General features: G+C 45.5%; 6 protein-coding genes across 6 annotated transcripts in view; 5 read left to right on the forward strand and 1 right to left on the reverse strand.

The window, feature by feature from the left end:
* The window catches only part of LOC139325457 (uncharacterized), a 2,871-nt gene extending 2,723 nt beyond the window's left edge, over positions 1–148 (reverse strand). Inside the window, exon 1 of the mRNA XM_070955342.1 lies at positions 32–148. Within this exon, the coding sequence (XP_070811443.1) occupies positions 32–148 (117 nt within the window). The remainder of the gene's footprint in view (positions 1–31) is intronic.
* UQCRC2 (ubiquinol-cytochrome c reductase core protein 2) lies at positions 129–15,652 on the forward strand. Its single transcript, XM_070955307.1, has 14 exons — positions 129–233; positions 2,676–2,759; positions 2,866–3,015; positions 4,100–4,164; positions 5,210–5,266; positions 5,422–5,546; positions 7,328–7,425; positions 8,000–8,057; positions 8,165–8,260; positions 10,339–10,538; positions 10,816–10,896; positions 12,194–12,270; positions 14,451–14,604; positions 15,428–15,652. Exons 1-14 carry the CDS (start codon positions 198–200, stop codon positions 15,509–15,511), a joined length of 1,365 nt encoding a protein of 454 aa, XP_070811408.1. The 5' UTR covers positions 129–197; the 3' UTR covers positions 15,512–15,652.
* Positions 15,653–24,288: 8,636 nt separating this feature from the next.
* On the forward strand, positions 24,289–55,937 carry MOSMO (modulator of smoothened). Its single transcript, XM_070955271.1, has 3 exons — positions 24,289–24,509; positions 48,237–48,449; positions 52,321–55,937. Exons 1-3 carry the CDS (start codon positions 24,404–24,406, stop codon positions 52,503–52,505), a joined length of 504 nt encoding a protein of 167 aa, XP_070811372.1. The 5' UTR covers positions 24,289–24,403; the 3' UTR covers positions 52,506–55,937.
* Positions 55,938–62,983: 7,046 nt separating this feature from the next.
* Positions 62,984–106,179, forward strand: VWA3A (von Willebrand factor A domain containing 3A). Its single transcript, XM_070955114.1, has 33 exons — positions 62,984–63,018; positions 63,965–64,091; positions 64,415–64,539; positions 65,396–65,461; positions 69,228–69,282; positions 70,684–70,782; positions 71,763–71,869; positions 73,089–73,214; positions 74,820–74,928; positions 75,119–75,184; positions 76,188–76,313; positions 76,506–76,644; positions 76,750–76,853; positions 78,708–78,788; positions 81,894–81,988; positions 83,331–83,450; positions 84,586–84,660; positions 86,010–86,154; positions 87,056–87,251; positions 88,757–88,827; positions 90,167–90,331; positions 91,554–91,632; positions 92,595–92,705; positions 93,562–93,644; positions 94,709–94,861; positions 96,640–96,748; positions 97,460–97,604; positions 98,188–98,332; positions 100,790–100,941; positions 101,103–101,229; positions 103,201–103,298; positions 103,535–103,606; positions 106,126–106,179. The coding sequence occupies exons 1-32, from the start codon at positions 62,984–62,986 to the stop codon at positions 103,581–103,583; spliced, it is 3,483 nt and encodes a 1,160-aa protein (XP_070811215.1). The 3' UTR covers positions 103,584–103,606; positions 106,126–106,179.
* Positions 106,180–114,210: 8,031 nt separating this feature from the next.
* On the forward strand, positions 114,211–127,031 carry LOC139325484 (putative short-chain dehydrogenase/reductase family 42E member 2). The gene is made up of 11 exons (XM_070955381.1): positions 114,211–114,459; positions 115,437–115,532; positions 116,512–116,572; positions 117,415–117,530; positions 118,478–118,553; positions 119,474–119,556; positions 121,524–121,661; positions 121,774–121,839; positions 124,502–124,565; positions 125,253–125,326; positions 126,897–127,031. Exons 1-11 carry the CDS (start codon positions 114,211–114,213, stop codon positions 127,029–127,031), a joined length of 1,158 nt encoding a protein of 385 aa, XP_070811482.1.
* A 5,403-nt stretch (positions 127,032–132,434) lies between these two features.
* Positions 132,435–141,385, forward strand: part of LOC139325410 (putative short-chain dehydrogenase/reductase family 42E member 2) — a 10,464-nt gene continuing 1,513 nt past the window's right edge. Inside the window, exons 1-8 of the mRNA XM_070955267.1 lie at positions 132,435–132,689; positions 134,415–134,510; positions 135,341–135,398; positions 136,289–136,407; positions 137,180–137,255; positions 138,219–138,301; positions 139,503–139,640; positions 140,918–140,983. Of these exons, the coding sequence (XP_070811368.1) occupies positions 132,435–132,689; positions 134,415–134,510; positions 135,341–135,398; positions 136,289–136,407; positions 137,180–137,255; positions 138,219–138,301; positions 139,503–139,640; positions 140,918–140,983 (891 nt within the window). The remainder of the gene's footprint in view (positions 132,690–134,414; positions 134,511–135,340; positions 135,399–136,288; positions 136,408–137,179; positions 137,256–138,218; positions 138,302–139,502; positions 139,641–140,917; positions 140,984–141,385) is intronic.

The raw sequence follows: 141,385 nt of genomic DNA on the forward strand, positions 1-141,385 counted from the left end.
ACCGACTCCCCGTTAGAAAACCCCACGTCACCTTCGAACGTCCCCAAGCTCTATGGTTCTGCGTTAGAGACGAAGGGAGGAAGGGAGGGCGCGCGGGGCAGGCTGGGAAGTCCCGACCGTTTCCGCTTGTCGCTTCCGCCGCGGCCATCTTGGTTTCCTTCCCGGGGAGGGTCGGAGCTTAGGCGGCCTCGGCGGCGATGAAGCCCCTTCTGGTGCTGGCGCGATGCATCCCCGTGAGTCAGTTTAGCCGGCCGGGTAGGGAGGCGGAGCGGCCAACCCGGGAAGGGGACCCGGGGCCTGGGATTCCCCGCCTTTCCCGGGGGTGGAAGCGACCTTGAGCGGGTCCTTGCAGCGAAGGAAGCCGGTTGAGGGAGAACCGAAGGTCTTTTGGGGGGCCTGAGGCCGGGCCCTGCTTTGGCAGTCCTGGCTGAGGCTGCAGGGAGGTCGAGGGGTCGCCGGGCTCTGCCTGCGTGGGCGAGAGGAGGAATCCCTGCAGGTTGAAAGCAGTATCCTTCCACCCAAGAGTGGGGTGGCAATGGGGATTTTGCAACATCCTTCCCCCAGGAGTGGGGAGGGAATGGGGATTTTGCAGTATCCTTCCCCCCAGGAGTGGGGTGGCAATGGGGATTTTGCAACATCCTTCCCCCAGGAGTGGGGAGGGAATGGGGATTTTGCAGTATCCTTCCCCCCAGGAGTGGGGTGGCAATGGGGATTTTGCAACATCCTTCCCCCAGGAGTGGGGAGGGAATGGGGATTTTGCAGTATCCTTCCCCCCAGGAGTGGGGTGGCAATGGGGATTTTGCAACATCCTTCCCCCAGGAGTGGGGAGGGAATGGGGATTTTGCAGTATCCTTCCCCCCGGAGTGGGGTGGCAATGGGGATTTTGCAACATCCTTCCCCCAGGAGTGGGGTGGGAATAGGGATTTTGCAACATCCTTCCCCCAGGAGTGGGGAGGGAATGGGGATTTTGCAGTATACTTCCCCCCAGGAGTGGGGAGGGAATGGGGATTTTGCAGTATCCTTCCACCCAAGAGTGGGGAGGGAATGGGGATTTTGCAGTATCCTTCCACCCAAGAGTGGGGAGGGAATGGGGATTTTGCAGTATCCTTCCACCCAAGAGTGGGGAGGGAATGGGGATTTTGCAGTATCCTTCCCCTGGCACGGCCACCAAGCCACGCCCACAGAACCGGTAATAAAAAAAAATTGGATTTTACCACAGCGTTAACCCAATGGAAAATCTATGGAGCCAAATAAAGAAACTTGTTAGTCAAGAGCGACCCAGCAATAAACCCCAGTTAATAGAAGCCATCATTCAATCTTGGTTTCACATTAGAACAGCTGCAGAACTAAAAGACTTGGTTCACTCCATGGGAAGACATTGTAAGGTTGTAATTCACGCTAAAGGTTACTCAAGTAAGCATTAACTGACATGGGGATAATTTTTGTATATCTCGATTTTTCTATGGGGATCATTTTTGTATATCTCATTTTTTCTATGTGTTTCCCTTTTCTTTATACTGTCACTGCTATTATAGCAAATCCTTCATAAAAGTTATTGCATTACATTCTTGATTAAATCATCTTTCCATTGATATATAATTTTATAGTACTACTCCAGAAAAAAAAGTGATGTTATTAGCTAGTTTTAGAATATACACTTTTCCCAAAAGGTTTCCACAATTTTGGGCACTACTGTAGATGGGTGAATGTCATTCAGAGGACGTACAAGCGGAGGAAGAACTACGCTGCAAGAGGACTGGCACTTCAAGCCCATTTTGGTCTTTATATTGTCAGCGTGGCCACATTGACTGTTCTGTGCCAACCTGGAACTCTATAAAGGAAATAATGTCTTGCAGGAGAAATGGGTGTTTAAAACTCCCTGTTTTTGAATCAAATATGTTTTGCCAGGAGAAATGAAGCAAAACTGTTTTTTTATATGTGGACAGCATACACATTGGATGTCCTGATCATTTTGATAGGTGGGTGGGTGGGCAGACTGACAGACAGATGTAGATTGACGTAGGTAGATTGATGTGGCTAGGTAGGTAGATAGATAGATATATGTAGATTGACAAAGGTAGATAGAAGTAGGTATGGAGATGGCTGGATAAATGAATATTAGGTAGGTAGGTGAATGGATAGATGTAGATTGATGTAGGTAGATTGATGTGGATGGATGGATGGATGTAGGTAGGTAGACGTAGATTGACAGAGGTAGACTGATGGAAGTGGGTGATAGATGTAGATGGATGGATGGATGGATAGATAGCTGTAGATTGACAGATAGATTGAGAGAAGTAGGTGATGGATGGATATAGATGGATAGATAGATGTAGATTGATAGAGATAGGTAGGTTGATAGATAGATAGATGGATAGATGTAGATAGACAGATAATATCCACCCACAAACACACATATATATAATGGTAAAGGTGTCCCTGCAGATTTTACTCCACTAGTCATTCCTGACTGTAGGGGGTGGTGCTGATCTCCATTTCAAGGCCATTGAGCCAGTGCTCAATGGCCTTGAAGATACTTCCATGGTCATGTGGCAAGTATCAGAAGATACTTCCGTGGTCATGTGGCAAGAATGACATCATGCAGTGCTGTTAACATACACACACGTACATAGATACACCCCTAAATTTATCTCACGTTTATACTCTCTTTACAGAAGAGGTTTTATTCTGTCCAGGCTGCAGCCAAAGTTAAAGGCTCTGCACCACCTCGCGTGCAGCTGCCCCCCGAGGAACTTGAGGTCAGTCTGAACTTGAAGGAGTATGCTTTGCATGTTGACATTTTGGTTAACGGTTAGAGTCACACGAGTCTTGCATGGACTGAGATCTCTTTTTTCCTAAATGCAGATTACAAAATTATCAAGTGGCTTGATGATTGCCTCTTTGGAAAACTATTGTCCAGTTTCTAGCATTGGTCTCTTCATTAAAGCAGGCAGTAGATATGAAACTTCCAGCAATCTGGGAACGTCGCATCTGCTCCGTCTTGCAACCAGCCTGGTGAGATGCTCTGTTTTTCATTTACTTTTAGAAAATAACCTTTCAGATGATTAAAGTCGAATGCACCAAACAGGAATTTGAGGTTGGAGAATCAGTCGGGCAGCGGAGAAAAGTCCAGATAGAATTATAAAAGAATCTTTTTTTCCCCCAGTATTAAAAAAAATGGCCAAAAGAGAAAGAGTATAGAACAGCAGTCCCCAATCTTTTCTGCACCAAGGACCAGTTCCATGGAGAGAAGGGTTTTTGCAGACCGAATGGGGTGTAGTCTCATGTACTGCCTGCATCCCACGGTCCGGTTTTGGCCATGCCCCGGCCTAGTGCTTGTCTGTCAACCGGGGGTTGGGGAGCCCTGATATAGAATGACCCAGTTAGCCAAATCAGTTGTCTGAGATGGCTATCAAATTCTCCCCAGCGATTGGCTTCCAAAATTAGAAGCTTTGAAGTGCAGTGGGCTGATATTATCTGATCGTTTAATAATTTGGAAATAAGTCTTGACAATACGATGAATGGTTTCGCTTAACACACTAGAGCAGGGTTAATTTCCGCATAAGGTGAATAAACTACAGTTATGGATTAATTTAAGATGCTTAAAACCAAACATCGTAGGGCCATTTTTGCCATTTAAGTAATCTTAACATTTCAGCATTGTATAGTACTGGTACCCAAGTTTGCCTTCCTTCAGACAACATTAATATTGTTGACAGGTGCAGTTTTCAATCAGTGAATTTATCTAATCTTTATGTCCCTTCATATTTTACCATATTTTGCCATCAGAGTGGGAGAACAAGAGGCACAGGGCAGGATTTGAAAACTGTGACTCTCTTAATAGTGCTGTTAGGATGCACAGGCTCTAGGACTTTGGAATTTCCAAAAAATATCAATCAGTTAGCTCAATTCTCCTTTGCTTGGCCTCATCTTTCTCCATCCTGCCCATTTATAAGCTAAATAGCTGGAAGAAATGAGATTGATTCAGTGTGCCTAGTTATAAAATGCACAATGGCAAAGTCACATTTCTTTATGGCTGCCCTCTGCCTTGATAGTTACAGCTCAGAATCTTAAACCCTTTGTCCCCTTCTTCCATCAGACCACAAAGGGAGCTTCTTCCTTTAAGATCGTCACGGGCATTGATAGTGTTGCTGCTAATCTCAGGTTTGTTATCAAAGGTTTGCCTCTTTTTTTTTGAAGGGTTTGGGGAAAGGGATTCTCACGAGCGGTTTGCTCACAAGGTGCTTCTTTTTATTGAGAAGGCCTATGTTTGAGTTTCGCCTTTTATCAAATAAACTGCTAAGGAATTTGAATAGCTCATGGCAGGGCAACTGAAAGCAGCGAAGGCTTCAAACGAAGAGAAAATCTGGAAGCCTTTCATATTTAATAATCAAAATTGAGCCGATCATAAAGATTTTTTGGATTTGATTTCTTTTCCACAACTATTTTCTCAAGTGTAATGGAAGATAGGCAAGTTGTAAGAGTTAGACCAGTGATGGTGAACCTTTTCGGCACCGAGTATCCAAACTGGAACACGTGTGCATGTATGCATGCCGGAGCACCAGCAACCCGAAGACCAGTTGGCTGGCGCATACATGCCTGTTTTTTGGGTCATTTTTTCAGCCTGAAAAACAGCCTGAAAATGGCCCAAAAAACGGCCTGTTTTTTGGCCGATGTTGGCCATTTTTCGGGCCATTTTCAGACCATTTTTTTAACGCTCTGGCTCCCGTGCGCATGCCCACTTCTGGCACGCATTTATTGATTGATTGATTGATTGATTGATTGATTGATTGATTGATTGATTCGATTTATACGCCGCCCTTCTCCGGAGACTCAGGGTGGCTTACAATGCGTTAAGCAATAGCCTTCCTACTTTTGTATATACCTGCTTAGTAGGGCTTTTGGCTCCCCCTAAGCAGTATTCTTTTTTATATAAAGTCAGCTTATTGCCCCCACAATCTGGATCCTCATTTTACCTACCTCGGAAGGATGGAAGGCTGAGTCAACCTTGAACTCAGCATGCCATAGGTTCGCCATCACGAAGCTAGAATGTTGGTTTGATAATCTCACTTAAATACTAGTGAATGAATGAACCATTCATTCATTCATTCATTCATTCATTCCACAATGTGGCAAATGCTAGATTGCAGATATTTCCAATGTATTTTCTCTTCTGCAAGTTCTGTGTTTTTGTTCTTCCTTTTTCTAGTGTGACTGCTACCCGGGAGAACATGGTTTACTCCGTTGAGTGTCTGCGTGATTACATGTAAGCATTTAGCTGTGTAACAAATCCCTTTTTCCAATTCATTCAGTGAGCATTCTCCTTGATAAAATTGTGGAACATTTTTGTACTAATAGTTTTTCTGTTGAAAAAAAAAAAAGAAAAATACATCGTGAGTTTTCTTTGCTTGCTTTATTTAGTGATACTGTGCTGGAATATTTAATAAATGTCACTACTGCTCCGGAATTCAGGCCGTGGGAAGTATCGGAACTCACTACCCGTTTAAAAACTGACAAGGAAATTGCCTTTCACATCCCCCAGACCCGTAAGTGGTGTTGTTTTTTTAAGTTACTTGGCTATAGTTCTTTAAAATGGATGGGGAAATTTCCCTGCCACAACTCTGTTTTGTCAGCGATCAATTACTGCCTGCTGAACACAGGGGAGTCCATCCCTCTCATTCTTCCAATTCCATTCTTTTGCTTTCCTCTTATCTCCTGCTCTTTTAGACCAAGGGTCTCCAAACCTGGCAGCTTTTTAAGACTTGTGGGCTTTATAACTTTTGGAGAATCATGTTTTAGACTGATAGGGAACATTGCAGAATTCATACAAAAGTCTGACAAATTGTTCTTTTTTAGATTTAGGCCGCAGGCGGTCTGTCATTCTTATTTTTATTTTTAATCTACATGACTTGCTCGTTACTACAACAGGGTTCCGAATATGTTTTGAAAGAGGCCTATTAAGTCTAGGTTCAAAATTATAAGAATTATAAGAGCAAGGTTATAAGAGCCTGGTGGCACAGTGGAATAAGTGCTGTTAAAGTAACACTTAGTTGCCAGCTGCCTGCAATTACTGCAAGTTCGAATCTCACCAGGCTCAAGGTTGACTCAGCCTTCCATCCTTTCGAGGTAGGTAAAATGAGGACCCGGATTGTGGGGGCAATAAGATGACTTTGTATAAAAAAGAACACCGCTTGGGGGGGCCAAAAGCCCTACTAAGCAGGTATATACAAAAGAATGAAGGCTATTGCTTAATGCATTGTAAGCCGCCCTGAGTCTCCGGAGAAGGGCGGCATATAAATCGAACTAATAAAATAAATAAATAATAAATAAATAAAATCATTGTGCTCTCTGTGAGTGTAGTTGCTCAACAATTCTTATTCCTTCCTATGATAAAGAGACTTGAGTGTGGGTTGGCCCCCGTCACTAATTACCTACAGGCAAGGTTAAGAACCACTAACTTCCAGTCAACATCAGTAATTTATGCCTTTGCTGATTGGTTAAGCACTTTTTTTTTTTTTATTTCATTTATATGCCGCCCTTCTCCGGAGACTCAGGGCGGCTTACAATGCGTTAAGCAATAGCCTTCATACTTTTGTATATTTATACAAAGTCAGCTTATTGCCCCCACAAACTGGGTCCTCATTTCACCTACCTTTGAAAGGATGGAAGGCTGAGTCAACCTTGAGCCTTGGAGAGATTCGAACTTGCAGTAATTGCAAGCAGCAGATGTTAATAGTGCATTATTCCACTGTACTACAGGCTCTTTTACTACACTTGGAAGTGTTCATTTCTACTTTTTTATTAGAAAGAAAATCCTGTCACTGAGTTGAGAGAAAATGGTATATGTAGTAACAGGAGTTTTGTTTTGATAGAACACAACTTGGATACAGATTTTATTTATTTTATTGATGATGATGATGATAATTGTCATTGCACATGTATACACAGTATACCCATACAACGAAATTCACTTAACACCCAAAGACCAGGTCCAACACACATAACAATCCCCAAACACCTCCCACCCACCACAATTCACCACCCCTAAACCACCCAAACATCCACACAACAGACCAAGTAATGCTGTCCAACAGTTCACTGATGGTGGCCCTTTAGTTCGTTGTTGAGTGCAATTATAGCTCTGGGATAAAAACTATTAAGAAAACGTGTGGTCCAAGTTTTAATTAATTGATTGCATTAATATAGCTGCTCATCTCACGCTGATGACTATGGGCAGTGCACACAATTAAAATGTGGGTGGGCGGGTGGGAAGAGTCATTTGACCTGCTTCATAATCAATTAAAGTGCTCCCTTCTGTTTTGCCTAGGTGTTCTGGAGAATTTGCACGCAGCAGCTTACCGAAATGCCCTGGCTAATTCTTTGTATTGTCCGGATTTCATGATTGGCAAAATTACATCAGAACAGGCAAGAATCTGAATGGTACTTTTACAGCGGTGATACCTGGAGACGCTCGGCTTTGTTCATCCATAGATTCGGGCAAGGCAGGGCTTCAAATCTTGAAGGATTGGTTAGCAGAATTCACTAGGATAAAATGTGATAATGAGTATCAGCTCAGTAGTCTTTAAGAGGGATTAAATAAAACAGCAAAGTACAGATAGTTCTCAACAACTGTTCCAAGTTACAGCAACTGTTCCACATTACAGCAGTACTGAAAAAAAGTGATGTACAATAGTTTTAGTTACATATAAACTCTTTTGAAGAGGAGTGGTGCGGTGGCCTGGAGGTGGAGCTCTCGCCTCACAATCAGGAGGCTGTGAGTTCAGTCCTAGGTAGAGGCTGATATTTCTGTCTCTGGGCACACTGAAAATATATCTACTGAACAAAACTCCGCACTGGCGACAGGAAAGGCATCCGGCCATTCAAACAACTCTGCTAGCTCCATTCAGTTGTTCAGACTCCACCCCGCAAGGGATTATGGGGTTGTTAAAAGAAGAAGATGACAATGATTGAAGACTTTTAATCTCTTTCTTTATCGCAGTTGCATGAGTATGTCCAGAACAATTTCACAAGTGGACGCATGGCCTTAGTGGGACTCGGTAGGTAATCTGCCATTTCTTGTTTTGTGCCATGCTGAATTCCGTTAAAGACAACACTCTTTATCATTTCGGGGTGTTCTCCTTCTGACTCGGGTGTCGTCTTGCAGGTGTCAGCCACGCCGACCTAAAGCAGGTTGGAGAACAGTTCCTTAACATTCGCAGTGGAGCTGGCATGGCTGGTGAAAAAGCCAAATATCGTGGAGGTAAGTTGCAGTTTTTTACCTTGGCTTTGCTCATGAAGTGTCTTTTTTTAGCGTTCTGAGATTGCTGGGAATATTTGCCAAATCCAGGTAGTCCCCGATTTACAACTGATCATTTAGTGAACACTCGAAGTTACAACGGCGCTGCAGAAAGACTTAACTATTGTTTTTCACACTTCCGACCGTTACAGCATCCTCATGGTCAGATGATCAAAATTCAGACACTTGGCAACCGACTCATATTTATGACGGTTGTGACCCCCTTTTGCGACCTTCTGACAAGCAAAACCAATTAGGGAAGCTGGATTCCCTTAACCATGTAATTATTAACACCTTCAGTGATTCGTTTAACAAAAGTTGTAAAACGGGGCGAAACTCATTGAACAAATGTCTCGCTTAGCAACATAAATGTTGGGCTCCATTGTCGTAAGTTGAGGACTTACGTGTTTCCCCCCGAAAATAAGACAGGGTCTTATATTAATTTTTGCTTCAAAAGACGCATTGGGGTTTATTTTCTGGTTAGGTCTTATTTTTGGGGAAATACGGTACTAAATGCATCCATCCGGCTGACAGTTGTTGTTTTTTTTTTAATTTGATTTATATGCTGCCCTTCTCCGGAGACTCAGGTCGGCTTACAATGCGCTAAGAAATAGCCTTCATCCTTTTGTATATTTATACAAATTCAGCTTATTGCCCCCACAACTGGGTCCTCAATTTACCTACCTTAGAAAGGATGGAAGGCTGAGTCAACCTTGAGCCTTGGCGAGATTCGAACCTGCAGTAATTGCAGGCAGCTGGTCTTAATAACAGGGTGCCTTAGACCACTGTACTGCCAAGGCTCATTACAGTCTTAACTGGGGTTTATTTTGCGGGTAGGGCTTATATTATGAGTATTCTGAAAAATCATGCTAGGACTTATTTTCCGGTTGGATCTTATTTTTGAGGAAACGGGGTACCTGTTCTTAGATCTTTTATTACGGAACTACTGCAAGCACAGGTGTAGCTTTTCAAAAGGTAAAAATGCCATGAACCCACCCCCTAGGTTATTTCTCGAGGAATTTATAACCTGTCACAAGAATAGGGGTAGCCCTCAACTTACGACTTGTCACTTAACGTCCGTTCAAATTTACTACCTGCCTAAAAGGGATTTGCAACCCAGATTCAAAATTCTAAAAGTTGAGCCTCGCTCTGTGGTCACATGACTGAACTTCGGGCACTTGGCCAACATCGACAGCCAATTGCCGCCTCCGATGGTCAGGGGGCCCATTTTTTTAACGACCGTTTTGCAGAAAACTGGCATTTATCTTTATACAAAACCACAACCCATAATAAACCATTGATTCATTTAAGGGCCGACTTTGATTTACGGCTGCTGCCAAAAAAAGGTCACAAAATTGGGTTGATCATGTGACCTATTTGTTTTACAGTCACGACATACCGTAAGGGCCAGGCTCCATTACGGTTGTATTTCAAGGACTACCTGTATAAGATTAACAGCCTTGCTTTGCATTGGTGTTCAGTGCTCCTGAATGAACCAGGAATTTCGCCAAACCCTAATAGCACCACTCCCTTAGGGTGAACCCCTGTTTCTAAGAGATGTTGATCTAGCACAGGGGTCTGCAACCTTAAACACTCAAAAGAGCCATTTGGACTCATTTCCCACAGAAAAGAAAACACCGGGAGCCACAAAACCCTTCCTATGCCTGACGATTTCTTGAGCGACCACAAAACTAGCATATGTAGTTGAATTAAACATTCTGTTTTCTTCTGAAACTTTTCTTTTCTTACATTTATCCATGGTTGGCCTACCAGGGGTTGGTCAATAAATCGTGTGCCGGCAGGTATCACACATTGGCGGTTGTGACGCATATTTTGAGTGACGGAGCTGCAGCAAAGGGGTGAAAGAGCCACATGCGTCTCCAGAGCCGCAGGTTGCTGACCCCTGATCTAGCAAATGTTTGCTATTTCCTAGAATGCTTAGGGGAGAGAGGAGTTGGTGAAAATCAGTGTCGCCACCGAGCAATCAGTGTTCATATCTTTGGCGTACTTAAATCTAGACTAATTTCTCCTCTTCCCTTAAGGTGAAACGCGAGAACCGCACCGCGATAACCTCGTCCACGCGATTGTAGTAGCAGAGGGAGCAGCTGTTGGAAGCGCGGAAATGAACGCATTTAGCGTCCTTCAAAATATCCTTGGAGCAGAATCTCTCATTAAGAGAGGAAGCAGGATTACCAGCAAACTTGTCCAGGAGATTACAAAGACAACTCCCCTGCCCTTTGATGTAAGCACCTACAGGAATAGCTGCATCTTCTAAACTCCTCATAAACAATAGAGGAACCAATTATAAAAGAAACTTGCTCTTCTCCTTCGGAAAAGGAAGAGATTCCTCAACTAAAGTCCATAAAATTAATTTGCCTAGGTTTCACGAAGTGAGAATCTTAAGTTTGTAAGCAGATGCTGCACCTTAACTCCTAGCAGTTTGCAGCATTCAAAATAGGTTATACTGGAAATAAAATAATATGCTAGAATATGCTAACTAAAGCAGCCTTCTATTGCAGGTAACAGCATTCAATGCGAATTACTCTGATTCTGGACTTTTCGGCATATACACCATCTCTCAAGCCTCAGTCACCAGGGAAGTAAGTTATCAGGGTTGATGTAATTCTAGAACCTTCCCCTCCCCACGAGGGCTTGTGAATTGCTTGCACTCGCAAGTACGTTCTTGTTCTGAGCTAGGCTTCCCGAATCAGTAAAACACACGAGTAGTCCCAAAAACTTCTTTTATTGCAACAGCTGTGAATTCTGTTCATTCACAGATGAGTCCCAAATAGTTGTAAAGAGTCCTTCAGGATAAGGCTGATAATCACCCACCTTTATCTCCCTTGACATGCTGCCAAAGACCTGCCTTATTTTTCGGAGTATAAGACGCACCTACCTTTTTTGGGGAGGAAAAGAAGAAAAAGAAATCTCCCTCTGCCCCTGAGCAATTTTGCCTCCTTCTAGCAAACAGCAAACAGCCTGCTTTACTTTCATTTTCGTTTTCAGCATAGCTTGATTAGCACAAGGAGGAAAAAAATCTGCTCCAGCAATTTTCTTCCTTGTAGCAAGCAGCAGAGGCCCATGCAAAACAGCTGAGAGCAAAACAGCTGAGAGTCAAGAGGCCGATCTAATCAACTCGTGCTAATTAAGCTGTTCTGAAGCTGAAAGGAGCTGGTTTTTCTTGCTGTTTGCTGCAAGGAGGTAACTGCTGGGAGGCAGAGGCCAAAGGGTGGGGGCCAGTGGGTGGACGGGGCTACATTTTCACCTAAATTTTCACCCCCTTTTAGGGGGGGGAAAGGTGTGTCTTATACTCCGAAAAATACGGTAATTTGCAAAGCCACACGGAGTCCAGAATCAAACAGAGCTCCAGACTTTAAAATGAACAGAATTAACAACATTGCTTCCTGCAAAGGCCCACGTGCCTTTGTTCCTCTTTTAAGTCTTATGGGAGGGGCCAACCACCTCCAAGCCCTACTCCCGAGTCGTCCCTTTTGTTTTAACTGATTTTGCCTTCTGGCAGCTCTGCGCATGCGCACGCTGGGAACAGGCTCCCCTGTTCCTCTGCCTCGCCGAGGTCCGACTCTGGAGGTTCCGGAGGCAGCACATACCTCCCAGATGACCCTTTCTCTGCCTCCGACGCAGAGCCCTCGTCCGAGCCTTCCCCAGACTCCAGGATTGGCCCATGTTCCTTCCCAGTCTCCTCACTGCCCGACTCTGCTGCCAGCTCCGCAGGCTGCCAGTGGACCACAACCGTTCTCGGGGTGGGCGTGCCAAAATGTGCAACTCTTTTGAGAGGGATGTTAAGGGGGGAAAAAATGGATGTCTTTGAGGGTGGAGTACCTCCAGTTACTGCAACCAAAAGTAACATATTTTATATATATAATGGTTGTATTAAAGGTAATCAAAGCTGCTTTGAATCAAGTGAAGGCGGTTTCCGAGGGTGGAGTTACTGATGAAGAACTGAAAAGAGCCAAGTAAGTTTTCCCCCCACCCCAAGATTGTTTGGTTATACAGTGATTTGTTAACTCTCCAAAAATATTGTGGCTCCTTCTTTCTGTTAAGTTTTCTTGACTACCAGGTATGGCTATGTGTAATATAATTCTCTGGGTCTATTAAAACTTTATTCAGCTAGAAAAAAAAAATCGTAGCTTTCTGTATGTGCGAAACTTGTTCATCATCCAAAATGAACAATAAAGTGGTAGCCAGAAGCAAGGTTGTAACCGAGATAGAGCACATGGTTTTTATTATGTATTTGTTTGTTTGTTTGAGTTTTATTCCTTAATTAATTCATAAGTAATCCACGATGAATATTCTTTCCTCCTAGTTCCCTCCACATCCACCTTGTGAGGTATGGGTTAGGCCGAGAGAAAGGAACTGGCCCGAAGTTGCCCAGCCAGCAGCTTTCATGGCTAAAATGGGACTCAAACTCACCACCTCCTGGTGATTGACCCAAAATCACCCAGGCTGGCTTTTTGCCTAAGGCAGGACTAGAACTCACAGTCTCCTGGTTTCTGGGGCTGGCACCTTAACGACTGCACCAACCTGGTTAAATGCAGAACTTCCTGGTGTCTCAAGAGCATTGTCTGTTTGAGATTCTTAGCCATTGCTCTGTCAGTCCAGAGGAAATAAGTGGCAAAACGGTTAACTTGTCGTATTTGCAATCAGTTGAATCTTTTTTTTTTTTTAAAAAAAGGAGCAAAAACACTGTTATCCAAAATCTATTTATTCTGATTGTACACATTTATTTGTACGTATATATTATTTATTACATGATTTTACAAAGTGCATGATTTATGGCATTTTTTTTCTCTTGGAGATATTTTATTGAAACTTATTTTTGTTCCCAGTTGCATAAGTGAAATTACTCAAGATGACTTTCCTCATGTTGCTTTCCTTAGAGAATCTCCTTAATGCCACAGTGACAGCCGTTTTAGAGTAATCTTGGATTCAACTGCAATACAGAGTAAATGTTTGTCGAAAGCAAAGTGACAATAATTGGAAATATATTCAGTTTTATCCTTAGCACATATTTTCCTCTTATTCTTTCAGTATTTATTCATGATCAAGTTACTCTAGCCTCACACCATAGTTTTGAGAACGTCAGCAGTGTACGACTAATGCATTAAAAAGCTTACGAATCAAACTGGGTTATAAACTCTGGTTAACTGGTGGATGGTCCCAATTCTTTGTGCCATTAGACATTAGTAAGAGAACCCTGCACATTATGGAAGGCATTTTTTTTTTTTTTTGCATTGAGTAAAAGACTCAAGCCTTTTCCCTTAATTGACGATCCTAACTTGTAAAAATCAACCAACGTTTTGTCACTTTTCTGTGGAAATTGTCTTAATCCTAACTCATTAAAATGCAGTAGCTTTGTATTGGGGTGTCCAGCCTTGTCAATTGTTCTGACCTAGGCTTCCTTAGAAAATAAACAGCACAAACCTAGTCTCGGCAAACCTCTTTAATTCAAAAGGCTGTGAATTATTGTCATTCCCAGTCTGAAAGGCTTCTCAAGCAGTCTATCAGGGGAGTGTTTACAAACACCCACCTTATCTTCCTTGGAATGCTGCCAGAGCACTAATTGCCACACAGAGGGCAAGGCCAAACTTAGCACAGAGTCAAACAGAGCTTTTACCGACCAGATGAACTAATTGCTTCCTGCAAAAGCTCATGTCCCGTTTGCTTCTCTTCTATGTCTTATGGGAGGGGCCAATCATCTCCAAGCCTTACTCCCAAATCCCTGTTTTCTTAATTGTTCCTGTCTCCTGGCAGCTCTGCACATGCGCACACTGGGAACAGGCTCACGCTGTTCTTCTGCCTCACTGATGTCAGACTCCGGAGGCAACAAAGATCTACCAGATGGCCTTGGCCCCCACTCTGCCTCCGACTCGGAGCCCTCGTCCAAGCCCTTCCTCAGACTCCAGGACTGGCCCACGTTACTCCCCAAGCACCTCACTGTCCGACTCTGCTGGCGGGCCATAACATCAATGTTAAGACCTGTCGACTTTAATTTACAGAATTCTGGGAGTTGAAGTCCACGGATCTTAACGTTGACAAGGCTGGATACCCCTGCTTTAAATTGAAGATATGCCATTTTTATGAATTGCGACCAGACTGCTGTTCTTACCTTCCTTTCCCTCCCGTTCCTTGACAGGCAGCAAATGAAGGCAGCTTTTTTTATGTCCGTGGAGTCTTCAGAAGGTTTGCTGAATGAAATTGGTAGCCAGGCGTTAGCATTGGGGACATACACCTCTCCGGCCCACGTGGTTGAACAGATTGACTCTGTAACCACTGCTGATGTTGTGAATGTAAGTCTGGCACCGGTCAGTCATTATTATAATGTGATCAGAAATCAGTTTTCTGTTTCTGTGTTTAGTAGGTAGGAATTTGGGGGGGCACTTCTGGGATCTTAATGATTTCCTTCATAAAAGGATCAGCAATCCCGATATCTGGGACTGAATCCTGAATCACGGGTACCCCCATCTTCAGTGCTGAGGGACAGAGTTTGCTCAGAGATCCCATAAAGCCAATTGCAGCTATATTAGGCTGGTGCCTGTGATTAATTTGCACACTCCGAAGTGTATTTGCGTCTAGTTTTCATCCATGTTAATGGTCTTTGGAGACCTGTTTTAACAGAAAAGAGGATAGAAATAAGTTAGCATTAGTCGCTTTTATGTCAGAAAGACTGCCTCTCTACAAGTAGTCCTCGATTTACAACCATTCGCTTACAATAAAGTTAACAATCACTCTGAAAAATGGGATATGAGCAGTCTTTGCACTTAACGGTCCCAATATGCCTGGGTCATGTGATCACTATTTGCAACCCTTCCTAGCTGGCTTCCAACAGAGTTGGTGAGGGGATTTGCCAGATCACTTCATGACTGCATGGTTCACTTAAACAGCTGCTGTGGTTTTCTTACCTACCACGGCAAAAAAAAAAAAAAAAAGTTGCAAAATTGAATGTGGCTCATTTAACAACTGCCTTGCTTAGCAAAGGAAATTCTGGTCCCACTTGTAATTGTAAGTCAAGGACCACCTGTAATTTTAAAACTTAAAAGAGCGTATTTTAAAAGAAACAGGCTAATTGTTCAATATGTTTACCAACCAAACCTCCTGCTTTTATTTTGTCAGGCGGCTAAGAAGTTTGTCAGTGGGAAGAAGTCGATGACCGCTCGGGGAAACCTGTCCAATACCCCTTTTGCTGACGAGTTGTAAGAAAACAAAGACACGGGTTTACGGTTGTTAGGCGAACCCCAAAGCAAACGGATTGATTGATTGCTCTTCCCTGTGCTTTGGCTTAACAGATTTCCATGTCTATTTACATACATCAAATAAAGTGCAGAACTCGTACAACAACGGAATGGCCAACATTTTGTCTTCAGAAACTAGATTGCAGAAGTTTGCCAGCTTTGGTTGGACCGGGTGGTAAGGCTTGTAAAAACATAAATAAACTAAGGAAGTGAGTTCTAGCATAAGGTGTATAAACAAAGCTGCTGGATCTTTGGGCTTTGGGGTTAGCTATTTCAAAGAGAATTCTCTATATAGCATATAAGAAGAAGCACTTACTTAGATCAGTGTGATCATTTTGAAGTAAATTCTTAACCTCTAAAAGCGAAGGGCAGCTGAATGCAGCTCTTTCCATTATTCTCCAGAGGCCGGCTTCCAAAAACTGTCCGTAAGAAAACTAGGTTTCTTCTTCTCTTCTAAGGTGGTTCCTCCACAGTAGAGCATTTCTAGTTTCAAAAAACGCCAGGTTTTCACATCTCCACACACATGATAACCGATTTTCAGTTCAGGGATAAGGGGTGCAAGCGAAAATCCGGGCCATAGGTCCAACGCGGTGCCCCCCCTGTCTTAGCCTTAGGGGCAAAGATAAATTCAGGGGCCTCTCTACTCGAGTTCGTAAGAAACGTTTTCGAGCCAAAACGCATCCGACACGGAGGAAGAAGACGATGTCGAGGGCGGGGCTTTATGTTTGGGCATAGTCCAGTAGGGAGAGGATGAAGATAAGTATAGCGTTGACATATCCACCTCGCTTTCCGTTTCAAAATCCTTGTGGATCATAATGTCGCAGCCGATGTCGGAACCCACCGTAAAGGTGTAGGTTTTCCTTTCAAAAATGTGCCAGTCTTTGGAGATCCATTTGGGTTGATGTTTGATCAAAGGCTCAATGGAAAGTGAGCGCAGAGTTTTCACATTATGGACGTTACGTTTCTTACGGACAGTATGGACGCTTTGGACATTATGGACGCTGCGGATGCTATGGACACTATGGATGCTTCGGACACTATGGATGCTTCGGACACTATGGACGCTATGGATGCTACGGACACTGCCCACCGACACAGCTCTCACGCGCTGCGGTTCCTGGTAGCTTTCCTCACTGTCACTCTCGCTTTCTTCAACCATCTCTTCGCTTTCGTTCTCCGAGTCCTCGCTGCTTGTCCAATTTTCTTCACTGTCGTAACTCTCTATGCTGAAATGTAGAGAAGGATCAGTTCCAGCAGGGTATAGTCACTACTGTTTTAGCGTTTTTATTTCTCAAAAAAATCTGGATAGATAACAAACTCTTACTCTGTTGCAGGCCCTTTTAATTCAGGAATGTTCATGAGGGCAGTCTGCCACCGGTTTGGGATTTTAATAAAATCCCTGTAAACCTGGATTTGCAGAATGGTCCCTATGGGAGCGGTGTGCAGGAGCTGTCTGAGTTCTCGCAAGGTCCATCCTAAGACGTTGGCGTGTCCGATTTTGAGTAGGATGTCGCCTGAAACGGGGAAAAAACAAAACGGAATTGACCCATGATACTCTTAGCTGCCAGTCATTGCTTAAGAAACGTAATTGAAAAGTACACTTCAAAATAAATTAAGAAAGTAATTAGCTTCAATTAAGCATAACAATAAAATGGTTGTGTGTGTGTGTGTGTGTGTTTGCAAAGGTCTGGAAAATAAGGTAATAAAGAGAACACATCCCAAAATGTTGATTGCTCAAAAATCAAGCAGTCCTTCAACAAACAAAGAGCCTTGGTAGTACAGTGGTCTAAGGCACCCTGTTATTAAGCTGGTTATTAAGACCAGCTGCCTGCAATTACTGCAGGTTCGAATCTCGCCAAGGCTCAAGGTTGACTCAGCCTTCCATCCTTTCTAAGGTAGGTGAAATGACCCAGTTTGTGGGGGCAGTAAGCTGACTTTGTATAAATATACAAAAGAATGAAGGCTATTGCTTAGCGCATTGTAAGCCGCCCTGAGTCTCCAGAGAAGGACGGCATATAAATCAAATAAAAAAAACAACAACCAGATTTGGTTGGTTTTCTATGCCACCCATCTCCCCTAAAAGGTGACTGGGCAATTTGATTGTTTGAAATTCCTTGCTAGGACAAGCACAGATTTTTATCAAATGGTACTTATAGCATCTATTGGGGAGTCCAGCTTTTGTAGGAGGCCACATGTTAGACATGGTCTTCATCGGGCAACGGATGCGACATAATTTGAAAGGGGATATTGGTTGGGGTCAGCTCCCTTTCTTGCTCCAGATTGCTACGGAGCTGACCAGTGCAAACAACCTCTAGGAAGGAGGGACCTTTTGGATCGGGCTGGTGGATCCTTCGGATTTTCAAAGGGTAGTTGGAGGTTCGCCTGAGGTCGTGGTGGAGAGTTCTACTGAAGTGATAGATCTGAGAGGGAAAAATATTGGACAATATTGCAGATAAGTTGTCTCTCCCCTTCCATGTATGTATCTACTGAGGGAGGTTCAGGAGATGATGTGGCAGGAGAAGCCAGGAGCAACGTTGGTGGAAGACCAGAAGCACTTCTGACCCAACATGATCCACCAAGGGTTCGGTTGACAAGCCTCTATGGAGGTAATGAAAGCGGCACAATGATACAGGTAGCCCTCAACTTACAACAGTTTGTTTAGTGACCATTTGAAGTTGCAGCAGCACTGAAAAAAGTGACCTAGGACCGTTTTTCACACTTGCGACCTTTGCAGCATCCCCATGGTCATGTGATCAAAATCCGGAGGCTTGGCAACTCATGAATGATGATTGCAGTGTTCCAAGGCCATGTGATCCCCTTCTGTGACCTTCCGACAAGCAAAGTCAATGGGGAAGCCAGATTTACTTAACCACCGTGTGACTAACTTAACAACTGCAACGATTCACTGGTAAAAAGGATTGTAAAAATGGGGCAAAACTCACTTAACAAATGTCTCGCCTAGCAATATAAATGTTGGGCTCAATTGTGGTCGTAGGTCGAGGACTACCTGTAATCTCTCCTGGATAGTGACTTGAGTATAGCTAATGGTGGGTTTTTCCACCCTTGGGAACTTAAACCCTTTTCCCATTGTTGTGAATAAGCCTTCATCTTGTTACTGGCTTGTACGGTTTCGAACTGTGTTTTGTGGTTTCACCTCACCTGCTTGGAGTTTGCCATCTCTGGCAGCAGCACCTTTCTCTACCAGACCAGAAACCTGGAGATAAGGCCCATTCTGAATAAGTATGATACCAAGGCCTTCCTGGTCCATCTGAATATTTGTCTTGATCGTTGTGCTCAAAGTATGTTCAGAATCCTCCATGTCCGAAGATTCATCTAAATTACAAACGCAGGGATCTTCAAAAGGCTGCTTACGCATCAATGTAGAATTCCATCACACCCAGTTTCTTAAGATAACACAATTCCTCTGGCCTGCGTTGTACAAAAAGTGTGTGCCTACATTTTTATCCTGTTCTGAAGTCAACTTTAGATCTTGTTTTCTGACTAGTATAATTAGCAGGATTTGTTCTGAGCCATAACTAGATTTTTATATTATGCAAACAACTGTAAACCGTGGAGTGTTGTGTAAAGCCAACATTGGTTTATTCCAGGGGTCAGCAATCCGTGGCTCTGGAGCCGCATGTGGCTCTTTCAATCCCTCTGCTGCGGCTCTCTGTTGCTGGTCGGCTCCACAATTGATAGGGCTTTCAGTTAGGACAGGTAGAGGAAAAAGGATGCCACTCTAGGAGGAGATTCTATGATGGGGGAACCGACTTCCAGTTGGCAGAGGAAAAAGGACACCATGCTAGGAGGAGACACTGGTGGGGGAACCGGACTTCCGGTCAGCAGAGGAAAAGACACCGCACTAACCACCGGAGCCCACTGGCTCAATTTTTCTACAATTTGAAATTTGGAAGCAACCCAACCCATAATACATTAGATCTGTTTTCCCTAACCTGACATTCTTAAGTGTGCTGAACTCTGACTTCCCCACCAATTACCACGTTTTCTGGTTCTAGTAATGCATTTTAAAAATTGCGGGCCAACACCTTTGGAAAATGCTGAATTAGCAAAATCTTTGTTAGCCAATTCAACTGATCTGTCTTCTCACAGCTAATTTCCCCTAGATGTGTTGGATGTGAAAGTTAAGAAATATGTGCTTACCTGAACCCCAGTCGCTTTCATAATCATCTAAGTCAGAATAATAGCTTCCCTCATCTGCAGAGAATGAGAATATTAGTAAGTTACAAAGCTTGTAAATCCTGACCAAAAGCATATAAATTGGTCATCATAATCCAACGAACATGCTCTACACTTGAGGGTTTTTTTTTTATGCAAGCCAAATCTTAGAGAGAGACTTTATAGGAAATAGAAAAACATGGAGAGGTTTGCAAAGATGGGATCCAACAAAAAAAAAAAAAAAAAACCAGTCTCAAAATTTGAGGATGTCTAATGGCATTTGCTCTTTCATTAGCAAACTTTAGAGATGCCCATCGATCAATAACAATTACTGCTTAAAGAAAGAGTTGGCCAGCAGTCATTCATTTATTGTGTTAAGTACATGCAGAAACGTAACGGTGATATCAACATCTCTGGGACTTCTGCACAATGAGCAGCATTTGTTGACCCAAAAACTTGAAAGGTCAGTTGCAAGAATTTGTATCAAATTATTGATCGCATTGATGGGAAGAGAAAGGAAGAAGAGCAAGTGAGAAGGAATTGAGCTATAGTGATACCTGATGATACATCAGACCATCTTCTAAAGTATGGTCTGGTTGATGACCTCCTTCTGAAATATGGCCACTTTAGAGATGACTTTCTTCTTTCTTCTCTCTCTCTGGTGGAGGATCTCCTTCTGTCAGAAGATCTCCTCCTGTCAAATGTCCTCCCTCGGTCAGCTGATGATTTCCTTCTGAAATATGGTTCTCTTACAGAGGGCCTCCTGGCAGATGATCTCCTTCTGTCAGATGATCTATCTCTGGTGGAGGATCTCCTTCTGTCAGAAGATCTCCTCCTGTCAAATGTCCTCCCTCGGTCTGCTGATGATCTCCTTCTGAAATATGGTTCTCTTACAGAGGGCCTCCTGGCAGATGATCTCCTTCTGTCAGAAGATCTCCGTCTGTCAGCTGATCTTTCAACTGATGATCTCCTTCTGAAATACGGTTCTCTTGCAGAGGATCTCCTGGCAGATGATCGCCTTCTGTCAGATGAGCTCTCTCTGGTGGAGGATCTCCTTCTGTCAGAAGATCTCCTCCTGTCAAATGTCCTCCCTCGGTCAGCTGATGACCTCCTCCTGAAATATGGTTCTCTTACAGAGGGCCTCCTGGCAGATGATCTCCTTCTGTCAGAAGGTCTCCGTCTGTCAGCTGATCTTTCGACTGATGACCTTCTGAAATACAGTTCTCTTGCAGAGGATCTCCTGGCAGATGATCGCCTTCTGTCAGATGAGCTCTCTCTGGTGGAGGATCTCCTTCTGTCAGAAGATCTCCGTCTATCAAATGGCCTCCCTCGGTCAGATGACCTTTTGCTGTCAGATAATCTAGCTGAAGAACCACTGATAGAAGACTTGAGGGAAGGCGATGTCTTGAAAGTTAACTCTTTCTTAAAAGTTGGCTTTTGAGGATCCATGGTGATCAATCCTTAACAGAAATCTATCTGGAACCCAACATATACAGAGACTACATGGAAAGTGGAAATAACCACCAGCCTGAAAATATCACATTAAGGAAGAACACTGTGGTGGGCAAGGCGATGGCGATGCCTAGCAACAGTTTAGAATCTTGATGGTTATTTGAATTCCATGGATTTTGGAATTTTCAAGGATGAATAAAGATTTTTTTAAAAAAAGGACTGGGAAGATTTAAGGTGCCTTCACAAGCTTCTGAAATATCTGGTGTTGTTGCAAAAGTGGAATTGTGGGGGAAAAATGATCATTCAATTGATGGGCTCACACCCATCACTGAACTATTAAATGAAGGTAATGTAGTTTAGATAGTAGATTTGACTGAATATCATGAATGAAGGTAGCCTGTTGCAAACATTGCACAAACTCTTCCCCGTATTTCTTTCCTAAAACGAGGCTCTGCAATACTGTAATTTTTTTGTACAGCAAGCTGTGGAGATAATATCCTAAAGGTCGTTTTTAAGTACGCCTTTCTCAGAGACTCTGTAATTTGCACAGATGGAGCTAAAAATGCAGTGGATAGACCATCCGCTGCGTAAATGTCACATGGCAATTAGTTAAAAGAGTTGGCAGTCTTAACAAACCAGTTATCGGCCAAACATCTGATACTACTGGATGCAAAAAAAAATCACATTTTGATTTCGGGGGGGGGGGGGGGTCACTTGCGGAAGATCTGTTTAGCATGGCTAAAACAAAACTTTTCCAATGTGACAGCTCTTTAAAAGTTATGAAAATGTTGAAAAGAAAATGTAAATATCTGTTTTTGTTTTTTAAAAAAACTGTTTAATAAAAATATTTTTTAAAAAAAGTTATGCACCCAAGCACATTTTAAAATGTGTTTCGAGAAATCCCATTTACAAAAATGACTTTGCATAGTAAACAAATAAAAAAATAAAAACAAAGTTTTGAAATTTAAAAAGTACATAAGCAGGGGAGAACTCGATGTAGAACTCCAGAAAATTATCTCCTCTTCTAAGCCAATTGCCCCTGGCCTGGACCTAGGTCCGTGATGGTGAACTTATGGCACGCGTGCCACAGGTGACACACAGAGCCATATCGGTGGACACTCGAGCTCAGCTCTGGCACACATGCACGCATTGGCCAGCTGATTTTCGGGCCTTCTGGGCCCACTGGAAGTTGGCAAACAGGCCATTTCTGGCCTTTGGAGAGCCTCCAGGGAGGTGGAGAAGGTCATTTTTGCCCTCCCCAGGCTCCTAGAAAGGTTCTGGAGCCTGGGGAGAGCGAAAAACAGGACTACAGGGCCTGCCGTGCCATCACATGCCAAAAGCGAGGGAAGCGCGGGGGTGGTGGTGTCATGCACACCACCGACAACCTCCCACCGACCAATACGCTCCCACAGAGAGGGTCTCCTCAGGGTGCCATCGGTCAAGCAATGTCAACTGGCGACCCCCAGGGCGAGAGCCTTCTCTGTAGGGGCACCCACCCTCTGGAATGAGCTACCCCCAGGGATACGATTGATCCCGGACTTCCGGACTTTCCGTCGGGCTCTGAAGACCTTCTTCTTTCAGCAAACCGGGCTGGCTTAAAATTTTTAATTGTTTTATGGGTAAGGGGTTTTAAATTGGGGAAGCCAAATGGATTTAATTATGTTTTAAATTATTTTAATTTTCATATTGTATGTATTTTAATCCTGGCTGTTCACCGCCCTGAGTCCCTCTGGGAGACGGGCGGTATAAAAATTTAATCAATTCAATTCAATGCACACATGCGCAGGGGCAGGACGCATAGAATTATGGGTGTGGGCACATACACGCAACCCCCCTGCACTCTCCCCGCTTTTGGCAGGTGATGGCAAAAAGGTTAGCCATCGCTGACCTAGATTGTATAATTGTTGGTAATTGTGTTACACAACTGCTGTTGGTAAGCACCAGGTGTCTGTGTGTGTAATAAGACCATGCCTGACATATATGAGTGGTGGAGTAATGCTACCTAGCCAGAAACCTGCTAAGATGGACTTCAGGATTTAAATAGCAGGGTCAGAGAAAAATTGTTACTTGGAGGTCTTCTACTCCAACCCTGCGTAAAATTGGAGGTGTCTTGGCAACGTTTCGACGAAGTCTCATTCATCATCTTCAGGCTGGTGTTCTCGGCTTCGTGCTTCTAGGAGCAATGTGTGTGATCACAGCTGTTTCTTCCTTTATATATACATTTGTATATATATATTTGTGTATATATATGTATGTGTGTGTGTGTGTTTTCTGAGGTTTTCACGGGTGTTTGTATGTAGGTCTTTGGTTATTCGTGTTTTCTCCCGCGTAAAATTGGAAGTTTCTTGGCAACGTTTCGACGAAGTCTCATTCGTCATCTTCAGGCTGGTGTCTTCGGCTTCCTGCTTCTAGGAGCAATGTGTGTGATCGCAGCTGTTTCTTCCTTTTAAAATATATATATATAAATATATATATATAACATATATATATATATTTGTTGTCCCATTATTTAATTCCTCCAAAAGTCCTTTGAGCTAGGTGTCCAAGTCCTAAATAAATAAAATTTAAAAAAAAATAATATGAGGAAGGCTTGGCTTTCACCTCCCTCGGTCAATTAGGGTTTGTTTGTTTGTTTGTCCCCCTCACAACCAAAGAAGAAACGTCGCCTTCGACGTCTTCCTTCCAATGGCGCCCAAATCCAGCACGAGGGACCGTTTTTTTCCCCCCCGCCCTTTCCGAAGCCCCGCCCCGTTTCCCTCGTCACGCCCTCCAAGCCCCGCCTCGCCCAAGAAACCCCGCCCACCCAAGCTGTCCTGGCGACGCTCGGCGGCGTCGCCGTCTCCTCTAGAAGCCCCGCCCCGTCTGGTGCCCACTGCGAGAGGCGGGCGAGCGAGCGAGCGAGCGAGAGAGAGAGAGAGACCCCCCCCCACGCTTTCGCTTCCGGGTGACGCGACCGCGGCGGTGCCCCGCTTGGGTTTTGCTTCCGGCGCCGTCCCGAGTCGGGGGCCCGGCGGCGGCGGGGAGGGGCCGCCCCTGCGCAGCGGCTACCTGAGGACGGCGGTGAGGGACGAAGGGGGCGGCGGCGGCGGCGGCCAGGCCAGGCCAGGCCAGGCCAGGCGGCGGCGCGAAGGGGTCGGAGGCCGCGCCGAGCCATGGAGCCGCGGCTGTGAGGAGCCCCCGGCCCGGGCCCCGCCTGTGGGAAACCGGGCCGTGGTCGGAGCCGGAGGACATGGACAAATTGACCATCATCTCAGGATGCCTCTTTCTGGCCGCCGATATCTTCGCCATCGCCAGCCTGGCCAACCCGGACTGGATCAACACCGGCGAGTCCGCGGGTGGGTCGGCGGGGACGGAGGGGTCGCGGGGGCTGGGCAAGGGCGGTCTCGGTGGGTGGGTGGGGAAAAAAAGCCAGCCAAGACCCCGGGAGGAAGGGGCGGCCGAGGGGGCTCCTCTGGCTCTGCAGCCCGTGGCTGTGCCGCAAGCCTCTACGACCCCCTCCCCACGGACGCGCCTGGGAGTGGGGGGGGGGAACGAGCCCCCAAATCCCGAGCTTGGTGGGGGGGGAAGGGGGCTGTTGCGAGAAGGGGAAATGTGGGGGTCGAGGCAGTGGAGAGAGAGATTTTGCCTGCAGGGAAAATTGGGGGGGGGGGGCGGGGGGGGGCTGGACTGGATGGACCTTCGGTCTGAAGGCCTTTTTGGGGGGGACAGAAGGGAGTTTTTTTGGGGGGGGACAAAAGAGAGAGAGAGAGAGAGAGAAAAGCCATGGAGGAGAAGACGAGAGAGTCCAGCCCTGCCAGGGTTTTTCTTCCCAGGATGGGTTGCGTAGTTGCTCTGTGAGTTGACCCCCAATTGTTTCTTGTGTGTGTGTGTATTGACTGTATATATATGTATGTATGTATGTATATATATGTATGTATGTATATGTATGTATGTATGTATGTATATATATATATACATATGCATATATATATGCATATATATATATATGCATATATATATGTATGTATGCATATATATATATATGTATGTATGTATGTATGTATGTAGGTCTTTGGTTATTCGGGTTTTCTCCCGCTTTAGAGAAACACTGCTCTAACTATCTTATCTATCTATCTATCTATCTATCTATCTATCTATCTATCTATCGGTTCGATTTATATGCCGCCCTTCTCCGGAGACTCTGGGCGGCTTACAATGCGTTAAGCAATAGCCTTCATACTTTTTTGTATGTACCTGCTTAGTAGGGCTTTCGCCTCCCCCTCTTCCTAAGTGGTGTTCTTTTTTATACAAACTCAGCTTATTGCCCCCACAATCGGGGTCCTCATTTTACCGACCTCGAAAGGATGGAAGGCTGAGTCAACCTTGAGCCTGGTGAGATTTGAACTTGCAGTAATTGCAGGCAGCTGGTGTTACTTAACAGTGCTTTAGTCTGCTGCGCTACCAAGGCTCATATATATGTGTGTGTGTATGTGTATATGTATGTATGTATTTCTCTTTAGCCAGGTTCTTCCTACATAAACCAAGATTTTTATGCAGCCCTAGTTCAGCGAAATCACAATCCATTAGTTTCTAGGCTTTTTTTTTCTGGCAGCCAGCAAACACTCTGCTGCCCATTGGGAGACTAAGGAGACTAAGATAGACTATATATCTATATATCTCTATATATATTGACCATATATACATACATACATACATACACACACTATTTTGGGGGAAGGGGATGGAAAGAGGTTAAAAGGTATCTGAGGATTAACCTGGATAAATAATCCCGGTCAAAAGAAGTCATGGAAGAGAAGCCAGGAGAATCGAGGTGGGGTGGGGGTGGGGGGAAGGCAATCATTGTTAAATGCCACCTCTTGGTTCAGTGGCAAAAAGGCTGCTTCGTATGGGATGCTTGGGCTCAACGGTGACGCCTGGGATTATTGCCTTTTGTTTGTGATGGTGAGTTTCTCCTTGGCTGCTGTGACGAAAAGGGTGTTGATTGAACTGTCTAAATCTGCCCTAAAATCCTCTTACGTGTGGCCAACCATGGCAACTTTTAAGACCTGTGGATTTCAACTCCCGGAATTTCCTAACCAGTTATATACTGTTCTGTTATTCTGGGAGTTGAAGTCTACAGGTCTTAAAAGTTGCCAAGGTTGGACACCCCCTGGTGTAGCTTTGGTGGCTGGTATCTGTTGGGCTTCAGGGTTTAATAGTGACCATTGTCAAAAGTCTGAATTACAGCATAGCAGAGTTGGGAGGAACCTTGGATGTCTTCAGTCCAACCTCCTGCTCAAAGCAGAGACCCTGTACCATTCTGACAAATGGTTGTCCAGTCTCTTTTTAAAACTTCCAATCCTGGAGCACCCACAACTTCTGGAGGCAAGACTGGAATCTGTTGTTATCTGTTGTCTAGATCATGATCAGTCACTAAACCCACAAGCCCAACATCGTCTATTCTCTTAAGGCGTTTGGGGACAGAGGGAAAAATACTTCTTTATTTCCTTTTGCAATCCCCAAATCTTATTTGTTTGAAAGTAGAGAATCTTCAGTTGCTGGATTTGATCAATTTCATCAGCCACCATGTAGATCAGGAAATTTTCGGAGCAGGGTTAAATGTCCCTCCTGCCTTTGCTGTAAACCTGGGATAGAAGGGATAAAAAGTACCACATAGGTGCAACTTAAGAGGAATTAGTAAGGAATTTGGTCTCTGTGTAGAGAAGGTGCCAAGTATTTTGTAAGTTGCTGTAGCCCATTGACCAACAATTGAAATTTGTATGGTCTAAGGCAGTGTTCCTCAACCTTTCCAGCTCAGTGGACCTGCAGTGGGCTGGTGGGGGAGAGAATGGATGGTTTTGTGTGTGTGCCATTTTCACAAATACAGTTTTGTTCGTGCATGCATGCACATGTTCACCCACCACTTCTGCAGCCCGAATATGCTGCGGTCTGCTGGACTAAGACGAAGGAGACTGAACATGTTCATTCATTTGGAAAGAGAGAAGTTCTCTACCCCTGACCAAGGAGAACTCTGTGGGTGACCTAAAGTTCTTTCATACTTACTTACTTACTTACTTACTTACTTACTTACTTACTTACTTATTTATTTATTTATTTTTCAAATTTCTATACCGCCCTTCTCCTTTCGGACTCAGGGCGGTGAACAGCCAAGATAAAAACATCTATACATAACATCACAGTTAAAAATAAAGTTAAAATAATTTATAAATTTGGCCCATAATTTAAAACTTGTCAATTAAAATCAATATTAAAATTTTAAAACTAACCCTAAAATCAAGACAGACCGGCTAACTGAAAAAAAATAAGTTTTTAGGGCCCGACGAAAAGTCCGGAGGTCGGAGATCACTCGTATCTATGGGGGTAGATTGTTCCATAGGGTAGGTGCCACCACAGAGAAGGCTCTCCTCCTGGGGGTCGTCAGCCGGCATTGTCTGGCCGACGGCACCCTGAGGAGGCCCTCTCTGTGGGAGCGAACCGGCCGGTGGGAGGCTATTGGTGGCAGAAGGCGGTCCCGTAAGTACCCTGGCCCTAAGCCATGGAGCGCTTTAAAGGTGATCACCAACACCTTGAAGCGCACCCGGAAGTCCACCGGAAGCCAATGCAGCTCGCGCAGGAGAGGAGTCACATGGGAGCGCCCTGTCGCTCCCATAATCCCCCGCGCAGCCGCATTCTGCACCAGTTGGAGCCTCCGGGTGTCTCCTACACCTTAGATTTTGAGTCCATTAAGTGCAGTTTTGGAAGGAGCTTTGGAAGAAGAGAGCTGGCTTGGACTAGTGCTTAAGACACCCGGCTAGAAAATGGGAAGCTTGAGTTCTTATCTCACCTTAGCCATGAAAGCTGGCTGGGTGACTTTGGGCCAGTCCCCCCGCCCCCTTCAGCCCAACTCACCCTCAGAGGGTGGTTTTTGTTGGGAAAATAGGAGGAGGAAAGTGTGTTGTTGGATATGTCTGTTGTCTTGAGTTATTTGTAACTCAAGGAGGGATATAAATAAATCACCATCTAATTTTAGTTGAGTTAGTTGAGTTTACTTGATCGTCATTGCACTTCGTACAGTGAAATTAAATGCCATCTTCAGTGATCCTCAGCATCAGTCTAATGTTGATTGAGGCCCTTGTTCTAAAGGAAAAACCCTTTGGAAGAGTAGTTTTCATAAGAAGTAAAAATGTATCTTGTGCATGGTGATACACGGGTAGCGTTACTGAAAGAATTGTGTACTAATTTACTTCTATTTTTCCTTCTGCGTAATGTTCATTGTTTCGAAAGAACCATCTTATTATAAGCTTGAGAAATGAACGTCTAGTCCTAATGTGGCATCTCTGGAGAAAACTTGCAGGCAAACGGAAAAGCAGAATTATTTTAGGAAATTGGCAGTGGCCCTCATGTGGCTATTGTTCGCCTAACCCAACCCCCCCTTTACCTAAATCCGTTTCGGGTATAATAGCTGCATTTGCAAAATGTAATGAAACTTAGTTTCGACTTTGGTTAGTTTTTATGTGGTTTATTTTGCCTAGCGTCAACGTGTTCGAATCATACTATACACCGATCCATATACCGAAACTTTAAAAACATCATTTTATTCTTTATTAATCAGGCTAAGCCTCTTGTGGAGAAGCTGCCAGTAAGAAGGCTGTATGACCTTTGGGGCACATGCACCGTGTTTATAAATATCTAACTTTAAAAGAAACAGGGGAAGGAGTTTGTGAGCTTGGTTCACCTCAGGTGAAAAGAACAAGTTGTGCTCGGGTCAGCAAAGTACATTCCAGCTAGTTGTTTCAGGAAGGAAAAAAACAGCAAACAAAGTGAGGGAAAATGGCTTGGAATTAACGTCCCCTAAAAAGTAAGAGCAATAAATCTTTTCTGTTCTTTATTCCTCATTTTGCAGCCTTCCAATGCCCCTATTTTGCCTGGGGTTGAGTGGGGGAAGGTGGGGGCAGGCACAGCATGAGAATGAGGAGCAGATGAAGTTAAGTGCAGACCAAAAGAAAAGGCAAAGGTTAAGAGAGTAAATTTGGGCCGGAGATCAAATTTAATCGAATTGTTCTATATCGGTCTTTCTCCAACTTGGCAACTTTTAAGATGTGTGGACCAGCTCCCAGAGTTCCCCAGCCAGCCTATGCTGATAAACATGCCAGCTTTAGAGAAACACTGCTCGCCCTATCTATCTATCTATCTATCTATCTATCTATCTATCTATCTATCTATCTCTATCTATCTATCTATCTATCTATCTCTATCTATCTATCTATCTATCTATCTATCTATCTATCTATCTCTATCTATCTCTATCTATCTATCTATCTATCTATCTATCTATCTATCTATCTATCTATCTATCTATCCCATAACACCCAAAATGTGAAAGCGATAAAGGGAATATAAAAGAATGTGTTTTAAAAAAAAGGGTGGGTTAGAAATAATCAACCTTGGTTTTTGTCCGTTGTTGGCCATTTTTGGAGCACGCGTGTACCCGTGTTTCTCGGGAAAGGAGGGCTCATTCTCTTCATTGTACGGAGGCTTTTGTATATGCGATGGGAGAGGCCGTTCGGGGAATTGATTTATATTCCTGTGCAATACAATTCAAACGGCAGCGCCGTTTGTTTTGCAAATGTGATAGTAGCCGCTGAGAGAAGAGACCTGGATGCCTGCAGGACTGTGGTGGGTGTGTTTGTAGCAAATATAAATGGTGTGAGTGTGTGTGTAATGAGCCTTCTTGAAATAAGGATTTAAATTCCAGTGCCAGAGGGAACATCAACCAGCGTAGACTTTATTAATGGAGTAAAGCCCCCCCAGTTGACATGCAATAGAGCAGGGGGGGGACTCAAACTCGATTTCATTGAGGGCCGCATCAGGGTTGTGTTTGACCTGGGGGGGGGAGGGTATAGAGTGGGTGTGGCCAGGGTGGGCATGGCCAGCTCACCGTCACTCATGTCGGGGGCACCTGTGCACTCTGCCAGTGAAAATAGGCTCCCGAGCTCTCTTTTCGCTGGCAAGAGGTACCGTCGGCCAGTCCTTCCCTGTTTCTAGGGCGGCCCCACGGGCCAGATCTAAGCACCCCACTGGCCAGATCCGCCCCCCGGTCCTTGAGTTTGATACCCCTGAAATAGAGTTTATTTAATACCGTGTTTCCCTGAAAATAAGACCTTCCCCCAAAATAACCCCCCCTCAAAAATAAGCCCTCCCCAAAAATATTTAAACGCAGGCGCAGCCCAGTCCCTGCGATTTCCTCTGGTTAGGGTTAGGGAGACAGAGCTGGAAATCAGGTAAGGTGGCAAGAGAAGCCCCGTCTTGCTCCACGCGCCCCAAAATAATAAGACCTCCCTGAAAATAAGGCCAGGCACTTATTTCAGGGTTCAAAAAAAAAAGGACAGGGTCTTATATTTGGGGAAATACGGTACAGAAAGGTTGAGTGTAATCTTGATACTGTAGATAGTTATCTCTCTGTTGTTTTACTTCTGATTTGTCTTACACAGTATTTCGTGGCTCATCTTCCATGCAAAAATTAAGCAGGTTTTTGTTTTTTTTTTTGGAGAGATGAATTAGTAAAAGTTACTCAGTTGCATTGTCTGTTTTGGTTTTGTTCCTGTTTAAAACTCGCCTGCAACATAATTGCTCTGTCTTAATGGGGGGGGCAGCTCCGCCAATTTGTAAGATTATCTTAATTTTCTGTCATTGTCTTCTGGGTGAGCCTAAAGTGGCTTCTAATAACTTGCCGAAAGAATTTATTTTGATTTTTTTTTTGACTGGTGGCTCTCAAGACTCCCGGGTCCTCTTGGTAGATTTCTACGCAGGCTTGTGATTGGTCCATCCGGCCATAGGATAACGTATATATCGTTATAGGTAGGGATTTTATTTCTGTATCTGTTTGAGATTATCTGTTTTCTGTGACTTGGAGGGATGTAGGATAAGGTGCCAAAAAGTTATTTTGCCCAGAAATTCTGCAACCTCAGCATTTATTGGAGGTTGCTAGAAGAGAGTAGTGAGGAAGGCTTAAAATTTCTTTGCCGCCCCTTTATGCACATTGTTAAAAAGAGAAAATAAAAACCCTAGAGGTTTGTTTTTTGATGGAATGGATCGTTGCAGTCATGGGAAGTGTTTGATGCTTGTTCCAGTTACATATTTGGCTCTGCTGCTCCTTCGGTATGATTTTATCGTTCTTAAGGACCGTGAATAAACGCAGTCAGAAAAATGCAACAGCCCTCCTGTTGCGTTGAAAGTGAAAGCAAGAAGAATATTGTAGCTGTATTTTTTTTTTTAAAAAGTGCAGATATTGGTCTTGATTTTGCATTGTTTGATGATGGAGCTGCAGAGCAAAACAATGAATAGTGAGGGAGCCCCTGAGGTTAAGCAGACAGCTATTCCTTGTTCGTTTAGCGACCATTCAAAATTACCACATCACTGGAAAAAGTGATTTGTGACCGTTTTTCCACACTTAACAACTGCTGCAGCATCACGTGATCAAAATTCAGACACTTGGCAACTGACTAATATTTATGTTGGTTCCAATGTCCCAGGATCATGTGAATCCCCTTCTGACAAGCAAAATCAATGGGGAAACTAGATTCACTTTACAACCATGTTATTAACTTAACAACTGCAGTGACTCATTTAAGAAGGGGGAAAGAAAAGTCGTACAATGGGGGCAAAACTCACTTAACCAATGTCTCACTTAACAAGGAAAATTTTGGGGCTCAGTTGTGGTCCTGAGTCAAGGTAAAAGGTAAAAGTTCCCCTCGTACATATGTGCCAGTCGTTCCCGACTCTAGGGGGCGCTGCTCATCTCCGTTTCAGAGCCGAAGAGCCAGCGCTGTCCGAAGACATCTCCGTGGTCATGTGGCCGGCATGACTCAACGCCAAAGGCGCACGGAACGCTGTTACTTTCCCACCAAAGGTGGTCCCTATTTTTCTACTTGCATTTTTTACCTGCTTTCGAACTGCTAGGTTGGCAGAAGCTGGGACAAGGAACGGGAGCTCACTCCATTATGCGGCGCTAGGGATTTGAACCGCTGAACTGCCGACCTTCTGATTGACAAGCTCAGCGTCCTAGCCACTGAGCCACCGCGTCCCTATTCACTTTACAATCATGTTATTAACTTAACAACTGCAGTGACTGACTTAAGAAGTGGGTGGCAAAAAAAGGCGTAAAATGGGGGCAAAACTCACTTAACCAATGTCTCACTTAACAACAGAAATTTGGGGGGGGGGCTCAATTGTGGTCCTGAGTCAAGGACTACCTCTGTTTTGATATTAACATGTTAAAAGAGTGTGTTGAGTGTCTTGCGGGCCATCCTTCTACCTATTCACTCCACCACTTGTTGAGCTGAGCAACATTCAAAAGGAGAAGAAAGAAGCAAGTTTGAATCGCAAGCCAAGTACATAAAAAGGCCCTTGACTAGCCCTGGAGGTGGGGGGGAACCCACCACCACCAAACATCTCTGGAGGATGATGTTCAGAACATGAAGCACCATCACCGCAAATGATCTGCAGTTCATCTCGAAAACGGAGAGAGGAAAGAACACTTTCTGAAGGGCACTTCTGAGCCTTGAGCACCGTGTCTCCTGTTTCGAGCCGGCGACAAAATCCTGGTTTTCACCTGCGTTGGAATTTGAAGAAGCCTCTTCTATAGGTCCTCGAGAATCAACATTATACGTGTGGTGGTTTTCATGAGCTTCGATACTTTTCTTTCTCGGGAGAGAAATGCGTGGAAATTGGCTTTTAAGAGTCTGAAGCTCTCATTCAAGGGTTTGTTCAGAAGGAATGCACCAGGGAACAGGTGTATTCCCCCACCCAGATGGCAAAGAACAGACACGCTGAGCTTCGGCACATCTTAAGATGAAGCCAGATGTGCTTCTTCACTCACCTGGTCAGAATTAACGATCCTAATCAGGACGCCAAACTAAAGAGGATGAAATAGGAGGAGAGCCTTTTGTGTGTCCCACAGAGGCAACAGCTTTGGGTGCAGAAAATTCCTTCTAGGGAGAGCCGAGGCTTGGTCTTTGAAGGATGCTTGTGGGTGTCTCCTGCCAAGTTCACCTTGAAACCGCTGGTGGGATTTGAGGACTATTTGGTAACCTCTCCAACAATTTCCCCTTCAAGGTCTGGAGAAAATGCAGTAATAACAGAAATAAGCGCAGTTAATGTCATGCCTCATAGCCCTTATTTCATTAGTGGCTTCTTTCTTCCTTCCCACCCCTTTCCTCCTCCTCCCCTCCTCCCCCCTCTTCTTCCCCCTCCTCCCCCCTCTTCTTCCCCCTCCTCCTCCTCCCCCTCCCCTTTCTTCCTCCCTCCCCTCTTCCTTTTTATTTATTTATTAGATTTTTATACCGCCCCCTCTCCCGAAGGACTCGGGGCGGTGAACAGCCAAAATTAAAAAAACATACAATATAAACATTAAAATATGTTTAAAACAGAATTAAATCCAAAATGGCTCCCCAATTTAAAACGCCTTACCCATGACCCTATAAATAAGATGAATTTAAAATTTAAAATTTCCCTCCCCCTTCTCCTCCTCCTCCTCCTCTCTTCCTCCTTCCCCTCTTCCTCCTCCCCCTCTTCTTCCCCTTCCTCCTTCTCCTACTCCTTCCTCTCTTCCTCCCCCTCCCCTTCTCCTCCTCCCCCCTTCTTCCTCCTCCCTCCCCTCTTCCTTTTCTCTCCTCCTCCTCCTCCTCCCCCTCCTCTTCTCCTCCTCCTTCCCCTCCTCCTTCCCCTTCTCCTCCCCCTTCTTCCTCCTCCCTCCTCTCTTCCTTTTCCCTCCCCTTCTCCTCCTCCCCCCCCCATCAGTGATCTAACTGTTTGTGTGCAAAGACCGTACCCTATTCATTCACAGGGTGAGGAGCAGGGCAGGGCAGCCTCAGTTGCACAACTCCTAAGAGGAACAATATATCATCTCTCGGCACGCCTTGTTTAGTTGCGTTGCTGGCAGAAGGTACAAGGCTACCGCCTGGAGCAATTGCTTGTTCCAACCCTTGAAAACAGACCTGGAAATGCTTTTCAGATCTTACTATAAATCACTTAATGGGGTCTGGTGCAGAGAAATGTGCCAATAGGACGCCAATCCAATCTTCCTCATCTTAGCTGCATAAGAAATGTTAGGAATCCCCAACGCCCTCGTAGCCAGGCTAGTCGATTCGCTCATATGTATTGGATTACAGGTAGTCCTCGACCTACAACAGCTCATTTAGTGATCCTTCCGAGTGACACCGCAAAAAGTGACTTAATGACCGTTTTTCACACCACCGTTACAGCATCCCCCGTGGTCACGTGATCAAAATTTGGACAGATGACAGCTGAGTCATATTTATGACGGTTGCTGTATCCAGGGGTCAGGCGTTCCTCTTTTGCGACCCTCCCGACCAGCAAAGTCTATCAGGAAGCCAGATTCGCTTAACAACCCTATTGCCAAGTGAACAATTGCAATAATTCACTTAACAACAGAGTGGCAAGCAAGGTCGTCAGATGGAGCAGAACTCGCTTAACAAATGTCTCGCTTTAGCAAAACAGAAATTTTGGGCTCGCTTGTGGTCACAAGTCGAGGACTACCTGCCATCCAAGCAATGTTTTTGTTTTAATTTTGGCCAGAGAAAGAATACGGGGTCACCCTTCTACGTCTGACTTCCTTCTCAGACCTCCTCAAATTCTCCCACTCTGTGTGGGTGGGCTGCACAGCAGGTTTCTCGGGTTTCCTCGTGTTGATTTCTTCGCGTTGACCTCTTCATGGCAAGCTGCAAAATTTCCAGCCGTGGAGCGGGTTTTTCCCCCGTACTGCACTTGCATTCCTTGAAGGCAAGACTCGAGCTTTTAATTAACTAGCGCTGTGTTGATTAGGACTTAATTCTTAGTTTCTCAGCGGCAATATAAATGAAGGAAAATGAACCCTGGTGATTAAAAAAAAAACACAAAAGTGGATGCCATACAATTAAGTCAGCTACCGGTATATCAATCCGTAACTTCTGTACCTTGGGCAATAGAGTTTGTTTTTTTTTAATTTGATTTATATGCCGCCCTTCTCCGGAGACTCAGGGCGGCTTACAATGCGTTAAGCAATAGCCTTCATCCTTTTGTATATTTATACAAAGTCAGTTTATTGCCCCCACAAACTGGGTCCTCAATTTACCTACCTTAGAAAGGATGGAAGGCTGAGTCAACCTTGAGCCTGGGGAGATTCGAACTTGCAGTAATTGCAGGCAGCTGAATGTTAATAACAGGCTATTAGTCTGCTGCGCCACCAGGCTCTTTTTTGGCCAGAAAACGCCCGGGAAAACGGCCTGTTTTGGGGGCATTTTTGTGCCGTTTTCAGGCTGTTTTCAGGCCAGCTGGCTGGCGTGCATGTGCACCCTGGAAACCAGGATAGCAGCTGGCGACAACACATGTGCCCACAGAGAGGCCTCTGCGTGCCACCTCTGGCACGCGTGCCACCGGTTCGTCATCACGGACTTACATCATTTCAGATAAGATTGTTCACATACTTCAGCAATTGAACAGGAACAACGATTGAATCCAAGAGCATTTATTACACTTATTGATATATTAAACACAGAAACCTGTATATAATTAACAATCAGTTACTGTTGGGATCAGGGCATCATCGTTGGGGGCCTAAATGCCCAGGTTAGATCATCTTGAAGAAAGCCTAATCGTGTGATCACTTAAGATCCACCACCAGCTTGACGGAACCTAATAAAACGGCAGTAGATCAGAATGGAATGGCTTGATCGACGTCATGTATTCAATTTTTATTTATTTATTTATTATGCGTGCATAAATTATAACGGGGAGGATTTATCTCTGGTTTTGTAGGCAGAGACTCTGCCTGGGGGCGCAGTCAAAAGAGGGATCAGCCTAGAATCCTTCCGTAGCCACAACCAAACTAAGTCCATCTTTCCTTCAATTCCGTTGACCCTTATCTAACTCCAAACAGATGCTAACCGTTAGCTGGGAGGTTTCCTGTCCATAGGCATGATTAGCCCTACATTAGTTTAATTAGACCTGATCTTTCACGCCTGACCGATATTGATAATATCGGAGTCCAAAATAGAAGATCTCTATTCTCTGGCCAATGTCCATGGAAACGGGCAGCTTTTGTGTTGAGGAATGCAGAACAACTGAAGAAAAGGGCGCCTGGAAAACTTTTGGAATCTCCCAACTTCACCAGGTTACTTCAACCAGGCACGCCAACATCTGACATCTCCGAAAGCACAGGTGAGCTCTTTTGACGGCACCCTTTTGTTACTACTGTGTCCTGCTTTCTGACGTATTTCAGTTCCCTCTGGTGTCGTTCCACGTGGAGCGTGGGTGGCACACGCCTGCTAATTTGCGAATTTATATCCGTATGATTGGCTGCCTCCCATTGAGGTTGACCATAATCTCTGTTAAATAAATGTCTGATATCTGGAGGGCATCCAGTTGTTTCCTTCTGCAATAGCAGCTGGGAGTGCTTCTCCATTTATTACCTCCAAACTTGTGCCTTATTTTAATTTCAAATCTGGCAACAGTCCCATTATAATGTAATTTCCAACACCAGATTATTGTAATAGTCAAATAAAGGATTATCCCCGGTGATTGTTGAACAGCTTCCATGGTGCCCCATGCGGACACTCGTCTAAAAGGAAATAGTTTTGTACCAATGTCACAATGCTTACATTTTCAGTGCAATTTGTTGATTTGTGCATGCCCCTGCTGGCATCTGAGAAAACAGTTTTTCCTAAAAGTTTTGCTTTGATCTCTCTCTCTCTCTCTCTCGCTTTCTCTCCAGGTGGTCTTCAGCTCAAGCACTCACAGACATGAAGAGGAAAATTTACAGATAGATTAATATCTTGCAACCAAGGAAGCAGCAGCATCCATTTCTGCATTACTAAAAAGAGAAGCTATAACGAGCAAGTTTAGAAGATGGGAAGGAAGAACAGGCTATGGGCCAGAAGAGAAAAACAATTAGCCCGAGGATATGAAGAAATGACGGAAACTTCTCCTATAATCTTACATAGTTTTGGAAGGAGTAGAAGAGCCATGTGGTGGCCAATTTGGCAACTGATAAAAAAAAAAAAATAAGATGGAAATAGTCACATATTGCAGGCACCAACAACCAATCAACCAATCTTTGCTACACCAACTTCTGAGTCCTCTCCTTTTGTGGTACCCATAAAGGAGGCTAGCACTGATGATGTTACCTATTTGGGTAATGAAACGTTTGCAACAATGGTGAAATCCACATTTTTTTTTACTACCGGTTCTGTGGGCGTGGCTTGGTGAGCATGGTGTAGCTTGGTGGGCGTGGCAGGGGAAGGATACTGCAAAATCTCCATTCCCACCCCGCTCCAGGGGAAGCATCCGGACGTGATCACATAATCACACACTTGGCAACTGGCATGTACTTATGCCGGTTGCACTCTCCCAGGGTCACGAGATCCCCTTTTGTGACTTTCCCACAAGCAAAGTCCATGGGGGAAGCCAGATTCTCTCCACAACCGTATGATTCACTTAACGACTGCAGTGTGATCCGCTTAACAACTCTGGCCCAAAAAAGTCACAAAATGGGACACTACTCGCTTAACCGTTTTTGCTTAGCAACGGAAATACTGGGCTCAATTGCGGTTATAAATTGAGGACTTCCTGTATGTCTTTTCTGTGCGTATAATTTATGACAAGTGGCCAATATAGGTTTCCACCTCTGGAAACTCTTCCCCCCTTTCTAAGCGCTTTCCAACCTCCTGAACAGAGCTGTGCTAGCAATTCTTGTTGGTACCAATTTGCCTCCAGTTAATTTGTTGTTCTGCTAAAATTAATATGGGGGGAAAAAAATCCCACCAAATAGAGCCAGAAGAAATATTAGCAACAGATGTTTTTTTATTATAATACGAAAGCTTTCGTTTACGAGCAAATTAAGTGGCAGAGAGCTGCAGGAAAGCTGTGCTGAGACCCCAAATTGCATCCAGTAAAATTCCATTTCAACTCCCAATCGCTTAATAGCTTTCAATCCGTAAGCTGACATTCGCTCCCAAATTAGCTCGAATCTTGGCAATTATATGTTTGCGCGCTTGTCGTATTTTTAAATGGTTTTAATTTAGCTGTTTTCAGAAACAGAGCAACAGGGACTCGGCGCAGAAATATGGAAATTTGCATGCTGTTTGGAATGTGTTTCTAAATTCTAGTTTTTTTCTTTTGTTGCCCTTCCAGTTAAAATATCTGCATTTTATACAAAAAATAAAAATAGGAGTGTTCTTGCCAGGATTGAATCTAAACGATTCTAAACAAATCTTTGGTTGAGTTCGCCGATTGCATTCAATCTGCATTTCTCTGTTTTTTGGATCGGTGTAAAATAGGGATAAATGATACTGAGGGATCCATTGGGAGACTTGATCAATTGTTGTGGAGAAAATCTGGTGGCCTCCTGGAGTTGAAAAATGTCTGGATGACAGATAATCATTATATAGATAAATCATGGTTAAGAAATGTCAAGAGTTGGAAAACATGATTTATTGCTGGTTATACTAGGTATGCCTTGCATCTAATTAGGTTTAAATATTGAATTCACAGTGGTATCAATTGGAGCTCCTGCCGGATCTTATCTTATAGCTAAGCACTTTGGCTTGTTGGGTGAAAATAGTCCTCGTTTAGCGACGACAATTGGGCCAGCAACTCCGTCATTAAGCAAAAGGGTCACTTAAGTGAAACTGCCACTATCTTTATGATCTCATTTCAGCTTCGTTTTACAGACCTGCAATGGTCATAAAGGTGAGGACTGGCTACAAAGTGGAATTTTTTTTCATCCACGTTGTAACTGCAAACCGTCGCTTACACGAGATAGTCACTGTTCGAGGACTCGCTTCTTTTAAATGATGTCTCTGTGACTCAGGCTGCCTTATAAGATGGCCCTTACTCCTACAATAACCACAGCTAGTTCTCGACTTACGACTGCGACTTGAGTCCATCATTTTCAGTCGTAAGTAATTATGGTCATAAAGCGAGTCAGGTGACCCAGTTTTACAGCCTTTTTTTTTTGGCAACAGTTGTTATGTGATTGCAGCAGTCGTTAAATGAATCTATTGTTCCCTATGGGGCATTTTTGGGCGGGGGAAGCGGAAGTAAACTCCAGTTTCGAAGAAAATAATTATAATAAATTGCGGTTATGTGACACTGGAATGCTGCAAACCGCCAAAAATGTGAGCCAGTTGCCCAAAATAAAGTCATGTGCCTGCAGGATAGGCAGACATTCAGAGCTTCAGATCTAGGCCATAAGTCCCGTTTTGGGGTCCGTCGTAATTTCGAGGAGTCCTACCTTCATGTACGGGTAATCCTCGACTTATGGCCACGGTTGACCCCATGAGAGTTGTTTTTGCCTCCTTGGATGACTTCCGTTGCCTCATTTGTTCTGTGAATCTCTGCGGTTGTTAAATTAGTAACACGGTCGCTAAGTGAATCCGGCTTCTCCATTGACTTTGCTTGTCAGAAGGCCGCAACAGGGGATCACGTGACCCTGGGGGGGGGACACTGCTACCGTCGTAAATGTGAATCGGTTGTCAAGCATCCGAATGTAAATCGCGTGGGCCACGGGGGATGCCGCAACGGTCATCAGCCTGAAAAAATGGCCCCGGGTCACCTTTTTCAGTGCCGTTGGTGACTTCGAACGGTCGCTAAGCAGACTTGTAAACCGAGGACTGTTTCTGTATGCTTCTGCTTCTGTTGTGTCATGTTCTCCTCGTACGCTCAAGGATAAGCCTTCATCGACCTCTCTTGTCTGTCAAAACCCTGGTTACATTAAAACCTGGTTAGCCTTTTCTCTTTGCAAAAGAGCCGTCTGGGAATGGATACCTGGAAGGCTCCGTCAGATTTATTCTCGATAGGACTGCTGCTTTACACACAACACACACACACAGACACACCCTGGCTGATGATAACTGAGATTAAAAACTCCCTCTTGTTTCGGAATAGGTCTTTAGAGCCACGCTGTCATTTTCAGAGCGCAACAAGCCTTCTCGCTTTCAAACCTAGCTTTGATGTTTCCCCCCCCCCGCCCCCCCAACTCAGACGGGGCCGTGTCTCTGCACGCAGGTATGCGTGAAAATGAGCGAGCCTCTATTTATATGCAGACAACACCTGTTCTCGCCAAAGCTGGCTGATGGAAGCTGCTGACGAGTTTGGTGTTTCTCTTGCGGGAAAGAAAGGAAGGAAAAGGAAGGAAGGAAAGAAAAAGAAAAGAAAAGGAAGGAAGGAAGGAAGGAAAGAGTGAGAAGGAAAGAGAAGGAAGGAAGGAAGGAAGGAAGGAAGAAAAAGAAGGAAAGGAAGGAAGAAGGAAGGAAGAAAGAAAAAGAAAGAAGGAAGGAAAGGAAGGAAGGAAAGAGAAAAGGAAGGAAGGAAGGAAAGGAAGAAGGAAGGAAGGAGAGGAAGAAAGAAGGAAGGAAAGAAAAAGAAGAAAGAAGGAAGGAAAGAAAAATGAAGAAAGAAGGAAGGAAGAGAAGGAAGAAGGAAGGAAGAAAAAGAAAGAAGGAAAGGAAGGAAGAAAAAGGAAGGAAAGGAAGAAGGAAAGGAAGGAAGGAAAGAAAAGGAAGGAAGAGAAGGAAGGAAAGAAAGAAGGAAGGAAAGAGAAAGAAACGAAGAAAGGGAAGGAAAGAAGAAAGAGAAAGAAAGAAATTGCTGGGACATCCCATCCAGCTCTCTTTCCCCCTCCCCTTTCGCTTCTAATATTTGCTGGGTTGAACCCCGATCGCCGTTCCTGTAAACGAAGCTAACGCTGTTTAAAATGCCCTGGGGCCTCCAGAGGCATACAACATATTTGATCTTCCTTCCTCGGTTCAACTGGTTCAACTGTGCTAAATGCAATTTAGTGTCAGGAGACTTAAGAGAAACGTCCGCATTTTAGATAATCTATACAGGAAAAGGAACAGTGTGTTTTCTTTCTTTTAAAAATAGTAGTTAGAATCTACAGATAGTCCTTGACTTAGGACCAGTCGTTTAGTGACTGTTCAAAGTTATCAGGGGACTTACGAATGGCTTTGAGGTGCCGACAGTCAGGTTCCCTCTGTGATCGCATTATGGAAACATTGCAAAGCATTCCAACATTCTCAAATCGGGTGTCTTCATAAGAAAAGCAGAGGAATGTTTGCGGCGTTATCGTGTGCCGTAGCTGAGCTAGGGCAACGCTCGCGGGCCCACCAATATGGCTTCACGTGCCACCTGTGGCACGCGTGCCATAGGTTCGTCATCACAGGCCTATAGGCCTAATCAATAAAGCTGTCTATCTATCTAAATATAACTCCCTGCGCGGTCCTTCCAGTTCCTGGCTCTGCTGCCCTCCGATAAAAGACCAGAAGCCTTAGAAATGCTTGCCGGCATTTGCACGGAACGGCAAGACAGGAGGATCATTCAAGTGCAGGAGGGGGTCTTCAATAATAATAATAATAATAATAATAATAATAATAATAATAATAATAATTATTATTATTATTATTATTATTATTATTTTATTTCTATACTGCCCTTCTCCCGAAAGACTCAGGGCAGTGTACAGCCTATTAAAAACACAAAACAACATCAGTTAAAATAGTTTAAAATTATTAACCTCACAACTTTTTAAGACTGGTGGACTTCAACTCCCAGAATTCCCCCAGCCAGCCATGGAGGAATGCTTTGATTGATTGATTGATTGGTTCGATTTATATGCTGCCCTTTTCCGGAGACTCAGGGCGGCTTACAATGCGTTAAGCAATAGCCTTCATACTTTTGTATATACCTGCTTAGTAGGGCTTTTGGCCCCCCTTAAGCGGTGTTCTTTTATATACAAAGTCAGCTTATTGCCCTCACAATCCGGGTCCTCCTTTTACCTACCTCGGAAGGATGGAAGGCTGAGTCAACCTTGAGCCTGGTGAGATTCGAACTTGCAGTAATTGCAGGCAGCTGGTGTTACTTAACAGTGCTTTAGTCTGCTGCGCCACCACAGCTCTTTTGGGGAAATACATGTCTGGCTGGGGAATTCTGGGAGTTGAACTCTTAAAAGTTGCCAAGTTTGGAGACCCCCCCCCCTCTGGTATAAATGATGGCTGGGGAATTCTGGTCAAAGTTGCCCAGTTTGGAGACTCCTGCTCTGGTCAAAGCTCTCTGGATTTCCTCTTACACATCCGTGTGTATGTGTGCACACGCGTGTGCCCCACTGACAGGCTTTTGCGGTTCCAAGGCAGAAGTTCTGGATGTCTGCGTGGCCCGCCGTGTCTCGCTCCTCTTTCTTCAGTGCTGTACAACACATGTCCAAAATGATTTGGCCATGTGGGCAACGGAGCTGGCATTTAATTAAACTTTCTCTGCTGGGTGAAAGCACCCTCCAGCTTGGACCAGGTCCTCTGTTGTAGTGCGCCAGGGTTGGACAAAGCCTCCATTGTGTTTTCCCAAGGAGCTTGCACAACGGTGCCTTTCAGCGGCTGCCAATCTGTTTGCTCTGAAGATGCACCCCTGGTGTAAAAAAATCAAATCAAATCCAAAAACCAAAAGCATATAAGTTATCACAGAATCTGGATAGCTTTGGAATTTCCCTTGTATGAAAAGCAGCGTGGAGAGAAATCTTATTTTAAAACCCCACTATTTAAAAATCCAAATCGGGCTTTTTAAAATGTTAATGGGTATGTGTGTTCAGTTCCGTTGAATTTAAATTTTAATGCGCTTCCTTAAACGCGCCTATTAACGTGGAACTCGACTGCTAATGGTATTCTATAGATACGTCTGGTGCGCCAGTTGCGTCCCTACTTGGACCGAGATGCCCTACGCACAGTTACACATGCGCTGGTCACCTCACGGATTGACTACTGCAATGCTCTCTACATGGGGCTGCCCTTGAGGACCACTCGGAGGCTTCAGCTGGTGCAGAATGCGGCCACGCGGGTTGTGATGGGAGAATCCCGATACTCCCATGTTACACCCCTCCTGTGCGGTTTGCATTGGCTACCGGTTGCCCTCCGGGTGAGATTCAAGGTGCTGGTGTTGACCTATGAAGCCCTACATGGCTTAGGACCAGGATATTTGGCGGACCACCTACAGCCAGCAACAACATCCCATCGCCCGGTTCGCGCCCATAGAGAGGGCCTACTCAGGGTGCCGTCGGCTAGACAGTGGCGGCTGGCGGCCCCCAGGGGTAGAGCCTTCTCGGTTGGAGCGCCCACCCTCTGGAATCAACTCCCCTTGGAGCGCCGACTAGCGCCCGACCTTCGCACCTTCCGCCGGGAATTAAAAACTTGGCTTTTCAAATCCCTTGACCTGGTCTGATGACGGGGTTTTAAGGGTTTTAATGGGTTAATTTTAAATTTTTTAGCTTTTAGTCTTTATTTTTATTGTTTATTTTATTTTATTTTAATTTGATTTATATGCCGCCCTTCTCCGAAGACTCAGGGCGGCTTACAATGTGCTCAGCAATAGCCTTCATCCTTTTGTATATTTATACAAAGTCAGCTTATTGCCCCCACAAACTGGGTCCTCAATTTACCTACCTTAGAAAGGATGGAAGGCTGAGTCAACCTTGAGCCTGGGGAGATTCGAACATGCAGTAATTGCAGACAGCTGGTCTTAATAACCAGCTTAATAACAGGGTGCCTTAAACCCTTGTACTACCAAGGCTCTTACGTTGTGGCTTGTGTTTTATTGTTGTGAGCCGCCCTGAGTCCATTGTGAGATAGGGCGGCATATAAGCCGAATAAATAAAATAAATAAATAAAATAATTCTGTTCGGTAGTTTAATTTGAGACAAGAAGCTAGGGAAGTGAATCCTCTCGGAAGAGGCATAGTTTCGTTCAGTTTTGATCAGCAGTAGGGTTCTTTTTAAAAAAGATATATTTGTTACTGTGCATCCCTGTTAATACTGACGAGTGTGTTTGTGTATGTGTGTAGAGAGAGTGAGAAAATCTACTTCTTTTTAATCTAGTCTAAGCTTTAATATTTCACGATAGTAGCTTTTGTATTTGTTGGTGCTGTGTTGTTTGGATTGTTATGGCTACTTTGTTTTACAAAGTGTTGTGTTACCTAAGGCTGTCTAGGAACAAAACAAATATTTATTGTCCCTGGCAAGTGAGCAAGACATATGTTCTTCTTCCTTGTTCACTTCTTCTGTTTCAAATGTCAAAAAAAAAAGCGTGTGCATTTTGGCAGTTACACATTCGTCATCCGTTCATAATTCAGCTTCAGATTCCGCCTTCTGCTCTTCTCTTAACTATGCATGGCTGGCCAGGGAATTCTGGGAGTTGAAGTCCGCAGGTATTAAAAGTGGCTGAGGTTGGACATCCCTGGGGTCTAAAGGTGGTTGGTGGTTAGAACTTGGATAAGAGAGTAATGGTTGCAAACTAGACTAAGATGTAGGCAGGGGTGGGCTTCAAAATTTTTAGCAAGGGGTTCTCTGCCCGGTTGCTGGGTGGGGGTAGCCATGGTGGGCGTGGCCTAGTCAGCTTCCTGCACCATGGTGGAGGGGTGTTTTTGCCTTCCCCGGGCTCTGGAGACTTTCCTCGAGCCTCCAGGAGGGCGAAAACGGCCTCCCCAGGCTCCGGAGGCCCTCTGGAGGCTGGAAACAGCCATGTCAGGGTTCCAAGCAGGGGTAGGCTTCAAAAATTTTAGAAAGGGGTTCTCTGCCTGGTTGCTGGGTGGGTGTGGCCAGGGTGGGCGTGGCCTAGTCGGCGTCCTGCACCACCGTGGGATGTGTGCATTTTTGCCCTCCCTGGGCTCCGGAGGCTTTCCTCGAGCCTCCAGGAGGGTGAAAACGGCCTCCCCAGGCTCCGGAGGCCCTTCCCGAATATCCGGTAGGCCCGTTTTTCACCTTCCCCGAGCCTCTGCACATGCCCTGCACTTACCTGCATCCAAAATGGGAACTCTTGGGAGGGGTGGGGCAGGATGGGCGGGGCCAGCCAGAAGTGGGATTGGGGGGTTCTCTGAACTGCACAGAATCTTACTTAGAGGTTCTCCCAAACCCCCAGCAGCCCATTCCTGGATGTAGAGGGAAAAATCCTGAAAACCTTTGATACTCTCCTTTGGTATTAGTGCCAGAGGAACACTATGGTTTCAACCATCGAAAAAATGAGCTCAGTTGGTAGGTCTCCAGACTGAAGTAGGTGGGTCCTTCATTGGCTTCCCCAGGACTTTTCCTTCCTTCCTGTTTATCCGGCCTTCTTTTTCTTTGGGTTCTGATGATGAGCAGATGTTCCTAGCACCAACCCAGTAGAAGGAGACAGTTTCTGGCCAGCATCTGGCCGCGGAGGTGGATCAGAACGTTCTCCTTTCTTCCGACTTGGGAGGCAAAGCCTGAAGGAGTTGTTGGCCTTCACCCCAACTTGGTCCTTGCCAAACAAACTCCAGCCAGTGATTGTGTCAGTGTCTTTACTTTGGGGAGTTGAAATAGTTTCCTTTCTGGAAAACCTCAGCGCAGAAAGCTCCACTCTCTTTCCACTCCAAAGTAATTCCAGGAAGCCGCTCTCTTTCTTTCCAAGCTATTTAAATATTTACGCCCGCCACAAATACCATGGCTACACCTTACTACTGCGTAAGAAGAGACCAGTTCGGCTTCAGCGGCTTAAGCTAAGAAGCCCTTTGTCCTTAAACTGACCCGACCTGGCTCAATGTTTGGGTGTTTGTATGTTTAAGCCAATTACATTTTTTTTCCCCCCAGTTGTAAACTGAAATACACATACAGGTAGTCTTTGACTTAACGACTGTTCATTTATTTATTTATTTATTTTATTTTATTTCAAATTTATATACCGCACCTTCTCCCGAGGGACTCAGGGCGGTGTACAGCCAGATAAAAACATACAATACAAACATTAAGAACAATTAAAAGAATATATACTAATTTGGCCCCAGTTTAAAATGACAAACCAATTAAAAATTAAAAAATATGTTAAGCCAGCCCGGCTTGATGAAAAAAGAAAGTTTTAAGGGCACGGCGGAAGGCACCGAGGTCTTGGATTCTCCTTATCTCTGGGGGCAACTGATTCCAGAGGGTAGGTGCCCCCACAGAGAAGGCCCTCCCCCTGGGGGTCACCAGCCTACATTGATTGGCTGATGGCACCCCGAGGAGGCCCTCTCTGTGGGAGCGCACGGGTCGATGGGAGGCCGTCGGTAGCAGCAGGCGGTCTCGAAGATAACTAGGTCCTATGCCATGGAGCGCTATAAAGGTGATAACCAACACCTTGAAGCGCACCCGGAAGACCGTTCAAAGTTACAATGGCACTGAAAAAAGCAACTTATGACCGTTTTTCTCACTTGCAGCATCCCGTGGTCACCTAATCGAAATTGGGATGCTTGGCAGCTGGCTCACATTTACGACAGTGGCAATATCCCCCAAGGGTCAGATGATCCCCCTTTGGCGATCACCTGACAAGCGAAGTCAACGGGGAAGCCAGATTAACTTAACAACCCTGTTACTAATTTTAACCACCGCAGCGACTCGCTTAACAAATGTGGCAAGAAAGGTAGTAAAATGGGGGCACTTAACAACTGTCTCACTTAGCAACAGAAAGTTTGGGTCATAAATCGAGGATTACCTGTATAAGACGGTCAGACTAGTTAGGTTCACACCTGCCTGAATTGTTTCCATCCGTGTTCTCAGAATGTAATGGAATGTGTAGAGGACCTTGGGAGAGGAGGGGAAGAAATGCTTGCTAGGAAACCAGAGAAGAGAAGAGAAGCAGGAGCCCCCAGTGGCTTAATGGTTGGAGGAAGAAATTTAGGAAGGAACCCCACCCCTTACTTGATCAGCCGCTTAAAAGCAGTGGTGGATGTATACTTAATACTACATATTTTGACAGCAGCGAGAATTGTATTTGCACAATATTGGAAAAATGAGGAAACTCCTACAGATGAAAATATAATTTAAAAAAATACTACCCTGTTTCCCCGAAAATAAGACATCCCCTGATAATAAGCCCAATCGGGCTTTTGAGCGCATGGGCTAAAATAAGCCTCCCCCCTGAAAATATTTAAATGCAGAGCTGGAAATCAGGTAAGAAGGCAAGAGGAGCCCCATCTACCTCCACACGTCCCAAAATAATAAGACCTCCCCGAAAATAAGGCCAAGCGCTTATTTCGGGGTTAAAAAAAAATATAAGACAGGGTCTTATTTTCGGGGAAACACGGTAGACTGTGGAAATGGATAGATTGACATTAAAGATAAAGGACAAGGAAGAGACAGAATATTTCTTAACATGGGGATTCGTTCTATCAACCGTTAGTTTATAGAGGTAGAAATTAGAAGATATAAGATTATTACCATGTATAAGAAAAATGATGAAAGTATTACTAATATATAAATTAACAAACTTACTACTATTATTATGTATAAGTAAATTGACTCAGATAATACGCTGTTCATTAAGCACTTATGTATATTAAAGAAAAACCTATAAATAAATAAATACATTAAAAAAAAACAGCAGTGGGAAGTTTCTACCTTCAGATTTGCACGATTCTGTTAGTGTAGCCTTGTAGTAAAGTAGAATTAGCTCACCTGATTGTGTTACCTGAGAGGGCCGACATAAAGACAGACAGACAAATCCAGAGTTTGATCACCTGTAAAGTAGATTGCAGATCACAGGCAGTTCTACCAGGTTAGAGGTTAGAGGTTGGGGGGGGGGGGAGAAGAGGGGGAAGTGGAATTCAGCCATCTTCACCAAGACCTCTGAGCAGAGATGGGATTCACTTACCTTCCCTACCGGTTCGCAAATGTGAGTGCGCGCGCTTGCGTGTCGCTTGTACGTGCCACCTTCCATGCATGCTCGGCCTTCTGTGCCTGCTCTTTGCTCACACACGTGCCTTCCATGCATGCACATGGCCTCCAAAACGTGGCAAAATAGGACGGCATTATGTCCGGGTGGGTGGGCGGAGCTTACCGTATTCACCGCTACCGGTTCGTCAGAACCAGCTAAATCCCACCACTGCCTCTTAGTTCACCCAAAGAAGCTGTGGTGAAAACCAGGTCCATTCTTGTCTAAGATGGAGGAAGCCAAACCGAGACAGGCGGGTGTTTAGGAAGTCCCCCGCTTCCAGAACGTACGTTAATTAACATCCACAATTGTCTACCTCTGTGTGTGTGTGTGTGTTTGTCATTTTAGGTGCTCTCACAGTTGGCCTTGTGCGACAGTGTCAAACCATCCATGGACGTGACAGGACCTGCATTCCTCCACGGCTGCCTCCGGAGTGGATCACGACTTTATTTTTTATCATCATGGGAATCATTTCACTGACTGTCACCTGTGGCTTGCTGGTGGCTTCTCACTGGCGACGGGAAGCGACGAAATATGCACGCTGGATAGCCTTCACTGGAAGTAAGTCTCTTCTCCACTCAACAAACCAAAGAGGGCAGGGAGCGTTTGGGGAAAATCAGCACCTCCTTCCCAAGATCTCCCTGTTGTGACCTAGGCTTACTGAGTCATTACAATACACAATTAGTCCCAAAAAAACCTATTTTATTGTAGCAGCTGAGAATTACGTTCATTCCCAGCTGAGTCCCAGTTAGTTGCAAAACAAGTCCTTCGGAACAAGTCCTTCGGGATAATCACCAACCTTTATCTTCCTTGACACCCTGCCAAAGGCCTTACTTGGCAAAGCCCCACGTAGTTCAGAAACAAATGAGATGCCAACTGGAAACAGAGTTAGCAACATAGAAACAAATCAAATAAAACATAAACAAAACAAACATTGCTTTCCTGCAAAAGGCCCAAGTGCCTTTGTTTCTCTTTTAAGCCTTATGGGATGGGCCAATCATCTCCTGGCCTTACTCCCTGAGTTGTCCCTTTCGCTTTAGCTGCTCTTCCCTTCTGGCAGCTCTGCGCATGCGTGCACTAGGAACAGGTTCCTCCTGTTCTTCTGCCTCTCTACTGTCCGACTCTGGGGGCTCCGGAGTCTGTGCATCACTCCCAGATGGCCCTGGCCCCATCTCTGCCTCTGACACAAAGCCCTCGTCCGGGCCTTCCCCAGACTCCAGGACTGGCCCATGTTTCTCCCCAACCTCCTCACTGTCCGAATCTGCTGCCAGCTCCGCAGGCTGCTGACGGATCTCAACACTCCCTAGCTTTCCAAAAGCCCACAGAGACCTTCCCTGCCCGTTCAGAAACCCGCAGCTCCTTCTCTTTCTCCCAAAAGCCTGCAGAGAGACCCAGGTTTCTTCCCAGCGACAGGACCAGTGGCTTTGCTTGACTGAAGGTGATCCCTTCTGCCACCGTCATAAATAGGAGCCAGTTGCCAAATTTAGAGCATGTCACCATAGGTTGCTACAAGGGTCATAAGCGTCACAGTTGCAGCCATCATAAATTCATGCCAGCGTCTGAATTTTGATCATGGGGAATGCTGCGTTGGTCACAGGTGTGAAAAACAGTCACAAGTCACCTTTCTCGGGGCCGTCGTCACTAAACGAATAGTTCTCAGTCAAAGGTTTCCTGTAATAACTACAGTGTCAAGTTTCGAGGTTGTCTCAAATAAATTGCATTTCAAACAAAGTCTTTGATAAAAACTCCCATTTATTGAGCACAACATTCTAAATCCGACTCATTGTAGCCAACACTGACTTCCAGACCCAAAACCCTCCCTTTCCGTTCCCCACTCCCCTGCACTCATTGGCCCTCTTCAAAGTCATTCTACCCCTAATCTACTGCTCCAGCTCAAAGGAATTTCCCCCCTCTCATCCCATCTCCTAGGGGATATTATCTCCAGGGAAAATAAGTAGGTGAAAAGTCAAACGTCCCTTTCCAGACGCCTCCGCTTCTCCTTCTTATGTCAGCACTAGAGTAAATGCAGCTTGAAGTGCTGACATACAGTTCCCTCCCCTTGGAAGTTTTAAGTCCCCCCCTCCAATTTTCCTCCTTTAAAGAGCTACCGAACCGCTAGAAACAGGCTAGAAATTGGGAAGGCTTTGCCCCCAAATCCCATTGGTTGATTTTCCTGAAACATCCAGGTGATAGAACGTCCAGATTTTGAATCTAGATATACAGTTCCAAGTTTAATTCGTCTTGCTGAAAATCGTGGTCGCGTGACAGTAGGAACGATGCAAACGGATTGGTTTTGTCTGGTTGCTAAGTGGCCAAAATACAATCACGGGATTGCAGGGGGTGGGGGCCATTAGAACTTCAAAACGGGGTCGTAAGTATCTCTGGGGAGGCCCGGCGTATCTTCAAACAGTCACTAAGTGATTGGTTATACGTTGAGGATTACCTGTAACCTGGTAGAACTTCCTGTGATCTGCAATCTACTTTACAGGTGATCAAACTCTGGATTTGTCTGTCTGTCAAATCTCAAAAGAGTAACCTGTGCAGAAGATACTGCTTAGTGCTTCCTTTGTTCGACTGCTGCTTTATCCAGGTCCATGTTCCCCTTCAAATGCTGGACTCCCAACGCCCATAATCCCCAACTGGACATCTCTGGGGTAGCAGAGTTATGTCCTGAAGACTAACAGCAAGCTCTAAACGCCCTCTAGCGGCTGTTTGACATTCTACTAAACCGAAGTTTGCTCGCTTTTAGAGTCAGATGGGGAGATACAGCAATAGCACTTAGACTTACATACAGCTTCATAGTGCTTTATATAAAGTTTATTGTCATTGTATGTATATACACAGTATATCCATACAACAAAATTCACATAACACCCAGAAACCAAGCCAACATACATAACAATCCCCAAACACACTTCCACCCACCACAATTCCCCACCCCTAAACCACCCAAACATCCACACAACAGACCAAGTAATGCTATCGAACAGCTCACTGATGGTGTCCCTTTAGTTCATCGTTGAGTGCAATTATAGCTCTGGGATAAAAACTATTCAGAAGTTGTGTGGTCCGAGCTTTAATTGTTCTGTATCTTCTGCCAGAAGGCAACAGTCCAAAAAGATTGTAAGCAGGATGGGAAGAGTCTCTGAGAATGTTGTGCAACTTCCTCAAACAGCGAGATGCGAAGATGTCATCCGGGGCTGGTAGCTGGAGCCCGATGATATTCTGGGCAGTTTTAATAATTCTCTGTAGAGCTTTTATGTCCGCTGCAGAGCTGCTCCCATACCATCTTCTTTATAGTCCTGTCTAAGTGGTTTACAGAGTCAGCCTATTGCCCCCAACAATGTGGGTCCTCATTTTACCAACCTCCGAAGGATGGAAGGCTGAGTCAACCTTGAGCCGATCAGGATCGAACTCCTGGTAGTCAGCAGAGATAGTCTGCAATACTGCATTCTAACCCCAGGGAGGGAGGGAGGGAGGGAGGGAGGGAAGGAAAGAAGGAAGGAAGGAAGGAAGGAAGGAAGGAAGGAAGGAAGGAAGGAAGGAAGGAAGGAAGGAAGGAAGGAAGGAAGGAAGGAAGGACTTAGACTTATATACTGCTTCACAGTGCTTTCCAGCTCTCTCTAAGCGGTTTACAGAGTCAGCCTCTTGCCCCCAACAATTTGGGTCCTCATATTACCCACCTCAAAAGGTGGAAGGCTGAGTGAACCCTGAGGCTGGTGAGATTCGAACTGCCAAACTGCTGGTAATTGGCAGTCAGCAGAAGATATAGATAGTCCGCCACTTATGGCCACAACGGGAACCAGAATTTATGTTGCTAAACAAGTCACTTCTGGGAGTTGAAGTCCTGACATCGTAAGAGTTGCTAATGTTGAAAAATACTGGCCTTTACATTTAAGAAAATGTTTAAAAACATGTGCAGGTGGTCCTCAACTTACGACCACAATTCACCCCAAAATTTCTGTTGCTAAGCAAGACATTTGTGAAGTCCCCCACTTTACGACCTTCCTTGCCGCATTTATTAAGTGAATCCCTGCCATTGTTAAGTGAGTCACACGGTTGTTAAGTGAACCTGGCTTTTCCCCCATTGACTTTGCTGCTCAGAAGGTCGTAAAAAGGGGATCGTACGACTCCGGGACACTGGGCCCGTCATAAATACGAGTCAGTTGCCAAGCGTCTGAATTTTGATCACATAATCACGGGGATGCTGCAACGGTCGTTAAGGGTGGAAAACTCTCATAAGCCACTTTTTCCACTGCCATTGCAATTTCAAACGGTCACTAAATGAATGATTGTAAGTTGAGAACTACCTGTATTTTTAGCCATGGGTACAATTTTTTTCCACTAATCTGATTTTTTTTGTCTCCCTCTCTCTCTCTTTCTCTCTCTCTCTCTCTCTCCTTCTTTCTTTTTCCTTCCTTTCTTCCCCCAGTGATCCTTTTCTGTATGGCAGCCTTAATATTTCCCATAGGATTTTACATCAACGAAGTAGGAGGCCAGCCGTATAAACTTCCGAACAACACCGTGGTGGGCTCGTCTTACGTACTGTTCGTTTTATCTATTTTCTTTACGATAGTGGGACTTCTGTTTGCTGGCAAAGTGTGCTTACCCGGCTGACGACCGCTTCCGTACTTTATTTTTTCTGGGGGGGGAGCGGGTGTACGGTCACGAAGGAGAATAGGACGTCGTCTGGCACTTCCGCGGGAAGATGCTAAGGTCAGGCCGCCGTCGCAGTCTTACCGGAAACGAGGAGGTTTCTTCTGTTCTCACTATGCACTTTGGATTTTTTTTAAAGAAGAAGAACTTTTATTATTATTATTATAATAATTATTCCTTTTTACGGAGAGTCTTTCCCCCCATCACCGAAACCAAAACAACCGCAACTCATCTCGTCAGCATCTGGACGTCGTCAGGTGTGCACTGTGATCGGACCTCGTGTGGAAGAAAAGCTCTTTTTTTTTTTTTCCTGCACTCTACAGCGTTATTTCCTTTTTTTATTTTTCTTTCCCCTCCCCCCCTTCCTGTCCCTCCGACTCCTTCCGCATCACCGTACTGTACCCCCCTCTTCGAAATGATCTGACAATATTGAAAGTCTCAAAAAAAAAGTATTTATGCACTTTGATTGGACGGGCGTTTGCCAAGGGTGGGGCTGGGCCTCACCCAACTGTTAAGAGATTTAGCATCTTCCTTCTATGATAGGCAAGAAGCATTTGCCATCAATCCTTCCCTCTCTCTCCCCTCCTCTCCCCTCCCCCGTGTTAAAACACCCCCACCCCCCCAACGCACACAAGTAATCAGTCTCACGTTAGCTGCATCCTGAAGCCGGTAGATCAAAAGACATTTTTGGGGAATCTGTTACGAAGATCCGTCTGCTCGCCACCCTCGCTCACGGTTATGACCCCGGTGACTCCAGGTGGGGCTGAGAAACTCTTCCATATGTATTTATATGTGTGTGCGCGTGTGTGTAGGTGTGCATGCGTGCGTGTGTGTGTAATTTATATGTATGATGCAGTACACCGAATGTCTATGTATGTGTATTCACACACAAGCACGCACATATGCGTACATGCTGACCGACACTAATGAAAACAATGTGTGTAACACTAGGGCTTGCAAAGGAGAAAGAAAGGGAAGGAAGGAAAGAAAGAAAAGAAAAAGAAAGAAAGAAAGAAAGAAAGAAAGAAAGAAAGAAAGAAAGAAAGAAAGAAAGAAAGAAAGAAAGAAAGAAAAAGAAAGAAAAGAAAGCCATTTCTTTGAAATCTGCATCGTTGAGAAAGTCTTCAGTATACCTCATTCGCTGTAGCAGCCCTTGCTTTTGATAGATTTTTATGATAAGTACCAACAACTCCATGCCTTCTTAGGTGCAATTTTAAGTCAAGCTAAGAGGGTTGGTCCTCCTCCTCCTCTTCCTTCTCCTTCTGCTTTTCTTCCTCCTCCTCCTTGATTTGAGTCTTGATGGTCGAAGATGAAATCATGTCTCCTTTTTGAAAGCTCCGACCCCAGCGATGGAAAATTCGACCCAACAATTTAACTGCATCATTTAAGCGGTGTGAATCGTGGGAGCCTCTCCTCTTTTAAGAGGTCTTTTTTTCTTTGCAATCATGGTGGGGTTTTTGGCCCAGATAATCTGCCACGAGCGTCTCCGATAGAGATAGACCCCAAACAGCGCCCAAAAGCTACAGCAAAGCAAACCCAAGCCTTTTTCTCCTCCTCCCCCCCCCACTTTGAAAGTATTAACTCTTCTGTTGTTATTCCACAAAAGAACAAAGGTGATTATTAGATAACGCAGGTGTTTTTTTTTTTAATGGCCTGGTCTGCTTTCAGGGGTCTTTGCAGGTAATGTCTTTCTCGACAGATTAATGATAGTATCGCTAACATTCAGATACGGGCCCCGCCTCCTCGGTTTATGTCCGATACTCTTGCCGTTTGGCCCACGAAAACCAAAACTGGGCACACAGCAGCATCAGTGTGGCAACACACGTCACCCAAAGCAAGCTAAGCGACAGTACAGATCTGTCATGCCGGACTCAACGGTCCTGTGTTAGAAACCCTGCGTCTGATAATCCTGCGAATCGGTGCGAACCAGGAACAACCCACCATTGGGTGGCACCTAGTGCTGAAAAGGAAGTCAGGGCCGTGACCAAGAGGAGCTTCCCAAGGGGCATGCATGCGCCGGATAAGGTACTTCCGGTTTCCGGTGCACGCATGTGCGTCGGCCAGCAAGACTTCCGGTTACTGCCACTGCACACGCGCCAATCAGTTGGCCGGCACGCATGCTCACACCGGAAAACGGAAGACGAGCTCTTCCAGTTTCCAGCACTGCCGCACGCACGAAGGCCAGCTGATTGTTGCGTGTGCATGCGCGCCAGAAACCCGGAAGAGGAACGGGCGATGTGCCAGGTGACATGGCTCCATGTGCCACTTCAGGCACGCGTGTCATAGGTTCGCCATCACGAGGGTTGAGCATCTGGCAGCCAAAGGAGGCGTGTGCATCCTGGCACTGGCATCCTGGCTGCTACTGGCACTGAGGATCCTATCTTGTGGATAATAGCACACAGGAGGCGCTAAAAGGAATCACTTCCAAGGCCTGGTTTGCAAGCGCTTCTGGTTAACCGAGTTTGTGGGTGACCGCGATTCCATTTCTAAACCGGAATAGGTGACTTGCGTTTCCTTTTGTTGTCGGAGCATATTGTCTGTCCTTTCAGTTGGCAGAAGGATTCCTCCCCCTTCTCCTCTCCAAAACGGGCGAGTTTTAATCCTTTTTTTTTTTTTTTATGGCTTTGTGAAATCGTTTGGTTTAAGGTCGAGCATCTTAAGGTTTGCCAGGCGTTAGCAGTGAGTCCTGAAGATATTTATCTCTGCAGACAGAACACCAAGTTCTGTAGATGCCGGACTGTTGTTTTTAACAAAAATAAAATAAAATAAAAATGAACTCTTAGTTAAAATCACGGCTGCAAACAGAAGCAGGTTACCCTTTTGCAGGTCAAGAGCTAGGGCTAACAAATATTTAGGGGAGGGTAAGGGCCACGGCGGTCGAGAGACAGCACAAAAAAAAGAAAAAAAACAGGTTGCACAGGTGGACAGGGCTGGGATTTTTCTCTCTCGCCCCCTTTCGTAAGGTTTGTGTGTATATGTGAGTCTTTGCTTGGTTCTGTTGGATGGAAATGAGGTCTTCGTGCTGCTTTTAAGAGTTCGTGCCGTCGTTTTCATGTCTTTTTTTCCCCCGCCCTGGAAAACGCACCGCCAATTGTCGGCAGTTCCACCCCTTCCCTTTGGAGCAGGCTTCAAAGGCTGCTAAAGATGGAGCCTGGCGGAACCGGTTGCAAGACGTTCTCCACAATGTCTCACGCCAGTTGTAGGTTGGCCCCGTGGCACGGTTGGGCCGTGGCACCTTTCCTCTTGAGCTCTTGATACTAAAAACATCTGCCTACCGAGCTGCGTTTTAAAAAGACACAAGCTAATGTGCTTCGGAGCCCTGGCATGATGTTACTGGGGTTTCATTACACAGATGTTCTACAGCAGGGGTCCCCAGACTTGGCGACTTTAAGACTTGTGGACTTCAACTCCCAGAATTCCCCAGCCAGCATGGCTGGCTGGGGAATTCTAGGAGTTAAAGTCCACAAGTCTTAAAGTCGCCAAGTTTGGCAATCCCTTTTCTAGAGCCTCGAGGCTGCACATCATCAGTTGCAGGTTGCCCGTTCACAGTTTAGGAAGAGCAGCAGGCTAGGTCCTCATCCTTTTCCTCTCCCTTCAACGCACAAATTGCTCTCTTTGCCACTCTTCACATCCGGTGCTGAATTTTCGCCTCCACACACCTCTTAACAGAGGTAGATTCTGGTTCTCTCTCTTTTTTTATTAGTCTCTTCCTAACTCTCTGGCAGGGCACATGATAGGATTACCAGTACCTAGACGAGGGGTCTCCAGAGTTGGCCACTTTAAGACTTGTGGACTTCAACTCCCAGAATTCCCATGTTGGCTGGGGAATTCTGGGACTTGGAAGTTCACAAAGCGGCCCAAGTTAAATTTGCAAGGATGACTGGCTGGGGAATTCTGGGATTTGAAGTTCACAAAGCGGCCCAAGTTAAATTTGCAAGCATGGCTAGCTGAGGAATTCTGGGACTTGAAGTCCACAAGTGTGAAAGTGGCCAACTTTGGAGACTCCTGACCTAGATAATTTGAGAAGAAGAGAAGGTCTCTCAGTCTATTCCCTTAGGCATCATCCCACTCTCTTGCCCCACTTCCGTAAGACGAAAATCCGTGGGGCAAAAACCCAACTCCTGAAATCATTTTTAATCAGGATGGGCCTCAAGAAAGCAAGCAGCTCCATTTTTTTTTTCAACCCTGCTTTTAGTTTCCTTTTGGAAAATGCCTAAGAAAAGGGGAGAACCAGCTCACCCACATATCCTACAAGCAGGCCTTGTAGAAAATGTTAGCCAGGGAAGCGTCTTAGCCGTCTTTGACAAACAGCTATGTTGAGCTAACATTAGGACCGCTATCCGCAAAAGAAACCAGCAAAAATATTTGCGGATTTGCATCCTCTGCTGAGTAGATGGCCGGAGTGGATGGACTCCCCACCCACCTCAAATTCACGTGAAGTTTCTTCCGTGGCCCTAAGAAAGCCCGTCTTGTCGAGTTTAACAAATACACATTATCACAGAAACCGAGAACTGTGACGTTTTCGCCACAGCAAAATGACTTCTTTTACGCTCTTTATATATATAATACCAAATTTATATTTTCTGATAAAGAAATAAAGGGAGACTAGTATAGATCTATTTCAAGCTATTTAGCTCTCATCAGCTAGCCATAGTTCGAATCCGAGTAAGGGTATGGCTAGCTGATGAGAGCTAAATAGCTTGAAATAGAGCTATACTAGTCTCCCTTTATTTCTTTATCAGCAAATATAAATTTGGTATAAAATGGGACTGCTTGAAGGCTCCTGGATTGAAGCTGAAAGGCGAAAGATATGCAAGTTTTGGTATATTCGGGTCTTTTCCCATGTAAGATTGAGAGTATCTTGGCGACGTTTCAACGAAACATCTTCAGGCTGAAGATGACGAGTGGGACCTCGTCGAAACGTCGCCAAGATGCTCTGGAAATCACTCCGCGATCACCGTGCCTGTAACCGTAAGGAATCCACGCACTCTCGTTCCGGTCCTGGATCCCATCTTGTTATGTGAATGGACGTCTCACCCAGAGCTGCATCAGTCAGTAGGCCTACATTTTTTTTGGCTTTAATGTTGACACCAAACCATTTCTCGGAAGGGGAGGGAAAAAAATAAATCCCCGCGATTATTTTTTCTAAAAAAAAGGGGGGGAGGAATTTAAGTGTGTGGGGGGGAATCAACTCTTGCTTTAAATAGAATCGCAAAAGTGTGCAGTATTAATTTATAGCAGAAAGGCCATATCTTGTAAACTGTATATAAAACAGTTTTTTTTTTAAAGAAAATTGGTGCAAATGTCTGTCAGTTTTCTGTCTGTTGCATTGGGGGTTTCCGGGAGGGGTGGGGTGGGGACATCTGATCCCTCTTGTGTGTGTGTGTATGTCTGTGTGTGTGTGCGTGTGTATGTGTGCGTACGTGTGCATTTCTTTTCACTGCTCGCAGCCTTCCCCAATCCAGTTTGTGCAGAGCACCAGGTTCGAGAAGGCCGCCTGTAAAAGCTTCGGAGTCAAGTGTGTGCTATGAATTATGCCTCGTTCCTCTTAAATCCTGGGGTACGTTTGTTTGTTTTTTATTATTATTTTAAACAACCACAGGTCTTAACTTGGATTTTAAATGTCTGCACCCTCCATTTGGCTCTCTCCGCATTAACTTATCTTGTCCCAAGCAATTCATACGGACCGAGGTTGGCGAAAAGATTGGCACCAAGCCTTTGAAAACTGCCAGATCGATTTGATAAAGGCAATTTTATTAACCTCGGGGAAAGAGTTAGCTGCTGTTTCGTTGATGCCTCAACATCTAATTTCTTGGGAAGGGGAATCCAATGTTTATTTTTTCTCCAGCTATGGTGCAATCAGATATTCTTTTTGGGCATTCATCTTTGACAAGCTTGTGTGATTCTTATCTATGCAGCCAAGTTTTTTTTTTTTTTAAAGCATTTTTTTTGGGCGGAGGAGGTCTTCCATCAAAGTATCTCAAAGTTGGATTAGTCTGCAAAATAAACCCGAGTTTGTTTCCCAGCGGCATTCAAGACATTTTTGGGGTGTGTGTTTGTGTAAGAAGACTGGTATCTTATCCAGAAGGTGCTGAAGTAACACCTCCCATTTAACTCCAGTTCATTGAAGGCCGCTGAGAATTGTAGTTCGACGCCTGGGGAGAGGGAAAAAAACCCAGAATTTGCTCTCCATGATTTAATGGAGCTGGGAGCGAGTCTGAGCCAACCTTCTCCCAGGTAGCTTTTTCTAGAGAATTGATATGAAGCTTCCACCATCCTTAACAAAGTTTGGCGGCTGGACTGGGTGGCGGGAGTTGTAGTTCTAAAATATAGGAAAGCCCAGTTTTTTGCCTCACTTGACAAGCTTAGCCAACGCTAAAGTGCATCCGATATAAATTTACAGCAGTTAAGTCTCCCCTAGGCATTTTTCTTGCAAATTTCACTTATTGGGGCATTTTGGAGAAAGTCAACTTTTCCCCTCACCCATCAGCTGCTGTTCGGTATGCTGCTGTTTAGAAGTATGACAACTTTGTGAAGGACACAAAACCTGAAGGAAATGAAATTTCATTGAGAGATTTGCTTCCCTGTGCGATTTTAAAATACTTGGGCTTTTGCAGTGGTCCCTTCCCTTCCCGCCTTCCACTGCTGTCCCATCCTGCAACTCCAAAATAATTGTTTTCTAATCGGTTGGGGTGGGGGGTGCATACTTTTATTTGTTTTCTTCTTTTTTCTTTTTTTTTGCGGTTAACTTCCCAACAACTTGTTAATACAGACTGTATAAAACGGACATGATTTTCCTCACTTGTATTTTTGTTATTGAGCAAGTTTATCAAAATAAATTCTCTACTGAAAGAAATCCGTGCGGCTTGATTTGCTTTTTTTTTTCTTTCTTTTGTTTTCCAAATCTTTTTTTTTTTTTTTTTTTTTTAAACACCGATGGTTGATTGTGGCAAACTCATCCTCAGGGCTGAAGTGCTTTTGGAAAAGCTTTAAAATAGACAAGCTAAGAGCTTTCTGACAAAATGGAGCAGCAGCGCATGACACTTCCAATTATATAAGTGTCTGGTGGTTTTTGTTTTTGTTTTTTTTTAAAAAGTGGATCTCCGGTTTCTAATAAAAACAATGAAAACATCAAAAACAGAACTCAAAGCTTCCTTTTCCCTTCCCCAAGATGATAGATAGATAGATAGATAGATAGATAGATAGATAGATAGATAGATAGATAGATAGATAGAAAAATAAAGATAGAAAAATAAAGATAGGTAGGTAGGTAAATGAGAGACATAAAAAAGTAGATAGGTATAGATGATGGTTGGATGGATGGATGGATGGATGGATAGATAGATAGATAGATAGATAGATAGATAGATAGATAGATAGTAAAATGAAGGTAGGTAGATAGATAGAGATAGATAAAAAAGTAGATGGATATACATGAGTGATAGATACCGTGTTTCCCCGAAAATAAGACCCTGTCTTATATTTCTTTGAACCCTGAAATAAGTGTTTGGCCTTATTGCCACATGCTCAAAAGCCCGATTGGGCTTATTATCAGGGGATGTCTTATTTTGGGGAAAACAGGGTAGATAGATAGATAGATAGATAGATAGATAGATAGATAGATAGATAGATGATAGATAGATAGATAGATAGATAGAAAGAAAGAAAAATAGGTAGATGAGAGATGGATAGAAAAATAGATATAGATAGCAAAATAGATAGGTAGATGAGAGATAGAAAAATAGATATAGATGAGAGAAAAATAGATGAGAGAAAAAGAGAAAGATAGGTGAGAAATATAGATAGAAAAATAGATAATTGGATAGGTAGGTAGGTAGATGAGACATAGATAGAAAAATAGATGAGAGATTGAAAAATAGGTAGATAGATGACAGACATAGAGATAGATGATAGATTATTTATTTACTTATTGTCTCTTCCAAAGATTGATGACATCTGTGGTGCCCAGAGACATATTTGTGAGATGGGCGGATATTTAAATCTGATAAATAAATACGGTATAGTCCTCTTAGCATTATCTTTGCTTCAGGCAAACATCTACAGCCTTTCAGGGCCCTTCACAATCTCAGATTTCTGCCGCAAACACCTCCAAAACCCTTTACAGGTAATCCTTGATTTACAATCATTTATTTAGTGACTATTCAAAATTACAACAGCCCTGAAAAAAAGCAATTTACCAACATTCAGGGTTGACTCAGCCTTCCATCCTTCCGTGGTCGGTAAAACGAGGAACCCAGATTATTGGAGGCAATAGGCTGACTGTGTAAACCGCTTAGAGACGGCTGTAAAGCAGTATATAAGTCTAAGAGCTACTGCTGATTAGCTGTGGTGGTGCAGTGGTTAGAATGCAGTATTGCAGGCTGACTGTGCCCACTGCCAGGGGTTCAATTCTGACCAGCTCAAGGTTGACTCAGCCTTCCATCCTTCCGAGGTGGGTAAAATGAGGACCCAGATTGTTGGGGTGGGGGGGGAAGGAAAGCCAACTATGTAAACCACTTTCAAGCATCATGAAGCGGTATATAAGTCTTTAGGGACGCGGTGGCTCAGTGGCTAAGACGCTGAGCTTGTCGATCGAAAGGTTGGCAGTTCAGCGGTTCAAATCCCTAGTGCCGCATAATGGGGTGAGCTCCCATTATTTGTCCCAGTTTCTGCCCACCTAGCAGTTCGAAAGCAGGTAAAAAATGCAAGTAGGAAAATAGGGACCACCTTTGGTGGGAAGGGAACAGCATTCCATGCGCCTTTGGCATCGAGTCATGCCGGCCACATGACCCCGGAGACGTCTTCGGGCAGTGCTGGCTCTTCGGCTTTGAAACGGAGATGAGCACCGCCCCCTAGAGTCGGGAACGACTAGCACATATGTGCGAGGGGAACCTTTACCTTTAGATAAGTCTTCAGTGCTATTGCTATTTTTCACAGATTTCTGACCATTGCAAGCACCTCCATGGTCGTGTCATCAGAATTCAGACCCTTTACCAACTGACTCGTAATTATGGCGGTCGCAGTGTCCTGAGGTCCCGTGATCCCCTTTTGCAACCTTCTGACAAGCCAAGTCCACGGGGAAGCCAGAGTCACTTCAACAACTCGACTAATTTAACAATCGCAACGATTCACTTAAGTCCACGGCAAGAAAGGTCCTAAAACAGGGCAAATGAATCACACATTTCAAAGCAAGCGGACACATATACCTGGGTTCTTTACCCAGGTCCTAGGGGGTGGACTCTGTGACACACACACACACACACACACACACACACACACACACACACACACACACATACACACACACCATTTTGCACAAAAGCTGGCCCTTGTGTCACCCTGTGTCCTGGTTTCAAACACTGCCAGAGGTTTTCCACTCTTGCTTGGAATGGACTTCCTTTAAAAAAAAAAATCAGTATTAATACTGTACACAAAGGATTACGTCGTGCAGGGAGGGCACAGAGCAATAAAAATGGATTTTCCACGCTTTATAGTACATAGAAATACTTCCTGGAACTTTTTCGGTGGGCCAGCTCTTGAAGACCTGTCAAACGGCTCTTTGCCTGTTCATTGCCCAGTCCTTCTTCCTCTCCTCTCCTCTCCTCTCCTCTCCTCTCCTCTCCTCTCCTCTCTTTTCTTTTCCTTCCCCTTTCCTCCCCTTTCCGTTCCTTTCCTTCCCTTTCCCCTACCCCTTCCCCCTCTCCTCTCCTCTCCTTCCCCTCCCCTCTCTTCTCCCTCTCCCTCTCCTCTCCTCCCCTCTCCTCTCCCCTCTCCTCTCCTCTCTTTTCTTTTCCTTTCCTTCCCTTTTCCTCTCCTTTCCGTTCCTTCCCTTCCCCTCTCCTCTCCCTCTCCCTCCCTCTCCTCTCCTCTCTTCTCCTCTCCATTCTGTTCCTTTCCTTCCCCTCTCCTCTCCTCTATTTTCTTTTCCTTTCCTTCCCCTTTCCTTTCCTTTCCGTTCCTTTCCTTCCCTTCCCCTCTCCTTCTCCCTCTCCTCTCCTCTCCTCTCCTCTCCTCTCCTCTCCTCTCCTCTCCTCTCCTCTCTTCTCTCCATTCTGTTCCTTTCCTTCCCCTCTCTTCTCTTTTCTTTTCTTTTCTTTTCTTTTCTTTTCTTTTCTTTTCTTTTCTTTTCTTTTCTTTTCTTTTCTTTTCCTTTCCTTTCCTTTCCATTACTTTCCTTTCCTTCCCCTTCCCCTTCCCCTTCCCCTTCCCCTTCCCCTTCCCCTTCCCCTCTCCTCTCCTCTCCTTTTTTTTCCTTCCCTTCCCTTCCCCTCCCCTCCCCTTCCTCCTTTCCTTCCACCTTTCTCCTTCCCCTCTTCCACCTCTTTCTCCTCCCTCCCTCCCTCCCTGATGAGAATGGTTGCTTCCGTTGCTATTGGAGATAGAAAACACAGGGCCAGCCAGAGACTAGACTCAAAAGGCCCGAAGAGCATCAGCTGCACATGGAAGAGGTGTGCAAGAGCATGGCAGACGCCTGGTGAGTCTCGCATCTCGGATCACCTCCGCTTGGGACGATGGGTGGGAAGACACCAGCTTGGAAGTTGAGAAGGGCTATGAAAAAGCGGGGAGGGAAAGGTGACTTTTATTGACTTTCAACGGTCTTAGAAAGTGGAGGAGAATTGTGTGCGTCTACAAGCATCGATGCAGCCTTGCACCAGAGGTGGTGGTTAGTGCAAACCTGCTTCAGAGTCCTAGCAACTAAAAAAAACATGCCTCCAAAAACAAATGGGTAGACCGGTGCTTCCAAAAACAAATGGGTAGACCGGTGCCTCCAAAATCAAATGGGTAGACTGGTGCCTGCAAAAATAAATGGGTAGACCAGTGCCTCCAAAAACAAATGAATAGACTGGTGCCTCCAAAAAGAAATGAGTAGACCAGTACCTGCAAAAATAAATGGGTAGACCAGTGCCTCCAAAAACAAATGAATAGACTGGTGCCTCCAAAAAGAAATGAGTAGACCAGTACCTGCAAAAATAAATGGGTAGACCAGTGCCTCCAAAAACAAATGAATAGACTGGTGCCTCCAAAAAGAAATGAGTAGACCAGTACCTGCAAAAATAAATGGGTAGACCAGTGCCTCCAAAAACAAATGAATAGACTGGTGCCTCCAAAAAGAAATGAGTAGACCAGTGCCTCCAAAAACAAATGAGTAGACGGGTACAGCTCTGCAAGCAGTTAAAAGCCTGGTAGACCAGTACCTCTGCTAAATCCTAAAGAATTGTCACATGACCATCAAGCCACGCCCACAAAATAAGCCACGCCCACATAACCGGTAGTAACAAAATTTAGAACTCACCCCTGGTCGTAAGCCTCCAGGACGGTCTTAAGTCGAGGACTACCCGTGATGGAAAGTCCAGGTGGCAGCGTAAGGCGAGTGTAGTGCCAACCTGTTATCTCTCAAGATGGTTTATTTTTTTTCGCAGCGCAAACCCAGACTCAAAGGCCTGCTCACCCAAAAGGCAGAAATCATGGCAGGACGTCCAGATCACCGATCTTGCGGATGACCAAGGATTGCTAGTCACCCATGTTAACCAAACGCACGATTTAATGGTAAGTGAATATTCCTGTTCACGATGGAGACCGTACTATATCGGTGAAACTAGGAACCGGTTAGAAGCAGACTTGTGCTATCGATCTCTGCAGGTAGCCCTCGACGTACGACCTCAAGGGAGCGCAACATTTCTGTTGTTAAGCGAGACCGTTGTTAAGTGACTTTTGCCCCGTTTTAACGACCGATTTGCCACATTTCCACAAGAGCCGTGGTGGCGCAGTGGTTAGAGTGCAGTACTGCAAGGCTACTTCGGCTGACTGCCGGCTGCCTGCAATTTGGCAGTTCGAATCTCACCAGACATCTCACTGTGTTTTGCCCGCAGCGGCTGAAGAACACGGAGGTGATGTTTGCTAATTTAAAAGCCACCGACGATTGGATTCAGGTCTACAGCTTGGCAAACTTGCAACTCTCTCTCGAGGATTTGATGAAGAAAGGCAGTGCTACCGCGTAAGTGTGAGTCCTGTTCGTGTATGGTTGCTTGCGCCTGTGACGACCCGGGATAAGGCATGGAGGCAACACTGTCAGCTGATAGTTCACTGTCAGCTGGTAGGCAACACTGTCAGCTGATAGTTCACTGTCAGCTGGTAGGCAACACTGTCAGCTGATAGTTTATTGCTCCAACTGTCCCTGAAACGCTCCCACTTTTATGGCAAGTCCCGGAGCAAAGCACTCATTTACTCACACACACACACACACACACACACACACACACACACACACCAGCCTCTGGCTGTGAGTAGTCCAGCAAAACACTGTTAGCACAACAGCTTCAAAGCAAGAAGTCTAGCAAGGCAAGGAATAAGGCAATAGATCCACGAAGCAAGGAAGAAGGCAAGCAGTCCTGCAAACTCCAGACGTCGGCAACAACACACAAAACTCCACAAATTCAACGTTTGTTCCTGACAAACGCCCCTCCCCATAGCCTCTCCGTAGATGTCAGTCCCCAGGTGTGCCTTGTGAAGAGCGGCGGGGCGCTCTCCTCCCGAGTTGTCGGGTCGGCCTGTGCTGTTCCCATCTCCTCTCCACTCTCCGTGCTCGGGGATCAGGAGGGGGTGGACCTTGCTCATCGCCTGAGCTCAGTCGCTCCTCATCTCCACTGCCTGACCTCTCTCGGTTGTCCTGACCCCCTTCCTCCTGCTGGCAAGCCATCCCAAGCCCGAGAGGCCCGGGGCTGCCTCGTCCTGCTCCTCCCCACATTCCTCCAAAGGCCCCAGCTCTTACTCGTCCTCCTCTATGAATTCAGGCTCCGACGGGGGGCATGACAGCGCCTCCTCTTGGCTCACCATGGGATGTTTTCCTTTAGGGGTGATGACAATACAGTGGAGTTTACTGAAGAGGAGGTCAACAGTTTTGAATCTCAATTACAAATGTGAGTATCCCATGTCAGTCTCCTTAAAAAAAAACCAAGAAAGATATGTAAAGTCTCCTCTAAACCATTTATTTTATAATTCCTCACTTAAAGACAGAATTTTTGCCGAAGTGATTCAGGGAAGGGGCCGTACGAAATAAGTAAGCTAGCATTAGCATACTTTCTATATTTGTTCAATTTATTCGCCACCCATCTGAAGCACAAGGTGTTTATATATATATATATATATGTATGTATGTATGTATGTATGTGTGTGTGTGTGTGTGTTTTTTTTTTTTTTCTTCTAGCCAGGTTACGTAGGCTACGTAGGGAAAACCTGGCTAGAAGAAAAACATATATATATATATATATATATATATATATATATATATATATATATATATATATATATATATATATATATATATGTTTTCTCAGGTTTTCGCGGGTGTTTGTATGTAGGTCTTTGGTTATTCGGGTCTTCTCCCACGTAAAATTGGAAGTGTCTTGGCGACGTTTCGACGAAGTCTCATTCGTCATCTTCAGGCTGGTGTTCTCGGCTTCGTGCTTCCAGGAGCAATGTGAGATCGCAGCTGTCTCTTCCTTTTAACTGCTAGTGGAGGTGTGAGCTGATTGGGTGGGAACTTGGCTGTGTTCTGATTGGGTGGAGGTGTGTTCTGATTGGTTAGGGGCTTGGCTGTGCTCTGATTGGCTGGGGTTGTGTTCTGTTTGGGTGGGGGCTTGGTTGTGCTCAGCTTAGTCTGAGTTGCAGGGGGATTTGAGCTGGTGAGCTGCGTTGTTGTTGTTTGGCTTCGTGTTTGTGGCCGTGCGAGCTCTTCATGGTGGGTGTCAGTCTGCTTCATGTATGGATTGGAGGGGTTTAAAGTGGCTAATGATGCAGCTGCGGTCTGGCTTCTGGTCCTTGGTCGTGGCTCATTATCAGTGTGGGTTTGAGTCTGCTTTCTGCGTGGATGTGTGGTGGTGACATCAGGTGTGGCACTCGTGAGTGTGGGTCTGGTGTCATTCGTCGTGTTAGGGACTCGTTTGTCAATAAGGGCGGGTTTCCAAATGGCTGGTAGGCGGGAGGTATCGTCTCGTTTGTTCATGCTGTGTGGGCGTTTTTCTATCTCAATGGCTTCTCTGATTATTCTGTTGTTAAAGTGTTCAGTTTTGGCGATAGTTCTGGTCTTTTTAAAGTCAATATCATGTCCTGTGGCTTTAAGGTGTTGGACCAGGGAAGAAGTTGGTTCCTCTTTTCTGACTGAGTTCTTGTGTTCTTCTATGCGTGCACTTATTCGTCTGTTGGTTTGTCCGATGTATGTGGTGGGGCAGGCGGTGCATGGGATTTCATATACTCCTTGATTTTCTAACTCAATTTTGTCTTTGGGGTTCCTTAGGATGGTGGATATTTTTCGGTTTGTGCAGAATGCTGTCTTGATGTTATGTTTGTGGAGGATTTTGCTTATTCTGTCTGTGGTGCCTTTTATGTATGGGAGGAGGGCCTTGCCGTTTTCTTGTTCTCTGTCTTGGATTTTAGTGGGGGTTTCTTTTTGGATTAGGTTGGTGATCTTATTTCTTTGGAATCCATTGGATGTGAGTACGTTAGTGAGGGTGTGTAGTTCGGTTTTTAGGTGTTGTTCGTCAGCTAAGCGTTTTGTTCTGGAAATGAGTGTCTTGGCTACAGAGTTGATCTGGGCAGGGTGGTGGTGTGAGAGTGCGTGCAGATAGCGGTTTGTGTGTGTTTTCTTCTGGTATATAGTGTGTCCTAGGGAGCCATTGGATTTTCTGTAGACTAAGACATCCAGGAAGGGAAGTTGGTTGTTCACTTCTGTTTCCATGGTGAACTGTATTTTGGGGTGTAGGCTGTTGAGGTGTGTGAGGAAGTTGTCCAGTTTTTCTTTCCCATGTGGCCAGATTATGAAGGTGTCGTCCACATATCTGAGCCAGAGTTTGGGTTTGTGATCGGATTTTTCTAGAGCTTGGGTTTCAAAGTATTCCATATAGAGGTTGGCAATGACAGGTGAGAGGGGTGATCCCATGGGTGCTCCTTCTGTTTGTTTGTATTTCTGTCCATTATAGATGAAGTACATACTTCATCTATAATGGACAGAAATACAAACAAACAGAAGGAGCACCCATGGGATCACCCCTCTCACCTGTCATTGCCAACCTCTATATGGAATACTTTGAAACCCAAGCTCTAGAAAAATCCGATCACAAACCCAAACTCTGGCTCAGATATGTGGACGACACCTTCATAATCTGGCCACATGGGAAAGAAAAACTGGACAACTTCCTCACACACCTCAACAGCCTACACCCCAAAATACAGTTCACCATGGAAACAGAAGTGAACAACCAACTTCCCTTCCTGGATGTCTTAGTCTACAGAAAATCCAATGGCTCCCTAGGACACACTATATACCAGAAGAAAACACACACAAACCGCTATCTGCACGCACTCTCACACCACCACCCTGCCCAGATCAACTCTGTAGCCAAGACACTCATTTCCAGAACAAAACGCTTAGCTGACGAACAACACCTAAAAACCGAACTACACACCCTCACTAACGTACTCACATCCAATGGATTCCAAAGAAATAAGATCACCAACCTAATCCAAAAAGAAACCCCCACTAAAATCCAAGACAGAGAACAAGAAAACGGCAAGGCCCTCCTCCCATACATAAAAGGCACCACAGACAGAATAAGCAAAATCCTCCACAAACATAACATCAAGACAGCATTCTGCACAAACCGAAAAATATCCACCATCCTAAGGAACCCCAAAGACAAAATTGAGTTAGAAAATCAAGGAGTATATGAAATCCCATGCACCGCCTGCCCCACCACATACATCGGACAAACCAACAGACGAATAAGTGCACGCATAGAAGAACACAAGAACTCAGTCAGAAAAGAGGAACCAACTTCTTCCCTGGTCCAACACCTTAAAGCCACAGGACATGATATTGACTTTAAAAAGACCAGAACTATCGCCAAAACTGAACACTTTAACAACAGAATAATCAGAGAAGCCATTGAGATAGAAAAACGCCCACACAGCATGAACAAACGAGACGATACCTCCCGCCTACCAGCCATTTGGAAACCCGCCCTTATTGACAAACGAGTCCCTAACACGACGAATGACACCAGACCCACACTCACGAGTGCCACACCTGATGTCACCACCACACATCCACGCAGAAAGCAGACTCAAACCCACACTGATAATGAGCCACGACCAAGGACCAGAAGCCAGACCGCAGCTGCATCATTAGCCACTTTAAACCCCTCCAATCCATACATGAAGCAGACTGACACCCACCATGAAGAGCTCGCACGGCCACAAACACGAAGCCAAACAACAACAACGCAGCTCACCAGCTCAAATCCCCCTGCAACTCAGACTAAGCTGAGCACAACCAAGCCCCCACCCAAACAGAACACAACCCCAGCCAATCAGAGCACAGCCAAGCCCCTAACCAATCAGAACACACCTCCACCCAATCAGAACACAGCCAAGTTCCCACCCAATCAGCTCACACCTCCACTAGCAGTTAAAAGGAAGAGACAGCTGCGATCTCACATTGCTCCTGGAAGCACGAAGCCGAGAACACCAGCCTGAAGATGACGAATGAGACTTCGTCGAAACGTCGCCAAGACACTTCCAATTTTACGTGGGAGAAGACCCGAATAACCAAAGACCTACATATATATATATATATATATATATATTGCATTGTTTATATTTGCGGGGGGTGTTATGTTTTATCTTCAGGGCTATCGATCTATATGACAAGAGGATGCGTTGGCTTCTCCGAGGATCGAAGAAGGTAATATTTTTTTAAAAAAATGGTTAAACGATAGTTCCAGTATTAGAGAAATTGTATAGTAATTTCATTACGAGCGCTGGTGGCGCAGTGGTTAGAATGCAGTACTGCAGGCTAATTCTGCCGACTGCCAGCAGTTCGATCCTGACCGGCTCAAAGTTGACTCAGCCTTCCATCCTTCCGAGGTGGGTAAAATGAGGATCCAGATTGTTGGGGGACAAGAGGCTGACTCTGTAAACCGCTTCGAGAGGGCTGTGAAGCCCTGTGAAGCAATATATACAGTACGTGTTCTGTCTCTAATAGCAAATCTGGGTGGAATGAATGGGAAGATTGAATCTGTGAGATTTCTGGCTGGCTGCTTTGTTCACTGCAGGCACATTCACACACACACAAACATAGAGTAATATTCGAAACAGAATTCACACCATACCCTAAACCAGAAGCAAACATGATGATTTAGGTATATTGGCTGAAACTAAACTAAATAGAATAGAATAGAATAGAATAGAATAGAATAGAATAGAATAGAATAGAATAGAATAGAATAGAATAGAATAGAATAGAATAGAATTCTTTATTGGCCAAGTGTGATTAGACACACAAGGAATTTGTCTTTGGTGCATACGCTCTCCGTGTACATAAAAAGACAAGATAAATTCATCAAGAATCATAAGGTACAACACTTAATGATAGTCATAAGGAACAAATAAGCAATTAACTCATACTAGGAAACAATCAATACAAATCATAAGAATACAAGCAACAAGGTTACAGTCATGCAATCATAAGTGGGAGGAGATGGGTGATAGGAAGGATGAGAAGAATAATAGTAGTGCAGACTTAATGAATAGTTTGACCGTGTTGAGGGAATTATTTGTTTAGCAGAGTGATGGCATTAGGGAAAAAACTGTCCTTGTGTCTAGTTGTTCTGGTGTGCAGTGCTCTATAGCCTCGCTTTGAGGGTAGGAGTTGAAACAGTTTACGTCCAGGATGCGAGGGGTCTGTAGATATTTTCACAGCCCTCTTTTTGACTCGTGCAGTATACAGGTCCTCAATGGAAGGCAGGTTGGTAGCCATTGTTTTTTCTGCAGTTCTAATCTGTATATCTGTAATAGAGGAGAATACAATCATTGGAGTTTATATCTTCCTTTTAGAGTGTAGCGTAAAACAAACTGTATTTTTATGGATTTTCTTCTGGCAGCCCCAGAGGTTTGTTGGTGTGTAATGCAGAGTATTGTAAAAAGTCTTTTGCAATAAAATTTTCGGGTGACTCACTATGCAACATCATAAAGATTCTAATTCCATATGAAAGGAATGAATGAATGAATACATACATACATACATACAGGATGTTCTAAGGTCTCTCCATTTCTTTCTATTTTTTTTTTTCTCCTCCCACTCCAGATCTTTGGTGTTATTCAAGGAAACAAACTTGGAGTTCTGATCGAAACATCCAGTGTAGGTTATGGATCAGGACTGCAAGGACTCCAAATGGATCTCTTGGTAAGGCAGTCCTCGATTTACGACGACAGTAGAGCCGTTGCTACGCGTGACAGCTGTTCTGGGAATTTTGCCCCGTTTTACGACTTTAACTTGCCACATTTGTTAAGTGAATCTCTGGCAATTATTCAATTAGTAACACGGTTGTTAAGTGAATCTGGCTTCCCCGTGGAAGGTCACAAAAGGGGATCACGTGACCCCGGGAACACTTCACCCGTCATAAATATGAATCAGTTGCCAAACGGCCGAATTGTAATCACGTGACCATGGGAATGCTGCAATGGTCATAAGTGCGAAAACTGATCATGAGGTCACTTTTTCCATTCCCGTTGTAACTTTGAATGGTCACCAAACGGACGGTTGTAAGTCAAGGATTCCCTGTATTTAACAAAGCTCAGGTCATGATATCACGGCTTCATTTGATGACGGAAGCCATTCCCTCATAGACTGCTGGTCCATTCAATATTGCATTGCTGAGTTATTGGTAACCTTGTGGAGGGGATAATGCGTATGTGATAAGAGTTGGCTCTTCTTGTGGGGTCAAAGTCAGGGTCCCAAGTAAGACCCCCAACGAAAGAAGACTCCGAGGCTTGAAGTTCCTCAAAGTTATGCTTTATTAGAGATGTCATATTGGCACATCTGGGAAAACCCGAATCTGAAAGCTTCCAGGTTTTCCCCACCCAAAAGAAAATCCAAGTCCCTTTCCCCCAGCACCTACATGTCCTTCACATGGCCCAATCAATGCACCGTCCCAACTGGAGATGCCTCCCAGTCACACCCCTCCAGGTGCAGGGCAAGATGTCCTTGACTCTCTGAGAAAGGAATGTTATTTTGACTACATATCACGCCTGGCTCCATACAATCCCCCCTCCCAGTTTCCCACAGCAGTAAATGTGGCAGGCCTGAAGGCCTAGTATAAAAGATGGCTTCCAGGCCTGACAGTCGACTCAAATCAACCTGAAGCCTGATGATTTTCCTCCTAGGCATTAATTAACGAACAGCTGCATTACATGAAAAAACTCTACTTTATCTCGTTTGGAAGTGAGACCTCAGCTCTGTGGGAGGAACCACGCGCAGTCAACGGGGACCGGTAAGGCTTCGAACTTAGAACTGCTTTATTTGTCACTTTGAATGTACACTAATTGGCGTACATTACAATGAAATTTCGTTGCGTACAGCTCTCAAAGCGTCACCACCTCCAATATACACTACAAAATAATAACTACACGATAAAATGACAAAATAAAGACATAAATAGAAAATTATGCACATACCCACATATATTACCCTGTTTCCACGAAAATAAGACATCCCCTGATAATAAGCCAAATCGGGCATTTGAGCGCATGCGCTAAAATAAGCCTTCCCCCTGAAAATAAGGAATAAAAGAGGAGCAAAAGGGGAGTGGAGTTTGCAGGAGACAATTAGTTCATTCCTGCATTCTTGCCAAATATTGCTGTGTGTGAAAGATATCGGCCTGGCCACTCTCCAAGCCTGATCAAGGTCGATAATTGTGAACTATCTTGAAAGACTGTGGGGGAGGAAAGACTTTGCTGGAGAGGAATTCACTGTAAATTAAATAAAAGGGGTTTATCGGGACGAGGACTCGGATTCGTGCTGCTGGGGAAGCCTAGCTCAGAACACATCATGAATAACGGGCAGCGAGCTTCCTATAATCTTCTCCACTGTCCTCACCACTCTCTGTATGGACTTTCTATCTGAGGCACTGCTGCCACCACACCAAACAGGGATGTGGTTTGTTAAAATGCTCTCCATCATTCCTCTGTAAAAAGTGGCCAGGACAGCAGGAAAAAGATGTGCTTTTCTCATCCGACACAGGAAATGCAGACACTTCACTAAGGATGACATGTGGAAAGAGTGCCATTTGTTTAAAATTTCAGAGTTTTGTTCCTCTCGCTGGAATTATAGGGCCCCTGTTTTCCTTTTTTGTTAAATTCCATGTTGGTTGTATCGTTATTGATACCTTGTGCATGCTTGCAGGAGTCACTTTTAGTAGAAGTGAATGTCTGTTATCATTATTCTGCAACAATTTTATCGCCTAATTTTATCCTGTCAACGTTGCCATTTATTGGCTGATCTTTGCATTCGCTAACCACATAAGTGGTTGACTTTCAGTGTTTTAATTGTTTGGAATTCGTGGTTTGAGATGTGCTTTGTCGATAGGCACATCACGATTATCATTAAACTCAAAGGGAAAACCCCGTTTAATTGCTCTGTAGAACTCCAGGCTTGTGTCTAAATTGGCGTGCAGTAAAATTTACTTTCCTTCTTTTTTTTTAATTCCCTAGATTAAATGAAGCCAGGCAGTGGGTACAGGAGCTGGGACCCACTAGAGGTTGTAATTTGCTAAAAGCTTTAAAGAAAGTCCTGGAGATGAGAGAACTGGATTCGCTGGTGATCATAGTAGGAACCTGGTAGGTCACCTCCAGAAAGACACATTTTGTCCGTGGTTTAAATGTGCAGGTAGCCCTCGATTTACGACCAGAATTGAGCCCCAAATTTCTGCTGCTGCGTGAGACAGTTGTTAGATGGATTTTACCTCCTTTTACGACCTTTGGCCTCTGCCTCGTAGCAATTTACCTCCTTGCAAGCAAACAGCAAGAAAAAACAGCTCCTTTCAGCTTCAGCACAGCCTAATTAGCACAAGTTGATTGTCCCTTGGATCAGCCTCCCGACTCTCAACTGTTTTGCAGGGGCCTCTGCTGCTTGCTGCAAGGAAGTAAATTGCTGGGAGCAGATTTTTTTTTCGTGCTAATCAAGCTATGCTGAAAACAAAAATGAAAGTAAAGCAGGCTGTTTGCTGCAAGGAGGCAAAATTGCCGGGAGGCAGAGGCAGATTTCTTTTTCTTGTTTTTCCTCACCAAAAAAGGTAGGTGCGTCTTATAGTCTGGAGCGTCTGATACTCTGAAAAATACGGTATTCCATTTAACCATTCCTACAGGATTGTTAAGTGAATTTGGCTTGTCAAAAGGTCGCAAAAGGGGATCATGTGATTCTGGGATGCCGCAGCCGTCATCAATATGAGTCAGTTGCTAAGCGTCTGAATTTTGATCACGTGACCATGGGGATGGTCGTAAGAGTGAAAAACGGTCACAAGTCACATTTTTTTAAATGACCATTCCTGCATCCTCACGGTGACGGGATCAAAATTCGACAACAAACGGCAGGGATTCACTGAGCAATGGATGGCAAGAAAGGTCTAAAATGCATCAAGATTTATTTAACCAGTCTCTCGCTTAGCAACAGAAATTTTGGAACTCCCTTGGGCTCGTACGTCGAGGACTTATTGCCTGCATTCTCCAGTTTTTGATGACCGTTTTCTCTTTCCTATGCCATAATTACAGCTCGTCCTTCTCTCCCAACCCAACCCATCCCTTTGTTCTGTCCCCAACCCCACGCACACACACCAACAGACGTTCAGGAGTTAAAGACCAAACCAGCCGGCAAAATCCTTTTCCTTAAGATAACGGAACTTGGCAACAACCTAGTGGCTGCCTGCCAAGAGTTTATTATTTACAAAGAGGAGAGATAACTTCTCCCCACTTCTGATACATCAAAAGAAACAGCTCAATAATTACGGAGTTAATCAAGTCCAGAGATAGTTCAGCTAAGTATTATGGCAATGCAGAATGGCGTGGAAGCTTTCAGCTTTGTTTGTCACAAGGTTTGACTGGCCACCACGCTCCCTTTTATACCCTGTGGGGTGTGGTCCAGTGACTCAGCCTAATCTCGGGCATGCCTTTTCTTCTGTTGCACGCGCTTATCTCTGCGACGCTGGCGTGGATCCAGCCAAGACTCATTACCCTCATCACTTTCCATCTGTGGCTGCGTGGACGTGCTTGGCCCCCGGACGTGCTTGCCCTTTGGCGGACACCAAAGGCATTGACAGAGAGGAGGGTCCTGGAGAAGGAGGCATTGCCAACTCCTCTTCTTCACTCTCGGAGTCCTCTCCTGCCGATGACACAGGCTCAGGTAACAGAGCCACAACACCCTTTCTCCTTTCTTCTTTTCCAAAACAGTCCGGACCAGGCTCCAGAAATTTTGTCGGATTACATCCAACAGTGTTCAGCCGGAAGACGTTTGCTGGTTCACACCGTGGCGTACAACTGCAGTAGTGAGGCACCTCCGGTGAGTCTCAGGGTGGTGGGAAAGGGAACATAGCTCAGAGGTCCCAAAGGTGCTTTTTCAGGAGGCAACTGGACTTTCTTTCTTTTTTCTTTTTTTGAAGATGTTTTGCTTCTTTGATTATTAATTCTTTTGATTATTGTTCAGAGGGAAACAGCCACTGACTTCCCTTTAATTTCATTCATTTTTTTAGGCTGCTGTCAAAAGCTTGGCAGAAGAGGTGAGAGGCCGTTACCATTGCTACTCAGGAAAAATGGAGGTAGGAAGTTTTGCCACTTCAGGTGCGTTACTTTAAAGCAGGGATGTGCTGTTTAACTAGTGATGGGTTGCTACCAGTTCGTTCCGGATTGGATGAAGTGTTGCGTGCACCAGGGGTGAAATGCTCCCGGTTCGGACTGGATCGCTTGATCTGGTAGCAATGGAGGCGGGTGGTTCGGAGAACCGGTAGCAAAAATCCCCGCCCCGCCCCTCCCCCCTCCATGCCCAGCTGAGCCGTACAATCATCAGAGGCTTTTTTTTTTTTACTTTTAAAAGCATTTTTTCTACAACCTCTTCGGCCAAAAAATGCCTTTAAAAGTAAAAAAAAAAAAAAAAAAGCCTCTGATGATCGTGCGGCTCAGCTGGGATCGTCAGAGGCTTTTAAAAGAAAAAAACCCTTTTTTTCTTTTAAATGCCTCTGACGATCCCAGCTGAGTTGCCTGATCGGCAGAGGCTTTTCAAAGCATTTTTTTACAACCTCTTTGCCGAAGAGGTTGTAGAAAAAATGGTTTTAAAAATAAAATAAAAAATAAAAATAAATTGGCCACACCCACCCAGTCACATTACCCCCCCCTTTTGGGCTCAATTGTGGTCATAAATTGAGGACTACCTTAATATCTCTGTCTCTCTGTCTCTCTTTCCCTCTCTCCCTCTCCCTTTCTCTTTCCTTCCCTCCCTCTCTCTCTCCCTCCTTCCCTCTCTTTCTCTCCCTCTCTCCCTCTCTCCCTCCCTCCTTCTCCCTCTCTCCCTCTCCCTCCCTCTCTCCCTCCCTCTCTCTCTCCCTCCTTCCCTTCCTTTCTCTCCCTCTCTCCCTCTCTCTCCTTCCCACCCTCTCCCTCCCTCCCCCTCCCTCCCTCCCTCCCTCTCTCCTTCCCACCCTCTCCCTCCCTCCCCCTCCCTCCCTCTCTCTCCTTCCCTCTGTCCCTCTGTTTCCCTCCCTCTCTCTGTCCCTCTCTCCCTCCCTCCCTCCCTCTCTCTCTCTCCATTTGGCATCGTCTAATCAGAGTTGTCACAGCACGGATATTCACCTGGTTCTTTCCGAGCGGCAGAAAGCAGACGGCGTGCTCAAGATCGTGAACGAGATCTACGAGGGCAAGATGGGTGACTCGCTTTTCAATTTAGTGACCAACGTAAGTCCCCGATTCCTTTCAGAGGCTCCCCTTGCGTGCCTGTAGCCCAGGGCTAGGAAATCCGATCATCGCACCGTGGTGGTAGCAGCCCCTCCCTTTCATTAAAAATGTTGCAGTGGTTGGACGATTCGACAGGAACGAGAACACGCTGTTTTTTTCACAGAGGACATGTTGACTCTTATCTCTGCTTAGAGTTCAGCGGAGCGTCTAAAGGCGTCATCTCTGGTACACCTGTCCAAGCCCTTCCAGCACGAACGCCTCCTTGCAATCCAGATGCCCAACTTCTTGGCCAAATCCTCCGCGGAGTGGTTAAAAATCAATGGATTGCGAGGTAAGGCAGCAGATCCCCCCCCCCGAGGTTTCCCCTCTGAAATGGTACCAGTTCAGACCAGTTACTGGACTCGGGGGGTTTTCTTCTTCTTTTACCTCCCTGCAGCCAAGAAACTCAGCCTTTACCAAGTCTTAGCACCCAACGCTTTCTCGCCCGTGGAAGAATTTGTGCCGGTCCTTCGGAAAACGGTCTCGTCCACTCTGCACGGGGTAAGCCTTAAAGGGGAACGGGTTCGGTTTGCTTTGTCAAGGGATGGTGGGAATCACTCGTTCCTGGATTGAGTCAGCAGGGAATTCAAGAAGATAATCCGGCATCCCGATATAGCCAGCTGGTGACATCGCTGGCTATTGGGGGGCGAGTTTTTGGCCCCCACGGATAGGGCTCACAACTTGGGTATCCTCCTGGATGTACAGCTGTCTTTAGAAGAGCATATGACAGCTGTGGCCAGGGGGGCTTTTTATCAGGTCCACCTGATTCACCAGTTGTGTCCCTTTCTGGATCGGGACTCCCTACGCACAGTCACTCAGGCGCTCGTCACTTCCCACCTAGACTACTGCAATGCTCTCTACATGGGGCTCCCCTTGAGGAGCACCCGGAGGCTCCAACTGGTGCAGAATGCGGCCGCGCGGGGGATTATGAGAGCGAGGGGCCGCTCCCATGTGATACCTCTCCTGCGGGAGCTGCATTGGCTTCCAGTGGTCTTCCGGGTGCGCTTCAAGGTGTTGGTTACCACCTTTAAAGTGCTCCATGGCATAGGACCTGGATATTTGCGGGACCGCCTTCTGCCGCCAATAGCCTCCCACTGACCAGTACGCTCCCACAGAGAGGGACTCCTCAGGGTGCCGTCAGCCAGGCAATGTCAGCTGGTGACCCCCAGGGGGAGGGCCTTCTCTGTGGCAGCTCCTGCCCTCTGGAACGATTTGCCCCCGGAGATACGAAGGATATCGGATCTCCGGGTTTTTCGCCATGCCCTAAAAACTTTTCTTTTCCATCAAGCAGGGCTGGCGTGAACCCCCCCCTTTTTTTTATTTAGTTTTTTAGCTTTTTAAATTGTCAAAGGGGTTTTAGTTTTCAATGTTTTAAATTTTTTGGGCCACAGTTATTTAATTTTTTAATAAATTTAAATTTTGTTTCCTGTCCTTCTCCACTTGGAGAAGGGCGGGATATAAATTGAATAAAATAAAATAAATAAATAAATAAATAACCATCCAGTAAATGTTGGCAGGTTTGATCTTAAATGTCTCATCCAGAACAGATGCATACAGCCAGGGATGGGCTTCAAAAATTTTAGCAAGGGGTTCTCTGCCCGGTTGCTGGGTGGCCGTGGCCTTGTCAGCCTCCTGCATCACAGCGGCGGAGGGGGGGCGTTTTTGCCCTCCCCAGGCTCCGCAGGCTTTCCTCGAGCCTCTGGAAGGGCGAAAATGGCCTCCCCAGGCTCTGGAGGCCCGTTTCCAGCCTTCCAAAACTTTTGGTAGGCCCATTTTTTGCCCTCCCTGTGCCTCCGCATGTGTCCTGCACTTACCCGTATCCAAAACAGGCCGTGTGGGGACTCCTGAGAGGGGTGAGGTGGGTGGGGCGGGGCAGAGTGGGATTTGGGGGTTCTCCAAACTGCACAAAATCTTAGCTAGAGGTTCTTCCGAACCCCTGCGAACCCCCAGCAGCCCACCCCTAGATACAGCCCCATGAATCCAGCTAATAGTAAGTTACCACAGGATTGAAAAAAGTGACATGATTATTTTTCACACTTATGACCGTTGCAACATCCTTGTGATGTCATCTGAGCAAAATTCAGATGCTTGGCAACTGATTCATATTTATGACGGTTGCAGTGTCCCGGGGGTCACGTGATTCCCCCTTTTGTGACCTTCTGCAAAGCAAGGTCAAGGGGGAAAATGTAACAACCGTGTTACTAACGTAACCCTTTGAGCGATTCACTCACCAACCGTGGCAAGAAAATTCACAAAACTCGCTTAACTGTTTCACTTAGCGACAATTGCGCTCGTAAGTCGAGGAAAACCCGTAATGTGTTATGTGCTGATGTTGTGCCGTCCTCTTCTTTGCAGAAAGCCATGATGCAGTTTGAATGGCACAATGGGACCGTGAAAAATGTTCACGTCGACCCTCCGATATTATACAATTACCAGGTGAATAAATTGCACGTCATTCATCCTAACCATTGTTGGTCTTGGGCAGGGGTGGGATTCAAAAATTTTAGCAACTGGGTTCTCTGCCCAGTTGCTTGGTGGGCGTGGCCATGGTGGGCGTGGCCAATTTGGCCTCCTGCACCATGGCGGGGAGGGGGGACATTTTCACCCTCCCCAGGCTCCGGAGACTTTCCTTGAGCCTCTGGGAGGGCAAAATGGCATCCCCTGGGCTCCGGAGGCTCTCCAGAGGCCGGAAATGGGCTGTTTTCGGACTTCTGGAACTTCCGTTTTTCAGCCTCCCAGAGCCTCTGCAAGGGCCTTGCACTTACCTGGCATCCAAAATGGGCCACGTGGAGACTCTGGGGTGGGGTGGGGTCGGAGGAGTCAGCCAGTCCTTGCAACTACCAGTTCGGGGAACCAGATATAAAATGAGCATCAGGTTTTCCCGAACCGGCTGAATCTCATCCCTGCTCTTGGAACTAAACATTCGATTAAGCTCTGAACTGCGACATAACACAATCCCATTTCTATACAGGTAGTCCTCGACTTACAACTATTTTTCTTTGTGTGTCCTTCGAAGTTACAACAGCCCCGAAAAAATGCTATTTACGACCTGCCCTCACACTTAACAATTATTGCGGTATCCCCACGATCAAAATTTCATGCATTTGGCAACCAGCATATATTTATGACACGTCACTTGATCACCGTTTGTGAGATTCCGACACACAAAGTCCATCGGGGGGGAGGGGGGTCAGATTTGCGTAACAACTGCATCAGCCGCTTAACAAACTGCAGTGATTCGCTTAACGACTATGGCAAAAAGGTCATAAAATCGGCCTTGCTTAGCAGCAGAAATTTTGGTTCCAATTGTGGTCGTAAGTCCAGGGTTATCTGTATTTTAGGAGAGCAGGAAAGACGGTTGCAATCATGACGCTGTAGATCAGGGGGGTCAGACTCAAGGCCGGGGGCCGGATTCAACCGCGAGGTGCTTAGATCTGTGTCAGGCCTGGAAGCCATCCTTTGCATTGGGCCTTCAGGCCTGCCACATTTAACTACTGTGGGAAACTGGGAGGGGGGATTGTATGGTGCATGGGTGATATGTAGTCATAATAACATTCCTTTCTCTGGGAGTCAAGGACATCCTGCCCTGCACCTGGAAGGTGCATATGTGGATATGTGCATAATTTTCTATTGATGTCTTTATTTTGTCATTTTATCATGTATTAATTATTTTGTAGTGTATATTGGAGGTGGTGACGCTTTGAGAGCTGTACTCAATGAAATTTCACTATAATGTATGCCGATTAGCGTACATTCAAAGTGACAAATAAAGCAGTTCTAAGTTCGAAGACTTACTGGTCCCCATTGACTGCGCATGGTTCCTCTCACAGAGCTGAGGTCTTACTTCCAAACGAGATAAAGTAGAGTTTTTTTCATGTAACGCAGCTGTTCGTTAACTAATGCCAGGGAAGAAAATCATCAGGCTTCAGGTTGATTTGAGTCGACTGTCAGGCCTGGAAGCCATCTTTTATACTAGGCCTTCAGGCCTGCCACATTTACTGCTGTGGGAAACTGGGAGGGGGAGATTGTATGGAGCAGGGGTGATATGTAGTCATAATAACATTCCTTTCTCAGAGAGTCAAGGACATCTTGCCCTGCACCTGGAGTGGTGTGACTGGGAGGCATCTCCAGTTGGGACGGTGCATTGATTGGGCCATGTGATGGACATGTGGGTGCAGGGGGAAAGGGACTTGGACTTTTCTTTGGGTGGGGAAAACCTGGGAGCTTTCAGATTCAGGTATTCCCAGATGTGCCAATATGACCTCCCTAATAAAATGGAACTTTGAGGGAACTCAAGCCTCGGAGTCTTCTTTCGTTGGGGGTGTCACTTGGAACCCTGACAATCTGACCCGTGGGGCCACGCTGGAAAGAGCAAAAGACTGGTCCGTGGTGCCTCTGGCAGCGAAACCGAGCTCGGGAGCCTGTTTTCACTGGCCGATCGCTTGGGCCACCACTGGTGCCCCGACACAAATGACTTCAAGATGGCCACGCCCACCCTGGCCACGCCCCCTCCCCCCTCCGAGGTCAAACACAACCCTGATGTGACCCTCAGTGAAATCGAGTTTGACACCCCTTGCTGTAGATCGCGAAGGTTGGAGAACCTTCTGATCATGGTGTCAGACTTCGATGCTATCTCAAAATAAATGAATTTCCAAACTGCCAATCTTTAAGGAAATCTTTTCTTTAATTGAGCACAGCCACCGGATCATGACTCGATGTGGACAAGACTGACCTTTTGCCCCCCAATCCCTCCCTTTCCGATCCCCAAATCTCTGCTTCTCTTTTTTTTTTTTAATTAAATTTTATTAACATAAACAAACGTAAAACACAAATACATGTAAACACTTATACATTAACAAAAAGTCAATCGACTAACTTCTAGAAAACCTTCGCATCGGTGATTAATGTCCATTTAACCAATTTTCCTTAATCATACTATTTACAAATTTACTTGCTTATATCTTAATACATTCATAGAAGTTCAGCAGTATCTTTCTACAATCATATTAACCATTTATTTATACAATCCTACGGCTCATCTCATGTATCTATTTCTGCAATTCTTGAGTTATGTTCTCCTAGTGTCCTATGTTGTTGGCCCTATCCTTCCTTCTAACCATGTGTACCATTTTTGCCAAACTAAATAAAAGTCAGTGTTCTCTTTATCTTGGAGCCCTTTTGTGAGCCTATCCATCTCTGCGCATTCATTTATTTTTGTTATTATTTTTTCTCTGCTTCTCGTTGGCTATCTTCCAAGTCATCCTTCAGGCTTCTTGTCTCGTCATTTCCCAGGAATGTCCCCCCTCCTCATTTCCACGACAACCCGACTTCAAAGGGATTTAGCAGGCAAAAGTTCAGAGCTTATCTCTCTCTCCTCTGCTCTCTATGCCAGCGTTGAAGCGCTGACACATGGATGGTGGGAGGCGCTCTGAAGCACCTTCTCCACCCTTCCGTTGGAAACTCCAAGACCAGCCTTGAAATGTTTGCATCGTCACGAGCCCATATAGCTTCAGTTGATATCTTTTCTCCTTGGCTTTACAGAAGCAACTCGGGCAAATGGTGAAGATGTACGAGCGACGCATTAATTGGCTGTCTCTTTCCAGCAGAAGAATTTGGGGGACAGTTTGTGAAAAGAGGTACCAAGATTGGACTGGCTTCCCTCCATTTCAGGACGCCTTCTTGCCTTTTATTTCTACGTCTTATCTTGTTTCTCTCAATCAATCCCTTTTCAATGCTTCGCACCCTGGTTTAATGGGAGGGAAACTTCCCGGTGCATGTGCTAAAATAATAATAATAATTATTATTTATTATTTATTTTAATGTATAACACTTCCAGTTCCAACAAACTCTGAACAAGTATACACATTATGGGAGTAGAAATGAAGGAAGCACATACCCAACGGTTAAACAGAGGTAGAGAACTTAACGATGACATGATGATTTGCTTTATGACCATGGTAAAATGCTGATAAATTGAATCCGATCATGTGGTGACTTGTCTTATGACCGCACCAACTTGTGTCGTCGTAAGTCAGAGACTATTTGTAATTGTAATTGTCTGGGCCTCTCCAACACAACCAATGCTTCCCATATCTGGATAAATTACATAAAGTTGAGTAAAAGTGATTTTTCTTTGGGCAACAAGACACAAAGCCATTACCCCATCGCAACAGTGATATTTAAACAAGGACTTTCTGGTTTTATCTAATGTAGGGAAAAAAGTGCTTTGGAAGCACTACAATAAACCATAAATCAGGGGTTATCTTCCACCTTCCTTGGTCTCCACAAGGCTGCTTAAAGTGGAAAAGAAGGGAACCAAACAGAAGGAAAATTAACATGATTGTGAATCCAGTCCTTAAAAAAGAAGAGAGAAGAAATGTTAATAGCTGTTGTGGCCTGCCAGCTGAGCTGGCAGCAGATTCGGACACTGAGGAGGTTGGGGAGGAACATGGGCCAATCCTGGAATCTGGGGAAGGCTCTGATGAGGGCTCTGCATCGGAGGCAGAGAGGGAGCCAGGGCCGTCTGACAGTTATCAGCTGCCTTCGGAGTCAGACATCAGTGAGGCAGAGGAAGAGCTGGAGCCTGTTCCCAGTGTGTGCATGTGCAGAGTTGCCAGACGAAGGGAACAGCTAAAGAACAAGGGTCGACTTGGGAGTAAGGCCACAGGTGGACAATGAATGGCCCCTCCCAGAGGGAATAAAAGAGGAGCGAAGGGGGAGTGGAGTTTGCAGGAGACAATTAGTTCGTGTAATTGGTTCGTGACTCTCCGAGCCAAGTTTTGAAGATATCAGCCTGGCAGCTCTCCAAGCCAGATAAGGTCTGTGACGGTAAATTCTCCCTTGAAAGACTTAACTGGATGTGAATGAGAAGAATTCACTGTTTGTTTAATAAAAGGGGTTTTGTCGGGACCAGGATTCTCCTTCGTGCTTTTTGGGGAAGCCTAGGTCAGAACAATGGCTTTTGGTTTTTCATTTTAGGGTGGTGGTCCTGGTTGACATCTCCAAAACGAATTCGTCGTACATCTTTCATATCCAACATTCTTTACGTCTTTTGCTGGAAGAGCAAATGGCGAGCAAGGATCTGTTCAACATCCTGGCGTAAGTGGCTTTTGTTTTTCCTTTGATCGTTTTTTTAACCAGATCATATTTTTCAGGAAATAAAAACCCCTAGAATAGAATAGAGGTGGAAGGGACCTCGGAGGTCTTCTAGTCCAGCCCCCTGCTCTCAAACAGGAGAAACCTGTACCATTTCAGACATGGGATTGTCCGGTGTCTTCTTTAAAAAAAAAAAAAACCAATGTTTTTAAACCTCCCTGCACGATTTGAAAGAAAAAAGAAGTCAAGTCATAAATTCATCTACTGATCTCCCAAATCTGGTGTGATCCGAGCAATGCTGGCTTAGATCTCGGATGAGATAACCTGCTCTGGGCCCCGCCTTCCAAGGGTGGGCTGCTGGGAATTCGCAGGAGTTCGGGAGAACCTCTAGCTAAGATTCTGTGCAGTTCAGAGAACCCCCAAATCCCACTCCTGACTGGCCCCTCCCACCCCACCCACAGGAGTCCCCACACGGCCCGTTATGGATGCAGGTAAGTGCAGGTTGCATGCAGAGGCTCGGGGAGGGTGAAAAACGGGCCTACCGGAAGTTCAGGAAGGCTGGAAACGAGCCCGGTAGTTAACTTGGGGTAACTACCGTATTTTTCAGAATATAAGACGCACCGGAGTATAAGACGCACCTACCTTTTATGGTGAGGAAAAGAAGAAAAAAGAAATCTCCCTCTGCCTCTGAGCAATTTTGCCTCATTGCAGCAAACAGCAAACAGCCTGCTTTACTTTCATTTTCATTTTCAGCATAGCTTGATTAGCACAAGAGAAAAAAAAAATCTGCTCCAGCAATTTACCTCCTTGCAGCAAGCAGCAGAGGCCCCCGCAAAACAGCTGAGAGCAAATCAGCTGAGAGTCAGGAGGCCGATCCAATCAACTTGTGCTAATTAGGCTGTGCTGAAGCTGAAAGGAGCTGATTTTTTCTTGCTGTTTGCTTGCAAGGAGGTAAACTGCTGTGAGGCAGAGGGTGGGGACCAGTGGGTGGACGGGGCTACATTTGGTGTATAAGACGCACCTAAATTTTCACCCTCTTTTAGGGGGGGAAAAAGGTGCATCTTATACACCGAAAAATACGGTAATTTATCCTTCCAACAAGTCACGGTTGTTGGTTGATTCCCTATTTCTTTTGCAGCTTTGGAAGCGAAGTTACGGCCTGGCAACCCGAAATGGTCCCACCTCATCCAGACAACTTACAGAGTGCTTGGAGGTAAAGGACTACGCCTGGATGTCTATGGAGATTCTCTCTCATCCATGGTCCTGGGTGTCCCAAAGATGCTTTTTTTTTTTTTCAAGAGGCAACTGGAATTCCTTGTTTTTCTTTGAAGACGTTTTGCTTCTCATCCAAGGAGCTTCTCCACAACCTTCAGAAGCTCCTTGGATGAGAAGCGAAACGTCTTCAAAGAAACACAAGAAAGTCCAGTTTGCCTCTTGAAAAAGAAAAAAAGCATCTTTGGGACTATGATGAGCTGTGGTGGCACAGTGGTTAGAGTGCAGTACTGCAGGCTACTTCTGCCAGCTGCCTGCAATTTGGTAGTTCGAATCTCACCAGGCTCAAGGTTGACTCAGCCTTCCATCCTTGTGAGGTGGATGAAATGAGGATCCTGATTGTTGGGGGCAAGAGGCTGACTCTGTAAACCGCTTAGAGAGGGCTGAGAAGCACTGTAAAGCAATATATAAGTCTAAGTGCTATTGCTATTGCTATTGCTATTGCTCTTCCTTTTCTCCCTCTGTCCTTCCTTCCTTCCTTCCTTCCTTCCATCCATCCATCCATCCATCCATCCATCCATCCATCCATCCATGGTGCACAGTGGTTAGAATGCAGTATTGCAGGCTAATTCTGCCGACTGCCAGGAATTCGATCCTGACCAGCTCAAGGTTGGACTCAGCCTTCCATCCTTCTGAGGTGGGTGAAATAAGGACCCCGGTTGTTGGGGGCAAGAGGCTGACTCTGTAAACCGCTTAGAGGGGGCTGTGAAGCACTGTAAAGCAATATATAAGTCTAAGTGCTATTGCTATTGCTCTTCCTTTTCTCCCTCTGTCCGTCCTTCCTTCCTTCCTTCCTTCCTTCCTTCCTTCCTTCCTTCCTTCCTTCCATCCATCCATCCATCCATCCATGGTGCACAGTGGTTAGAATGCAGTATTGCAGGCTAATTCTGCCGACTGCCAGGAATTCGATCCTGACCGGCTCAAGGTTGACTCAGCCTTCCATCCTTCCGAGGTCGGTAAAAGGAGGACCCAAATTGTTGGGGGAAAATAGGCTGATTCTGTAAACCACTTAGAGAGGGCTGTGAAGCCCTGTAAAGCAATATATAAGTGCTATTGGTACATCTACATATTTTACTACTTTCTTCAGTCAAAAATGAATGAACAAAACTTGGGGTGTCCGACCTTGGCAAATTGTGCTCGACGGCCCAATCAAAGCCACCATTTTGACTTTCTCCATCCTTCGTGTGGTGGCCCTGGTTCTTGATGCCCGAATCTTCAACCGTTGTGTGCCAGCACAACAGATGCGGAAAATCCCAGGAGAACATGGCTGACGCGTGGTTGTTTTTCTAGATGGGTGTTGTGTCTACTCTGTAAGGGCTCCAGAAATGTTCTGAAGGCCCTCAAAAGAGCCGTGGAGGTGAATTTTAAAGATAAAGACAGACACGAATCTCAAGGCCTATATCTGCTGGCAGCTGGAGTGCCTGATCAGGAGACGGTAGGTGGGCTTCCAAAATTAGTTTAGGCAATGTGTGGAACTTTTAACTAGAAATGTCAAAAGTCTTAATATGCCATAAGACATTTGGGCTGGCAGAAGAGCTGGTAAGTGGAAAAGTGGATTTCTAATTCTATTTATATCCTGTGCAAATAGGGAGGGGGCAATATAAATTTCCTAACATAAAATAAAAATTAATAGAATAGAATAGAATAGAATAGAATAGAATAGAATAGAATAGAATAGAATAGAATAGAATTGAATTCAATCCTCTGGAACAATCTACCCCCAGAGATACAAACTTTTCGTCGGGCCCTTAAAACCTACCTCTTTCAGTTAGCCGGGCTGTCCTGATTTTATGATGAGTTTTTAAAAATTGGGAATTGGTTTTAAATCGTAATGTTCTAAATTATGGGCCAAATTATTTAATTATTTTAAATCTATTTTAACTTTTGTATATAAAGTGTTTTACTTGGCTGTTCACCGCCCTGAGTCCGAAAGGAGAAGGGCGGTATAGAAATTTGAAAATAAATAAATAAATAAATAAATAAATTCTTTATTGGCCAAGTGTGATTGGACACACAAGGCGATACAATTAATTTGACAAAAGTCACTTTTTCCAGTGCCGTTGTAACTTCCAACGGTCACTAAATGAACCTTCGTCAGTCGAGGACTACCTGTATTGGAGGGGCCACACACAGATCCCGTGGCTCGTGGATTGTGCACCCCAGCCCCGTGGTTGTAATTACCCTGGGGTCCTGATTTTTATAAAAATTGGCTCTGTTATAATGGATGTGAAACCCTTCTTCAAGCAAGGAATCAATGCGGTCTCAAGAGTCCAGTTCAATTCGTGTCAAATGATGTGGTGTCCGTTGCGTTGGGTTTTGGCCTCCTTGTCTTCCAGCACCTCATCTCTTCTTACCTGGTTGAAGTCTGTGGGGGCTGCGATTTGCAACTCCACGTTTGCCTCTTCAGCGTTCACGCTTTTAAGTTTGAAGACGACCTGCCCCCACGCTACGCGAGTCCGGAAGAAACCGCCACCGCTTACAAAGACCTGGTGCAGGCCGCCAACGGACGCTTTCATTGGTTTGGAGAGACAGGTGTGGAAGAATTTCAGGGCGTGTTTTTAAGGCGCTTCCGGGTGCCTCCTGGGAACCCTCTCCAGTCGTCTCTGGACCTTCTAAGGAGGTGGACACCTGGGGTGGGCCTTTGCTTCTTCAAGGGTTGATCTTTTCATTCTGTTTTAGCCTTCTGAGGAGCTTTGAGTGGGGGCTGTTATAAATGACCTTTTCTTCTTTTTTCTATTCCGTATGAGTAAATCAGTTCTAGGTCCACGGTGAAACAGATGTAACGTGTAATTCAGTATTGTGGGCGTCCTTGGTGCTTGGAGGAGGAGGAGGAGGAGGAGGAGGAGGAGGAAGAGGAGGAGGAGAAAGAAGAGGAGGAAGAGGAGGAAAAGAAAGGAGGAGGAAGAGGAGAAAGGAGGGGGAGGTGAAGAAGGAGGAGAAGAAAGAAGGAAGAGGAGGAAAAGAAAGGAGGAGGAAGAGGAAGGAGGAGATGGTGGAGAAAGGAGGAGAAGAAGGAGGAGAAGGAAGAGGAGAAGGAAGAGGAGGAAGAGAAAGGAGGAGGAGGTGGAGAAAGGAGGAGGAGGGAGGAAGAGAAAGAAGGAGGAGGAGGAGAAGGAAGAGAAAGGAGGAGGAGGAGGAGAAAGGAGGTGAAGAAAGAAGGAGGAGGAGGAAGAGAAAGGAAGAGGAGGAGAAAGGAGAAGGAGGAGGAGAAAGAGAAAGGAGGAGGTGGAGAAAAGAGGAGGAGAAGGAGGAGGAGAAAGAAGAGGAGGAGGAAGAGGAGGAGTACTGTGGCAGGCATCTTTGCTGCTGAGCTTGGTGGTTTTCTTGCAGATGTTTCATTCATTCATGGTCCCAATTGTGGGTCTGGGTCGAGGAGTACCTGTATAACACATCATTTATTTCAAAATGTGGGTCTCCTGGTCCTTTTCCTTTATGGGGTTCTTGGCTTCCGCCCCATAGTCCTGCTCTAAGGATGTCACAGGAAGGAGAACTCGTTGTATCTCCAGATGTTCTTGATGTTCTAGGAGTCTCAGTTCTCTTCAACCTCTCTGAACTTGACTCACGGTCAGGGATCATGTAACCGGTATTCCAGCAACATGTGGAGAGTTGTAGGTGGCTCAGTGGCTAAGACGCTGAGCTTGTCGATCAAAAGGTCGGCAGTTCAGCGGTTCGAATCCCTAGCGCCGCGGAACGGGGTGAGCTCCCGTGACTTGTCTCAGCTTCTGCCAACCTAGCAGTTCGAAAGCAGGTAAATGCAAGTAGGAAAATAGGGACCACCTTTGGTGGGAAGGCAACAGCGTTCCGTGCGCCTTCGGCGTTAAGTCATGCCGACCACATGACCACGGAGACATCTTCGGACAGCGCTGGCTCTTCGGCTTTGAAACAGAGATGAGCACTGCCCCCTAGAGTCGGGAACGACTAGCACATACATGTGAGCCGGCATGATTCTTTTGTAAAAGTTGGATGGCATCAAGTTTCAAAACTTAGGAGTTTATATTTTGTTTTTTTAAATTCTTCCTTGCCTCCTGTATACTTAGGTATCAACGAAAGTGATGACATCAGCCTTATCTTATCCGAAATGGAGAAAGCAGTTCATTACTCGCACAAGGTTGGATCTTAGACCTTTCAAAACTTGACTTTCTTTTAAACTACGTCTCTTTACCACGAGGAGGATGCAGGGCAGGGGTGAAATCCAGCAGGTTCTGACAGGTTCTGGAAAACCGGTAGTGGAAATTTTGAGCAGTTCGGAGAACCGGCAAATACCACCTCTGGCTGGCCCCAGAGTGGGGTGGGAATGGAGATTTTGCAGTATCCTTCCCCTGCCCTGCCCACCAAGCCACGCCCACAGAACCGGTAGTAAAAAAAAATTGGATTTCACCATTGATGCAGGGGTTCGATCATCTGGATGTAGCACAACCATTTGATGTCAGTGTCTAGGACGGGGGTCGGCAACCTTATATACAGCGGGAGCCACAAAACCTGGGTGGGCGTGGCCAACTCGATGTCACTCACTTCCACCAGTCACATGACACCCCCCCTAGCCACGCCTACCCAGCCGGTCATTAGGGCAGAGAACCAGTTCTTAAAAAACACCGGGAACCGCAAAATCCTTTTGACATCTCTCTCTCTCTCTCTCCCATCCCTCCCTCCCTCTCTCCCTCTCTTTCTGTATCTCTCTATGTCTCTCTCTCTCTCTCCCCCTCTCTGTATCTCCCTGTCTCTGCCCTGGCCGCTTCTCCATCCCGCACCATCACGCTTACCTTCTCAGGCCAGGCGAGGAGTGACTGGGAGGGGAAGGCGAGGGGATGGGCCAGCCAGTGTTGGGATCACCAGACAGGGAGCCACAGCAGAGGGCCCAAAGAGCCACATGCGGCTCCGGAGCTGCAGGTTGCTGACCCCTGGTTTAAGATGTATTTACTAGATCTGAGCTAGGTAAATATAAATGACCACAAGATGGCAGCAAAGGGACCCTGAAATCTCTCACTCCTTGTGGCCCTCTAGTGGTGGTTGGGATTTTTGCAGCAGAAATCTGCTGACCATAATGGGTGATCAAATGCCAAAGTTAGAACAAGAAGCATGGAATGAATTACCCCCGGACATACGAAGGATCCCCGACCTCTGCGCCTTCCGTCGTGCAGTGAAGACCCTGTTATTCCAGCAAGCCGCTCTGAGGGGATAAATGATTTTAATTTGGTTTTAATGGGGTTTTAAAATTGGTTTTAAAATGAGAGTTTTCAATTCGGCCTATGATTTAATTATTTTAATCTGCTTTTAAATTCTATTTTGTACATTGTTTTTATTATGGCTGTTCACCGCCCTGAGTCCTTCGGGAGAAGGGCGGTATATAAATAAAATAAAATAAAATAAATAAAATAAATAAATAAATAAATAAATAAATAAAATAAAGCAAACCTCAATGCATTTTGGGATTGTGGATTTATTTTCAGTGTGCCATGTTAGTGGAATCTTTAAGGCAGAAATCAGGGAACTTTTCAAGGAACCAGTCAACTTCCACAGTAGATGACCTCTCGTCACTAAAGAAGGAAGAAAAGAAGACCAGATCTTCAAAAGTACCGTTTCCAAAGCCGACAGCCCTCACCCTTGCCAGGATGGTAAGTTGACCCTGGTATTTCGAAATGATCTCTATCATATATTATCAGTTCCTTGCTTTGTTCAGTATTTTCTCTTTACCGATTGTGGTCCTTGAGTCAAGAAAGCACCTTTTGTAGAATTGCGCGAGAAGGAAAATTGCTGGAGTCTTATGGTCTGCCGGCAGCCTGCGGAGCTGGCAGTAGAGTCAGACAGTGAGGAGGCTGGGGAGGAACATGGGCCAGTCCTGGGGTCTGGGGAAGGCTCGGGCGAAGGCTCTGCATCAGAGGCAGAAAGGAGGCTAGGGCCATCTGGGATTTATGTGCTGCCTCCGGAACCTCCAGAGTCTGACGTCAGCGAGGCAGAGGAACAGGGGGAGCCTGTTCCCAGTGTGTGCATGCGCAGAGCTGCCAGAAGGCAAGAACAGTTAAGACAAAAGGGGCGACTCGGGAGTAAGGCTTGGAGATGATTGGCTCCTGCCATAAGACATAAAGGAGGAGCAAAGGGACATGAGCCTTTGCAGGAAGCAACTTTGTTCGTTCTGGTTGATTTAAATTCTGAAGCTCTGTTTTGACTCTGTGCTCCGTGTGGCCTTGCAAAGCTAATTGCGAATTAGGTCTTTGGCAGCGTGTCAAGGGAGATAAAGGTGGGTGCTTATCAACCTTATCCCGAAGGACTGTGGCAGACTTCTGTCGGACTCTTTACCAACTATTTATGACTCATGACGGGCTGTAAATGAACAGAATTCACAGCCATTGAAATAAAAAGAGGGTTTGGGGGACTAATCGTGTCCTTTTTACTGTCTCAGGAAGCCTAGGTCAGAACATGGAGCAGGAAAAACATGAAACCAAAATATGCAAGATTTTTTTTTAAAAAATTATTATTAATGATGCAGTTGAGTGGTGCGGTGGCCTAGAGGTGGAGCTCTCGCCTCACAATCAGGAGGCTGTGAGTTCGATCCCAGGTAGAGGCAGATATTTCTCTCTCGGGACACACTGAGAATATATCTGCTGGACAAAACTCCGCATTGGCGACAGGAAGGGCATCCGGCCAATAAACACTCAGCTCCATTCAGTTGCCCAATACTCAATCCCGCGAGGGATTATGTTATGGGGGTCGTTAAAACGGGATGATGATTAATGATGCAATTGACCTTTGGAAGAACCATGACCCGATGACTGAGAATCTCCATAGACAAGAGGTTTTCTTATCTGTCCTCCATCTCTTTATGGTTTCCGAGAACAGCACCAAGATGGCGAGAGGATCGGGAGCCCCAAAACCCTTTCGTGGCGTCCTCCGAGTGGCAAAGCGGAAATCCCACCAGGTGCGTACAAGTGAAGTGACCACTACATGGGATAAACAAGGCTGGTTCCATAACTCTTAAGCCATATTTATTATTTATTATTATTTATACTGAGCCTGGTGGCGCAGTGGACTAAACTACTGTTAAAGTAGTATTTAGCTGCCAGCTGCCTGCAATTACTGCGAGTTCAATTGTCACCAGGCTCAAGGTTGACTCAGCCTTCCATCCTTTCGAGGTAGGTAAAATGAGGACCCGGTTTGTGGGGGCAATAAGCTGACTTTGTATAAAATAGAACACCGCTTAGGGGGAGCCCAAAAGCCCTACTAAGCAAAACAAAACTATGAAGGCTATTGCTTAAAAGCATTGTAAGCCGCCCTGAGTCTCCGGAGAAGGGCGGCATATAAATCAAACTAATAAATAAATAAATAATAATAAATAAATTATTTATTATTATTTATTATGAGTTCAATTTATATGCAGCCCTTCTCTGGAGACTCAGGGCGGCTTACAATGCGTTAAGCAACAGCCTTCATACTTTTGTATATACCTGCTTAGTAGGGCTTTCGCCGCCCCCCCCCCCAAGCGGTGTTCTTTTTAATACAAAGTCAGCTTATTGCCCCCACAATCCGGGTCCTCATTTTACCTACCTCGGAAGGATGGAAGGCTGAGTCAACCTGGAGCCTAGTGAGATTCGAACTTGCAGTAATTGCAGGCAGCTGGTGTTACTTAACAGTACTTTAGTCTGCCGTGCCACCAAGGCTGTTTAAGTCCACAGTCAGCTGATGCCCATCTATGTGGAAGTTGCCGTGGTTTTAAGTTATAAAATGGCTTGCTTCGATTTGTCTTAGAATAGGTATGTCCAATTCCTGGAAAATAAATGGGGAAGAAATGGAGGTAGTGACAGATTTTATTTTCCTGGGCTCCAAGATCACCGCAGATTCTGTATGAGGATGAGGATGATAATGATTTGATTTATTGTGCAGTTCAACCCATAAAAGAGATTTTCCTGGCCAGAAAGAAACTGAACCCCAAGTCAAAGAAACAGCCAGTGACGTCAATTTCTTTGTTGGATCACAGCCGAAGCAAAAACATAGGTGGGTGTCTTCAGATAATTGGGGGGGGGGGCTTACTTTTTTCCCCACAGAGATGCTTGAAAACAACTCCTAAGGTGCATAACAGGCTGTTTTCCCTTCCCATGGTTACAGAATTTGTGTCTTTTTTCCGCACGAGCGGTTTAGACGTGCATTTGTAAATTCATATTTCTCCCCTTCCAGGAAGGAGTACTTAAAGCAAGGGTGTCAAACTCGATTTCATTGGTGGCTGTATCAGGGTTGCGTTTGACCTCGGAGAGGGGGGGCCAGTGTGGGCGTGGCCAGCTTAACATCACTCGGGTCAGGGGTGCCTGTGGCGGCCCGAGCACTCAGACAGTGAAAACGGGCTCCTGAGCTCCATTTTTGGCCGTGATGGCCTCCTGCAGCCCTCTGCCAGTGAAAACAGAGCTCGGGTGGGCCCCGCGTCAGTAGTGGGTTGCTACTACCAGTTCGGGCGAACTGGTAGCGGCGGCAGGAGGCTCCGCCCACCTGCCTGGATGACATCAAATACCCTCTGCGCATGCGCAGAAGCTTTGAGCGAACAGGTAGCAAAGGTAAGTGAAACCCACCACTGCCCCGCATTCCCCACCTGGGGCCCTGTTTTCAGCCGCGACAGCCGAAAATGGGGCCTGGGAGGACTGCACACAGCCCTCCCGAGATCCGTTTTTGTTGGTAGAGACACGGTTGGCCGGTCCTTTGCTGTTTCCAGGGCAGCCCCGCGGGCCAGATCTAAGCACCCCGTGGGCTGGATCAGGCCCCCGAGCCTTGAGTTTGACACCCCTGATTTAAAGAGACGATTTAAAAAAAAAAACAGGGTGTACTTCCGAAGCAAGAATAACACAATTTTCTTCCCCTCCAGAGGCAGTTTTCAAAAAGAGTGGGAAAAAGTTGATCCCTTCGGTGGGGTTGCCAAACGAGGAAGAAATCTGCTCCACCAAGACAGTATGTATTGTCCGTAACACGCCGCCTGAACAGAAAGATTGTTAAATGCTCTGAATCAGGGGTGAAATCCAGCAGGTTCTGACAGGTTCTGCAGAACCGGTAGGGGAAATTTTGAGCAGTTCGGAGAACCGGCAAATACCCCTTCTGGCTGGCTCCAGAGTGGGGTGGGAATGGAGATTTTGCAATATCCTTCCCCCAGGAGTGGGGTGGGAATGGAGATTTTGCAATATCCTTCCCCCAGGAATGGGGTGGGAATGGAGATTTTGCAATATCCTTCCCCCCAGGTGTGGGGTGGGAATGGAGATTTTGCAATATCCTTCCCCCCAGGAGTGGGGTGGGAATGGAGATTTTGCAATATCCTTCCCCCAGGAGTGGGGTGGGAATGGAGATTTTGCAATATCTTTCCCCCAGGAGTGGGGTGGGAATCCTTCCCCCAGGAGTGGGGTGGGAATGGAGATTTTGCAATATCTTTCCCCCAGGAGTGGGGTGGGAATGGAGATTTTGCAATATCCTTCCTCCAGGAGTGGGGTGGGAATGGAGATTTTGCAATATCCTTCCCCCAGGAGTGGGGTGGGAATGGAGATTTTGCAATATCTTTCCCCCAGGTGTGGGGTGGGAATGGAGATTTTGCAATATCCTTCCCCCAGGAGTGGGGTGGGAATGGAGATTTTGCAATATCTTTCCCCCAGGAGTGGGGTGGGAATCCTTCCCCCAGGAGTGGGGTGGGAATGGAGATTTTGCAATATCTTTCCCCCAGGAGTGGGGTGGGAATGGAGATTTTGCAATATCCTTCCTCCAGGAGTGGGGTGGGAATGGAGATTTTGCAATATCCTTCCCCCAGGAGTGGGGTGGGGATGGAGATTTTGCAATATCCTTCCCCCAGGAGTGGGGTGGGAGTGCAGATTTTGCAATATCCTTCCCCTGCCGTGCCCACCAAGCCACACCCACAGAACAGGTAGTAAAAAAATTTGGATTTCACCACTGCTCTGAATGCTTCTTCAGTTGCGGTGTGGTTCCCCCACCCACTCAACAAACCTCCATGTTTTTTTCTCCTTCCCCAACAGTGGCTCGGCAAATGCAGCCTGAAAAAGCTAAAATTAGATTTGCCCAGTCTTGTTTTTGGACCTGGGAGCCTCCATCGGAAGGAGATGGTGGAATCGTTGCACAAGAAGGTTTCGGCAAAATATTGCGACATTTTCCCAAGTGTAGAAATGCAAGTGAGTCCCTTCCCCTCCTTTGGTGCTTTTCGAGGGAAGCTGAAATGTTTCTTTGGTAATCCTGATTGTGCACACCGGTGTTTCCCAACCTTGGCGACTTGAAGATGGGTGGACTTTGACTCCCAGAATTCCCCAGCCAACACTGCGATATAAGTAACTGTAGCAATATTTCTTCAACCTGTACTCAGCCTTGGACTTTTATTCTTGTCTGCTTGTTTGTTTGTTTATTTATAGGCTGCTTTTAAGAGTCACAGTTTTTCCAAAACTGGCAGATAGATAGATAGATAGATAGATAGATAGATAGATAGATAGACAGACAGACAGACAGATAGATAGACAGACAGACAGACAGACAGACAGACAGACTGGAGAGAGAGAGAGAGAGATACCATAGCTAGCTAGCTAGCTGGATGGATGGATGGATGGATGGATGGATGGATGGATGGATGGATAGATGATAGACAGACAGACAGACAGACAGACCGACAGGAGAGAGAGAGAGAGAGAGAGAGAGAGAGAGAGAGAGAGAGAGAGAGAGAGAGAGAGAGATACCGTAGATAGATAGATAGATAGATAGATAGATAGATAGATAGATAGATAGATAGATAGATAGATGATAGACAGACAGACAGACAGACAGGAGAGAGAGAGATACCATAGATAGATAGATAGATAGATAGATAGATAGATAGATAGATAGATAGATAGATAGACAGACAGACAGACAGACTGACTGGAGAGAGAGAGAGAGAGAGAGAGAGAGATACCGTAGATAGATAGATAGATAGATAGATAGATAGATAGATAGATAGATAGATAGATAGATAGATACTGTAGACAGACAGACAGACAGACAGACAGACAGACAGGAGAGAGAGAGATACCGTAGATAGATAGATAGATAGATAGATAGATAGATAGATAGATAGATAGATAGATAGATAGATAGATAGATAGATTGATAGGCAGGCAGGCAGACAAGACTGACAGATGGGTGGATAGATAGACAGATAGATAAGTGAAATAGATGGATGGATAGATGGATGGATGGATGGATGGATGGATGGATAGATAAGATAGACAGATAGATAGATAGAGATGATAGACAGATAAATTAGATACATAAATTATCTAACTACATAGATAAATAGACAGACAGATAGAAAGACAGACAGATAGGTAGACAGACAGAAATAAGTAGATAGACTAGATAGAAATAAACATATAGATGATAGATAGAAAGATAGAAGAGAAAATGAGCCCCTCCCTTATTCACATAAAGATAAAATGAGGGGGGGGGGGCGGAGGCACATTCATATGTACAAGATTCTGCCCCAAGCAGCTGTTCTAGTAAAAATAGTGTTAGACTTAACATGGCTTTGATTTCTTAGCCTACCCTACATTGGGCATGACCCTCACATCACCTCTTAGAGCAGGGGTCGGCAACCCGTGGCTCTGGAGCTGCATGTGGCTCTTTCTTCCCTCTGCTATAGCTCCCTGTCACCAATCAGCTCCATAATTGATAGGGCTTTCGGTTAGGACAGGTAGAAGAAAAAGGACTCCACACTAGGAGGAAACTCTATGGTGGAGGGAACCGGATTTCCGGTCGGCAGGGGAAAAAGGATGCCGTGCTAGGAGACTCTACGGTGGGGGAACCGGATTTCCGGTCGGCTCCAGAATTGAACGGGAGGCTTCCGGTTAAGACCTTTGTGGCTCTTTGTGCGTTTAAGGTTGCCGACCCCTGTCTTAGAGTGACATCTTATGATCTTGTCTCCCAGGGGATGGTGAAGCATCTGCAGATTCAACCCAAGGATTTGGACGACTACATCGAACAGATGGAGAATGTGTTGCGGTGCTACGTCCGAAGACTACAGTGGCTTCTCTCGGGTCTGTCTATCCTGCTGAGGAGTTGCCCCACTATTAACCATCTTGGCAAGAGTTATTTATTTCAGCATTGGATCTCCGTGGCCCCAAAGTTGGGGGAAAACTAATTCTTTTGAACCAAGGGGGGGAAAAAATCAAAAAAGCCCAGTTGCCTTTTGAAAAATGCACCTCGGGGGATATTTCTGATCCAGTTTTAGAGCCCAGCCAAACGGAATATTCTTTAAGTGCGTGGACTTAAGTTTCCTAGAATCCGCGACGACGACCATGCTGGATCGTGGCCATGCATGGAGAATTCTAGATGATGACATCATATATCCCAAAGAGACCAGCCTGGAGAAGATTGGTTTGATGGGATTCCTGGCCACCATTTGCCTTTTATCCTGATTCTGATTCTTTAAATGAGGGGTCAGCAACCTGCTGCTCTGGAGCCGCATGTGGCTCTTTCATCCCTCTGCTGCAGCTCCCTGTTGCTGGTCGGCTCCACAATTGATAGGGCTTTCGGTTAGGAGAGGTAGAGGAAAAAGGATACCGTGCTATGAGGAGACTATGATGGGGGAAACGGACTTTTGGTCGGCTCCAGAATTGAACGGGGGCTTCCAGTTAGGACCTTTGTGGCTCTTTGAGTATTTAAGGTTGCCGACCACGGATTTAGATTAAACCCAGTGCTAAGTAAGATAAAAGGGTGTCAACGGTCAAACAATTCTCTTTCTTTAGGCAGCCGCCGATTCTTTGGGGTCATCTTGGAAGCCAAAGTTTGCATTCTCATTGACACATCTGGTTCCATGGAGCACTCCTTGAGTCTGGTTGCCAAAGAGCTCACCTCCCTTATCTGGGAACAGCTGAGGAAGAAGGCCACCAAGTAAGGAAGCTGCAGGGATAGTAGCTTACCTCATTCCAGTGATAACCAGTCTCAGACTGGTAAGTTGTCCTCATAAGCGGGCTCCCCCTGCCCCTGCCCCCAAATTTCTCCCAAGGGATCAGAATTGAGCTCTCTATTTTGTGTTGATATATAAGAGTTCTAACTGAGTGGTACAATGGCCTAGAGGTGGAGCTCTCGCCTCACAATCAGGAGGCTGTGAGTTCGATCCTAGGTAGAGGCAGATATTTTTCTCTCTGGGCACAATGAAAATATATCTGCTGGGGGGAAAAACTCCGCATTGGCAACAGGAAGGGCATCCGGCCAGTAAATACTCAGCTCCATTCAGTTGCCCAGCTGGCTGGGGAATTCTGGGAATTGAAATCCGCCAGGCTTAAAGTTGCCAAGGTTGGAGACCCCTGTTTTGGAGGAAACCTACTCAGTGAAGATAGTGGATCTGCTGTAGGTTCTGGTGGGAATTTAGTTTATCTTAGTTTATCTCAACGTGATCCTCGCCGCGGTTTTGCTGATGTGGTTGTCCACGCTGATTGTGGCTTGCTGATTAGATCTCATGCTCTCTCTCCAGGTTCAACCTCATCGCTTTTGCAGAAGAGGTCCAACTTTGGCAGGAGTGCCTTGTGGAGGCCACCGATGAAATGTGCCACGAGGCTGCCCAGTGGGTCTCCCTCTTTCAGGCTCATGGGAATACATCCATTCTGAAGGCTTTACAGGTTGGTTTCGTCGAACCGAAGCTTTGCGGTTCAGTAGTGTTGCCGTAAACCCTGGCGCCAATGGCCTAGAGCAGGGGTCTCCAACCTTGGCAACGTTAAGACTTGTGGACTTCAACTCCCAGAATTCCTCAGCCAGCCGCGAGGAGTTGAAGTCCACAAGTCTTAAAGCCGCCATGTTTGAAGGCCCCAGCATAGAGAATGGGTTTTCCCTTCAAAACATTATAATCTGCGATGGATTTTTCTGGATTCCAGTGCTATCTTTCTGGAATATTCTAGTGGGAGTTTTCTTGAGACTATTTTTTTCTTTGATAAGTTTTATTGGTTTTTCCCTCTCCAATACACACCCACTTATTTTTTGAAATAGAATATTGACCATATCATATCATATCATATCATATCATATATAATTCATATAATATAATTCATCATATCCAAATATATTTTACTTCGTTACAGTTTCTACCAAAGTGTTCTTTTCCCATATTTGTTAATCAAATCTTAATTTTTCTATTCTTATTTTTCTAAACAGTATCTTCTTTCACCCTCAAATTCTATTTTTTTCTATTCTTAATCATATACGTTCTCCTTAATTTTATTTTTTTATTAATTCAATCTTTATCTTAATATATTTAAACGTGTTCGGGGGATGCCTTTCTTTCGTTTCATCTTTTTTTCTTCCTTTCTTGAGACTCTTGTGAAGGGAAACTTAACTATTTTGTACCTGATTTGTAGCATGAATATGCCCAGAAGAATGATATTAGATAGAATTGAGTTTTGGGTTCTGCAAACAACCCTGTTTTCCCCAAAAATAAGACATCCCCTGATAATACTGTATGCCCAAATCGGGCTTGAGGCCAAACACTTATTTCAGGGTTCAAAAAAAATATAAGACAGGGTCTTATTTTCAGCGAAACACGGTATAGATAGTCCTCTACTTACAGCCATTGGTTTGGTACCATTCAAAGTTATAACCAGAGGTGGGTTTCAGCAGGTTCTGACCAGTTCTGAAGAACCGGTAGCGGAAATTTTGAGTAGTTCGGAGAACCGGTAGTAAAAATTCTGACTGGTCCTGCCCCCCATCTATTCTCTGCCTCCCAAGTCCCAGCTGATTGGGAGGAAATGGAGATTTGGCAGCATCCTTCCCCTACCACGCCCACCAAGCCATGCCATGCCACGCCCACCAAGCCACGCCCACAGAACCGTTAGTAAAAAAATTTGAAACCCACCCCTGGTTACAACAGTACTGAAAAAAAAGGAACTTATGACTGTTATTCACATTTTGAAGACCAATGCGGCATCCCCATGGTCATGTGACCAACATTTGAATGCTTGGTGACTCAGACCCGTCTGACCTGCTGTCAGACCTCCGTAGCGGGTCTGCCTTCGGACGGAAAAGAAAACGCTACCAGCAGCTTTGAGATGCTTCAGTCCGCCCGCTTAATTGAACAAACACCCCCCTCCACCGTGTGAGCTTTGGATCCGAACCGCCACCTCCCCGATCTTCTCGCTGCTGTAAGCTGAGCGCCAGGTGTCTCGGTCGATAGGGATCACTGTCGCCGCTATAGCTGGCGGTGTCGAGAGGAGCTCGACAGCTGCAATACCCAGGGTCACGTCATCACCATTCTGGCAAGCAAAATCAACAGGGAAGCCAGATTCACTTAACAACCATGCGACTGACTTAACAACTGCGGTGACTCACTTAACAACTGTGGCAAGAAAGGTCGTAAAATCACAGCATTGTATTGCCTAAGATGGAGTGGCCCTAGAGGCGGAGCTCTCGCCTCACAATCGGGAGGCTGTGAGTTCAATCCTAGGTAGAGGCAGATATTTCTCTCTCTGGGCACGAATGAGAATATATCTGTTGAACAAAACTCTGCATTGGTGACAGGAAGGGCATCCGGCCAGTAAACATTCGGCTCCATTCAGTTGCCCAGACTCCATCCCGCAAGGGATTATGGGGTCATTCAAAGATGATGATTGTAGTGCCTAAGCTCTGATTTAATTCAAGGTGTGTTTCAGTGGTGGGTTCCTCCCGGTTCGGTCTGGTTCGGCCGAGCCGGTAGCAGTGACAATATGATGTCACTGAACCAGTTCTCCCCCCCGCCCCCCCCCGCCCCCCCACCCACGTTATTCTTACCTTTTATTTGGTCCCACCCCCAATCTATTGCCGCCTCCTGAGTCCCAGCTGATGACTAGAGGGAAAAAACCTGTTTAAACTCTTGACGCGGGGCTTCAAAGGGCCGTCCTACAGCTGATCAGTGTTAAAAGCAAAAAAATGAGTCGGGTCCTAAGTGCGAGGACTGGTTGTAAGTGCGAGGACCTTCCAGAAATGACCAGCTAGCCATGCCCACCTAGTCACATGACCTTCAAGCCACACCCACAAAATAAGCCACACCCACAGAACCGGTAGTAAAAAAATTTAGAACCCACCCCTGGTGTGTTTGTTGTCATTTTTAGAGAGCGCTTAGTCTGGAAAATGTCGAAGCCCTGTACATTTTGACCGATGGAAAACCTGACACCAGCTGCAGCTTAATTCTCAAAGAAATTGAAGCGCTTACGAAGAGTCACGCTGTTACCATCCACACCATTTCTTTCAATTGCACGGACAGGTAATTCTCGCTTGGCTTCCCAAATTTGAATTTTAAAATTGAACCCTGGGCCAACATGAGAAAAATGTTCTGAACTTCTCTGAGCCTTAGAACTTAAATGTTGAGGATTGAACTCAAATGGCTCCCAGTTTGGGACGTTCTCTTTTTTTTGTCTTCGACAGAGTGGCCAACGACTTTCTCAAGAAACTCGCCTTCCAGACCGGCGGACGCTACCATCGTTGCCATGGAGATGCAGACGGACAGTTGGCCGCACACCAACTGCTTTCGCAAGGCTTTAAAGATGAGGAGGTACGCCTCATTGACCCAACTAATTAGCTCAATGTCAACGAGCTAATCTTCCTTTCCTTTCCATAATTTTACAATGAGGTCACTGCAATCCACTGTGCAACGCCCACAAGATTAAATTATGATTAGGTCAGTTACCATCAATCAGTGTTTATCAATCTTGGTGACTTGTTGGTTGGGAAATTCTGGAAGTTGAAGTCCACACAACTCAAGATTGAAAATCACTGCATTAGAAGTTGCAAATTCAGGACCTTGGACAACAACACAGAGCTGTTGTCAGCGCTTCGACGCTGGCATAGAGAGCAGAGGAGAGAGAGAGATAAGCTCTGAACTTTTGCCTGCTAAATCCCTTTGAAGTCGGGTTGTCGTGGAAATGAAGGGGGGGGGAAACATTCCTGGGAAATGACGAGACAAGAAGTCTGAAGAATGACTTGGAAGATAGCCAATGAGAAGCAGAGATTTGGGGATCGGAAAGGGAGGGATTGGGGGGCAAAAGGTCAGTCTTGTCCGCATCGAGTCATGATCCGGTGGCTGTGCTCAATTAAAGAAAATATTTCCTTAAAGATTGGCAGTTTGGAAATTCATTTAATTTTGAGATAGCATCGAAGTCTGACAGCTGTTGACTCAGCTCATTTCAACCATCTTCAATTCATTCGTTCATTTAATTTATTGATTAAATTAAGGTGCCACCCGTCTTATCCAGAGATGACTGTGGGCGGCTTACAAGTATTAAAATTACTACACATTATATTGTCTGTGGAGATAGATACTCAGTCATTTAGGTCATGGGTGTCCCAAAAGTGCTTTTTCAAAAGGCAACTGGACTTTTTTCCTATTTTTTTTTCTGACTGAATGGTGTGGAACTGAGGAAGCTTCTTGGATGGGAAGGGAAACGTCTTCAAGGAGAAAACCAAGTCCAGTTGGCCTTTTGAAAAAGCACTTTTGGGATACAAATTATGTTATTTGTCTAGCAATTTCATTTCTGGAAGTGATGATGTCTCTACGATTCTTATTCTCCATCTCATTCATCCTTCTTCATATCATCTTCATTGACGTTACCTTTACTACTTTGAATTATTCCTATTCAGTTCATATAAGGGCTTCACAGGTAGTCCTCGAGTTATGACTACCATGGGGGCCAGCATTTCTCTTGTAAGTCGTGACGGTCGTAAGTTAATGCACGCCCATTAACTGGATCTGGTTTTACAACCGCCTTTAGGGCAGTCGTTGAGCGAATCACACATCGTAAGTCTGAACCACATGGTGAATTCCATTCTCCTAAATCGCAGAATTTTTTACCCCAAAACTGGCAATAATATATTTCTAATCACAGCTAGATAACCGTATCATGCTGCAACTAGTAGCAGGTATGAGCCAATTGTCAGGGCCTGACCAACAAGTGGGTTTCAAATTTTTTTACTACCGGTTCTGTGGGCGTTGCTTGGTGGGCATGGTATGGCTTGGTGGGTGTGGCTTGATGGGCACGGCAGGGGAAGGATACTGTAAAATCCCCATTTCCTCCCAATCAGCTGGGACTTGGGAGGCAGAGAATAGATGGGGTGGGACCAGTCAGAATTTTTACTACCGGTTCTCCGAACTAATCAAAATTTCCGTTACCGGTTCTCCAGAACTGGTCAGAACCTGTTGCAACCCATCTCTGGGCAGCATGAAATTTTACGATGGCTGGAAGTACTTTATGCTGATGTAATTACAAAGGTCATTATTGATGTAATGTTATTAAGTAAGGTCATTATTATTAAGTAAGATCATAAGTCAAGGATTACCTATATATGTCGAGAAAGACATTATCGGGACAGATTTCCTACTTCCTGGGCTCCTAGCAGATGTTCCCAAGGACGAGGGGTGTTCGCTGACCTTTGACCTTTGTTTTCTTTAATGATCAATTGATCTTCGCTTAAACAAAACGAAACAAAACCTGCATTCTTGGTCTGTTTGTGTTTTTTTCCCCCCCAGGATCCTGTATTCCCCTTGTTCGAAGGTGACGATTTGAAGAAGCTTGTCGAAGAAATAGACAGAGCTAGGAAATATTTAACACAGGCCAAGATATTTAGGTGAAGGTCTAATATTTGGGTTCTGGACTTGTCAATTACCCTCATCCTTGTTTCTTTCTTTGAAGGGTTGGTGGTTTCTTGCTTGTTCTTTTGGGACTGGTTTTTGTTTTCCTTTAATTATATTTTGGTGGGTGGGGGGAACCTCTCAGGCTTTTTTGCAGTTGCATAAAATGAGCAGGAGATGGAAAGCAAATCATAGATAATAATAGATTTTTTTGTATCTTTCTTTTTACTAGATCACTTTTAGACAAAAAGGACACAAACGAGAAGAACCATCTCTCTTAATACAATTGCTTCCAGGTAAAAAGGTACATAGGTTTGCTTGTTAATCTTTCGTGCTAAATACCTGTGCGCTTTTCAGGAAGATTATCTACTCCAAATACGTGACAAGTTTCAAAAACACCAACAGTGGCCATATAGACAGGTAGTTCTCGACTTACGACCACGATGGAGCCCCCAAAAATTTCTCTGGCTAAGTGAGGCATTTGTTCAGGGAACGTTGCCCTGTTTTACGACCTTCCTTGCCGCTGTTGTTAAGTGAATCACTGCAACTGTTAAGTTAGCAACACTGTAAGGCCCGGCCTCTCCCCCTTATTCAAGAAAGTAAAGACTCTTGAAACTTGGCATTTCAAAAGGAACCTTTTATTGAATAGAGGTGATAGCAGGGCGAAAGGAAAGCAGGCTCTGAAGCCATGCAGTTAGAATAAAGGGATTAGAAACCCCTCCCAACAGTCCGATGTGGATTCAGCCAATGCACGGGTGCGAAGATATTATTGTGCTGGCCGCTTTGAGAAAGTGATAAGGGAACTTTCTCGGGGTCATCCTTCCGCCGGCTCTTGAGCGATGAAATCCACATGGCCCTCCCTCGCCTTACGTTCCCCAAAAGGTGAGAAAATGCCAGGCCGCTTAGGCGCAAGGCTAGAAGGTATAAATGTTTCCATGCCACTAAGTATTGTGTGGAGCCATGGTGGATGCGTGAATCAATTATTTCTTTGATTTCAAAATGTTGTTCTCCTTCCACCGTAATGGGGACCAGATGTGTGGGTGTAGGTGGTCTGATGTCAGAGGTAATTTCTGGTTTGAGTAAGCTACAGTGAAATACAGGATGAGCTTGCCAAGAATCTTTGGGAGGAGTAGTTCCACTGTGACAGGGTTTATGACCTAGTGATAGGGAATGGCCCTAGGAACTTTGGCCCCAGTTTCTTTGAGGGCTGAAGCGACTGCAGGAACTTTGTGGATAGGTAGACCCTGTCTCCTACTTTGAATGATTTAGGTTCAGCCCTCTTCTTGTCAGCTTGGGCTTTAAAGGCTGCCCTAGCTTCTTGCAGAGCCAGTCTGACAACTGTCCATGTGGTTTGTAATTTATGCATCCACTCTTTAAGGGGGGGGGAAATGTCTGGTTCTTCATTGGGTAATTCTGGCATAGGAGTGAATTCCTAGCCAGTGACTACTTGGAATAGGGTAAATCCTGTGCTGGTATGTACATGAGTTATTGTATGCAACCTCAGCAAATGGCAAGAAGTCTGTCCAGTTGTCCTGTTGGTAATTGATAAAACATCTTAAATATTGTTCTAGCACGCCATTAGTTCGTTCAACCACCCCATTCGTCTGGGGATGATGGGAGGAGCTTAGCCCCTGGGCGATGCCTAATAAGTTCAAAAAAGCCCACCAAAATCTTGAAGTGAATTGAACTCCCCCTATCAGAAATAATTCTGTTTGGAGAATTTACTACCCAAAATAACTGTATTCCCCACACTTCCAGGCAGTTCGACAATAAAGTCCATAGAGATCTCTCTCCAGGGTGCTGAAGGCTCAGATACGATTGGCAAAAGTCCAGGGGATTTTTCTTGCCACCTTTTAGCTGCAGCACAAACAGGCCACATAGTTTTCTATGTCCTTTTTTAGGGATGGCCACCAAAACTGTCTTTTGATGAGGTGCAGAGTTTTTACAAACCCAAAATGTCCTGTTAGTCTGGAATCGTGGCATCTTTTCATAAGGTCCAGGCATTGGGTTGCCTGGTACATACAGTTTCTCCCATCCAAGCTTAGTTGTCTTTAACCAAGCAGTTGTTTTATGGGTTTTGAACCATTCATTGTCACAAAGGGCTTTTTTGAATGCTTGGGTGATGGCATTGACAGTGGGCTGGTCTCGTTTGGCCTGTGCTCTTGTGATTACTTTAGCTGCCAGCTGAGGGATTTGGAGCAGAGGTTTTATTACCTCGGCTTTTGTGCTATTGTATTGGGGTTTCCTGGAGAGGGTGTCTGCCAGGAAGTTTTTTCCTCCTGGGAAATATTTAAGGATGGAGTCAAACCGCTTAAAGTATTGCGCCCAGCATACTTGTTTGGGAGAAAGTTTTCTTGGGATCTTAAGGGCTTCTAGGTTTTTGTGATCAGTCCAGACTTCGAAGGGGATTTTATTCCCTTCCAGGAAGTGTCTCCAAGTGAGGAGAGCTCAGCGTACGACATAAACTTCCTTCTCCCAGATGGCCCACCACTGCTCCGTTTCAGTTAATTTTTTGGAAGTGTAAGCACATGTTTGTAGCTGATCCTGCTCGTTCCTTTGGAGCAAAACGGCCCCTACGGCTACATCACTGGCATTGGCTTGTATGACAAACGGTTTATCTGGATCTGGGTGTTTTAATATCGGCTCGGCTGAGAAAACTTGTTTTAAGTTTTTCGAATGCCGCTTGGCATTCCATTGTCCAATTTAGTGGTTGCCTGTACCTCATTCTCACTCAGACAGAATCAAGTAGAATTATCTTATGGGTGAATTACACTAGTGATTGTCTTTTTATTAAAATCTTACTCTCTGTCATTCTTTTAACAGATTCAGCAAAGGAGTTTTATTTTATTTTTTCATAAACCGCTGCTATAATATCCCGGTTGGCAAATCTTCCTTCATTTCCACGGGAATTCTAGAATGAAAACAAAGAAACTTGAAAAATCTTTCGACTTTTCTCGTTTTTATATGACCCGGAAAATAATTGCATCACCCTTAATCTCGGTACACCTCTCTTCCTTTCTTCATTGCCACCCCCATGATGGATCCTAGGTGATCTTTAAATCTGGGATCCATTTACAATCTTTTCAGCTTTGCCAAATGCAATAAGAACGGGGAGCTCACATCACTATAGTTTTATAAGTTTGTTTATGGAGTGAACACTTTTTGAAGTTGTCCCCAAAAGCTGGGTTTTTTGGGGGGGGGCGGAGAAACTTCATTTCCCACAATTGGGGCTTGCTTGTTTTTCTCAAACTCATAAAGGAGAGCAAAATGTAAGAGGAGGTTTCTTCAAATGGATTCTCCAAATTGCTGACCCAAGATCAACATTCCTGGAAATATTTGAAGATATTGATTCCATCATCCCGCGTCAGATGTCCAGTGAAAAAGATTAATGAGAACATCTATGGAGATTCTCGGTCATCCAGGTCATGGTGGACCCCAAAGTTGCTTTTTCAAAAGGCATCTGGACTGCCATTGTTTTTCCTTGAAGACGTTTTGCTTCTACTCCACGAAGCTTCTTTAGTTCTTCTTCATCCAAAAACCTCAGTTCAGTTCAATTCTTCTCATCCAAGAAAGTTGTTCAGTTCTTCAGCTTCTTGGACGAGAAGAACTCAACTGCACTGAAGTTTTTGGATGATGAAGAAGAAGCTTCTTGGACAAGAAGCAAAACGTCTTCACAGAAAAACAAAGAAAGTCCAATTGCCTTTTGAAAAAGCACCTTTTTGGGGTTAATGAGAACCTGTGTTGCAAAGTACCATCTAAGCTGATATATGTCTAAGAAACAACAAACTGCATTTTTTGAAATTCTGCCAGTGTGCCATCCTAGAACTATACTTCTCCTTGGTTAAAAAGGAAGAATAAATCAACTGCTCCATCACCATGTTTCTTCTGGAAAGACTGAGAGAACATTTTCATGTCATGATCCTTTCAGTGTCAATAAACTTTGCAGAAGAGTTCTCCTGGCAAATAAATTTGATTTAATCCTTCTCTTTCCCTTCATGTTTGCCTCTTCACTTCGTCCCTCTCCTGGCTCTCCAGCACCACCTACGGTTAGGTTAATGGCGCGCAATCTTTTTTTTTTTTTTTACTTTTAAAAGCCTTGCTTTTAAAAGTAAAAAAAAAAAGCCTCTGACGATTGTGCTGCTCAGCTGGGATCGTCAGAGGCTTTTTTTTAAACCTTGTAAAAGCATTTTTTCTACAACCTCTTCGAAGAGATTGTAAAAAAATGCTTTTAAAAGTAAAAAAAAAAAGCCTCTGATGATAGCGCGGCTCAGCTGGGCATTATCACCGGGGGGGGGAGGGATTTTTGCTACTGATTCTCCGAACCACCCGCCACCATCGCTACCGGATCAAGTGATCCGGTCCGAACCGGGAGCATTTCATCCCTGGATGATGTCCAAACAGAGGGATGACTAAGATAGCAACTGTGGCCACATCCGTTTTCTATATACGTTGTACCATCCATATACAAAAGGGGAAGGAATTCTATCCTCACAATCACAGCCTCACAAATTAATTGCCACGTATGCTACCCTGGCATTTCCTATAAGCTGAACGTCTTCAAATTAATTGTTATTTATGCTCCGTTGATTGTATGCAAGATGTTATGAGGTCCCATCAGACTTCAAAATATCCACTTTAATTGCATCGTTGGCAATCCAGCACATCATGCATCAGGAGTCCAAGTCATTTTTTAAAAAAAAAAAATATTTATTTTTATATGCCGCCCTTCTCCGGAGACTCAGGGCGGCTTACAATGCGTTAAGCAATAGCCTTCATACTTTTGTATATTTTATACAAAGTCAGCTTATTGCCCCCACAATCTGGGTCCTCATTTTACCTACCTTGGAAGGATGGAAGGCTGAGTCAAACCTTGAGCCTGGTGAGATTTGAACTCGCAGTAATTGCAGGCAGCTGGCCGCTAAGTGCACTTTAGTCCGCTGCACCACCAAGGCTCAAGACTGACATGTACTTTCATGTAACCTTACAATAAAGTAGAATAAGTTCCTCTGGATATGCTTTCTTTCTGGACTACCTTGCTAGGTTTAGACCAGTGATGGCCTATGTCTAATTGCCCCCCCAAAATCAAGATTAAAAATAACAGGATAAATTTTAAAAACCTGTTACATTTAAAAGTTTAAAACAACAAAAAAAGCTGTATCCAGGTGTACGTAGCTGAAGACATTGAGAGCTTAGAACATGCAATGTCCCTCAGTCCTTCAAGCTCTACCATCACTCCAAGAAGTTATCGTAGGACGGAATGTTTGCATCCCACCTGTCAGAAGCTCCTTGTTTTAAGCAACGTCGTGTCATAGGCTCACACAGCCTCATGATCCAACACTGGAAAATCAATATACATCAAAGTTTAGTTCAAGGGCTGCACACATTTGTTCTGTGCACACTTCAGAACACGATAGAGTAAGCCAAATATACATCTTGCTTTGCACAACATGCTAATTCAAACCTGTTCTAAATTCATTAGATGGCTATAGATAGATATGAGAGGCAGCTTGGTGTACTGGATGAGGCACAAGGCTGGAACGCAGGAGACGATGAGTTCTAGTCCTGCCATAGGCCTGAAAGCCAGCTGGGTGACATTGGACCAGTCACCAGGAGACGATGAGTTCTAGTCCCACTTTAGGCATGAAAGCCAGCTGGGTGACATTGGGCCAATCACCAGGAGACGGTGAGTTCTAGTCCCACCTTAGGCATGAAAGCCAACTGAGTGACCTTGGGCCAATCACCAGGAGACGGTGAATTCTAGTCCCATTTTAGGCATGAAAGCCAGCTGGGTGACATTGGGCCAATCACCAGGAGACGGTGAGTTCTAGTCCCACTTTAGGCATGAAAGCCAGCTGGGTGACATTGGGCCAATCACCAGGAGACGGTGAATTCTAGTCCCATTTTAGGCATGAAAGCCAGCTGGGTGACATTGGGCCAATCACCAGGAGACGGTGAATTCTAGTCCCACCTTAGGCATGAAAGCCAGCTGGGTGACATTGGGCCAATCACCAGGAGACGGTGAGTTCTAGTCCCACCTTAGGCATGAAAGCCAGCTGGGTGACATTGGGCCAATCACCAGGAGACGGTGAGTTCTAGTCCCACTTTAGGCATGAAAGCCAGCTGGGTGACATTGGGCCAATCACCAGGAGACGGTGAATTCTAGTCCCATTTTAGGCATGAAAGCCAGCTGGGTGACATTGGGCCAATCACCAGGAGACGGTGAATTCTAGTCCCACCTTAGGCATGAAAGCCAGCTGAGTGACATTGGACCAATCACCAGGAGACGGTGAGTTCTAGTCCCACCTTAGGCATGAAAGCCAGCTGGGTGACATTGGGCCAATCACCAGGAGACGGTGAGTTCTAGTCCCACTTTAGGCATGAAAGCCAGCTGGGTGACATTGGGCCAATCACCAGGAGACGATGAGTTCTAGTCCCACCTTAGGCATGAAAGCCAGCTGGGTGACATTGGGCCAATCACCAGGAGACGGTGAGTTCTAGTCCCACTTTAGGCATGAAAGCCAGCTGGGTGACATTGGGCCAATCACCAGGAGACGGTGAGTTCTAGTCCCACCTTAGGCATGAAAGCCAGCTGGGTGACATTGGGCCAATCACCAGGAGACGGTGAATTCTAGTCCCATTTTAGGCATGAAAGCCAGCTGGGTGACATTGGGCCAATCACCAGGAGACGGTGAATTCTAGTCCCACCTTAGGCATGAAAGCCAGCTGAGTGACATTGGACCAATCACCAGGAGACGGTGAATTCTAGTCCCATTTTAGGCATGAAAGCCAGCTGAGTGACATTGGGCCAATCACCAGGAGACGATGAGTTCTAGTCCCACCTTAGGCATGAAAGCCAGCTGAGTGACATTGGACCAATCACCAGGAGACGGTGAGTTCTAGTCCCACCTTAGGCATGAAAGCCAGCTGGGTGACATTGGGCCAATCACCAGGAGACGGTGAGTTCTAGTCCCACCTTAGGCATGAAAGCCGGCTGCATGACTTTGGTCCAATCACCCGAAGACGGTGAGTTCTAGTATTACTTTACCCAGGCAAGCCATCTGGATGACTTTGGGCCAGTACCTTTAACTCAGCCTAATCCACCTCAGGGTTTTCATAATGGGGGAAACTGAAGTAGGAAGAATTATTGAGTTCATAGCCTTGAATTATTTGTAAAAATAATAAAAGATAGATAGATAGATAGATAGATAGATAGATAGATAGATAGATAGATAGATAGATAGATAGATAGAGTGGGGGGTTGTTACTGGTTCGCCCCACAGTGGCGGCGGGAGGCTCCACCCATTTGACATCATCAAATACACTCTGTGCATGAGCAGAAGTGAACGAACCGGTAACAAAGGTAAGTGAAACCCACCACTGGATGGATGGATAGATAGATAGATAGATAGGTAGATAGATAGATAGATAGATGGAAAAGAAGAAACATGATAGGTTACCCAGTAAGAGGATTAGATACCCACCAAATTGTTGTTTCACAGCTTTGGACAGTTACAAGATTTGGTGCAACGTGCTACGTGTGGTAGCCCAATGTTCCTTGATTGTTTTGGCAGGTAAGTTCCTCCGTCTTACTCATAATGATTCTTATCCAGGACATAAATTTGCTGTGGGTGATGTATATAATCAGAATGCTAAAAAACACCCAGGACAAGTGTTGAAATATTAGCCACTATTTTGGCTCCGGCGTGAGGTCACGCTAACCTGTACGATCAATCAACGATTGCTTGCTTATGCTCAAAAAGGCTGCTGCTATAAAAGAGAAGAGATTTTCCCCAGAGGTTCTCTCAAGTCCTCGGCGATTTTGGAGAAAATCGGTTCCACGGAATCCGCCACGAAAGGAAACGCAGAATCTCGCCTCGCCCACCGGATTGTTGAAGGCACCAGCTATAGGCTAAAGGTAATGAATATGATCTAGGATTCAGCCGTTTATTATTACACATTTTTAATGCATGCCATTAGGGGTGCAGACAGCTCCCGAAATTGGAGGGGTTGGGAGGGGGGAGGGGGACCAGATAAGATCATATGGTCTCTAGACTTTTTTTTTTTTTAATGAAGCCACAAAACCAAAATTAAGCAGATGGTATATACGCCAAGCCTTAACACCGCAGACCAGTCGTTTCATTTTTTACCAGCTATAAAACTCTTAGTAACCCATTCTAAAGTTTTGATAGAGAGAGCAAGAACTCCATGTTTTAATGTAAAAGTACCCAAAGGGCAGGGGGTTTTCCCCCTTTCTTTCTGGACCTGCACTTCTTCTGAGGAAGCAAATTTTAATATAATACCATGCTTTGCCCAAAATAAGACCCTGTCTTATATTGTTTTGAACTCTGAAATAAGCGCTTGGCCTTATTGCCATGCGCTCAAAAGCCTGATGGGGCTTATTATCAGGGGATGTCTTATTTTGGGGGAAACAGGGTGTGCATTTCTAACTTATCTACTCCTCCTTCTGGCTCCCTAATATCTAGTTGGGTTCCTGCTTCTGCTTCCAGGTGCACAGAAAAAGTTTCCTTAATTAATTAGCATAGTTTCATTCTCAGATAAAGTAATAATATTTTAAGATACAGGTGTACAGATTGTTCCCATCTGATAGCATCTATTCAAAGCCGCGATCACACTGAAAAAATGTAATTTACGGAGGGGAAAAAAAACTTATGAATAATGCTTGCAAGAATTGGGTATGTCTAGTTTAATGAAAGGAAGGGACGGGGTGGCTCAGTGGCTAAGACACTGAGCTTGTCGATCGAAAGGTCAGCAGCTCAACGTTTTTGAATCCCTAGTGAATAGAATAGAATAACAGAGTTGGAAGGGACCTTGGAGGTCTTCTAGTCCAACCCCCTGCCCAGGCAGGAAACCCTACACCATTTCGGACAAAAAGTGCCATGTAACGGGGTGAGCTCCCGTTAGTTGTCCCAGCTTCTGCCAATCTAGCAGTTCGAAAGCACGTAAAAAATGCAAGTAGAAAAAGAGGGACCACCTTTGGTGGGAAGGGAACAGCGTTCCGTGCGCCTTCCGTGTTGAATCATGCTGGCCACAGGACCATGGAGACGTCTTCGGATAACGCTGGCTCTTCGGCTTTGAAATGGAGATGAATACCGGCCCCTAGAATCGGGAACGACTAGCACATATGTGCGAGGGGACCCTTTACCTTTACCTTTAGCTAGTTCAATGAAAAGAAGGACTAGGGGTGACATGATAGCAGTGTTCCAATATTTGAGGGGCTGCCACAAAGAAGAGGGAGACAATCTATTCTCCAAAGCACCTGAAGGCAGGACAAGAAGCAATGGGTGGAAACTCATCAAGGAGAGAAGCAACTTAGAACTAAAGAGAAATTTCCTGACAGTTAGAACAATTAATCAGTGGAACTACTTGCCTCCAGAAGTTGTGAATGCTCCAACACTGGAAGTTTTTAAGAAGATGTTGGATAACCATTTGTCTGAAATGGAATAGGGTTTTAGCAGGGAGGTTTGACTAGAAGACCTTTAAGGTCCCCTCCAACTTTGTTGTTCTGTATTCTGAATACTTACAACTGGTCCTTGCACTTACAACCAGTCCTCATACTTCAGCCTGAAAACTACAAGAATCTAGTCACATAGTTACAAGGAGACCAATGAAAGTTACAGGAACTTTACTTTCATTTAGATTGTTCAGTGAGAGTTGTTACTTTGATGGCTGAGGACGCCGACTGTATTTAAAGATGGATTAAGTTTTTAATCCTGCCTTAATTACTTCCTATTAAGAAAAAGACAAAAGAATTTCAAAACCACCGTGTGTCGGGTTTCCAAGTGATGAAACCCATTCAAAAAAACGAAATAGGCAAAAGTCCATCTTCCAAAACAAATCCTTTTTATTTAGGTTAGGCATCAAATCGGCAAAGTCTGTTGTAATTCCGGATGTGACACAAATCGGAATTACACCGCATAATATTGCAAGTTAGAAACATCCCTCAAAAGTCACATTTTCCAATTAAACGCTCCATCCACATTTCCCGCTGTTTTCGAACTCCACCTTCCATTCTCACCAGGAGCAGCCTCTTGCTCAAATACCGTTCTAGAATGAACTGAAGAGGGAAACAACAAGAGAGAGGGGAAGGAGTAGAGGGAGAGGAAGGGAGAAGAGAGGGGAGGAGAGGAGAGGGAGAGAAAGAAGAAAGGGAAAAGGAGAGGAAGAAAAGGGAGGGGAAAGAGGAGTAGAAGAGAAGGCTAGAAGGGGGGGAAGAAGAGAGGAGTGGGGGAAGGGAAGGGGAAGTAGGAAAGAGAAGGAGAGGAAGAATGAAGAAAGTAGGAGGAGAAAGAGGAAGGAGGAGAAGGGGAGGAGAAAAAGAAAGGTTGTGGTAAAGGTAAATGGTAAAAGAGCAGCCCCGAAAAAGTAAAAATGAAAAATGAAAGTTAAAAGGTAAGATGAACGAAAAATGACGGATAAATGACATGTACGTAAATGTGTTTATGAGAAATAAAAATAAAAACTTTTTCGAAATAAAATAAAATAAAATAAAAACCAGGAGCAGCCTCTGTTCCCACAGGAAAGAAAGTCACCTAGCTAAAATAATCCTCACTATCTATTTGCTCCCCACCCCCACCTTAAGAATGTGGCGAGCCAGGAAACCCTCCTTACAAAGTAAAGAGAAAGAAAAGGAATAAATGAGTATACTAGGGAGCTAAATAAAATGGCTACACATATGTCATGAAGCGCTTGCCAAATAAAAACCTAAATATTGCAAAGCACCTCATAAATCATGAGGTTGGGGTAAGTTTCTTTGATTTTATGCAGTTTCTTTGATTTTATGCAGGAAGGCTTCAGAGATCCACCCGCAACCCGTTTGTGAAGGTTTGTAATCTGGTGCTCTGGTTTACAAAGCCCCCCCTTAACAAACCAAACAGAAGTTATCCGGCCATGTTTCGTCAGCGCGAAGACATCCTCCAAAGAAAATCCGGTGAAAAAGTGACCCACAGAGGCGAGCCATCTGAATGGAGAATCCCCAGGCAGATGAGATCCTTAGGTCCAAAGGCAATGATCACCGGTGGCTTGGGATATTGTGGATCCCAACTGAGCCGCGCTCTCCTCCAGGAAGGGATTGGTGTGGTTTTGCTTGATAAACGTGAACTTCAATCGGAGCTCCCCAAGGGAGCGGTCTTCTTCCAGGTAGGATGGGGATCAGTTTGACTGTTGGTGTCAGACCTGTCCCAGTCTGGTCCCTTAGGAAAGAAAGACCCTCGACTCCATGGAAGTGAAGTGATATATTCTTTTACTAAAAGATGGTGGTAAAGTCAAGCCAGACCTGAATTTCCCACACAAAATAGATACAAAATGTTTCCCTTCATCCCAGCTCTTTCTCCATGACCTGTCAGTCTTCAGCCAATGAAGATTCACCTAGGTGTTTTGAGAACGCTGATATGTTTGAGCTATTCCATGGTCTTTCTCAGGGTGCCTGGCCTTGGCTGTTGGAACAAATTGGTTCTGAGCTTCACTTCATCAAGCTGTCGTCCCCCTCCCTATTTCCCATCATATACCCATACAGGTTTATTGCCCATTTGTAACGAAACATCCCAGATTAACAAATCTTGTGAATTGTGAATTCATTTTACCTTTTTAGATGGTCATGAACAGTGGTGAAATTCAAATTTTTTTTACTACTGCTTCTGTGGGCGTGGCTTGGTGGGTTTGGCAGGGGAAGGATACTGCAAAATCTCCATTCCCACCCCACTCCAGGGGGAAGGATACTGCAAAATCTTCATTCCCACCCTACTCTGGGGCCAGCCAGAGGTGGCATATGCCGGTTCTTTGAACTACACAAAATTTCCACTACCGGTTCTCCGAACTACTCAAAATTTCTGCTACCGGTTCTCCAGAACCGGTCAGAACCTGTTGGATTTCACCCCTGGTCATGAATGCCTTTTTTCAGCACCGTCATAATTTTGAACAGTCATTGAACGAATGGTCGTAAGCCAAGGACTACCTGTACCCTCATGATTAATCCAATACCTTCAGCATCTTGGTTGCTGAATCTTGCAACAGTGCCAGGCTTAGCCAGCAATGCGATCAACGAATTGCAAGGAGGCTCCCTTGGTGCTTCTTGTTTTTATGGGCAGTTCTTTCCTTCCCACACCAACTTTTTCTAGGCCGATGTGCGGGATTATGAGAAAGTCTTCCAAGCGAGTGAGGGAATTGACACCATTTTTCATCTGGCAAGTTTTGGCCTGTCTGGAGGTGAGCAGGTAAGTGGATAATACAGTTTCGGACTATAAGACACATCAGAGTATAAGACGCACCAAGATTTCGAAGAGGAAAACAAGGGAAAATGGCCCTCCCCAGCCCCCCGAGCACTCTGCAGGCCTCCCAAACCCTCTGCACATCCCATTTTTGTGAAAAATGGGGGCTGAGGAGGAGAAAAATGGAACACGTGCGGGGTTTGGAGGGCCAAAAGGGCCCATTTTTTTGCAAAAATGGGATGCACAGAGGGTTTGGGAGGCCTGTAGAGTGCTCCTGGGGGCTGGGGAGGGCAAAAACGGGCCCATTTTTCATGAAAAATGTTCCATTTTTGCCTTCCCCAGCCCCGAGGAACACTCTGCAGGCCCCCCAAACTCTCTGCGCATCCCATTTTTGCAGAAAACGGGACGCTCGGGGCGGGGTTTCGGGAGACCACAAATGGCTGCATTCGGTGTATAAGACGCACTGACATTTCCACCCTCTTTTAGGGAGGGGAAAAAGTATGTCTTATATTCCAAACAGTACAGTATTTGCTACTCACAAGTAAGTATAAGTAATCTTGCAGGATCCAATCTGAGTCGGTCACCAGAGGTTTTGTCTTCCGAGCTTTCAGATTCATGATGGAGCCATTCTTCAGGGAACTTTCTCTCTAGCAGAGTGCGTGCTGTTCTCTGTGTATGGTAATTATAGTGCCTGTTGCGTAAATGATATTTCAAATGTTGCTTGGGGTGTGTTGATGAATGGCTTTTAAGGCATTAGCTGTTGTTTGTGCTGCCCTGCCCTCGCCTTCTAATTACTTGATAAGATGAAGGTTAATCTGCACTCCTGTTGACCAACGCGGGGCTTGTTTCCCAGCCTTCAATCATTTCCCTGGCTGTTTTTGTGCCTGCTCGTCCAACAATCTTAGTAGCTGCAAAATTGAATGTGACCTAAAAAAATCATCATCCTTCTGATTTTTTCCCCCTCTTTCATCCTATTGTTTCTAAGCTCAAAAAGATAAAAGAGATTGACTCCATCAACGTAGGAGGAACAAAGGTTGTCATTGATGGTATGCTTCAGTTCGTTTTTCTCATTTATGCCGATACATGAAAGCGTTCTCATTTCTGGAAATCTCAGTAGCCTACTACAAGACTACATTCTACAGGAGGAAAAAATAGTGAATGTTAACCCTGGTTTATTGCTCTGTGCTTGGCTTTATTTCTTAGAGTTTTTTATATTTATGGCTTGCCTTCCCTCTAAGAACTCATGAGAGGCCAATCACATAATTGGATATGTTAGGCTGATGTATCTCAACCTCAGCAACTATAAGATGTGTGAGGACTTAAATTTGCAGAATTCCACAGCAAGTAGAGGGAAGCTTAATGTATGGTGGCTGGGGAATTCTGGAAGTGGAAGTCTACTTAAAGTCTACTTAAAGCATATTAGCTGGTGAAGTCTGGGGATTGAAGTCCACCATTCTTAAAGCATGCTGGCTGAGGAATTCTGAGAGCTGAAGTCCAGCAGTATTAAAGCATGCTAGCTGGAGAATTCTGGAAGTAAACGTCCGCTGGTGAATTCTGGGGATTGAAGTCCACCATTCTTAAAGCATGTGGCTGGGGAATTCTGGGAGCTGAAGTCCATGCATCTGAGAATTGCCATGCATGCTGGCTGGGGAATTCTGGGAATTGAAGTCCAGGCATCTGAGAATTTGCCATGCATGCTAGCTGGGGAATTCTGGGAATTGAAGTCCACACATCTGAAAATTACCAAGCATGCTGGCTGGGGAATTCTGGGAGTTGAAGTCCAGCAGTCTTAAAGCATGGTAGCTTGTGAATTCTGGGAGTTGAAGGCCACAAAACTTCCAATTGCCAAGGTTAAGAAACATTGGTTTAATGTATTATTTCTCTGCAGTTTGCAAATCAAGAAACATTTCCAAATTGATCTATGGCAGTTCAGTCACTGTTGTATTTGGAGGGGATCCAGTTGAAGATGCAGTTGAAACGTTGCCGTACTTTCCGCTTGAAAAGGTATATTTGGGTGAGAAACATATTGGATGTAGGCGAGTTTGCATGTTAACCTCAATTTATCTAATTTAATCTTTAGAAATTGATGTCTCTCGAACTGAACAATAGAGAAATGATTTGCCTTTGCTCCCCACCCCACCCCATAAATAGTTAGATTTCCTGGTCTAGTTTCACAACCCTAGGATTTGCAATGCTTTGATTTTCCAAGCTCATCCAACTCTTATTAATCCTTGAAACAGAATTCAGTTGTCCTTCAACAATCACCCTTCTGCGAATTTTGCAATGCAATTCTCGAATGTCACGAATTAGACATCAGTTGGGGACAGGGGTAGGCTTCAAAAAATTTAGCAAGGGGTTCTCTGCCCGGTTGCTGGGTGGGTGTGGCCATGGTGGGCGTGGCCTAGTCGGCCTCCTGCACCACGGTGGGGGAGGGGCGTTTTTGCCCTCCCCAGGCTCTGGAGGCTTTTCTTGAGCCTCCGGAAGGGCGAAAACGGCCTCCCTAGGCTCCAGAGGCCCTCTGGAGGCCAGAAATGGGCCCATTTCTAGACTTTCTGAACTTCCAGTAGGCCTGGTTTTCACCCTCCCTGAGCCTCCGCGCACGCCCTGCACTTAACTGCATCCAAAATGGACCACATGGGGACTCCTGGGAGGGGAGGGGAGGGGAGGGGAGGGCGGGGGCCAGCCCGGAGTGGGATTTGGGAGTTCTCCAAACTGCACAGAATCTTAGCTAGAGGTTTTCCCGTACCCCTGCGAACCCCCAGCATCCCACCTCTGGTTGGGGGATTCCATTGTCTTTATTTCTATTTGTATTTTATGTTAAGATAAAACCTTTAATCATAATCATCTAAATATAGACATAGACATAAATATAAAGAAAGGTGTTCTCTCTCTCTCTCTCTCTCTCCCTCTCTCTCTCTCTCTCTCTCTCTCTCTCTCTCTCTCTCTCGTAGCAACCTGACAATTATTCTAAATCCAAATCAATTGCAGAACAGATGATCCTAACTGCCAACGGAGCCCCACTTCAGGGTAGGTTTGGATCAGTTTTCCTCCCTTTCCTTTTCCATCCCGAGGAAGCCTTGAAAAACATGTATGGAAAAACATTATGGGAAAAAAACACATTTATTTGGAGGATTTATATGGCCGCCCGCTCACTTTCAGTGACCTTGGGCAGCTTACAAAAACGGTATGGGAAAGGGGCTCTGATAGTTCTCCCAGAAAAGTGGGGAATGGAATCCTGTCAGAGCTGAAGAAACTTCTTGGATGAGAAGAGAAACGTCTTCAAAGAAAAACCAGAAAGTCCAGCTGCCTTCGTGGCTGGCTTGGTGGGCATAGCTTGGTGGGCATGGCAGGGGAAGGATACTACAAAATCTCCATTCCCTCCCCACTCCAGGAGAAGGATACTGCAAAATCCCCATTCCCAACCCACTCCTGGGGGAAGGATACTGCAAAATCTCCATTCCCTCCCTACTCCAGGAGACGGATACTGCAAAATCCCCATTCCCTCCCCACTCCAGGAGAAGGATACTGCAAAATCCCCATTCCCACCCCACTCCTGGGGGAAGGATACTGCAAAATCCCCATTTCCTCTCCACTCCTGCGGAAAGGATATTGCAAAATCACCATTCCCATCCCACTCTGGGACCAGCCAGAGGTGGCATTTACCAGTTCTCCGAACTACTCAAAATTTCCGCTACCGGTTCTCCAGAACCTGTCAGAACCTGCTGAATTTCACCCCGGTCACAAGTGAATTTTCATCATTGTCATAACTATGAACGGCAGCTAAACATGGCAGTCGCTAAACAAAGATGACCTGTACGATGACTCAGGTTGGATGGGGAAAAGCCATGAAAGTGAAGTTGTGTGTTATGCTTGCTCAATGACTCTTTTTGCCACAGATTTGTCCAGCAGAAATTTCACGGAATGGTTTCGGGGTTTTTTTTTCGTAGGAGGAGAGACACTCCGAACGTGTGCGCTTCGGCCGCCTGGAATCTACGGTCCGGGAGATGACAAAATCATTCCCCGCTTCATTGTAGGCGTTGCTTTTCTGACCTTTGATCGTGATTTAAATTTGGATGCTTAGCAACGGACTCCTATTTATGACAGTTGCACTGTCCTGGGTGGTCACAGGATCCCTTTTTGCGACCGTCTGGCAAGCAAAGTCACTGGGGAAGCCAGATGTACTTCACAACCACGTTACTAATTGAACCACTGCAGTGATTCACTTAATATGGTGGACATGGTGGCTCAGTGGCTAAGACGCTGAGCTTGTTGATCGAAAGGTTGGCAGTTCGGCAGTTCGAATCCCTAGCGCCGCATAACGGGGTGAGCTCCCATTCCTTGCCCCAGCTTCTGCCAACCTAGCAGTTCGAAAAATGCAAGTAGAAAAATAGGGACCACCTTTGGCGGGAAGGTAACAGTGTTCCGTGTGCCTTTGGTATTTAGTTATGTCGGCCACATGACCACGGAGACATCTTCGGACAGCGCTGGCTCTTCGGCTTTGAAACGGAGATGAGCACTGCCCCCTAGAGTAGGGAACGACTAGCATATATGTGCGAGGGGAACCTTTACCTTTACCTTAGTAATTCACTTAACAATCATGGCAAGAAAAGTTGTAAATTGGGACCAAAAGCCAATTAACAAATGTCTCACTTAGCAACATAAATTCTGAACTCCGTTATGGTCATAAATCGAGGACTACCTGTACTTTCCTCTCACAATAAACCTGCCCACCCAGACACCCTGTATGAACCTCGTCCTTTCTTGCTTGTGAGCAATTGTTAACAAGATTGACACATGTGCCGCTGTCACTCACCTCAAACTTTTATAACAGTGGAAACAGAGTTAAGGTTAATGCCAGCCACCAAACCCCGTTTTCTTTATCTGTTTTCATTTTTTTCTCCAGCAAGAGTAAATAATGCAATATTTATAAGCATCATCTCTGAGTGAATTAGTGTGATGATGTGATAAATTTCCTCCAAATAAGCCTAACATTGTTTGAGCCAGTTTTTTCTCCCCTTTTGAATCATCCTGTGCACAGGTTGCACCCATTTAACGACTGCAATTGGGACTGGCAACTTGGTCATTAAGGGAAATGGTTCACTGAGTGAACCCCAAGTGGGCTCATGACCTTACTTCGGTTTTCCTTTGCGTGACAAACCTGTGAAGGTTGTAAATGTAAAGACTGGTTGCAAAGTGACTTTTTCATCGCTGGCGTAACTGCAAATGGTCGCTAAATGAGGCAGTCGCTAAATGGGGACTACCTATAGTCAGTTTGATATGAAAGCATGATCTGCTCCACTGACTTCTTCGAATGGAGATTTGATCCTGTTCAATTTTAATCTGGTATTTTTATTTTTATTTTTAATAAAAAAAAATATTTTTAAAACAAAAACATAAAACACATCTTTTCAAAAGGAAGCTTTTGCTCTGGTCACCTATTAAAGCAAATCATTAACATGTATGTATGTATGTATGGGTGTATGTTGAGAGTGATAGTTAAGATAAAATGAATAAGATAGGTTTAATAATAGAAATAAAGAGTATAAATTTTGAGTTTAATAGTTAGAAATAAAATGGGTATGTTGAAATTAAATATTTTTGGAATGTTTAATATAATTGTATGATTTATATTGTTAAAATATATCCATCTAAGCAAATGAAAGAGAAAAATGGATGGATAATTGGTTAGGATTTAAGGTTTAAGTAACGGGTTTTGGGGGATAATGGCATAGTTATATAGACAGATTTGAGGGAAAATACTTGTTTAAAATATTTAGTTGTGTTAATTGAAAAATAAGATTTGTTAATGAATTTTAATCCCGTATTTACTACTACTACTCCCCCACTCCTACTCTTCCTCTCTTCCTCCCCCTCCTCCTCCTCCTCCTCCTCTCCCCCGTCCTCCTCCTTCCCTCCCTCCTTCCCTCCCTTTCTTTCTTAGTTGCATTTCATCCCACACTGAAAATTGGACAACTTTTTCCGGTTTCTTTTCCGTAGAAAACTATCCAGAGCTATTTACTGTACGTTACCTTTGATACCACCGGCACATGGATGAATTGGGTTCATATTTGTAATTTAACTCAAGCCTACCTCCTTGCCAGAAGAGCTCTAACAGCAGAGAGAAATTTCATTGCTGTAAGTAGTCCATTTCTGATTCCACGTTGGGTCCGTTTTGACCAAAATGTCCCTTGAGGGATCTTTTTAATGTTTTCCTATCCTCTCATTCCTTCTTTTTATTTTTCTCCAGAGTGGTCAAGCCTATTTTATACATGATGGAGACAAAATCAATTTTTTCGAATGGACATCGGTTCTGGTAAGACCTTTTTCTTGCTTCAGGAAATCTTTTGAGAAACGGCCAAGTCTTCGGGTTTATTCTATAACAGGGGTCTCCAACTTGGCAACTTTAAGGCTTGTGGACTTCAACTCCCAGAATTCCCCAGCCAGCCATGCTTTCTTGCCATTCCACCATTTAACAGATTTACTTTGCCCTTCTTGTGCTATTAAGAGGCGGTGGTGGGTTGCCGCCGGTTCGGACCGGTTCGGAAGAACCGGTGGTAAAACCGGCGGGAGGCTCCGCCCACTGACCCGGACGTCATCATAGGTGATGTGCGCATGTGCATAAGCTTCTGCGCGAGAGAAGCGAGTGTTCGCGCACAAGATGCGAACCGGTAGTAAAGGTAAATAGAACCCACCAGGGGTAAAATTGGTTCTGTGGGCGTGGCTTGTTGGGGGGAGGTCATGTGAATGGGTGGGCGTGGCCAACTTGACATCACTCACATCGAGGGGCTCCTCACTGGCCCCTCCCCTTCCAGCCACTCCTTGTCATGAATGGCAGGAAAATGGGGAGGGGAATATTCCTGCCTGCCATCCTTCCCTCAGTCTGTGCTGAGATGGAGGAATGGATGACAGGCAGGAAAATCCCCTTCCCCATTTTCCTGCCTTTCACAAAAATGGCTCCATTCCAGCTGTCCCCCTCCCTCCTGGGGACTACCTTAAAAGGGACAGGCTGCATTGAATCCATTGTGAATGGAGGGAGAAAAGTTAGCAGTCTCTCTGCTGCATTTAACATTGAATTCTGTGGCAGAGAGAATGCTAACTTTTCTCCCTCCATTCAAAACGGAGCTGCTGCTCCCCTCCCGGCCCCCTCCCTCCTGCGGACTACCTTAAAGGGAGAGGCTGCGGCAGCTCCGTTCTGAATGGAGGGAGAAAAGTTAGCAGTCTCTCTGCTGCATTTAACATTGAATTCTGTGGAATATCGAGTCGCCGGAAGCAGTGAGCAGCGATCGGCCAGGCGTGGGTGTGGCTAAGGAGGGGTAATTACTACCGGTTCGGAGAACTGATGCCCATAATCCCTAGCGGTTCACCCAAACTGGTCTGAACCGGAAGGATTTCACCCCTGGAACCCACCCCTGAGGCAGACGGTTACTGATTCAACCAACTTTCCAGTGGAAGAGAGTATCTCTAGCTCAGGTTTGAGCTGTGGTGTCCGTGGTATTCTCTGACCTTGGTTGATTGCTTGGAGACGTTGAAAGTAGATTGAAACTGTCGTTGAATCTGTCCATCTGTTACAAAATTGAGGAATCTGAGATGTTAGCATCTTAGACCGAGCTAATTCCACAAATACTAAGGAATTCCTGGAAATTTAGCAGTCAGACAAATCAGTCATCGACGGACACTTAAAACAGAAACCACACACCGTTCAAAAGAGACAATTAAAAAGCCAGAAGGAAACAAGAAACAGAACACATCCTCACCAGCAGCCAGCAGCCAGATAAGCAGGGATTAACACCAGAGAAACAAGCAGAAAACAGTACCTTAATTGCCAAGGAAAAACCCACACACCTCACCAATACTAGCAAGACAAGCTACTGTAAGTAGTAGATCATAGACAAAAACCACACCCACTCTAAGTGATGATGCTATCTAGATGCATAATCTGTGCAAGCAAGCAACCAAGCTCAGAGGACACTAAAGATTTCACAACTAACATTGCTGACGTGAGAATCGACATTGTGAGAAGAGAGTCGAGTTAGCCTGCGGTGGCAGAAAATTAGGGGTCTAGGCCCCCTATTCGCCTGATGAAGGGGGGTTGCTCACAGAACCTTCTGCCTTCTAAGAAATTTAGTTATTTGGAAAAGTGGCTACCTAGTAAGCCTGACTAGGTGGCTCAGTGGCTAAGACGCTGAGCTTGTCGATCAGAAAGGTCGGCAATTCGGCGGTTCGAATCCCTAGTATAGGTTTTTCCTGCGTGAGGAGTTGGACTAGATGTTTATGTTTATGTTTTATTAAATTTATATACCGCCCTACTCCCGAAGGACTCAGGGCAGTGAACAGGCACAGAATAAAATACATAAATACAAAAGTTAGAAACAATTTAAAACCAAATTAAATAATTTAGCCCAAGACAATTAAAAAAACCCATAATTTAAAACAAATTAAAATTTCAGTTTAAAAAATTAAAAAGAAAGGGGAGAAAATTAGGCCAGGCCAGCTTGCTGGAATAGGAGGGTCTTAAGAGCACGGCGGAAAGTGCGCAGATCCGGGATCCTCCGTATCTCCGGGGGGAGCTCGTTCCAGATAGTGGGTGCCCCCACAGAGAAGGCCCTCCCCCTGGGGGCCGCCAGTCGACACTGCTTGGCTGACGGCACCCGGAGGAGCCCCTCTCTGTGAGAGCGTACCGGCCGGTGGGAGGCTGTTTGTGGTAGTAGGCGGTCCCGTAAGTAACCAGGTCCTAAGCCATGGAGCGCTCTAAAGGTGGTAACCAAAACCTTGAAGCGCACCCGGAAGACCGCCGGGAGCCGGTGCAGCTCTGCACTGACCTTCAAAGTCCCTTCCAACTCTGTTACTGTTACTGATTCTCCAGAATTCTACCTCCTAAGGTAAATCTCGTCCCGTATTGACCTTTAATTCATCATGGTGTAGAAAATATGTCTATTTTTTTTTTGGGAGACATATTTCTTTTCTGTCCCTTACAGTATGAAAAGCTGGGTCATCCAAAGCCAAGACTGATTCTGCCTGGGGTTGTTTTGAAAATCGTAGGTAATTAGAATATTTCATTTCGAAGCTTTGGCCTCCTTTGGCCTCCTTTGTCTAGGAAATCTCCGTTTTCGCTGAGATTCTTTTAGCCCCAAGTTTAAGTTTAGCCCCAACTAAGGAGAAATTTCCTGACAGAATAATTAATCCGTGGAACGGCTTCCCTCCAGAAGTTGTAAATGCTCCGACACTGGAAGTTTTTAAAGAAGAGATTGGACAACCATTTGTCTGAAATGGTACAGGCCGTTTTCGACTTTCACGATTTCGTTTAGTGACCGTTCAAAGTTACAACACTGAAAAAAAGGGACTTTTTTCACACTTCCTCTGAAAGACTGTTTCTCAAGCCTTGAAAGTAATTTACAGTCGTGTAAATAAAAAAGGTTTTGTGGGATTAAGGTTGTGCTTTATACGTTCTAAGGAAGCCTTTAGGTCAGAACTGTCAATCACTAAAGAGACTGACGCTTTGTTTGTGGTTTGGCAACTTCCAATTGATTGTAGTTTTTGGAATGTTTAATCACCTGGCACAGGTGATTCCTTCAGGACTCAAAGATGGCTATCAGCACTTTGAGGTCTCTTAATCAGGGCAGGACGATCTGTTGGGTTCTTTCCCAGGTGTTCTTAAATCTGGATTGATTCACAGATCCCTTGGCCCCCACCTCCCCCTTTAAGTGTTAAATCTTCTTTCTCCTACAGTTACCTTAGCGGAATACCTGTACTGGCTTCTCAACCCCATATTTAACTTTACACCGTTCCTGACCAGAAGAGAGGTAAACGAACAAACAAACAACCCACAACTTTTCTACTTACGCTAGCCACCACAAAGTAATAATTCGGATGTGAGCAGAGATTGCTAACTCTCCTTTCTCTCTTCCAACTGGGACACTTAACCCAAGGATGGGAACCTGTCTTTGAGAGGAAGCTACTAACTTTGGGATAATGGTTATTCAAAGGAGGTGATGCCACAGATAATCCTTGGCAAACAACCGGGAGGGAGTCTGCTCATTACGGTTGTATGTAACCAGTGGTGGCATTCAGCCAGTTCTATCCGGTTCGGGCAAACCGGTAGTGGCGGCTGCAGGAGGCTCCGCCCACCCCAGTGACATCATCATGTCCCATTTTTTGACGCTCTGCACATGCATGGAGGGGGGCGCGTGCGAGCAAAGTGAGCGTGCATGCACGCACGCTCACATTTGCAAACCGGTAACGAAGGTAAGTGAATACCGCCCCTGGATGTAACCAAGGCATTTTTTTTTCTTACAACTTCTTCGGCTGAAGAGGTTGCAGAAAAAAATGCTTTTAAAAGCCTCTGACGATCCCAGCTGAGCCGCGCGATCATCAGAGGCTTTTTTTAAAAAAACTTTTAAAAGCATTTTTTCGGCAGAAGAGGTTGTAAAAAAAATGCTTTTAAAAGTTAAAAAAAAAGCCACTGATGAGGTGGGCGGGGTAAGCGAATGGCAACCAGGCAAGGGACCAGTTCGGGGGCGTGGCCAGCCAATGTTATTACCGGTTCTCCGAACTACTACAAATTTTTACTACCGGTTCCTGCGAACCGGTGCGAACCGGGAGCAACCCACCACTGATTAGGATGCTTGGCAACTCACTCCTATTTATGACGGTTGCAGTGTCATGTGATCCGCTTTTGTGACCTTCTGTCAAGCAAAGTCCACGGGGAAGCCAGATTCACTTAACAACCGTGTGGCTAACTTAGCAACTGCGATAATAATTCATTTAACTCTGGCAAGAAAGGTCATTAAAACGGGGGCCGAATTCACCACTGTCTCACATTTATTTATTTATTTTATTTTATTAAATTTCTATACCGCCCTTCTCCCGAAGGACTCAGGGCGGTGAACAGCCATAAGATAAAACACATAAATATAAAAATTTAAAATATAATAAAAACGAATTAAATAATTTGGCTTAACAAATTTAAAATACCCCATAATTTAAAAACAAATTAAAATTTACATTTAAAAAGGGGAGAAGATTTAGGCGAGGCCAGCTTGATGAGATAAAAAAATCTTAAGCGCGCGACGGAAGGTGTGCAGATCATGGATCCTCCGTATCTCCGGGGGGAGCTCGTTCCAGATCGTAGGTGCCCCCACAGAGAAGGCTCTCCCCCTAGGGGCCGCCAGTCCTTAAGCCACAGAAATTTTGGGCTCCATTCTGGTTGTAATTTGAGGATGACTTGTGGATTTTCTCAGCTGAATACACAATTTGTGGCCTGTCCTGGGAGTCGTTTTTGTGTGGGTTCTCGCAGCCTGCTGCCACGGTTTGCCACGGCTTCGAAAAACTCAGAAACCACAAACTGATGTCATTGTGTGCTTCCTTTTCTAGGTAGGACACCTCCTTGTCACCTACACTTTTCGGATAGACAAAGCAAGGAAGCAGCTGGGGTTTCAACCAAAGAAATATTCCTTGGCCGAGGTGGCAGACGATTATCTGCGAAGGAAATCTATGCGTGAAGACTAAGGAAGTCCCTCCCCCTAATATTCAGACTTGGCCCAAAGGTGCTTTTTTTCAAAAGGCAACTGGACTCTCTGTTTTTCCCTTGAAGAGGTTTCGCTTCTCATCCGAGAAGCTTCTTCCATTCTGAGTGAATGTTGGAAGGATTTCTATTCCTTGCAGTCATCTGGTCGTTAGCGCTCTCTCTGAGAGTCGTTGAGGCCACTTGGAGGTTTATCTTCATATTTTACATCTTCACATTGTTTCTTTTACGTTGCGGCTTTTTATTCCTCATTGAACAGTTGTCAGAAAACTTTTTTGTCTCTGGGGAACACAGGTAGTCCTCGACTTATGGCCACAACCGAGCCCAAAATTCCAGCCGCTAAACAAACCAGTTGTTAAGTGAGCATTGCCCCATTTTGCCACCTTCCTTTGCCACAGTTGTTAAGCGAATCGTTGTTAAGGGAAATCACCCAGTCATTAAGTGAACCTGGCTGCGAAGGCCGCATATGGTGATCACATGACCCTGGGATGCTGCAACTGTCACAAACACATGCCAGTTTCTAAGTGTCCAAATGTTGATCACTTTTGAGGACACAAGTCTGCAAACTGCTTATAAGTCACTTATTTTAGTGCCATTGTATCTTCAAACGGTCACTAAACGAATGGTTGTAAGTCAAGGACTACCTGTAAATGGCTTGGTATCAGGAAACCAAGAAAACCATTCAGCTCAGAGACCACCAAGGACCCCACAGTTTAACCCTGAGCTACACATAATCTCTTCTATCGGTAATTAATTATTAGTCTGGCTTGGCAACTGATTCATGCCTTTGAACTAAGACCCAACATTATTTACTGCCTGTCAGGCAGTGATTTCCAGCTTTCCTGGCTTGGTGGCCCAGCTGGGGAAGGGACAGAGAGAGGGGATTTATTTGGGGTGGGTTTAAAATTTTTTAGCAAGGGGTTCTCTGCCCGGTTGCTGGGTGGGGATAGCCATGGTGGGCGTGGCCTAGTCGGCCTCCTGCACCATGGTGGGGGGGGTTGTCCTCCCCGGGCTCCAGAGGCTTTCCTTGAGCCTCTGGGGGAGGCCAAAACAGCCTCCCCAGGCTCCGGAGGCCCTCTGGAGGCCGGAAACGGGCCTGTTTCTGACCTTCCTGAACTTCCGGTAAGCCCAAACCTCTGCGAATCCCCAGCAGCCCACCCCTGAGATTAATGAATGGTAGGTGGGCCCGCGTGAGCGCATGCAGCTCCATTTGTGTGACCGCAAAATGGCTGCCGCTCATATGTGGGGAGCAATTGTCCGCCAACTCGCATGAGGGGGAGCTTCACACGTGCGCACAGACTCTCCCGCCGCCTGCACAGCCCGGTTCAGAACAGGCCGCAGCCCTGAAAGTGGGCCTCTGCCCCCAGGGGTCGGGGACCCCAGGTGTGAGGGAGGCTTGTTGGGATGCTGAATAATTCGATTGGCCTGTGACCGCCTGGGGACAGCTTTGAAAATAAGGTAATTTTGGGCAGGTAAGTGCCTGGATCAAAGTGCCTCTGAGGATTAGCTCCCCTGGGCAGAAGTGGTGTCCGTTTTTAACCGCTACCATGAGACGTTACAGAATCACAGAGTTGGAAAGGACCTTTGAGGTCGTCTAGTCCAACCCCTTTCTCTTTCAATAAATGTAATGATTACATTATGTGTATCATATATATATATATATATATATATATATATATATATATATATATATATATATATATATATATATATATATATATAAAAATGTAAATGTTCATTTGTTCAAAATCTTAAATCTCCGAAAGTTCTGCACCAATTGCTTTGAAATTTTGACACAACGTTGCATTCGAATACACACGTGTTTTTATATGCCTACTATTATATAGATGTCACACCTGTGACAGGTCACAGGTAAAAACATGCTTTTCTGAAAAACAGCGCCATCTGTTGGACGTAAAAGCAACACACGTATTAAGTGTGCAATGTTGCTCATTAATTGGAAGGGAGAGGGAAGGAGAGAGAGAGAAAGAGAGGGAGAGAGAGAGGGAGAAAGAGAGAAAAAGAGGGAGAGAACGAGAGGGAGAGGGAGGGAGGGAGAGAGAGTGAACGAGAAAGAGAGAAGAGAAAGGGAGGCAGAGAGAGGGGGAGGGAGAGGGAGGGAGAAAGGGAGGGAGGGAGAAAGAGAGAGAAAGAGAGAGGAAAGGGGGAGAGAAAGAGAGATAAAAAGAAAGGGAGGCAGAGAGAGGGGGAGGGAGAGGGAGGGAGAAAGAGAGAAAGAGAGGGGAAAAGGAGAGGGAGAGAGAAAGAGAGAAAGAGAAAGGGAGGCAGAGAGAGGGGGAGGGAGAGGGAGGGAGGGAGAAAGAGAAAGAGAGGGGAAAGGAGGGGGGGAGAGAGAGAAAGAGAGAAAGAGAAAGGGAGGCAGAGAGAGGGGGAGGGAGAGGGAGGGAGAAAGAGAGAAGGGAAAGTGGGAGGGAGGGAGAAAGAGAGAAAGAGAGAAGGGGAAGTGGAGGGAGAGGGAGAAAGAGAGAAAGAGAAAGGGAGGCAGAGAGAGGGGGAGGGAGAGGGAGGGAGAAAGAGGGAGGGAGGGAGAAAGAGAGAAAGAGAGAAGGGGAAGTGGAGGGAGAGGGAGAAAGAGAGAAAGAGAAAGGGAGCCAGAGAGAGGGGGAGGGAGAGGGGAGGGAGAAAGAGAGAGAAAGAGAGGGGAAAAGGGGGAGGGAGAGAGAGAGAGAGAGAAAGAGAGAGGGAAAGAGAGGGAGGAAGAGAGAGAAAAAGAGGGAGAGAACGAGAAAGAGAGCCACAGCAACGCGTGGCCGGGTACAGCTAGCAAGAAATAAAAAATATCCCCCCCCCCAAATAAATAAATAAATAAATAAACAAACTCCTCAGTCTCTTGATCCAGGTCTCTTTTCAGTAGCTCAAAACTCCCCCCTCCCACCCAGGCTGCCTTTTGCCAAGACCCCGGCCCATCCCGGGATCCTGGAGGTCCAAAGTAATAGGAGACTACGCGCAGTTCCCACGAACGCGCCCGGACACGCGTGTCGCGGGGCTCGGCTAGAGCCTGGCTTCTTTTTGAGGGCGCTTCTGATCCGGTATATACGGCCCGGACCCTGCGAGCCCAGCCGGCCGGGCGTTAGGTTCGCTTCTGGCTTTGCGACCCCCGCCCGGCGACCCCCGCGGCCCTGGAGGGCTCGGGGGGGGGGCTAGGTTGATTGGGGAGGGGGGGGATCATATGACCCGCCGGGGGTCTCCGCCGCTCAGAGGGCAGAAGAGGGGCGGCTGGAGCTGATCGCCTTCCCGCTGCCCAATTTGGGGAGGGGGCGCCCCCGCCCCGCCCTGGGTAAAGTGAAACGGGTCGGTTCAGAGGGGCTGAAACTCAAACGGTCCCCCCCCCCCCCACCCCCGCGGAGGGTTCGTTAGCTAAAGGGAGAGATCACGGTTTTTCTCTTCCTCCCTTTAGCCGTTCCCCCCTTCCTCCCTCTCTCCCTCTCCTTTTCCCCATTCATCTTTCCCTCTCCTTCTCCCCTCTCTTCCTCTCTCCCTCACCTTCCCTCTTTCCCCTTCCTTTCCTCTCTCCCTCCCTCTCTTCGTCCCTCTCTCCCTCTCCTTCCCTCCCTCTCCTTTTCCCCATTCATCTTTCCCTCTCCTTCTCCCCTCTCTTCCTCTCTCCCTCACCTTCCCTCTTTCCCCTTCCTTTCCTCTCTCCCTCTCCTTTTCCCCATTCATCTCTCTCTCTCTCCTTCTCCCCTCTCTTCCTCTCTCCCTCACCTTCCCTCTTTCCCCTTCCTTTCCTCTCTCCCTCCCTCTCTTAGTCCCTCTCTCCCTCTCCTTCCCTCCCTCTCCTTTGCCCCATTCATCTTTCCCTCTCCTTCTCCCCTCTCTTCCTCTCTCCCTCACCTTCCCTCTTTCCCCATCCCTTCCTCTCTCCCTCCCTCTCTTAGTCCCTCTCTCCCTCTCCTTCCCTCCCTCTCCTTTGCCCCATTCATCTTTCCCTCTCCTTCTCCCCTCTCTTCCTCTCTCCCTCACCTTCCCTCTTTCCCCATCCCTTCCTCTCTCCCTCCCTCTCTTCGTCCCTCTCTCTTCCTTCCCCTCCCCTTCTCCCTCCCTCTGTCCCACCTCTCTCTCTGTCCCACCTTCTCTCTCCTTCCCTTCTCCTTCCCCTCTTTCCCTATCTGTCTCTCCTTCCGTCTTTTTCTCCCTCGCCCTCTTCCCCTCCCTCTCTCTCACTTTCCCCTCCTCTTTTTCTCTCCCTCCCCTTTCCCTCTCCTTCTCTTCCTCCCCTTTCCCCATCCCTCCCTTTCTCTCTCTCTCTCTCCCTCCTGCTCTCTCTTCCTCTCTCCCTCACCTTCCCTCTTTCCCCATCCCTTCCTATCTCCCTCCCTCCCTTAGTCCCTCTCTCCCTCTCCTTTACTCCCTCTCCTTTTCCCCATCCCTCCTTCTCTCTCCCTTTCCCTCTCCCTCTCTCTCTGTCCCTCTCCCTCTGTCCTTTTCCTTCCCTCTCCCCTTCCCCACTTTCCCTATCCCTGCCTCTTCCCCTCCCTCTTTCTCTCCTGCCTCCCTCCCTTCCCTCTCTCCCTCTCCTTCTCTTCCTCCCTCTCTCTTCCTTCCCCTCCCCTTCTCCCTCCCTCTGTCCCACCTCTCTCTCTGTCTCTCCTTCCTTCTGCTTCCCTTTCTCCTTTCCCTCTTTCCCTATCTGTCTCTCCTTCCGTCTTTTTCTCCCTCCCCCTCTTCCCCTCCCTCTCCCTCTCTCTCACTTTCCCCTCCTCTTTTTCTCTCCCTCCCCTCTCCTTCTCTTCCTCCCCTTTCCCCATCCCTCCCTTTCTCTCTCTCTCTCTCCCTCTCCTTCCCTTTCTCTTTTCCCTGTTTCCCTATCTCTGTCTTTCCTTCCCTCTTTTTCTCTCCCTCCCCTCTTTCCCTCTCCTTCTCTCTTCCTCCCCTTTCCCTATCCCTCCTTCTCCTTCCCTTTCTCCTTTCCCTCTTTCCCTATCTCTGTCTCTCCTTTTCTCTTTTTCCCTTTTTCTCCTTCCCCCTCTTCTTCTCCCTTTCTCTCCCTCTCCCCCCCCCTCTTTTTCTCTCCCTCCCCTCTTTCCCTCTCCTTCTCTCTTCCTCCCCTTTCCCTGTCCCTCCCTCTCCTTCCCTTTCTCCTTTCCCTCTTTCCCTATCTCTGTCTCTCCTTCCCTCTTTTTCTCCCTCCCCCTTCCTCCCTCTCCCTCCCTCTCTCTCTCTCTCCTTCTTCCCCCTCCCTCCTCTCCCCTCCCTCGGAGAGCACCACGGACCCCTCATTTCTATCTATTCTCACACCTATTCTCCTTGAACCATAAAAATGACATCTGATTCCTCTCATTACACCTGAGGCAGGTGAGGAGCAGGTGACCTCTTTGCCCGCTCTGGATGGAGATTTGGGGGCTCCGCCATCTTCCCGGCCCGGAATGGAGAAGCCGAAGGACCTGAAACCCAGCCGGTTCTACAAATGCAACAAGGAGGATGGCAAAGTTGGCGAAAAGGTTCCTGAAATCCTGACACTGCCGTTGAATAAAATCAGCGACAAGGCGGTCATAACCGGAGGCGCCGGTTATCTCGGTTTTACGCTCGGCTGCGCTCTGGCTAAATCAGGAACCAAAGTCATTTTGTACGATTTTAATCCGCCGATCTGGAACATTCCAAAAGGAATAATATTGATCAGGGTATTTCTCGTTTCTGATCATTGTTCAGAAATATCATATAGATATTTTGGTGAAGCTTTGCAGGTAATCCTCGATTTACGACCGTCGGTTTAACGCAGGGGTGAAATCCAGCAGGTTCTGACAGGTTCTGGAGAACCGGCAGCGGAAATTTTGAGTAGTTCGGAGAACCGGCAAATACCACCTCTGGCTGGGCCCAATGTGGGGAGGGAATGGGGATTTTGCAATATCCTTCCCCCAGGAGTGGGGAGGGAATGGGGATTTTGCAGTATCTTTCCCCTGCCACGCCCACCAAGCCACACCCACCAAGCCACACCAGGCCCACCAAGCCACGCCCACAGGACTGGTAGTAAAAAAAAAATGGATTTCACCACTGGATTTAACAACGGTTCAAAGTTAGGATGGCCTCAGGGGGGAGGGGGGAAGTGATGTATGACCTGGACTCGCACTTACAACTTTGAACGGTCGCTAAATGAACTGTTGTAAGTCGAGGACTACCTGTACACTGACCCATCAACTAATTATCATGTATGACGGTTGTAGTGTCCCCGGGGGTCACGTGATTCCCCCTTTTGCGACCTTCTGACAAGCAAAAGTCAACAGGGAAGCCGGATTCACTTAACAACCGCGTTTATTCACTTAACAACCGCAGTGATTCACGTGGCAAGAAAAGTGGTAGAATGGGGCAAAACTCACTTAACAAAATTTCTCAGCCACATACATTTTGAGCTCAATTGGGGCCGTAAGTTGAGGACTTAAGGCCACTGAGCTTGTCGATCAGAAAGGTTCGGCAGTTCGGCGGTTCGAATCCCTAGTACAGGTCTCCTGAGTGAGCAGGGGGTTGGACTAGATGACCTCCAAGGTCCCTTCCCACTCTGTTCCTGTTCCTGACGATCTGTATCGCATTAATCCAGAATGTGGTTTATTAATACAATAAATTTTTTATTTTTATTGAAGTACCAGGGAATAGCATAACAGTCAAAGTCAGAGAAGGGCCGAGATGGACAACATGACTCCACAAGCCCCAAACTTGTGGATTTCCTCTCCCAGAATTCCCTGGCTAGGGTCAGACCCATTGCTGGGAATTTTGGGAACTGAAGTCCGGGCATCTGGAAGTGCCAAAGCTGGGCCACCCAGCAGCGGAGAAGGCATTAGCCTCTTGTGTCATTTTGGCTCTGAGCTTCTGTCGAAAATAAAAATGAGGCTTGCTACTCAGAATTTCCAACGGCAGCTTTTAAGATGTGTGGACTTCAACTCCCAGAATGTATTTTATTTATTATATTCATTACAATGTAATAAGGGTTAACCAGAGAGGCAGTTTCTGTAAGCAGGGCAATAAAGATTAGGCTAGAAACAACACCAGAATGTTGTAATTCCTTACAGGATTAGCCCTGTAAAGTGGAGAAAAACAAAATAAGATTTCTTCCAACAACCGCTTAGAAAATTAACAAGCGGTTCTAACCGAATAGGTGCGAACTGGCTTCACCTGGTTTCAAATCCTGCTACCGGTTCGCTATTGGTAGCGCGCAGGCACGCGGGCTTGCTTTGTGAGCACGCGGCGCTTCTGTGCATGTCCACAGCATTTTTGATGACGTCTAAGCGGGTGGGTGGAGCCTCCCGCCACCACCATTGGTTGAAGTCCAATAGGCTGTTTTATGAGTCGCCTGGGAAAAAATGGACACTTGTCCTCCAATAAGACACTCATACAAGTTTTCTTCTGCCTTACAGTCGGACGTGAGAAACTTTAGTGATTTGTACTCTGCCTGCGAAGGTGTGGATTGTCTCATCCACGCAGCCTCGTACGGGATGACCGGCATACAACAAGTGAGTCCAGTTTGATTTTCCTTCTGTAGCTCTGGAGTTTTGCAAACAATGCAGGCTCTCTTGAAGATGTGGGAAGTTTGTTCTGAAACCAGGAGGCGGTGAGTTCTAGTCCTGCTGTAGGCATGAAAGCCAGGGGGGTGACTTTGGGCCAATCACCAGGTGACTGAATTCTAGCCCTGCTTCAGGCACAAAAACCAGCTGGGTAACTTTGGACCAATCACCAGGTGACAGTGAGTTCTAGTTCCACCTTGGGCGTGAAAGTCAGCTGGTTGACTTTGGGCCAATCACCAGGAGATAGATGGTGAGTTCAAGTCCTATCTTAGGCATGAAAGCTGGCTGAGTGACTTTGACCCAATAACCAGGTGACAGTGAGTTCTAGTCCTGCTTTAGGCACAAAAACCAGCTGGGTAACTTTGGGCCAATCATGTTCTTCCAATCCAATCCACCTCCCAGATTCGTTGTTCTGGAGAAAATAGGAGGAGGAAAGAGTATTAGGTATGCAACCCTAACTGCAGGGACTTGCTCAGGCTGGAGACTGAACTTGATGGTCATCAAATAAATCTGGACAGTTGACCCAACACGAAAAAGAAATGCAACATTTCTAGAACCTTCTGCCATAACTGTTCAGGAAATATAAAGGGAACAGAGCAGTGCTTCTCAATTTCAGTCTCTTTAAGACGCATGGACTTCAACTCCCAGAATTCCCCTGTTCAATGAATTCTGGGAGTTGAAGTCCGCCTGTCTTAAAGGGGCTGAGTTTAAGAAACCCTGCAATAGAGCAAGTCCTTTTTTGTGTTGTTGTGACATTGTGGTTCTTCCTCTTCTCCTAGCTGCGCAAGAAACACATTCGGTCGGTCAACATCGGAGGGACCGGAATCGTCCTTGAAGGTGCGTAAGTGGTGTTTTGTGTGTGGTAGTAGGTGACAGAAAAGAATAGATCGATTTTTGCTGGCCAAATTCAGGATTAAACTACTAAGAGGAGACCACGCATAAGGAATTTAAGGCTTATATTTGGGGACTGGAGTTCTGCCCCAGCTACGGACCCCAAAGAACGCAGCACACACAAAGTCCGTACAAAACTTAGTTTACTAATTAAAGACTACTAATGAGCTTTCTTAGTAGTCGTTTGAACACAAGTACAGTTTAAATCAGTCTTTTCTGAACAAGGGCTGTTAATTTAACTTCATTAACACCCGACAAGAATCCAAAGAATAATAACTCAATTCTGAGGTACGGTTTTTCAGAAAACCGTAATCTTACTGTGGTTGGCAGAATGCCCAGAAGCAATTTGCAGGAAAACTGAAAAGAGAGAAACAAGAGCCGAATCAAACGTTTCTGGAATCAAGACGCGAAGGAATATGAACGAAGTTGTTTCCTGCAAATTGCATCAGTCGTCGTCCTTCCTTAAATAGGCTAGGGGAGTGGCCAATTAGCCCCAAGCCTTACTCTCGAGGAGACCTCCTCCTGAGGAGCCACTCCTGCCTTTTAATAGCCTCTTCGTCCTCTTCACTTATGGGAACTTCTGGAGGTTCTGAAGGCCCTGGCTGAATCCCCGCCTCTGGCACCACATCTTCTCCAGCCTCCTCACTGTCCGACTCCAGCGCCAGCTGCACAGGCTGCTGGCGCAGCACCACACCAGCCTCCTTGCTGTCGGAATAAGCTACTAACTGCACAGGCCACTGATGGGCCACAACATTCAACCTCTTGTCCTTCCACAACATTTGGGCCCCTTGGCGTGATTTGCACCCCGAACCTTGTCCCTTTCTGTGTCTCCCCAGTTTGCAAGCGGCAAAGAATCCCCAGGTTGATCTACACCAGTACAGTCAATGTGGTCTTTGCAGGAGAAACGATCGTGGACGGCGACGAAGCAACTGTATCCTATGTTCCTTTAGAGCAGGTACGTCTTCCAGGTGAAATAAATTACAGGTAGGCCTCAATTTACACCATAATTGGGACTGGAACCTCCGGGAGGGGGCGGGGGGAAGACAGGCGGTCATTAAGTAAGTTACAGCAGATTTGGGGGCCTTTATTGTGACATCGTTAAATGAATCAAGCGGTCCTTAAGTGAATCCAGCTTCCCCCATTGACTTTGCTCATCGGAAACCAGCTGGAAAAGTTTCAAAAGGTGATCACATGACCCCGGGACAGTGCAACCGTCATAAGTACCTGCCAGTTTCTAAGTGCCCGGATTTTGATCAAATAATCGTGGGGATGCTACAGCGGTCATAAGTGCAAGGACCAGTTGTTGTAAGTCACATATTTCAGCCCTGTCATAACTTCGAACAGTCGTTAAATGAGTGGTCGCACATCAAGGACTACCTGTAGTTTTTAAGCCTTTAGCTGAACTTGGGGAATTGGAGTCGAATGCCCCATGCGTGGAAGGAAGAAATTGAGCCGCTGATTTTTACCCGGGTTGAAAATTTTGCACGAGTTTCTCAAACTCTAGTTCCTGGAAACATTTTGGAATGTGCAAGGGGGGCCAATCACAATTCTGAAGCCAGTATTTTTTGGCTTTTGAACCTAAGTAACAGTAACAGTAACATCTAGTCCAACCCAGCCCTGCTCACGCAGGATTCGAACCGTCGACCTTTCTGATCGGCAAGCTCAGCGTCTCAGCCACTGAGCCACCTAGGGAGCTACCTTTTCCTCTTTCTCTCTCTCTCTTTTAGCAAGTTAATGAATATTCCCGGACGAAAGCCATCGCAGAACAAATGGTCTTGGCGGCTAATGGGTCACTCCTACCAGGTACTTCTCTGCAAGTTTTCGCCATGTGAAGTTTTGCCCTTCATCTCTCTCCCTCCTACCCCTCTGCCACCTTTACAGTCCAAGAAACTAGGGAGGGTTTCTTTTGGGATGTTTACCACTTCCCATTCCTTCTGTGGGCTCAGCTGCCTCTTATCTGAGCATTGTCTAGGCCAGGGGATCTCCAAACTTGGCAACTTTAAGACTTGCGGACTCCCAGAATTCCCCAGCCAGCCAACTTTAAGACGTGTGGACTTCCAACTCCCAGAATCCCCAGAATGGCTGGCTGGGAATTCTGGAAGTTGAAGTCCACACGTCTTAAAGTTGCCAAGTTTGGAGACCCCTGGTCTACCCTGTGTCCCTTCCTCCTGTCTCCCAAGGCCCTTCCAACTGCTCGTTACATCAGCTGGTTAGTCTACATCGATGTATTGCAAGCTTCTGTGAATGTAACCTTAGAGTAAAGACAGAGCTCGTATTCCTGGGTGGTGCTTCCCGTCTGGGCTACTTCAAAAGGATAACATTTATCTATCTCTACTCCCTCGCCTTTACAGTCCAAGAAACTAGGGAGGGTTTCCTTCTGAAATGTTTGCCATGTCCCTTTCCTTCTGAGGGCTCTGCTGCCTCTTATCCAGAGGTGGAATTCAGCCGGTTCAGACTGGTTCGGGTGAACCAGTAGTAGAAATTTTGAGTAGTTTGGAGAACTGGCAAATACCACCTCTGGCTGGCCCTGCCTCCGGCTGCCTGCTCGCCACTCGCCCTGCCTGTCCACCTCTCATCCCCCCCCCACAGTTACTCCTGATCTCACCTCCAGTCTTATCTGCTATTGTCTAGTCTAGTCTGGCTTTTCCTGCTTCTCCCGAGTTCATTCCTACGTAACATTACAACCATCTAAGAATGGCACCCAAAGGACTAAAGGTTTTCATTTCATATCTTCAAGAATTCATTCTGGCTTGCTTTACTTCACAGGAGGAGGGAAGTTACACACATGTGCAATCCGCCCTCCTGGGATTTATGGACCGGAGGAGCTGCAGCATTTGTCTCAGTTGGCCGTACGTATTTTGATGAGCATCGCAGGGTACCCCTGATGAAGAGGTGGGGGGATGTCGCAGAAGCACCTTTGCAGGGAACGCTAACAAGGTCTTTTGCAAACGTGTTGCATATCATTAGCCAACCTTGGCTGAAGAATAAACCAAGAAACGTGGTTTATTCTTCAGGTAAATAAGGCCTCCAGGCAAGGTGAACAGGAACCCAATAAGCATTGAGCGTTGCATTTTAGTTTTTCTAGCTCTGTGTTTTAGATCAAAAAAAGGAGGAAAAAAAATGAGTATTTTTCTTCATCTAAGAACAATATATCAATATCTTCCCCCTCCAGGATTGCTCCAAATCAGTTTTTCAAACTTGGCAACTTTGAAGATCTCTGGACTTCAACGCCCAGAATTTCCTAGCCAGCTATGGCTAGGGAATTCTGGGAGTTGAAGTCCACAGATCTCCTTGTTGCCAAATTTGGGGAACCCTGCTCTAAATGTTGGGAGGGAAGAAGGAAGGAAGGAAGGAAGGAAGGAAGGAAGGAAGGAAGGAAGGAAAGAAAGAAAGAAAGAAAGAAAGAAAGAAAGAAAGAAAGAAAGAGGAAGGAGGGCAGAAAAGGAAAGGAAGGAGGGAGGGGGAGGGAGGGAGAGAGAAAGAAAAAAAAGGAAGGAAAGAAAGAGAAAGAAGGAAAGGAAGGAGGGAGAGAAAAGAAAGAAAGAAAGAAAAGAAATGAAGAAAGGAGGGAGGGAGGGAGAGAGGGAAGGAAGGAAAAAGGAAGGAATGAAAGGAAAGGGGGAGGGAGGGAGGGAGGAAGGGAGAGTGAGAAAGAAAAGAAAGGAAGAAAAGAAAGAAAGAAAGAAAGAAAAGAAAGAAAAGAAAGGAGGGAGGGAGAGAGGGAAGGAAAAAGGAAGGAAGGAAAGGAAAGGGGGAGGGAGGAAGGAAGGAAGGAAGGAAGGAAGGAAGGGAGAGCGAGAAAGAAAAGAAAGGAAGAAAAGAAAGAAAAAGGAAGGAGGGAGGGAAGGAAAAAGGAAGGAAGGAAAGGAAAGGGGGAGGGAGGAAAGAAGGGAGAGCGAGAAAGGAAAGAAAGGAAGGAAAGAAAGAGAGAAAGAAAAGAAAGGATAAAAGAATTCAGATAGCTCTTCCTTTCCCACGTTGCTTCTTTTTTTAAGCCTCCGTCTCTTCTAGTTTAGCTGCGCCTTTGTGATGTTTGTGTTTTGCCAACAGCTCAATATGGAGAGAGGTTTTTTTCACGTCCGTTTGGGCGATCCGGGAATCCTGACGAACTGGGTGCATGTGAAAAATCTGGTCCAAGCCCACATCCTGGCAGCCAAGGCTCTCACTCCCGAAACGGACTACATCGCGGTGAGGTTTTCAATCCCCAGCCTTCCAGAGATACGCGGACTTATGACGCCCGATGGTCTATTTTTCCTTTATCGTTCTGTTGTTGTTTTTTTCAGTTGGGATTCTAATAGACAGGCTGTCCTCAATTTACAACCCCAACTGAACTAGACATTTCTGTTGCTAAGCAAGGCGGTTGGTTGAGCGTGAGCGGTGCCCCCATTTTATGACCCTTTTTTTTTTGCCGGTCGCTGCAGTCGTTAAGTGAGTCTGGCTTCCCTCATTGACTTGGCTTGTCAAAGTCGTAAATGGGGATCACCCCTGGGATAGGACAACCATCATAAATACATTTGGAAGTTGCCCAGCACCTCCATTTTGATCAGGTGACCACGGGGATGCTAACAACGGTTGCTAAGTCTGAGAAGCGCTTGTTAGTTTTTCACTGCTGTTGTAACTTCAAATGGTCACTAAACGAATGGTTGTAAATTGAGGACTACCTATAAAAGGTTGAAAGGGGGAGGGGACTCTCCAATTTACTGCTTAAGAGCTGAAGGTCAGAGGTTTTTATTGATTTTCTCTCTGTCTGTCTGTTTATCTATCTATCTATTTTTCTATCTATCATCTATCTATTTTTCTACATATCCATCCATCCATCCATCCATCCACCTATTTGTCTGTCTGTCCATCTACCCACCCACCCACCCACCCACCCACCCACCCATCCATCCATCTATCTATCTATCTATCTATCTATCTATCTATCTATCTATCTATCATCTATTTTTCTACATATCTATCTATCCATCCATTCATCCATCCATCCATCCATCCATCCATCCATCCACCCATTTGTCTGTCTGTCCATCTACCCACCCATCCATCCATCCATCCACCCATTTGTCTGTCCATCTACTCACCCATCTACCTACCTACCTATCATCTATCTATCTATCTATCTATCATAATCTATTTCACCTATCTGTCTGCCTATCCACCTGGCTGTCTTCTATCTGTCTGTCTGTCCATCCGTCATCTATCATTTATCATCTATCTGTCATCTATCATCTCTCTCCGTCTCTGATTTCTATAGCCGCCCATCTCAGCAAACAACTCTTGGGCAGCTCACAATTCAGAGCCTACAATTAAAATTAAAAAAAAAACAAATTTAAAAACAATAAAAACAGCAAAAAGCATTACAACGGTAAACAAAAGATTTTAAAAACACATATTTTATATTTGTAACTGTGTGGAAGATATTGCAGGGATTTCAAAGTTACCTTCCTCACTCATGTGTTTCCTAGGGTGGCCAGGCGTACTTTATCAACGACGGGGAAGAGGTCAACCTGTTTGAGTGGCTCTCGCCCTTGGTGAGTCCAAGATCTGCAAATTGATCTCTGTAAATTATTTAATTGCTGCCCCAGTTGACGGAGAAAGACAGATGAGGGTCCTGAAAGTCCATTCTTGGACCTCCTTGGCCAGCTGGTATTCCTCCATTGTGCATTTAATGGGTTAAAAACCTCTTGTCTTCTTCCTGCCCTACATTTTGGCTCTGTTGACTAACACAGGAGTCTCCGAACTTGGCAACTTTAAGACTTGTGGACTTCAACTCCCAGAATTCCCCTGCCAGCTCTTGTACCTTTAGACCAGTGGTGTCCATTCTTGGCAACTTTAAGACTCGTGGACTTCAACTCCCAGAATTCCCCTGCCAGCTCTTCTACCTTTAGACCAGTGGTGTCCATTCTTGGCAACTTTAAGACTCGTGGACTTCA

This window comes from Pituophis catenifer, unplaced genomic scaffold (genome assembly GCF_029215685.1).
Source record: "Pituophis catenifer annectens isolate HBS135680 unplaced genomic scaffold, rPitCat1.0.hap2 SCAF_16, whole genome shotgun sequence".
NCBI classification, from domain to species: Eukaryota; Metazoa; Chordata; class Lepidosauria; order Squamata; family Colubridae; genus Pituophis; species Pituophis catenifer.

What these genes read in the sequence shown, in the direction of transcription:
- UQCRC2 (XM_070955307.1), top strand. Translation starts at nt 198, where the DNA reads ATGAAGCCCCTTCTGGTGCTGGCGCGATGCATCCCC. An exon ending in GAGTGTCTGCGTGATTACAT is followed by an intron (nt 5,267 to 5,421) that starts GTAAGCATTTAG and finishes TGCTTTATTTAG; the next exon opens with TGATACTGTGCTGGAATATT. An exon ending in GCAAAATTACATCAGAACAG is followed by an intron (nt 7,426 to 7,999) that starts GCAAGAATCTGA and finishes TCTTTATCGCAG; the next exon opens with TTGCATGAGTATGTCCAGAA.
- MOSMO (XM_070955271.1), top strand. Translation starts at nt 24,404, where the DNA reads ATGGACAAATTGACCATCATCTCAGGATGCCTCTTTCTGGCCGCCGAT. An exon ending in CAACACCGGCGAGTCCGCGG is followed by an intron (nt 24,510 to 48,236) that starts GTGGGTCGGCGG and finishes TTGTCATTTTAG; the next exon opens with GTGCTCTCACAGTTGGCCTT. An exon ending in CTGGATAGCCTTCACTGGAA is followed by an intron (nt 48,450 to 52,320) that starts GTAAGTCTCTTC and finishes TTCTTCCCCCAG; the next exon opens with TGATCCTTTTCTGTATGGCA.
- VWA3A (XM_070955114.1), top strand. Translation starts at nt 62,984, where the DNA reads ATGGAAGAGGTGTGCAAGAGCATGGCAGACGCCTG. An exon ending in GACTCCAAATGGATCTCTTG is followed by an intron (nt 70,783 to 71,762) that starts GTAAGGCAGTCC and finishes TTTTCCTCCTAG; the next exon opens with GCATTAATTAACGAACAGCT. An exon ending in CAGTTCATTACTCGCACAAG is followed by an intron (nt 88,828 to 90,166) that starts GTTGGATCTTAG and finishes ATTTATTTTCAG; the next exon opens with TGTGCCATGTTAGTGGAATC.
- LOC139325484 (XM_070955381.1), top strand. Translation starts at nt 114,211, where the DNA reads ATGTTTCGTCAGCGCGAAGACATCCTCCAAAGAAAATCCGGTGAAAAA. An exon ending in GCCTGTCTGGAGGTGAGCAG is followed by an intron (nt 115,533 to 116,511) that starts GTAAGTGGATAA and finishes ATTGTTTCTAAG; the next exon opens with CTCAAAAAGATAAAAGAGAT. An exon ending in CGTTCCTGACCAGAAGAGAG is followed by an intron (nt 125,327 to 126,896) that starts GTAAACGAACAA and finishes TTCCTTTTCTAG; the next exon opens with GTAGGACACCTCCTTGTCAC.